Raw genomic sequence first — 144,179 nt, 5'->3', positions numbered from 1 at the left:
GTCCTTGTGCTCTGTCTTGTCTTCATTTCCCTGCATGTCCTTGTCCTCTGTCTTGTCCTCATCTTCCTTTCTATCCTTGACTTTCATCTTGTCCTTATCTCCCTTTGTGTCCTTGGTTTTTGTCTTGTCTTCATCTCCCTTCATGTCCTTGGTTTTTGTCTTGTCTTCATTTCCCTGCATGTCCTTGTGCTCTGTCTTTTCCTCATCTCCCTTCATGTCCTTGCCCTCTGTCTTGTCCTCATCTTCCTTCTTGTCTTTGTTCTTGTTGCTGTCTTCATCTTCTTTCTTGTCCTGGTGCTCCCTGTCTTCATCTCCCTTCTTGTCTTTATTATCTGTGTCCTCATCTCCTTTCTTTTTCACATTCACCCTTTGTTGCCCAGTTTCACCTTCATCTTTTATACCATCTCCTTTCTTTGATTGGCCCTTTTCTATTTTATTTTCCTTGTCCATAACATCCCCAATACCTTTTCTTTTGTCATCTTTCACTCTCTTCCCTTCTTTACTCAGAGTTTTCTCAGGAAGCTTTTCAACTTTCACTCCAGGCTTCTGTTTTTGTCCCTTTTCATAGCTCTCCTCAGAGCCAGTTAAATCTCTTTTATGCTGGTATTTAGAACCACTTTGGCTATTTTGTGGTGGAACTACTTGAATTCTCAAATAAATATCCTGTTTTGGGGTAGTTTTTCTTGTTTCTCCAGTGCCACTTTTTGCCTCTGTTTTTGAACATTCTCTCAAATTACCTGAAAATATAACAGAGCATATAATAAAAGTACATAATTAACGTCTTAAGTAATTTTGATCTTTTCATATCAAACATTTTGCTTTGGGTTAAGCTTGAGTCATTAAATTTGCCTTCCCAATAATATAAAATTTGTGAAGCTGTACACACACAAAGGGTTAGGTAAGAGGTCCTTGAAATACAGTATCTTTTCAAATATTGAATTGAGAAGAGGGAAAAATACAACTCAAGAAATTGGTAATTGCTCAGTAGAATATAGCTAGAGTGTATCATTAAAATTAATAGAGATGTAAACTGAAAAGGAGAACTTTTTCTGAGAAAATTATTATATAATATTTATGATTCCTTAAGAAAGCACCATCTCCATTTGAGTGATAACAATCACTAAACTAGCATTTTGAAAGACTGAAGCTGGAACTTTCCTTAGCTGTCTCACAGGTTTTCAAGGAATCTGCATTAAAAATGATTTAGAAATGGTAGCATTACTTAAGGTAGAAAAACAACTGGTTCTTATAGTATATTAGCATATGACAAATACATTGAGATTACTACAGTGATCTTTTAATGTAAAAAGATTTGACAGTTATATGTCAATAATATTGATTTATAAGATCATTTAAATGTTTACATAATTTCTATTTATAAAATCTCATAATTTTATAACAACCTCATATTAAATATTATTTTCAAACTTTAATTATTATAAATAATGCTGTGATAAGCCACCTAATACATATACCTTTGAAACGCTGTCCTTTTTTTCTTAGAAAACATTTCTGGAAGTATAAATTCTTAGTCAAAGGGTGTGTGCATTTTGTTTTTTGAAACATTGCCAAATGTACTCTTGAAAAGTTAAACCTTAATATCAATAGGGCATAGAAACAGAAATTTGGCCAAACTCTAAAAACATTATACTCTGTAAACCTTTTCAATCTTTTGCAAACTGATAGCTTAAAACAAAAGAGTGCCTCTTTATCTGTATTTTTAAAGTTAACTCATGTTTTTGGATCTTTAGCATTCTTTCCTGTATACCCAGCTCATTTATTTTTAGATTTCTCCATCTTTTTTATTTGTTTGATGTATTTTAGAGAACATTTTTTAGAATTTATTAAGAGATAATAAATGTTTGGCTTAAATAAACCAAAGAAATAATTTAGATTAAACTTCTGGATCAGTTACTGAGTCATTATTTAGACCATAAATTATTTTCCTGAGAAACGACAAACACTTTCAGTTATATTGAAATGTATCATAAGTTCAGTATTACTACTTTAAGAATGGCTTTGGTTTTTGGGATTTTATGACCCCTCAATTTGGTAGGCTTCAGGGACAGTTGGGTAGGTGAGCTCATTCTAATTTTTTTTCAATTCTTTGCTCTGTCAAGAATTGAAAGCCTTCTTTTGACTGGTATTTGCAAATTTAAGTTCTTCCTTTCCTTTCTTTGCTCAGCTACATCTGTATCTTTTATTCTCTGCTACCTCTTCATTTTTGTTTGAATCACTGAATATTGTTTTTCAAGATGAATGCCAATTTTTGTGATAAATAATTTTATCAATATATATTCACTTCATATTTATTTTCCTTTCAGTTATAAAGAGTTATTTTTTTTTAAGTGGCACTAATCCCACAGCAAGGGAGAGGAAGAATTATGTGTTCTCTTCTGCTTAAGTGGTAATACTAAGCTATTATGTTGTTCAAGACCAAGGTGTTTTTATATGAAGAAAATGGAAAGGGAAATTATTGATATAAGTACTTACTACAAACTTTTTTAAAGTGAAAAGTTTCTTTTTAATCTTTTATTCTTGAATATGGTATATATTTAATGTTGATAATCTTCTTTTCTTAAGAACATCAGTGGTCTAGATCCACTAGATGGATCAAATCCTCTATGATATTTGCCGGGGTTGATAAAGAATATACTTGCAATGTAGAAGACCCCAGTTTGATTCCTGGGTTGGAAAGATTGTCTGGAGAAGGGATAGGCTACCCACTCCAGTATTCTTGGGTTTTCCTTCTGGCTCAGCTGGTAAAGAATATGCCTGCAATGCAGGAGACCTGGGTTTGATCCCCTGGTTGGGAAGATCCCCTGGAGAAGGAAAAGGCTATCCAGTCCAGTATTCTGGCCTAGAGAATTGCATGGACAGTCCATACGTAAGTCACTTTCACTTTCAACTTTAGTTGCAGTAGAGATAGACCTTAAGAGGGTTGGGAAGGAGACTACTGCTTCTCAACAAGTGCCTTCTTCCCCTCACTATCTTGTTGGGAATTAAAACCCGAAAAGCATTGTAACTGTTGTCTTACTTTAGACCACAGTTTCCTAAATTCATCAGTTAATTTCTTTCAATTTAATTTTTAACTTCTTTTCTTTTTAAAAACATTTAATTAAAACCAGGAGATACTTTATTTCCTGTTCTTTCATTTTGTGATTTAAATATTTTACCTCCCCCAAATTCCTCCATGAACTGTGGGACTTCTGGGTAAAATGGAAAGAAAGGAGACTGAGATAGGGGAGTCTGAAATGAGATAGACAGCCTGAATTGAAAGTAGACATTTTGTGAAAAGTTCCCTGGATCCTTCAGGAGATTAATATATATTAGAATTGACAAATGCCAAGACACTTACTTGAGGGTGCTGAAGCTGCTCCTAAAAAACAAAACCAAAAATTATTTAGACAAAATCCAAAATATGTTTCAAAAATATAATATATTGTTTACTTTCATATTCTTCCAGAAAGAATGCTTTAAAATGGGACATTTGCAGAGTACTAAACCAACCCTGTTTGTTTTGAAAGCAATCTGGTAACTTTATGGATCTGGAGGAAGGATAGGAAAGACAGCACCTATGCCACATTTCTCTATGTGTTTTCACTGTTTTTCAACATTTGAATTTTCTCTCCCCTTTTAATTCTTTTCAGTTTTCCTCATGTAATCTCCTCCTGCTCTCTTCCTTATCCTAGGGAATCTGTCTGTCCTTCACTGTTAAAAATTTTTTTTTGAACTTGTGTCACAGAATCAATATATTGCTGACAAATTGGCTTAACACTTTCTCTATGGGCAATGTTATCACAAATCATATGGAATATCTTTTTTTCTGTTAGTAAAGAATATCTACTTTAAAACTTATCAGTAATCTATCGTATTTCAGAGCAATTAGAAGTGCTTTGTAAGGGCTAGAAATGGTAGCCCTTAAATATTATGGAGTCCGGTCCTGGGTGTTCATTGGAAGGACTGATGCTAAGTTTGAAACTCCAATACTTTGGCCACCTCATGCGAAGAGTTGACTCATTGGAAAAGACCCTGATGCTGGGAGGGATTGGGGGCAGGAGGAGGAGGGGACGACAGAGGATGAGATGGCTGGATGGGATCACCGACTCAATGCACATGAATTTGGGTGAACTCTGGGAGTTGGTGATGGACATGTAGGCCTGGCATGCTGCGATTCATGGGGTCGCAAAGAGTTGGACACGACTGAGCGACTGAACTGAACTGAAATATTATGGAAGACAGAAAAGTACCCCGGGAAGAAAACAACAAACGAGCCAATGAGTATCACTGATTCTTCCCAAAGAAAAATACTACCATTGGAGGTCCCTTTGTCTGCACGTGTTGAATATAATTTATATTGATAATCTTCTGTTCCCCCTTCCTTTCTTCATTCCCTCAATGGTTCATTCAACAAATAGTTATTAACTATCCATTGTGTTCAGGCACTGTGTCTGGCACAAGGGATTCCATTTTGATTGAGAACAATAGGTTCTTTGTCTTCTAGAAGTTTCTAGATGGAGCATCAGGCATAAACTTTAGGATGTATGCAGAGATGTTTCACTTCTATTTAGGATAAAATTAAAATTCACAATGCAATAGTACCACTGAGTCCATAAATACATATTTTTAAATCTTTAATTTACTGTTCAGTTGAATAAACAAACATCAGTAGGAAAACTAGAAGTATTTCAAAGGCACAAAAATGATAGAATTTTTGGTCTTAGTTTAGAAATGGCCATGCACAGGCAGCTAAGTTTCCATTCTAAAATCAGATCCCAGATCATTTCATAAAGCAAAGCTCAGTTTGCTTTAGCACTCCTCAATAGGGAGTTGAAATTCAGGCCCTCCTAAATGTAAGCATTCATTTAAATTTTCTTCCTTCCATTTGTTTTCTCATTGATTCATCTTTTCCTTTACTCTTTTCATAAAACACATTTAAATGGGAAATGTGCTTTATTTATTATTTTCAGGCTATTATAGATAACCATGTACATGCTTCATGCTGAGTCGCTCAGTCATGTCTGATTCTTTGCAACCCCATGGACTGTATGGTGAGCCCCACCAGGCTCCTCTGCCCATGGAGTTTTCCAGGCAAGAAGAGTGGAGTGGGTTGTCATTTTCTACTCCATGGCATCTTCCTGACTCAGGGATAGAACCCGTGTCTCCTGTGTCTCCTGCATTGGCATGTGGATTCTTTATGACTGTGCCACCTGGTAGGAGAGATAAAATTTTAAATTCTGTATTTGTTCTGTTTTTTTTTTTCTTTTTTCACACAGAAAACTAGAATTTGTAACCTGAAAATAATTTTCTTTTTGGTGCTTCCATTGCTTACAAAGAAAAAAATTTATTTATTTATTTATTTCCATTTGGAGAATGGTTTCTTAAGATAACATTCCAAAGGGAGATTTTGCATACCTCTGCTGAACTCTTTAAGATCTTTGGTGTATGCTTGCTAGGATATCCCACTTTCATTTTTTCCCCACAAACACTGAAACCCGTTTCTCTGTTAAAACCCACCCTCTTTCCATTGAGAGAGGCTTTGAATGTGAAGTGATCATCTAATCATACAAGTGGCTGGCCTCTGAGCCCTGTTATTACATTGCTTTCAGACTTATTTTTTTCTAAAGTGCAATTCTGATTATGCATTCTTTGAAAACTTCTAATATCCAAACTCAAGCATGATTCATAAAGTCCTTTATAACTGAGCCTGACATACTTCTCCAGGCTCCTTTCTTCCTGATGTCAATGCTTCCTGATTCTTCTCTGGATCCAGCATGGAATTCTGGATTCTTCTCTGGACCCAGCATGGAATCAGAGGGAGAAAAAGTTGAGAGAAAACTTGAGGATGTTGGGTTTATAAAATTTCAGTGAATGTTTCTCTCCCTGAGATAGACTTAGAACAAGACATTGCCTGACTTCTATAAAATGTATAATATCTTATCTCAGTCACATCCCAGATGCTTTTCTCCAACTGGCCTTCATGTCATCCTTTATTAAACTGCTTTATTATTTATAGAAACCAGGATTTCTCAGAGTTATTAACAAAGTTCTTTATATTTATGATCTGATATTTTGAAATCTGATTTCAGAGTAAACTTATGTGGTGACTACTGTTTCACTGCTGAAGTAAATCACCCAAGGTTCCTTAACTCTTAATTTTAGATTTGAACCCTGACCACTTTGCTCCAAAGTCCTTGCCTCTAAACTCTGTTGTGTTGTTACCACCCTTCTCCCCAACTCCACACTGACTCCCTTGACACTGTAATCTTAGACTTCCAAATCTCTTTATTGAACTTTATTTTCTTGACATATTTCCTATATATATAGGAAATGTATAGGAAATATACATATAGGATTTTTAATTTCTCTATTCCTCCCCTTCTGGCCACTTTGTTGTTGTTCCACTGTTTGACATTCTTTCAAAGCAGAAAGGATCATTAATCTGTCTTCAGTCATAGACCAAGAAGGTGGCAGCTATGTTCTGGGAATTCAGAGTTGACTCCACATCATTTTACCTCTTTCTAAAATTTATAGACAAATGCAAAGACTATCATATTCCTCCTTTTATAAAATAAATATTTACAGTCTACTGTGTTGGAGACAATATGTATTAGGTACTGGAGATAGAGGTGCTATTCCTGTACATTTAGACTTAATAGTTAAGAAAATAAAATCAGTCACATTAAAAGATACATAGTTTTATCAATGTGGTAGATATTTGGACTAAAGGAGCATTCAGTCTCTCTAAGTTATAAAAACCCTTTAGGAACTACTGAGCTTTTCTTTTATGGAAGACAGCTTCATGTGCTGGGAGACCGTAAGAAGCCTGTACTCTGCAGAGGAAAAGCATCATCAATAGATCGATTAAAATCCTAAATGGGAAAGATAAAGCTGTAGATTTAATAAAGGAAAATAAATAACAGGTCACTTTCAATGGTCTTGGATATAGGGAAGGCCTTCTTAGAATCTCCAAAGCACATGATGTGAAAAGCAAATGTATTTAACTACATCAAAAGTGTTTCTGTTTAACCAAAAACATTATAGACAAGGTTCATGGACATATGGCAGATTGAGAGAAGATGTTTTCAAGACAAAGAAGTCACGAAGAATTAATATCCACTCTATCCAAAAGACACTTGACAAATAACAAGAAAGAGATGGGAACCCAAATGGCAAAATGGTCAAAATATATGAGTAGGAAAAGGAAAACTTGAATGGCTGGTAAGTATATAAATATATATGTGAACCCATCAGTAGGCATTGAAAAGCAAAATAAAATAGCAAGGAACTTTCTTGCATCAACAAGAATGGAAAGATTAGAAAGAGAGATAAAAACAAGTGCTCTTCAGCATAGTAGGTGAAGGGAACATATTCTTAAGAGCTGGGGAAACTGTAGATTATTACAGTAGTTCTGAAAAGCAATCTAAGAATGAAATTATCTGTATGTCTTACCTATCAACAATACTACTCCAGGTATATAATTCAGGTATATTTATATAATCCAGGTATATTTACCTTCTAGGTATATAATTCACAAATTATAAACAAAACATGCTCTAGTTCTTTGATCTAGATCATTGATGGAGACTTTGCCATCAGTCACAAAGGGAGTGGATAGTACCCTGAGGATCCACTGTGGTGGATGCATACTGGTCAGTGAACAGTATGCAGTAAGTAGAAGTTATGATCTGGTATTTTGAAATCTGATTTTAGAATAAGCTTATGTGGTGACTACTGTTTCACTGCTGAAGTAGTTAGAAGCAACTAATGATTCCAAGGATAGATTTTGAAAATAAAGTGAGAGCCAACTAACAAGGTGATTATAAAGTGACATAAATATATCTTGAAAATAAAGTGATGATACATGAAAAAAGTCAAGGAGTTGGTCTAGTGCCTCAGCAGCACATTGAGTTGGCCAAAAAGTTTGTTTGGGTTCTTTCCATACTATCATATGGGAAAAACCCAACTTACTTTTTGGTCAACTCATTACTTTAAAAGATAAGTGTAAACACTTATGACTACTGACAACACTACATATTTTAAAGTGATAGGTGTAAACAGACCAACTATTAATAATTAAAGGATTAAGGACATGGCAGAGTTACCAGAGGATTTACAAAAGTATAAAGATAATATGAATGCTTGATACTAGTGGGTAGGATGCAATAGTGAGGGTAAGGTTGAAGATTCAGCCGAATGGGATGATTGTTGGAAAGAGCTCCCAGAACTGATGAATGGTGGTGGAATCCAGATCCAATGGGGAGGAGCTGATCTTTGATAGGAGAGACGAGGCTACTGACTACTACTGTAGTCAGAGGGAAGATAAATGGAAGGCTTCACCTGCAGGTTATTTGGTGGCAGAAATCTGTAATTGCATGTAATATTTACTTTTATTCATCCAACATAATGTGTGGTCCCTGTGGGGAGTGAAAGGTGTGGAGAGATTTTATATTTATTTGTGTCATAAAGATTATTTCAAATAGTTTCTGTGGAGAATGGGAGAGCAAGCTGATGTGGAAAGAGTTACTGTGGCCAGTTTTGAATATCCATTTGAGGCCATCAGCCATGAGTCAGTGGAGGCACATGTCTGTATGACTGGTGTTGTTTTCCTGTAGCACCCAGTGTAGGAAGTGTTGGTGTAGAGAAGGAGGATGGCAGAATTAGTCCAAGATTACATGCAAAGCTGTTCTGATAGATGAAAAGTGGGCCAGAGGATTTGGAGGTATTGTCCTGTAAGTGACAAGAGTGATGTCTATGGAGTTAGGAAGTAAAGACCCAATAGTGGTAAATGAAACAGGAGAAATTAGAAAAGTCAAGAAATTAAAGGTGTCAGTGAGGTCAGTAACTGGTGATGCGGGATGAAGGCTGCTGCAAAGCTGGAAGTTTGTTGCTGAGAGATGATGGGAACATGGGAAATGATTTTGTCAGTTTGATTGATTTTTAAAACTTAATTGTTCCCATTTTCTTATCCAGAGTCTTTGTTTTCTATTTTCCTCTTTCTGTTCAATTTATTTAAAAAAATGCCATTCCTCTCCAATTGTGTCCTGTAAACTTGTAAAAACCTGTGGTTCCTCAAAATATTGTACTATCTTTTATTTATTTCTTGCTCTGTTGTCTGGCCTCCCAGGTATACCTCTGGGTACTGAGTATAAACTTTAATTATTTAACAAGTTCTTTCCCCCTCATTTTACACTCTTTTATTTCTCTATATTCCTCTTTCTGCTTCAATTCATTTAACTTACAACTTTAGTATATGTTTTCCTCCCCTTTGGTTTGGAATGAGAATAATATCCTTTACAGGTTATTTTTCTATAGGTAAGTGGCATTTAATTTCCAGGAATTCAGTAAAATTCTTAACTTGTCCCTCACTGAAAATGACAACCCACAAAGTTAATAATAGTCCATGTACCCTATAATAGTCCATTACATAAAGTAATTACAAATATGACAGTGTTACTTACTAGGTGGTGGTGTAGCTTTTGCTGAAATACAAGAGACATGTTGTTTTAGTCAGTTATGGTTACAGCATATTTTCCCCTGTTAGTCTCCCACTGAGGAATCTTTTAATGACAACTAAGAACTGAACTGAACTGAACTGAAGAAGCACAAGGATTTCTGTTACAGTTATTTTGATGCTGGAATCCCTGTCAACATGATCACTTATGAAGTATGTCTGATGTTCAGTTCTTATGTCTTCATAGCCTGGCAAATACCTGCTTCTTTCCGTTTCCTCCTTTTGTAGTTTTCCCATTTTTCATGCTAACTTTTCTTACCTTTGGTCCTCTTTGTCAGTTACCATCTACTCTTTCAAAAAAGAAGGTGTGACTTAAACTATGATTTATTGGTTCTGCTTTTTATTCTTTTTGTTAATCAGTGGAGTTTTGGTCTACAAATTCATTGGCAAATCTTCTAACTTAGCATAAAGCTAACTTAAAAAAATTAGAAACTTCATGAAAAATTGAAAATAAATTACCACTATAGAAATCAATTACAGAATTTTATTTACTGTAATGGATTAAATTAAAGATAATTTAAAGTCAGGTTGTAGTAGACTAAGAAGTGGATGTTGAAGTAGCATTAGAGGTAAGGAATGAGGACAACTCTGATGCAGTTTAGCCGTGATGAGAGAGGGAGTGGCTGGGTTGGAACAGGTGGTTGGGTCATGGAAGGATTTAAAAAAATACAGGATGACATTAAAATGTTTAAATGCTGAAAGGGAGAAATTGAAGATAACAGGAAATGTGAGTTTTGAGGTCAGCTAACTCTCTAAGGAAATGAAATGGGATGGGATCTAGAACTCAATTAAGGAGTTGAATTTTGATACATAAAATACTGCTGTCCTTGTTGACAGGAACACTTAAGATCTATTTTCAGTAACTTTTAAGCATACAGTATTGTATTATTAACTACAGTCACCACACTGTACATGGGAGCCTCAGGAAATTTTTTACCTTATAACTACATCTTCCATTTTTCTTGCTCCCCAGCCCCTGCAAGCACCATTCTATTTTTTGTTTCTAAGAAATTTGCTTTTTTTTAGATTCCACACATTTTTGATACTATGCAGTATTTTCTTTCTCTGTCTAGCTTATTTCACTTAGCGTAATGCCCTTCAGGTTCATTCATGCTGTGAAAGCAAATATTTCTGAACACGTGATTGTTTCCTCTCTTTCTATTCTTTTACATTGCTGTGTCACTGTAGGACTTGTGGCCTCTCAAAGCTTTAACAATGCTGTGCTTGTGTGCTTAGTTGCTCTTTGCATGTCTGACTCTTTGTGACCCTATAGACTGTGGCCCACCAGGCTCCTTTGTCAATAAGGATTCTCCAGGCAAGAACACTGGAGTGGGTAGCCTACCCCTTCTCCAGGGGATCTTCCTGACCCAGGCATCGAACTGGGGTCTCCTGCACTTCAGGCAAATTCTTTACCACTGAGTTACCAGGGAAGCCCTTAACAATGCTAATGCTGTGAAATTTTGAAATCAGCTTTCCTAAAGGTCATATATTTGATGCTTTTTAGCCATTTTCTCCTTTATAATCACACAGTCTAAGTTCATGTGATCTTTTACCAAGGTTTTCTGGTTCTTTTTCTTATTAATACAACCCATATTGTTTGTGTAAATTAGGTTGAGAGTAGCATCATTGACTCAATGGACATGGGTTTGGGTGGACTCCAGGAGTTGGTGATGGACAGGGAGGCCTGGTGTGCTGCGGTTCATGGGGTCGCAAAGAGTCAGACACGACTGAGCGACTGAACTGAACTGAACTGAAGTACTCCTGTTACTTTTTCTACACATAATAAGATGTTTAAAGTCAGTTTAAGTTTAACTTTGTACTTTCCGTTTTCTTACACATTATGCTTTTATTTTTTACTCTTCTTCCATTTATCAACTTAGAAAATAGCCACAACCTAAAAGTTGTGAGTTATATTTCATTTGGTGGGAAGTTTTAGGACATCAAGCCCAAGAGACAGCATCTCAAGTAACCCTGAGAGAAATGCTCCAAGTAGGTGAGGGGAGGAGCCAGGTTATATAGAAGTCTTACAACAAAGGACCAATAGTCTGAACATCAAAAGATTACTGTTAATTAAAGAAAATCAGATATCCCAAGGTAAGGAATTTAGTGCTTTTCTATGTATGGAAAGATGCAAGAGTCTGGGCTCACTAAAGTCATTGCTTTCATATGTATCTCAACTATCCTGGGGCCAGTATCCTGTATTTTTCACATCCTGAGCGTCCTTGGACTTACCATAGTGAGTGGCTACGGTTTGATGGCTGTTATATTGCAAGTATTTTTCTCCTTCCTGAGTGCCCTTAGGCCCACATTGGAGGGCTGGAATTGCTGATGATTGTGAAATCCTTTTTTACTGATATGGTAGAAAATATTCCATTTCTCACATTTCACTTAAAATGTTACCCTTTTTACTATCAATTTTGATATCCTGAGAGAAATATATATATGGCCAATTCTTTTATTCACTTTCTGTATTGTCTAGGCATCTGAGTGACTTTGGGGAGCTAGGAATAAGATTTATAAATTTCATCTTACGATTTTCTTCCCTTACTCAACCATTTCTTTTGTTTCTCAGTTTTCCTTTCCTAGCTTCAACTCATTTAATTCATTTCATTTAAATTCTTTAAATGTCTCCTGATTCCTTTTTGTGAGAATGTTATTTTGTGTTTTGGCAAGTCAGCTGACTTGATACAATGCTGAAGTTCTTAGCTATTCTTTCTACAAATCAGTGAGGTTTAGTTTCAAGAAAATTTTCAATAACTGAAGTCTTGTGTCCAACTGACCATGACAACCTACAAATTTAGGAAATCTTTATACTATAACAGTCATTAAGTAACAAGTTAAATAATGTACTTACCACTAGGTGGTTCAGCTTTTGTTGAAATAGAAGCACAAACAAGTAGTTATTTGTTAACTTGTTATTGAGCAGCACATTTCCCTTTTTAAAATCTTCCAATTTGGAAATCTTATAAAATGACACCCAACCAGCACAAACACCTCTGCCGTGGTTATGTATTGCTATAGTCCCTGGTCAAATGGTCCTTTATTGGTGTGTGCCATGCTAAGTGCCAAGACTGGAGAGAACTGTGGTAAGATTTTAGTCTCATCACCCACTTGTGGTAGCTCCTCTGTGATATCTCTGCTAAGTGAGAAGCTTATTACTGGGGCTCTTTATTAAAGGGGAACCCATTACTTTCCCTAACCATTTGTATTTATCTTTGAACAACTCATATTCATCCTTTCTTAATAGCCTCTCACATGTACTTTCTCTTTTCTCTTAATGTTGACTCCCTTTTATGTAGACTCCAGTCTACGTTGTTTTCTTTTAAAGTGAATTCTATTTGTTCTGAGGAATATACCCTCTTAGTTATTCAATGTATTTAAGTTTTTCAGCAAGCTATCAGTAATCTCTAAACATCCTCACCACTCAGGGCTGAGTATACAAGGAGAAATAATATGAGGCTTTCAAATTTCGGTATGTTAATTGTCAGAGTAATCAAAAATTCTTTATGAACTTATTTATCCCAAAATCACTTATGCTGAGAAATAGAAAAAAGCTTAAGCATGGATTTCTCATCAGCTCCTATAAACAAACGTAAATGAGTGAAGTTTAACTTACAAATTGTATAATTAATAATATGCTTCTTTGAGTTATTTCAACATCTAATTTCCGTAGAGCACAAAAACTTTCATGGCATTATTAAGCCCCATTAAATAATCACATCTTGTTTTGTAGTTTGGTTACAGTTTTAAAATCACAATTTCCTACTAACTAGCAAACTTTTGGATATGGAAGGGAAAAAGGCAAAAGAGACATCGTAACATTAATGTTGGACACAGGAGCAGCCAAATTCAGCAAAAACATACATACAGCTAAACTGAAATGATTTGGAGTGGAGAAATGGAAAGAACTTACCTCTGGCTCTCACACCTTTTTCTATAATAAAAAAGAAATAAATCAAGTCTAAAAATCTTGGTTATAGCTTTTTCTTGAGTACAAAATAATTATAATAGCTAGTGATAATTGGTTGATTAACATGTGCCTAACTGAACTGAAGCATTATTTTGGGGGCTTCCCTGATGGCTCAGAGGTTAACGCGTCTGCCTCCAATGCGGGAGACCCGGGTTCGATCCCTGGTTCGGGAAGATCCCCTGGCGAAGGAAACGGTAACCCACTCCAGTATTCTTGCCTGGAGAATCCCATGGACGGAGAAGCCTGGTTAGGCTACAGTCCACGGGGTCGCAAAGAGTCGGACACGACTGAGCGACGGAACGGAACGGAAGCATTGTTTCAATTGATTAAACTATTTTAATTCTCACTGAAATCCCATGAGGTGGCTATAATTGTTACCTTCATTTTATCAATGAAAGAACTACTAGAAATAGGTTAAGTAAACTGCCCAAGACCAGGCAGTTCAGTGGTCAAGTGTGCATTTATACTTAAGCATCAAAACCCAGAACCCATACTTCTATGGTCTTTTACGTGTATATTATTTTGATTCTTCAAAGTTCCATGTTGGCTGTTTTGGCACTATAATCCAACACAGCAAAATCTCTTAAACATTAATTCCTTCACTTTTTTATACACGATCTTCTATGTTTATAATAGAAACTTCTGAAGTTGGCTTTCCTAAAGTTTTGAGTACAAAATAATTTGGGCTTCCCTGGTGGCTCAGAGGGTAAAGCATCTGCCTGCAATGTAGGAGACCCGGGTTCGATCCCTGGGTTGGGAAGATCCCCTGGAGAAGGAAATGGCAACCCACTCCAGTATTCTTGCCTGGAGAATCCCATGAATAGAGCAGCCTTGTAGGCTACAATCCATGGGGTCACAAAGAGTCAGACACGACTGAGAGGCTTCAATTCACTTCACTTCCTAAAGTTTAGTCTAGAATATCTGATAATTTTTGGTTGTTTATCATCAGTTATCACAAAATCTAAGCTTATGTGGACCATTATTTTTTAAACATATTTTTTCTTACTAGTACAACTCCTTTTGTTAGTATGAATTGGGTTGATGGTAATTCTATGTGCTTCTTCTATTCATTAAGATAAATTATAGTCATTGATTCTTTTGCATTTTGCTGTTTCCATTTCCCCACCTAATTTTTATTTTTTAGGATTTCTGTCTTCATCCTGTTTGTAATATTAATCCTAATAGTATTCAGTTCAGTTCAGTTCAGTTCAGTCGCTCAGTCGTGTCCGACTCTCCGCGACCCCATGAATCACAGCACGCCAGGCCTCCCTGTCCATCACCAACTCCCGGAGTACACTCAAACTCATGTCCACAGAGTCGGTGATGCCATCCAGCCATCTCATTCTCCGTCGTCCCCTTCTCCTCCCGCCCCCAACCTTTCCCAGCATCAGAGTCTTTTCCAGTGAGTCAACTCGTCTCATGAGGTGGCCAAAGTATTGCAGTTTCAGCTTTAGCATCAGTCCCTCCAATGAACATCCAGGATTGATCTCCTTTAGAATGGACTGGTTGGATCTCCTTGCAGTCCAAGGGACTCTCAAGAGTCTTCTCCAACACCACAGTTCAAAAGCATCGATTCTTCGGCGATCAGCCTTCTTCACAGTCCAACTCTCACATCCATACATGACCACGGGAAAAACCATTGCCTTGACTAGACGGACCTTGGTTGGCAAAGTAATGTCTCTGCTTTTTAATATACTATCAAGGTTGGTCTAGTTTCAGAAGAAACGTGTGTGTGTGCTAATTCGCTTTAGTGGTGTCTGACTCTTTGCGACCCTATGAACTGTAGCCCACCAGGCTCCTCTGTCCATGACATTCTCCAGAATTCTGCAGTGGGTTGCCATGCCCTTCTCCAGGGGATCTTCCCAACCAAGCGATGGATGGAATCCAGTTTCTTCTGTCTCTTCCATTGGCGGACAGGTTCTTTACCACTGGCGTCACCTGGGAAGCCCCAAAGAAACATAGGGATAGTCTATTCTTTTATTCTGTTTACTTGTTCAGACTCTCAACTAAATTTTTGGATCCTGTGTGTAAGATTTAGAAGATTTATCAAGGTGTTTAAAAAGATTATCCGTCATTGTATTTCTCTATTTTTAATTCTCAGCTTTGACTCATTTTTATCTCTAGTAAGAACATTCTTCTTTGTCGCTGGTAAGTCTGTTGATTGAATTATAATGTACTTCTATGTTTACTTTTTTGATTTGGTTTTAGTTTCAAAATAATTGGCAGCAACAATAAAGTTCTTGATTTCTGCTCCACTGTAAAATAGCAATCATAGAATGTAATAATAGTCCTGTGCATGCAGCAACAGATTATTGTCAGTAGAATTATAAGATACTGTACTTACTAAGAGGTGGTGAGGTTTTTGCTAAAATAAAAACACAAACAATTATTGTTATTATTTTTAAACTATTAAGTATACAATGTATATCCCTTGTAAATATTCATTAAGGGAGTCTTATAAAATAATATTCAAAAAGCTCAAAGACTTCTCCATCAGTTAATTTGGCACTGTGAGTCCTAGCAAGGTGGTCCTTTATGAGAATGTAAGATACACAGTCAAGGTATTAAAGTACCTTAATTCTTAGATTTTATGCTGTTATATCGTAACATCTTCTTTTAAAAATTGAAATACAGCTGACTTACAATACTATATTACCTTCAGATGTACAATATAGTGATTCAATATTTTTATAGATTGTGCTCCATTTAAAGTTATTGAAAAATAATGACTATATTTCCCTGAGCTGTACAGTATATCATTGTAGCTTATATATTTTATACATAATAGTTTGTGTCTCTCAATCTCATACCTCTGTCTAACCTCTTCCCTGTTTCTTCTCCCTACTGATAACCATGGGTTTGTGAGTGGTCACCACTCTCTGTATCTGTGAGCCTTTTTCAGTGTTGTTATAGTCATTCATTTGCTTTATTTTTTATGTTCCACGTATGAGTGATAACATAGAATATTTGTCTTCTGTCTGACTTATTTCACTAAACATAATACTCTCTATGTCCATCCATGTTGTTGCAAATGCAGAATTTCACTCTTTTTTAAATAACTGAATAATATTCCATTGTACATATATACCACATCTTCTTATTCACTCATCTATTGATGAGCACTTAGGTATAGCTTCCATATTTTGGCTACTGTAAATAATGCTCTCTGAACATGGGAGTACATCTGTCTTTTTGCTTCATCTTTAGCTTTTAAATAAAGTGGCCCATAGTCTATTTACCCATCTGCTGCTGCTGCTGCTGCTGCTGAGTCACTTCAGTCGTGTCCGACTCTGTGTGACCCCATAGACGGAAGCCCACCAGGCTCCCCCGTCCCTGGGATTCTCCAGGCAAGAACACTGGAGTGGGTTGCCTTTTCCTTCTCCAATGTGTGAAAGTGAAGTTGCTCAGTCATGTCCGACCCTCAGCGACCCCACGGACTGCAGCCTACCAGGCTCCTCCATCCATGGGATTTTCTAGGCAATAGTACTGTAGTGGCTTGCCATTGCCTTCTTACCCATCTGCAGGGGGTCTATAAAATTCCTGCCAACTAGGAAATTTATGCTTGAGAGTCTTCATTAAAGAGCTCATTCCTTTGTGCATCCTTTATATAGTCATGTCCAGCATGGTGACTATAGTTAATAATAATATATTGTATATTTGAAAGTTGCTAAGAGAGTAGATCTTAAAAGCTTTCAACACAAGAAACAAATGTAACTATGTATGGTGATGGATGTTAACTAGACTTATTGTGTTCGTTTCATGATATCTATGAATATTGAATCATTATGCTATACACTTGAAACCAATAGAATGTTGTATGTTAATTATATCAGTAAAAAACTATAGGGATAACTTTCAGGCTAGTATTTAAATTAAAAGACATAACAGTTGAGGAAAAGGAAAACTTACCAATTGGTTCAGCAAATCCTGATTCAGAGAAAAAACATTTGTCAGTTCTAATTATAAAGTCACATGTTATCATAGTAACAACAAATTCTATGGTATTTGGATTCTCTTTTAGATTTTAGCTGTGGTATTTACTTAGTTATAAATATATTTCTAGAAATTGTGTTCTTTTCTTTTGTTTTATGTCCTTAGTAATGCCCAGATTGGGGACCCACTCCTTAAAAAACTAAAAATAGAGCTACCACGTGACTCAGCAATACCACTCTTGGGACTCAGCAATCCCACTAAAACACACAATAATTTTGAAGACTTGCTGCTGCTGCTGCTGCTGCTAAGTCACTTCAGTCGTGTCCGACTCTGTGTGACCCCACAGACGGAAGCCCAACCAGGCTCCCCCGTCCCTGGGATTCTCCAGGCAAGAACACTGGAGTGGGTTGCCATTACTTGCTATGTACCTTTAAATCTATAGATAACTAAATCTAGAAACACATTGAAAATTTTTTTACTAATAGCATCACTGATTTTCATTTATGTTCATGTAATACATATAAGAAATACATCATGTTATAGGATGCTTGGGGCTGGCATGCGGGGATGACCCAGAGGGAGGATAAAGGGAGGAGGGAGGTGGGAGGGCAGTTCAGGAGGGGGAACTTATGTAAACCCGGGGCAAATTCATATCAATGTATGGCAAAACCAACCAATATAATATTGTAAAATAATTTGCCTCCAATAAAAAATAAATTAATTACCTAAAAAAAAAAAGAAATACATCATAGTAATTAAAATTGGAATTCTTTTAGGACACAAAAAGTAGTAGTGTTAGTAGTAAGTCATTTCTGACTCTTTGCAATCCTATGGACTGTAGCCCTCTAGGCTCCTCTGTCCATGGAATTCTCCAGGTAAGAATACTGGAGTGGGTTGCCCTTCCTTTCTCCAGGGGATCTTCCCAACCCAGGAATCGAACCTGGGTCTCCTGCATTGCAGGCAGATTCTTTACCACCTGAAGTTCCTTTTAGTGACAGTTGAGGCTTGATACTCCTTCAAATGTTTACTGTTTGAATTTTTCTCTTGGGCAAATTAATGGTACATGTTCTTCAACCATTTGTCAATAGAGAAACTATTGACCTATACAGATGTTTTTGGTAGGTCAAACTTGTGCTAGCTGTGGTATCATTTCTACTCTGTTACTTTGAAGAAATTGGATTATACAGCTGATGCTTCTGTTGTGTTCTAAGAGAAGACCCGATGTCTGGAGTCAGGGCTCCTTTATTCTGGTAGAAGGGCAAAGTGAATTATCTTCTTGGAGCCTATTTAGATATTGTTTTCTTGCCCATTGCAGTCGGTTTATACCATTTTGGGACCTGTCAAGAAGTCATACCACTTAATCTCCCTTCTTCTTATATCTTTATTAATTTTCCTCATTTCTTTGTTTATATTTATGTCACATTGGATGCAGTATCAGAAACTGGTAATAGTATTTCTAATAAAGAATGTATATATATATATATACACACAAATATATATACATATATATACACACTGTACATATATAGTTGATTCTTAATCTTTCACAGCATTATCAATAATTCATCTGTATCACACAGAGAAAGGGTAGAGAAATATTAGCATTGAGGTTTTAGACCACTGACACTGTAATAGCCAATAGCCTATGGATTTTAGAATTTGAAAGGAACTTACTGATGATTGATACAGGTGCTTTAAAACAGAAAGAAAAACAAAGACATAAGTAATGTATAGTATATGAAAATATATCCAATCAAGAAATTTCTCTACGTGTGTGTGTTGAAATAAAACTGTCAATCATGTAATTTTCAGAGGGTGCTCCAAAAAGAGAAGTCAAGGGAATTTCAAAGCAGTTGAAATAAAACTGTCAATCATGTAATTTTCAGAGGGTGCTCCAAAAAAAAAAAAGTCAAGGGAATTTCAAAGCAGTTGAAATTCTTTGTGTTTCATTAAAGATCACTTTAATGTCTGGTTAATCTCAGAAATCTTAGTGTTCTATTTGAAGGGCCTCTGTTGAGAGGTTATTTTTTGTATACTTTACTTTTCTTACCCAGAGCAAAGAACTATTGAAATTAAAATCTTTTAGGAAAGCAGTATGATGTTACAGTAAAGTTTTACCTATTTTTTTTTCATCATTGGACTCTTGTCTTCTGTATAGATGTTGTCTACATTTTGAAAGTATTTTTATTTGTTTTGTGGTATTTAGTCTTATAATGGATACTTTTAAACTTTTCTGAAAATTGTCAGTAATTTCTAAAGAAGGCTCACTAATGTGAGAGGAACATAGAAAGTGAAATAATAGCATTAGAACTTGCAAAATTGATTTATGGCTATGGATGGACTTATCTATCAAAACGTCTTCATGCATATGTTTTCCAGATACTAGCCACAGAAAAGTAACTTACTGGAAATTTTCTCAACAGTTCCAAACAAAACAAAACCAAGACCTACTATCTTAGGCTTACCTAAAATATTTCTTTGCATTAATACTTAGCTTCCAAACCAGTTACCTATTTTTGGAAGTCCTAGCAGAAACACAGTATATGCATTATTCTTGTATTCTCCTCTCCTCAATTTTCTATCTTTTTAAATAAACAATATAATGTGTATAAAATTTAGATACCTCTTCAATTAGTTCCTTCTTCCTCTCCCCTCTTTTAATTCAATGACTAGTTTCCTTTCCTACTTCCATTGCATCATTAAAATGTTAATATTTTTCTTTCTGTCCTGGTATGGACATGTAAATTTCTTTAAATAAATAAATCAGTTCTCTTGATACAACAATTTGTCAGTTTATTCTTTATATAAGCCATTGAAGTTCATTCTAACTCTAACTTTTAATCTGAAAGTGAAAAATCTGTTAATAAAATCTTATGTATCCAATAGTGGCCTAGTATATGCTAGTGTTATAAATAAGCTAATAAATTTACCGGTAGGTAGTATAGTTCTGCCTGAAATACAAAACAAGCCAGCATTAGCCCATACATGTAAACATATTTTTTATTATGAATTTAGCTTTTATTCAAAATTAAATAAGCAAATCAAAATTTTAAAGAAATTTTTTACAAATTACTTACATAAAACAAAGTTAAGAGGGACAGTCACAAGTCTGTAACAAATAATTGCACAAGTATCTAGGGCAGCATGAATACAGACCATATCACAGCATAATGGCATGGTTTGCTAAAATGCTTGATAAAAACATTGTTTAAGCTTAAATTATCTTGAAGCATTAAATAATATTGGGTCACTTTTATTGACAGATGACCATGTGCTAAACACTTGTATAAGAGCTTTATGTATTGTATCATTTAATCCTCAACAACCCTATAATAAGGATTCTGAGCATAGAGGTTACCAAGGGTCACACAGCTAATAATTAGGGGAGATAACCCTTGCTTTGAAAAATGTTTTTTTGGTCAATGTGACACCATTATTGGTCTGAATCTGCTGGCCTTTTATGAGTAAAATCATACTCTCATTCTCTTTTTTTAATGGTAGACCTGGAACTGGAATCCAGGTTTGCTCTACTCTAGTCTTTATGTAATTCAGGCTGTTCACAATTTTTTTAGAAGAGGAAATAGTCTACTTGCATTTGTTCTGCAGATATGAACTGAGCATCTGTATGTTCCAGACACAATACTAGGTGCTGACAACAGAATTCAAGATGGAACACTGAGCTGACTCTTGAAGAATTGAGTCTACCAGAGGAATCAGCTATCTTAATAAATTATTGCATCAGGGTAGTGAGTACTCGAATAGAAGTGCAAACATGGTACTTTAAGAACAGAGAAAGAAGTACCACTCTTATTCCCTTTTCTTTCAGCCCTTTTAAGGAGTTGACACATATTGGGAATTTTGAGCTCTCCCCTTATGTGTGTCTTAGTCATGTCTGACTTTTTGTGACTGACCCCAAGGACTAGAGCCTGTCAGCTCTTCTATCCATGGGAATTCCCAGGATATAATACTGGAGTGGGTTTCCATTTCCTTCTCCAGGGGATATTCCTGACCCAGGGACTGAATCTGTGTCTCCTGCAATGGCAGGTGGATTCTTTACTACTGAGCCACTTGGCCTGATTCTAAAGGAAAAATGTTTCTTTAACAGCAGGCAGAGAGGGGTTAGAGCATTGTACAATGAAGGGCATTGGTAGATGCTTTAAAGAGAAAAGTGAAAGATTAAAGTAATATAAAAGTTATGGAATAAATTGTAGAAGAATATCTTCATGAGGTTTAAGTTGGGAAAGAATTCAAACCTCCACAAGCCAAATGATATTGTAAAAAGCTGAGTTATTTGATTACATCAAAATCTAGCCTTGGAGCACGAAATGAAGCAGGGCAAAGGCTAATAGAGTTTTGCCAAGAGAACACACTGGTCATAGCAAACACCCTCTTCCAACAACACAAGAGAAGACTCTACACATGGACATCTCCAGATGGTCAACACCGAAATCAGATTGATTATATTCTTTGCAGCCAAATATGGAGAAGCTCTATACAGTCAGCAAAAACAAGACCAGGAGCTGACTGTGGCTCAGATCATGAACTCCTTATTGCCAAATTCAGACTTAAATTGAAGAAAGTAGGGAAAACCACTAGACCATTCAGGTATGACCTAAATCAAATCCCTTATGATTATACAGTGGAAGGGAGAAATAGATTTAAGGGACTAGATCTGATAGAGTTCCTGATGAACTCTGGACAGAGGTTCCTGACATTGTGCAGGAGACAGGGACCAAGACCATCCCCATGGAAAAGAAATGCAAAAGGGCAAAATGGCTGTCTGAGGAGGCCTTACAAATAGCTGTGAAAAGAAGAGAAGCAAAAAGCAAAGGAGAAAAGGAAAGATATAAGCATCTGAATGCAGAGTTCCAAAGAATAGCTAGGAGAGATAAGAAAGCCTTCCTCAGCGATCAATGCAAAGAAATAGAGGAAAACAACAGAATAGGAAAAACAAGAGATCTTTTCAAGAAAATTAGAGATACCAAGGGAATATTTCATGCAAAGATGGGCTCGATAAAGGACAGAAATGGTATGGACCTAACAGAAGCAGAAGATATTAAGAAGAGGTGGCAAGAATACACAGAAGAACTGTACAGAAAAGATCTTCATGACCCAGATAATCACGATGGTGTGATCACTCACCTAGAGCCAGACATCCTGGAATGCGAAGTCAAGTGGGCCTTAGGAAGCATCACTATGAAGAAAGCTAGTGGAGGTGATGGAATTCCAGTTGATCTATTTCAAATCCTAAAAGATGACGCTGTGAAAGTGCTACACTCAATATGCCAGGAAATTTGAAAAACTCAGCAGTGGCCACAGGACTGGAAAATGTCAGTTTTCATTCCAGTCCCTAAGAAAGGTAATGCCAAAGAATGTTCAAACTACTGCACAATTGCACTCATCTCACACGCTAGTAAAGTAAAGCTCAAAATTCTCCAAGCCAGGCTTCAGCAGTACGTGAATCGTGAACATCCAGATGTTCAAGCTGGATTTAGAAAAGGCAGAGGAAACAGAGATCAAATTGCCAACATCCATTGGATCATTGGAAAAGCAAGAGAGTTCCACAAAAGCATCTATTTCTGCTTTATTGACTATGCCAAAGCCTTTGACTGTGTGGATCACAACAAACTGAGGAAAATTCTGAAAGAGATGGGAATACCAGACCACCTGACCTGCCTCTTGAGAAATCTGTATGCAGGTCAGGAAGTGTTGGGGTCCTTTAATGGACCAGGACCTGGTGGTCCGGAGACGACGATAAGAAAGTGAAAGAGAGAAAGAGGCTGATATTCTCTAGTTTACGCAGAAAACCAATAAAGTCCTTGGCACAGGACTTGCGTCTCCCATGAAGGCACTGGGCGCCCTTTCGAGGGGGAGTGAAGGCCTAGGGCACCTTCTCAAGAGAGTCTTAGAAGTCCGGGCAGGAAAGTGGGCAAGACGGGTCTCTACGCTCTAAGGAATCAGTTGAGGAGAGAGAAAAAGAGAGAGAAAGAAAGACATGGGGACCCAAGCTCTGATGAAGCAAAGGTGCTTTAATGATTTTTCTGTGAATATATATAGGCTGTGGTACAAGAAGTTTCTTTTGACTATGATAAAGATCAGAAAATCAAACGTACAGCAACCGTTACCAAGGAAACAAGGAATTAATAATAGTCACAAGGTCAGGAGACAATCCATATCTCAAGGAAAAGGGGGAAGAGACTAACCAGTTTTGTCATAAAGAGAATGTTTACTAGAGGAGATCCAAGACTGTCTCACACAATGACCCCAGCTCCTGGGAGCAGCTTGCTTACTCCACTTGAAAAGAAACAAAGGACTTGTGAGAAACAGCATGTAGGAATCCTCCTGTTAAACACTCCCCGACAAGGAAGCAACAGTTAGAACTGGACATGGAACAACAGACTGGTTCCAAATAGGGAAAGGAGTACATCAGGCTTATATTGTCACCTTGCTTATTTAACTTATATGCAGAGTACATCATCCGAAATGTCTGGCTGGATGAAGCACAAGCTGGAATCAAGATTGCTGGGAGAAATATCAATAACCTCAGATATGCAGATGCCACCACCCTTATGTCAGAAAGCAAAGAAGAACTGAAGAACCTCTTGATGAAAGTGAAAGAGGAGAGTGAAAAAGTTGGCTTAAAGCTCAACATTCAGAAGACTAAGATAATGGCATCCAGTCCCATCACTTTATGGGAAATAGATGGGGAAACAGTGGAAACAGTGGCAGACTTTATTGTTTTGGGCTCCAAAATCACTGCAGATGGTGACTGCAGCCATGAAATAAAAAGACACTTACTCCTTGGAAGAAAAGTTATGACCAACCTAGACAGTATATTAAAAAGCAGAAATATTACCTTGCTGACAAAGGTCCATCTAGTCAAGGCTATGGTTTTTGCAGTAGTCATGTATGTATGTGAGAGCTGGACCATAAAGAAAGCTGAGTGCTGAAGAATTGATGCTTTTGAACTGTGGTGTTGGAGAAGATTTTTGAGAGTCCCTTTTACTGCAAGGAGATCCAACCAGTCCATCCTAAAGGAGATCAGTCCTGAATATTCATTGGAAGTACTGATGTTGAAGCTGAAACTCCAATAATTTGTCCACCTGATGTGAAGAACTGACCCACTGGAAAAAACCCTGATGCTGGGAAAGATTGAGGGCAGGAGGAGAAGGGGATGACAGCAGATGAGATGGGTGGATTGCATCACTGACTCAATGGACATGAGTTTGAGTAAACTCTTGGAGTTGGTGATGGACAGGGAGGCCTGGTGTGCTGCAGTCTATGGGGTTGCAAAGAGTCGGACGTGACTGAACAACTGAAGTGAACTGAACTGACTGAACTGAGTTATTTGATTGCATCAAAATTTAGAATTTCTGTTCAAGGAAGCACACAATATACAGATTTCAGAGGTAAATGACAGAGCGGGAGAAGATATTTGCAATTCCTAGAACCTGGAATGTAGTAATTGAGTTGTGTGAGTGGTACCTGAAAACCAGTAAGAAGAAGTAAAAAAAATCCAATATAAAAGTGATGACTAATATGCATTTAAGTTCACAAAAAGGAAACGATGGTTAACAAAGATGTATTGAAGTGCTCAAACCCATGGAGATATAGTGCAAATTAATGCAACATTGATATACCTTCCTTCCACCTGAGTGGCAAAATTTGCAAGTGGCATAATTCAAGATATTGATAGGAGTGGGTTGACTGCCACGGATCACAGGTGGGAATGTAAATTGTACAAGAGTTATGGAAATTATCTAGTCTGTTCTGTACACCAGAAATCCATTTGCTGAACATAATTCTCAAGGAATTTGAACTCAAGTCCTCAGGTGATCACATATCAGGATGTCCAGTTAGTGTTTTTGTGACATTAGGGCATTGAAGGTAGTGGAGATATCACTTTTCTATTGGATATTTTTGTCCTTTTCTTACTGGTTTTCAGGAGCTACTGATATACCTCAATTGCTACATTACATTAGTGATGTGTCTACTCCCAGGAAAATGGAGATGTGAGAGATATATTCTCTGTAATCCTCACAAAACTAGAAGCAAAGTATGGGATGTACATATAGCAACATGGGTCTTTAAGGGTATTTACAGCAAAAATTGAGATATAATTGATGAAATTAGATATACATACATGCAAATAAAAACTACAGGTTATTTAGGAATAGAAGAATACTAAGAATAAACAATCACAGAGTAGTTATATATGGGACTGAGGGTTCTGGGTGAAGGTGAAATATTAAATAAACAGAAGAGTTTGAATTTTAAATCCACTTTGATCTGATTTCAGCCTTGGTTTTGCTTAATAGCTGTATGGATTTGAATACATATTTAATTCATATGCATGATTTCTTGCCTCTAAATAGGATAACTGATAGAATTATATTGAGTTTTAGGAAAATACTTTGTATAAAGTTCTCTTTTCCTGTTGTGTGCTTAGTTCAGGCATTCAGGCATGCTAAGTTGCTTCAGTTGTGTCTGACTCTTTGTGACCCTATGGATTGTGGTCCTCCAGGCTCCTCTGTCTATGGAATTCTCCCAGCAAGATACTGGAGTGGATTGCCATTCCTTTCTCCAGGGGATCTTCGCAACCCAGGGTTGAATGTGGGTCTCCTGCACTGCAGGCAGATTCTTTACCATCTGAGCAACTAGGGAAGCCCACGCTCAATTCATATCCTTTCCTTTTCTTCTCTCTTTCCATCCTTCACTTTATAGGGTTGCCATCTTTGTTTACCTGCTTTTATTACCTTTTATTTAATCTTACTTTCTTTGTCTTCTTTCTAATCTTGTTCTTTTCTTTTCTATTTTTCTTTCCACTCTCACTGTCCCTTATGCATATTAATACATTTACTGCTTTTGATGATGAGCCACTATAATCATTCTAATGAAACTGCACATTTAAATCTTTTCCTATGTCTCTGGAATTAAGAAAATACTTCATTAGGAAATATTTCATATATATATATATATATGAGTTTATATATATTGTGTATAGTTCAAAGAATAATATCCATCTACCCAGCATCCAGGTGCTCCTATACCTGTTTGTCCTACCTGATTGCACATTTTGCCTCCCTTACACCTCTTCATTCTTTGCTTAAATTAACCATGGTCCTGAATTTTGTTTTAATCCTTCCTGATTTACTCTCCATTCTTTTTTATTAGTGGGTTCTCTTCATTTGCTAAACATTTATAAGCAGTCTTATGAAACTGCGCTTATATAAAATTAAAAGAGGCAAAAATACCTGAGTCTAAATTTGAATCTACCCAGAAGTGAAAAAAGAAAAATCCAAAAAATTTCCCAGAAGGCTCTGAGAAAACCATATTTAAGAATTAGCAAACTTACCAAAAGATGAAGATACATCTAAAAGTAAGTCAAAGAAATAAGTAAGGTTAGGTTTTCTGGATCAGTTATCCATGTCTTAGCTAATCTTTGCATGGGAAACAAACATTTAGGGAGTGCCTCATCTTCACAGTTACTCAGTTGTAATAAAATATACTGGGTGCAGCATCGTTGACTTTAAGAATAGTTGGTTCTTTCCTATCTCTGAATAATTGGTTTGGAGGACCTTCAGGGATGCTAGAGTGGGTATAATTTCTTCCAGTTTTTCACTTAATTTTTTAGCCCATCATTAAAAATCATTGCAGTGAATTAAACTTAAAGCATTTCAGTTCAGTTCAGTCACTCAGTCGTGTCTGACTCTTTGCGACCCCATGAATCACAGCACGCCAGGCCTCCCTGTCCATCACCAACTCCTGGAGTTCACTCAAACACATGTCCATCGAGTCGGTGATGCCATCCAGCCATCTCATTCTCTGTCGTCCCCATCTCCTCCCACCCCCAATCCCTCCCAGCATCAGACTTTTCCAGTGAGTCAACTCGTCGCATGAGGTGGCCAAAGTATTGGAGTTTCAGCTTTAGCATCAGTCCTTCCAATGAACACCCATGATTGATCTCCTTTAGAATGGACTGGTTGGATCTCCTTGCAGTCCAAGGGACTCTCAAGAGTCTTCTCCAGAGTGGTAACGAATCCGCCTGCAGTACAGGAGATGCAGGTTTGATTCCTGGGTGGGGAAGATCCCCTGGAGGAGGAAATGGCAACCCACTCCAGTATTCTTGCCTGGGAAATCCCATGGATAGAGGAGCCTGGCAGGTTACAGTCCACGGGATTGCAAAGAGTCAGACATGACTGAGCACACATAAAAGGACCACACCGGGCAGACGCGAGAGACGCCCGACTCCGGCGGCGGAGACGCGAGAGACGCCCGGCTCCGGCGGCGCAGACGCGAGAGACGCCCGGCTCCGGCGGCGCAGACGCGAGAGACGCCCGGCTCCGGCGGCGCAGACGCGAGAGACGCCCGGCTCCGGCGGCGCAGACGCGAGAGACGCCCGGCTCCGGCGGCGCAGACGCGAGAGACGCCCGGCTCCGGCGGCGCAGACGCGAGAGACGCCCGGCTCCGGCGGCGCAGACGCGAGAGACGCCCGGCTCCGGCGGCGCAGACGCGAGAGACGCCCGGCTCCGGCGGCGCAGACGCGAGAGACGCCCGGCTCCGCGCAACCGACCACGGGCAGAATCGTGGCTGAGAGGAGCTACCCCGCGCCCAGGGTTAGGGCGGTGGCCGAGAGGAGCTGTACCACATCCAGGTGGCGGTGGCTTCTTGGGCACCGGAGGGCCGAGAGGAGCTGATCCACATTCAAAGCAGGAGGGGCGGCCTTGAGGAGATACCCCTCGTCTAAGGTAAGGTACAGCGGCTGCACCTTGCTGGAGCAGCTGGGAAGAGATAGTCCACAACCAAGTGGAATATAAGAATCCAGTGTTCTGGGGAGGAAGGAACAAGATGGCGGAGGGATAAGACGGCGAGACCACTTTCTCCCCCACAAATTCATCAAAAGAACATTTGAACGCGGAGTAAAGTCCACAAAACAACTTCTGAATACTGGCAGAGGACATCAGGCTCCCAGAAAAGCAGCCCATTGTCTTCTAAAGGAGAGAGAAGAAATCCAGCTCCACCCACTAGAACACCGACACATGCTTCCCTAACCAGGGAACGCGGACAAGTCACCCGTCCAACCCCACACACAGCAAAGAAACTACATAATAAAGAGAACTCCACAAACTGCAAGAAGAGGGAAAGGCCACCCCAAGCAAAGCAATATAAGCAAGATGAAGAGGCAGAGAAATACCCAGCAAGTAAAGGAACAAGATAATTGCCCACCAACACAAACAAAAGAAGAAGATATAGGGAATTTACCTGATAAAGAATTTCAAATTTTGATGGTGAAAATGATTCAAAATCTTGAAAGCAAAATGGAGTTACAGATAAATAACCTGGAGAAAAGGATTGAGAAGATGGAAGAAAGATTTAATAAGGACTTAGAAGAAATAAAAAAGAGTCAATATACAATGAATAATGCAATAGATGAGATCAGAAACACTCTGGAGGGAACAAACAGTAGAATAACAGAGGCAGAAGACAGGATAAGCGAACTAGAAGATAGAATTGTAGAAATAAATGAAACAGAGAGGAAAAAAGAAAAACGAATTAAAAGAAATGAGGACAATATTAGAGACCTCTGGGACAATGTTAAACGCTCCAACATTTGAATCATAGGAGTCCTAGAAGAAGAAGACAAAAAGAAAGACCATGAGAGAATACTTGAGGAGATAATAGTTGAAAACTTCCCTAAAATAGGGAAAGAAATAATCACCCAAGTCCAAGAAACCCAGAGAGTCCCCAACAGGATAAACCCAAGGCGAAATACTCCAAGACACATATTAATCAATTTAACAAAGATCAAACACAAAGAACAAATATTAAAAGCAGCAAGGGAAAAGCAGCAAATAACACATAAGGGGATTCCCATAAGGATAACAGCTGATCTTTCAACAGAAACTCTTCAGGCCAGAAGGGAGTGGCAAGACATACTTAAAGTGATGAAAGAAAATACCCTACAGCCCAGATTACTATACCCAGCAAGGATCTCATTCAAATATGAAGGAGAAATCAAAAGCTTTACAGACAAGCAAAAGCTGAGGGAATTCAGCATCACTAAACCAGCTCTCCAGCAAATGCTAAAGGATCTTCTATAGACAGGAAACACAGAAAGAGTGTATAAACTTGAACCCAAAGCAATGAAGAAAATGGCTACGGGATCGTACTTATCAATAATTACCTTAAACGTAAATGGGTTGAAATTTTCAAAAAGGCTAGGAAACAATTCTCATAGCCATCAATAGTTCAGTGTTGAGTTCATGAATAGTTTTTAAAGTTTGGGACAAACTGTAGTATTTGCTATTTGAAGTACTATTTGTAATTGGCATATTACGATGTAACATTGGTCTTCATTTCCAACTTAAAACGCCTAAAAATGCCTAACAGGTTTTTAGATTTGTGAATTTTAGTTGAAATGTATTTTACGATGTTACTAAACCTGCAGAAATATTGAAATATTTCAGAGAACTTATTCACTGTACATTTAATTTATTTTATTTATAAAAGTTATGAACTGTAAAAAAAAAAAAAAAAGAAAAAAAAAGACCACAAAAAAAAAAAAGTCTTCTCCAACACCACAGTTCAAAAGCATCAATTCTTCAGTGATCAGCTTTCTTCACAGTCCAACTCTCACATCCATACATTTAGTATATCCTTATTTCTATTTTTTAATCATCATTCTTTCTTTTTGTCTTTTCTTTGTTCTTTTTTCTATCACCAAATACAGAAATAAATGATCCAGTAGTTTTTGTTGTCTAGGAACTATTTTCAGTTTTATCAGTGCGTTTTCCCCTTTGTGTCAGAGATGTCTTTACTTTCTAAATGTGTTAGAAACCTGTCAGGATAAAGAGAAGACTTATGGTCTAAATCTTTAGTGTGACAATGCTGGTGATCAGAACATTGTACAGTAAGTAAGTCAATAGAAAGAGGGAAGTTACTGGCAGTAACTACAGACATTTTGAAAGCAAAACATATTTTAAAATCTCTTCCATTTAACACATGGAGAAGTAGCATGTGTTGATTGCATTTTTTTCATAGGGTTACCAAATCCTTCACAACAGATTCTGTGGCATTTTTAACTCTACCAGGAGAGAGATAACCATTCTTTTCTTTAAGTTTTTGAAGACAGTTATTGACTGTCAAAGTTGCTCTACTTAAAAATTTTCTGCCCCTGGTTTCTTATTTCATTCTTTTTCTTATTTTTAGGTCTGTTTTCCATCTTCTTTTTTTTTTTTTTTTATTATGTTGGAAGTCTCAATTAATAACCCATTACAATCAATCTTTGGAGACATTTCTCTTACTTCTGTTCTTTTGGCCAGTCATTGGGATTTTGTCTTCTAAATATGCTCAATGAATGGAAAGGATTTTATGTACTATGAAACCAAAGGGCATAGAGAACCATGTTTCTCTGGTAAATCAGAGCCAGAACAGAAAATGATTAAGTGTGGAATGGGTTTTATATGTTTCAAAAGACTGAAATACACCAAAATTGAGAAAGAAATAAGCAACTCACTGCAAGTTGTAGAGATTTCTAAAAGAGAAAAAAATACATATAAATTAGCTCTAAAAGGTTAATATTGCATTTTTGAGATTAACAGCTATTTTCTCTAATATTCCTCCAATAAAAACACAAAAAAAGATGTTTACAGAACATCAGTTTCCTCTCAATGAATGATTATGACATTGTAAGAGATTGGTGTGTGTGCATGCTAAGTTGCTTCAGAGTAGCCCAGCAGACTCCTCTGTCCATGGGATTCTCCAGGTGAGAATACTGGAGGGGGTTGTTGTGCCCTTCTTCAGGGGATCTTGTGTCTCTTGCATTGGCAGGTGGGTTCCTTACCACTAGTGCCACCTGGGAAGCCCTTAGTAATTCTGAACAATCCCATTGTGGGGTTCCATGGTCCTTAGCTTGGAAGAACTACAGGGAGACTAGACAGATGGAACTCATTATATCCTCTCACTTTTCTTTACCTGCTGAGCATCTCTTTCCTATCCCTAAATTTTTTTATCCTTTATGATTTTTTCCCTTTTTACACACATTTGTTTTCTGAATGGCAAGTATCAGTTTATATTGACAGTCTCTAGAAAACCTTTCCCAGACTAATGTTGTTCCATACTATGTTTAATTAGAAATGATTATGTTTTAAAGAAAATATTAATAATGTAAGGGCTTCCCTGGTGGCTCAGATGGTAAAGAAGCTACCTGCAATGCAGAAGACCTGGGTTTGGTCACTACGTCAGGAAGATACACTAGAGAAGTGAATGACTACCCACTCCAATATTCTTGCCTTTAGAATTCTATGGACAGAAGATCCTGGGCAGTTACAGTCCATGGAGTTGCAAAGAATCGGACGTGACTGAGAGACTGACACCTTCACTTCACTTAATAATATAGCAGAATTCTGAGAAATAAGGTGCTAGGAATGAATATTAAACTTTTGGAAGGTTAGAACTGAAAGCCCCCAGACATTGTGGAAGATCAAAATATATTTGGGAAGCATCTGTTGTTTTTACTGAAATATAATAAAGATATAGATGTTTTTGGTCTAAGAAGAGATTAGACTTTTCCCTAAATCTTTAAAAAGTGCAATAGATTAAAATTCATATAATTTTAAGTTTATAGTTTAGTCTTATAGAAGTCTTATAAAAACTTCAAATAATTTTATAAACATAAGAAAAAACCCAACAATATCCTGACCTGCACCCTCTATTCCTATTTTTCTTTCTTGGAAGGAACTACTTTTAACATTCTTTGATTGTTTTTTCTTGTGTTTGATATCTGTTTTTCTAAATAAGATATTTATAGAGTTATTTTTTGATTTATAATAATCCATCTTAATTTTTGACTGCTTACTAGGCTTTATTTCTCATATTCTGTCTCCTTTCCCTTGTGATGCATGTTCCCTTCTTCATTCCTTCCAATATATTTTGTCACAATTTTTGATTAAAATAATATATTCAGTGATTACATTGTTACAAACCTATATCCACAGTTAAGGCTTATACAGTGTTTGTTTACTGTACAACTCTTTGTATTTGTAATTAACCTTTTTCTTTGTTTTAAAAGAAGCTTGTCTAGATTATCCTTTGAATTTTATGCCATTTTAATGCCTTAACTGTCACTTTCTTTGCTTTTAGAAAGCACTGATTTCATTAGAGTGGTTAAAGCTAGTGTGTTGGAACATTACATCTTCCTAAGTCTCCTGTAATACTTTTCTCACAAATGGTTTTACAAGTGGATCTGGTAAAAGCCAGAGCAAGCAAATATCTTTCACATCATTAGATTAAAGCCATAAGAGATGAAAGTGGAAAGGGAAACTGTAACAGGGAAGTACAAATCAAAAGCACAGTGAGATACCACCTCACATGTTAGAATGGCTATTATCAAAAAGGCAAGGATGCGAAGAAGAGGGAATGCTTGTGGACTGTTGCTGGAAATGTAAATTGGTGCAGCTGCTATGGAAAATAGTATGGAGGGTCCTTAATAAGTTAAAAATAGAACTACCATATGATTCAGCAATTCCACTTCTGAATATTTATCCAAAGAAAATGAAAAAACTAACTTGATAGAGATATCAAGTTATATCTGTATTGATATATATTATCAAGATATATCAATGGACACCCCCATGTCTATTGCACCGTTGTTTACAACAGTCAACATATAGAGGCAATTTGTGTCCATCAGCAGATAAATGGATGAAGATGTGGTGTATGTATACAATGGAGTACTGTTCAGCATAAAAAGATGGATGGACCTTGAGGGGATTATGTCAAGTGAAATAAGCCAGACGAAGACAAATACTGCATGATCTCACTTAAATTGGAATGTAAAAAAAAAGAAAGAAAGCAACAAACCCCCAAACCCGAGATACAGAGCATAGACACAGAGAACAAATTGGTGGTTGCCAAAGGTTGAGGGTGGGAGTTGGGCAAAATGGGTGAAGGGCATCAAAAGGTATAAACTTCCAGTTGTAAAATAGATGAATCATGGGGATGTAGTGTACAGCATGGCAACTATAGTTAATAATGACAGAGTAGATTTTAAAAGTTTTTGTCATAAGAAAAAAATTCTGTAACTATGTATGGTGAGGAATGTTAACCAGACTTACTGTGGTGATTCTTTTATGAAATATACAAGTATCAAATCATTATGTTGTACACTTGAAACTAATATAATGTTCTATGTCAATTATACCACAGTAAGAAAATAAAGAAAAAGGAATTGGGTAGCAAGTTGTATAGTCTTTCCTCAGCATAAACAAAAGCCTAAGTGTAGTTTGTATGGAAGAAGATTGTTCTTCTAAAGATTCTCTACCAGAAATTTTAAGACCAGAAATAACAGAGAGAGTAATAGGATTTCCAAGCAACTAGATATGAGAAATATGAGAGGAACTTACTCATGGGTGATTCTTTAGTTGTAACTGAAATGCAAACACAGATAAAAATTAGTATTATTCTCTAAGGTAGAGAAAACAGCTCTTTAACAGTTTTTCATTATCAGCAAAATGCATAATTATATAAAAATTTAAAAATTGTGTTTTTATAACACATGTATATATGTTTTAAAATTAAAAATTTTTTGGCCTGTAATGAAATTTAACCATATGACTTAATTCTTTATATCCCCAATTCCCTCTCCTAAGAATCAAGCACTTTCAGAAGTTTCAAAAGATGTTCTGTTTTCTGGTGTCATTTTTTTGTCTTTTAAAAAAATGGAAATATAGCTAACTTACAATATTATGTTGGTTTCAGGTACTCCATAGTGATTTGACATTTGCATACATTACAAATCTGTCCCCATACACAATTATTACAACATTAATGACCATATTTTTTATGCTGTATATTGCATGTCCATAACTTATTTATTTTGTAATTGGAGCTTTGTGCCTCTTAATTCCCTTCATTTATTTGGCGCAGCCTTCCACCCTCTCCCCTCTTGTAATCACTCATGTGTTCTCTGTATCTACACGTCTGTTTTTGTTTTGTTTGGTTTTTTAGATTCTACATATAACTGAGATCATGCAGTATTTGTCTTTCTTTGGCTTATTTCACTTATCATAACACCCTCTTGACTTCCCTGGTGGCTCAGATGGTAAAGCATCTGCCTACTATGCCGGAGACCTGGGTTCAATCCCTAATTTGGGATGATCTCCTCGAGAAGGAAATGGCAACCCATTCCCGTATTCTTGCCTGTAAAATCCCATGGCTGGAGGAGCCTGGTAGACTACAGTCCATGGGGTCACAAAGAGTTGGACATGACTGAGAGACATTTTTTTTTAATACTCTCTAGGTTTATTCATGTTGCATGTGGAAAGATTTCAATTTTTTTTTAAAAGCTCAGTAATATTCCATTGTGTGTGTGTGTTCATCAGTAGACAAATGAAAGCGGAAGATGTAGTATATATATATATATTATTCGTCTACTTCAATAGACAAATGAATAAAGGTTCAATATATATATATTAAATGAACACTTAGGTTGCTTCCATATCTTGGCAGTTGTAAGCAATGCTGTATTGAACATTGGGGTACACTTTTCAAATTAGTGTTTTTGTTTATTTCAAGTAACTACTTAGAATTGAAGTTGCTGGATCATAATGCATTTTTATTTTTCCAAGGAAACTCCATACTGTTTTCTATAATTCTGCACCAATTTACAATACCACCAACAATACATGAGGGTACCCTTTTCTTCATATCCTTGCCAAAACTTGTTATTTTATTTATTTACTTTTAGTGATAGCCTAAAGATGGGCACAATAAAGGACAGAAATGGTATTGACCTAACAGAAGCAGAAGATATTAGAAGAGGTGGCAAGAATACACAGAAGAACTATACAAAAAAGATCTTCATGACCCAGATGGTGTGATCACTCACCTAGAGCCAGACATCCCCTGGAATGTGAAGTCAAGTGGGCCCTAGGAAGCACCACTACATACAAAGCTAGTGGAGGTGATGGAGCTAGTGGAGGAGCTGAGCTTCAAATCCAAAAAGATTATGCTGTGAAAATGCTGCACTCAACATGCCAGCAAATTTGGAAGACTCAGCAGGGGCCACAGGACTGGAAAAGGTCAGTTTTCATTCCAATCCCAAAGAAAGGCAATGCCAAAGAATGTTCAAACTACTGCACGATTGCACTCATCTCACGCGCTAGCAAAGTAATGCACAAAATTCTCCAAGCCAGGCTTCAGCAATATGTGAACTGTGAACTCCCAGATGTTCAAGCAGGTTTTAGAAAAGGCAGAGGCACCAGAGATCAAATTGCCAACATCTGCTGGATCATGGAGAACGCAAGAGAGTTCCAGAAAAACATCTATTTCTGCTTTATTGACTATGCCAAAGCCTTTGACTGTGTGGACCACAATAAACTGTGGAAAATTCTGAAAGAGATGGAAATACTAGACCACCTGACCTGCCTCTTGAGAAACCTGTATGCAGGTCAGGAAGCAACAGTCAGAACTGGACATGGAACAACAGACTGGTTCCAAATAGGAAAAGGAGTGCGTCAAGGCTGTATATTGTCACCTTGCTTATTTAACTTATATGCAGAGTACATCATGAGGAACGCTGGGCTGGAAGAAGCACAAGCTGGAATCAAGATTGCCGGGAGAAATATCAATAACCTCAGATATGCAGATGACACCACCCTTATGGCAGAAAGTGAAGAGGAACTCGAAAGCCTCTTGATGAAGGTGAAAGAGGAGAGTGAAAAGGTTGGCTTGAAGTTCAACATTCAGAAAACAAAGATCATGGCATCTGGTTCCATCACTTCATGGGAAATAGATGGGGAAACAGTGGAAACAGTGTCAGACTTTATTTTGGGGGGCTCCAAAATCACTGCGGATGCTGATTGCAGCCATGAAATTAAAAGATGCTTACTCCTTGGAAGGAAAGTTATGACCAACCTAGATAGTATATTAAAAAGCAGAGACATTACTTTGCCAACCAAGGTCCGTCTAGTCAAGGCTATGGTTTTTCCCGTGGTCATATATGGATGTGAGAGTTGGACTGTGAAGAAAGCTGATCGCCGAAGAATTGATGCTTTTGAACTGTGGTGCTGGAGAAGACTCTTGAGAGTCCCTTGGACTGCAAGGAGGTCCAACCAGTCCATTGTAAAGGAGATCGATCCTGGGTATTCATTGGAAGGACTGATGCTAAAGCTGAAACTGCAATACTTTGGCCACCTCATGCGACGAGTTGACTCACTGGAAAAGAGTCTGCTGCTAGGAGGGACTGGGGGTGGGAGGAGAAGGGGATGACAGAGAATGAGATGGCTGGATGGCATCACCGACTCTGTGGACATGAGTTTGAGTGAACTCCGGGAGATGGTGATGGACAGGGAGGCCTGGCGTGCTGTGATTCATGGGGTCGCAAAGAGTCGGACATGAACTGAACTGAACTGAACTCATTGGAAGAAAAGCTATGACCAATCTAGACAGCATATTAAAAAGCAGAGACATTACTTTGCTAACAAAGGTCCATCTAGTCAAAGCTATGGTTTTTGCAGTAGTCATGTATGGATGTGAGAGTTGGACTATAAAGAAAATTGAACACTGAAGACTTGATGCTCTTGAACTGTGGTGTTGGAGAAGACTCTTGAGAGTCCCTTGGACTTCAAGGGGATCCAATCAGTCAATTCTGAAGGAAATCAGTCCTGAATATTCATTAGAAGGACTGATGCTGAAGTTGAAACTCCAATACTTTGGCCACCTGATGTGAAGAACTGACTCATTGGAAAAGACCCTAATGCTGGGAAAGATTGAAGGCAGGAGGAGAAGGGGACAACAGAGAATGAGATGGATGGCATCACTGACTTGATGGACCTGAGTTTGAGTAAGCTCCGGTAGTTGGTTGGTAATGTATGGGGAAGCCTGGCATGGTGCAGTCCATGGGGTTGCAGAGTCAGGCATGACTGAGCGACTGAACTCAACTGAACTGATTCTGATGGCTATCTCATTGTTGATTTGCATTTCTTTGATAATTAATGATATTCGGCATCTTTTCATGTACCTTTTGGCCATTGCTGTGTCTTCTTTGGGAAAACTGTCTAGTTAGGTCCTATGCCCACTTTTTAATTGTTTTTTTTTTTTTTTCAGAGGGAGTTTGTTCTTTTTAGATGTTGAGTTCTTTGTATGCTTTAGATATTAGCCTTTTATCACATATCATTTGCAAATATCTTCTCTCATTCAGTGAATTGCCTTTTTGTTTTGTTGATAGTGTCCTTTGATGTGCAGAAGCTTTTGAGTTTGAGGTAGTCCTGTTTGTTTACTTTTGCTTTTATTTCCCTTGTTTGAGGAGGCATACTCTTGAAATATTGCTAAGAGTGATGTCAAAGAGTATACTGTCTATGTTTTCTTCCAGATTTTTTATGGTTGAATATCTTACATTTAAGTCTTTAATTAAAGCTTATTTTTATTTTTGTGTATGGTGTGATAAAGTCCAGTTTGACCCTTTTGTGTGTGGTTTTTCAGTTTTCCCACCACCATTTACTGAAAGAAAGAAAGAAAGAAAGTGAAAGTTGTTCAGTCATGTCCGACTCTTTGTGACCCCATGGACCGTAGCCTGCCAGGCTCCTGTGTCCATGGAATTCTCCAGGCAAGAATACTGGAGTGGGTAGCTGTTCCCTTCTCCAGGGGATCTTCCCAACCCAGGGATCAGACCCAGGTCTTCCACATTGCGGGCAGATTCTTTACCGTCTGAGCAACCAGGGAATTCTTCATTGCATATTCTTGGCCTCCTTTTTTTAAATTAATTGATCAAATATTCATGGATTCATTGCTGGGCTCTCCTTTTCTTTTGATCTATATGTCTGTTTTTATGCTAGTGTCATACAGTTATGATGATATTATTATAACATATAATTTGAAATCAGAGAGCATTTAAGCTTTAAGAATTTTATTTCAAATTTTATTCTGCTTTCATTCCTCTGTTATTTCTTAGACATACTAGTTTAGCCTTTTAAAATAAGTCTTTTGTCTCAATTTAATGGTTTCCCAAGCATGCCTGGAGGAAAACAAAATTTTAATTTTCAGCCTCAGTATCCCAATAGTACTCTTAATAACAAGATTTATAAAAGCGTAGGAAAGGAAATATTTTCTTTTTCCTAAGAAAGCAAAACATCTCTTGGTGGTAAGCAATATAGAGGGAACTTACCCGTTTGTGTTGATACAGTTCCTATAGAAACAAATACAAAAAAACATATAAGTTAACTTAAAGGTAATACAGCAATTATTTCTAATTTTTAAACGACAGATGCAAATCTAGAAATGAAATGATGACAGATGGAGAACACAAAGAAAGATCTCGTGTTAATTGATATGAAAACACAATATTTGAGATTCAAAAGAGGAACTTACTGACAGGTTTTGAAGTCACAACTAAAATAAGAAGAAAAAGAAAGATATAGGCATTTGTTGCCCATTAGGAGGAAATTATGGAGAAGGCCATGGCAAGCCACCTCAGTACTCTTGCCTAGAAAATCCCATGGATGGAGGAGCCTGGTAGGCTGCAGTCCATGGGGTCACTCAGTCAGACACGACTGAGCGACTTCACTTTCACGCATTGGAGAAGGAAATGGCAACCCACTCCAGTGTTCTTGCCTGGAGAATCCCAGGGACGGGGAGCCTGGTGGGCTGCCGTCTATGGGGTCACACAGAGTTGGACACGACTGAAGCGACTTAGCAGCAGCAGCAGGAGGAGGAAATTAATTTTCTTTGCTATATTTCTAAAATCATACTATAGAATTCAAAAGTTACATAAGTTATTTAAATCAAACTTATCCTATATCAAAGTTCATATACATATTTTAAAAGTAAGATTATTTTATGTGAGTAAAAACAGCAATTCTCTGACCATTTCCTTCTTGTTCTTAATTTCCTTCCCATTTACATCTCTTTGGAGTGTCAATTTAACTAATATTTGGTTATAGAAGGTGTATTTTAGGATTAAAAAATGTGGATAATGTATAAAGGCTTCCTACTATGGGCAACTGTGCTTAGCCTCTTTTTTTCTGCTGCTGCTGCGTCACTTCAGTTGTGTCCGACTCTGTGTGACCCCATAGACGGAAGCCCACCAGGCTCCCCCATCCCTGGGATTCTCCAGGCAAGAACACTGGAGTGGGTTGCCATTTCCTTCTCCAATGTGTGAAAGTGAAAAGTGAAAGTGAAGTCGCTCAGTCGTGTCTGACCCTTAGCGACCCCACGGACTGCAGCCTACCAGGCTCCTCCATCCATGGGATTTTCTAGGCAATAGTACTGGAGTGGCTTGCCATTGCCTTCTCCGTCTTTTTTCTACCCTTCTGCAATTCAATTTGCATGTACCTATCTTTTAAAGAAACCTGTGGAACATTTTTTTTTTTTTTTTTCGGGTAAATAAGTATATTTTGTACGGTGGCTCAGAGGTTAAAGCGTCTGCCTCCAATGCGGGAGACCCGGGTTCGATCCCGGGGTCGGGAAGATCCCCTGGAGAAGGAAACGGTAACCCACTCCAGTATTCTTGCCTGGAGAATCCCATGGACGGAGAAGCCTGGTAGGCTACAGTGCACGGGGTCGCATAGAGTCGGACACGACTGAGCGACGGAACGGAACGGATCATGATTATGTGAATTATTTTTATTGCTGAGTCATAATATTCTAGCTTTCATGTGCAAAATTTTCTTTTCTCTGATGTAATTCTTTGTTTTTTGGGATTTCTTACATAGATTTAGAAGATCTTTCCCTTTTGTTATTTTTCCTCAGTCATTTAAGTGAGTTTCTGGAGGGAAAAGAAGATGGTGTCATATTCAATTATCTTTTTAATAATTGTATTTTATTTTTTAATTTTTTGGCCATGCTGTGTGGCTTTTGTGGGATCTTAGTTCCCGACCAAAGGTTGAACCCAGGCCTTCGACAGTGAGAACACAGAGTCCTAACCACAGGACCACCATGGAATTTCCCATATTCAGTTATCTTAATATGGGTTCTGATATTCTTCTTTGGTGATTCAGTTCAGTTCAGTTCAGTCGCTCAGTCGTGTCCGACTCTCCGCGACCCCATGAATCACAGCACGCCAGGCCTCCCTGTCCATCACCAACTCCTGGAGCTCACTCAAACTCATGTCCACAGAGTCGGTGATGCCATCCAGCCATCTCATTCTCGGTCATCCCCTTCTCCTCCCGCCCCCAACCGTTCCCAGCATCAGAGTCTTTTCCAGTGAGTCAACTCGTCGCATGAGGTGGCCAAAGTATTGGAGTTTCAGCCTTAGCATCAGTCCTTCCAATGAACACCCAGGATTGATCTCCCTTAGAATGGACTGATTGGATCTCCTTGCAGTACAAGGGACTCTCAAGAGTCTTCTCCAACACCACAGTTCAAAAGCATCAATTCTTTGGCGATCAGCTTTCTTCACAGTCCAGCTCTCACATCCATACATGACCACGGGAAAAACCATAGCCTTGACTAGACGGACCTTTGTTGGCAAAGTAATATCTCTGCTTTTTAATATGCTATCTAGGTTGGTCATAACTTTCCTTCCAAGGAGTAAGTGTCTTTTAATTTCATGGCTGCAATCAGCATCTGCACTGATTTTGGAGCCCAAAAAATAAAGTCTGATACTGTTTCCACTGTTTTCCCATCTATTTCCCATGAAGTGATGGGACCAGATGCCATGATCTTTGTTTTCTGAATGTTGAGCTTCATGCCAACCTTTTCACTTTCCTCTTTCACTTTCATCAAGAGGCTTTTGAGTTCCTCTTCACTTTCTGCCATAAGGATAGTGTCATCAGCATATCTGAGATTATTGACATTTCTCCCAGCAATCTTGATTCCAGCTTGTGCTTCTTCCAGCCCAGCGTTCCTCATGATGTACTCTGCATATAAGTTAAATAAGCAAGGTGACAATATACAGCCTTGACGCACTCCTTTTCCTATTTGGGACCAGTCTGTTGTTCCATGTCCAGTTCTGACTGTTGCTGCCTGACCTGCATACAGGTTTCTCAAGAGGCAGGTCAGGTGGTCTGGTATTCCCATCTCTTTCAGAATTTTCCACAGTTTATTGTGGTCCACACAGTCAAAGGCTTTGGCATAGTCAATGAAGCAGAAATAGATGCTAGTAAAGTCATGCTCAAAATTCTCCAAGCCAGGCTTCAGCAATATGTGAACCGTGAACTCCCAGATGTTCAAGCAGGTTTTAGAAAAGGCAGAGGCACCAGAGATCAAATTGCCAACATACGCTGGATCATGGAGAACATCTTTGTTGATTATGCAATTAGAAATGGTCACATTCCAAAATTGCAAATGCTTCACAATTCATGATCCAAATTATCCCAAGATTAAAGATAGAGAAGGTACTTAGTGAAAAAATAAAAATATTTCTCTCTAAGTTAGAGTGATTTAAAAATTGAAGTTATAACTTGCAAAACTCAAAAGTTTTCCTTTTCACAAACAGAATGTGCAGATTTCAAAACTAACTTACAGATGGATTTTGAAGTCTCAACCAAAACACAAACAAAACCAATGCAAAATTCTTTGCTTAATGAAAGAAAACTAGATTTTCTTGTAATATTTTTGATTTAGTCACAATGTAAAATGGACATACTCAAATATATTATTAATGTTTACTTGTTTATGAAAGTCATACATTTTCTAATTTTAAAGTTAACTCGTTTTATAGGTGTGTAACAAAAGTAATTAGTTCCTTAGTAAATATATTCATAGTCGGATTTTTCTCTTCAAAGGCAGTTATTAAATATTTGTGTGCAATCTCTTTTTCTGAGACTTACAAGAAATATTTCAAAACTGCTTTCTTGATATGTGGTTTCTTGTATTTTTAGTTTTAAATATCATGTACTGATTTCTTACTCTCAAGATTAGGCCTTCTTGTTCCTCCACTTAACATATGTGATAGCCATATTTTAAGGTAAATCCAATGAGTCACACCCTTGTGTAATGCACTCCACTTGAATGAGAATAGAACCTATAGTTAATAGCAGTTGGTGAAGGTTATAGGACAGTCACTACCATGATAGTGTTACAGCATCTGTGGCTTAGTTCTAGGGGCTGGAGTGAGATTCTGCTGGCTTTGAAGATGTAAGCTTCTATGTTGTGTCAATGTCTTTGAGAGAATAAGGTATGAAGAAACTTTGGAAGTCTCTAACATCTGAGAGTGGCCTCAGTTGACAGCCAGTAAGAAAGTCGACACTTTACAAAAGAGACATATGGTATATTGTGAAATAACCTAACAAACATGACATTTTAGTTATAGAAGTGAGGCAGAGAGAATAGGGCAGGCACTAAAGGGAAAGTTAAATGAAATAAAAGGAAAATAATTCCTGATGGAAGTATGGTCATTTGGGATGCAATGAGCATAACACAAATTAGAAGTAAGTAAATATTATATGTTAAAAATAATGAAAAGGCATTATCAGGTTAAAATAAATCCTGATTTAAAATACATCTTAGCAAAACTGAAAGATGAACATCACATGGCCATCTCAAAAAACAGAGAAAAATATTTGACAAAATTAAACATTCATTTATGATAAAAACTCTCAACAAAGTGGAAACAGAGGGAATGTACATTATCATAGTAAATACCACATGTGACAAACCCACAGCCAATATTACACTCAATAGTGGAAAGTTGAAAACATTTCTTTTAAGACTGGGTACAAGACAAGGATACCCACTCACACCACTTTTATTCAGCATAGTTTTAGAAGTCCTAGCCAGAGCAGTTAGACAAGAAAAAGAAATAAAGGGATCCAAACTGGAAAGGAAGGAATAGAACTATCACTGTTTGTAGGTGACATAATGCTATTTTTAAAAAATCCTAATGATACCACTGAAAAGCTATTAGGACTCATCAGCGAATTCAGTAAAATTTCAGGATATAGAATTATTATATGGAAATCTGTTGCATATCTACACACTACAATGAACTGTCAGAAAGATAAAGGAGACAATCCTTGTATCCAGGGCTCCTTTGATCCAACTTTTCCTGAGAATATTAAATTGTGGGATCAAAGTAGAAGCTTGATTGAGAGGAGTGGAAGAGATGATTTATATAGACTTATTTTTAACAAACTTTCAGCTGATCATCCTGTCTTCATTTCCACCTTTACATGGTTGGTTACCAGACCACCTGACCTGCCTCTTGAGAAATCTGTATGCAGGTCAGGAAGCAACAGTTAGAACTGGACTTGGAATAACAGACTGGTTTCAAATAGGAAAAGGAGTATGTCAAGGTTGTATATTGTCACCCTGCTTATTTAACTTATATGCAGAGTACATCATGAGGAACGCTGGGCTGGAAGAAGCACAAGCTGGAATCAAGATTGCCGGGAGAAATATCAATAACCTCAGATATGCAGATGACACCACCCTTATGGCAGAAAGTGAAGAGGAACTCAAAAGCCTCTTGATGAAAGTGAAAGAGGAGAGTAAAAAGGTTGGCTTGAAGCTCAACATTGAGAAAACGAAGATCATGGCATCTGGTCCCATCACTTCATGGGAAATAGATGGGGAAGCAGTGGAAACAGTGTCAGAGTTTATTTTTTTGGGCTCCAAAATCACTGCGAATGCTGATTGCAGCCATGAAATTAAAAGACGCTTACTCCTTGAAAGGAAAGTTATGACCAATCTAGATAGCATATTAAAAAGCAGAGACATTACTTTGCCAACCAAGGTCCGTCTAGTCAAGGCAATGGTTTTTCCCATGGTCATGTATGGATGTGAGAGTTGGACTGTGAAGAAAGCTGATCACCGAAGAATTGATGCCTTTGAGCTGTGGTGCTGGAGAAGACTCTTGAGAGTCCCTTGGACTGCAAAGAGGTCCAACCAGTCTATTGTAAAGGAGATCAATCCTGGGTGTTCATTGGAAGGACTGATGCTAAAGCTGAAACTGCAATACTTTGGCCACCTCATGCGACGAGTTGACTCACTGGAAAAGAGTCTGATGCTAGGAGGGATTGGGGGTGGGAGGAGATGGGGACAACAGAGATGAGATGGCTGGATGGCATCACCGACTCAATGGACATGAGTTTGAGTGAACTCTGGGAGTTGGTGATGGACAGGGAGGCCTGGCGTGCTGTGATTCATGGGGTTGCAAAGAGTCGGACACGACTGAGCGACTGAACTGAACTGAATGGTTGGTTAAATGTTACCCATTCTGGAAATTCTAAGTCCTCTGGTTCTACTGTTAGATTTAATTCTCTTCAATTTTCTGGGATTGTCTTAGCTAAGTTAGTTATTACTCATCCATCTGCTTTTAAACTTGAATAGTTTTGTTTCAGATTTTCATCTGCTTATGTCTTTTGTTATTTCTACACATCATAGTTTTGCCTTAAATTATTTTTTCTGTTATTTAATGTGTTTCCAGGAGTGCATGGAGGAAAATATAGCTTTTCAAGTGTTCATTCCAACCTGAAGTACTCCAGTATTACTCTTATAATAATGGGATTTAAGCTGTTATGATAATCATCACTATATAATTAAAATATTTTTCGACTCATCAGATACCAAAGTATACTAGCAATAAGAGATAGATAAGGAGCTTACTGGTTTGTCCTGAGGTAGTCCCTACAGAAACAAACACAAATAGACATATAAGCTAAAAAAGGTATTATTTTCTCCAGTTCTCTAAATAGTATATTTACAAAGCTAGAAATGAAGAAAACTAAAGTATGCAAGTATTCCTTGTAGGCTGTTTTCAACACAGGATATTTGAGATTTAAGAGAAAACTTACCAATAGGTTTTGAAGTGACAGCTGAAATAGGAAAAGAAAAAAAAATACATTTATTATCTCTTAGAAGACTCCTTTTCCTTAATATTGTTCTGAAATCAACCTATAGAATGCAAAGTTTGCATGAATTATTTAAGTTTAATTTTTCTTAAAACACTTGTATTTTTTATTTTTTTAAAAATTATTTACTTATTTGGCTGTGTTGGGAACTTCATTGTGTCATGTAGGTGCTTTCATTGTGGTGTACAGGTTCAGTAGTTGCAGCATGCAAGCTCTTGAGTTGTGGTAAGTGGGGTCAGTAGTTGTGGTATGTGGGTTTAGTTGCCCTGAGGCATATGGGAACTTAGTTCCCCAACTAGGGATTGAACTTGCATCCCCTGTATTGCAGGGCAAATTCCTAAACCCTGGACCACTAGAGACGTCACCACATGTACTTATTTGAAAAGCCAAATTATTGAAGTTAAAACCACCAGTTCTCTTACTCATCCATTCTTACCTGTTATTTTCTTTTACTTACATACTTTTATGAGGGAGGACTTTAGAACTAATATTTAGTTGTGGAATAACTGTTCGATATTTCATAATTTTCCTATTTTGGGTAATGAACATTTTTAAAGAAGGAATACTTCTGAACTTATTCTGAAACCAGTATCACTCTGATACCAAGACTAGGCAAAGTCAAACAAATAAGAAAATTACAGCTCAATATCACCTGATGAAATAGATGTAAAAATCCTCAATAAAATATTCAGCAATGTCAACTTACTGACATGTTTGAAAGCCACAACTGAAATAGGAAGACAAATAAAAGTATAGGTGTTTGTTCATTAGAAGGTGATTGATTACTTTTACTTTGGCGCTTCCCTGGAGGCTCAGTGGTAGAGAATATGCTGGCCAATGCAGGAGACTCAGGAGATATGGGTTTGATTCCTGGGTCAGGAAGATCCCCTGGAGAAGGAAATGGCAACCCCTTCCACTATTTTTGCCTAAGAAAATCCCACGGACAGAGGAGACTGGCGGGCTACAGTCCATGGGGATGTAAAAGTCTGACACAAGTGAGCAACTAAACAACAACTTTTACTTTATATCTTTCTAAAATTATGCACTGGAATTCAAAATTTACCTTAATTTATTAATTTTAATGTATCAAAGTACCTGTACGTACTTTAAAAGTCAAATTGTTTTATAAAAATATGCCAGGCCTCTTACCAATCCAATCTTACTCCTTGTTTCTTCTTTCATTTTCACTATGTTAAGGAGGTTTGGCTATTGAGTGATATTCAGTACTGGAATATCTACAAGATAGCTGATGATTTTTACAATTTGAACGATGTACAGTAGCTTCCTCCTGTGGGAATCAAGGTTTTACCTCCTTTTCTACCCTTCTCGCTCTCTCTCTCCAACAAAGTCATGTCACATTAAAAAGAAAATCATTATGTTAGTAATACCCTGTTGGTGATGGACAGGGAGGCCTGGCGTGCTGTGATTCATGGGATCGCAAAGAGTTGGACACGACTGAGCGACTGAACTGAACTGAAAACAATCTTTGTAGTTGAGCCATGTGTCAGTTTTCTTGTGCAAACTTTTCTTTGTAATTAATTTCTGCAATCTTTGCTGTTTTCTTAAAATGTTTTACAGGTTTGTGGCTTTTATAATTTGCTTAGCCATTTTAGCAAGCTTCAGGAGGAAAGAGAAGAAAGTGCCCAGCTTTTGATTTGTATAATATTGTCTCTGATACTGTTCATGGGTAGTTTTACAATCAGAAATGGTAATACAGGGAAAGCTCAAATCCTCACAATTAGCAGACCAGATCATCCACAGCTTAGAAAAACAAACAGAGGGTACTAATAGCTTCTAGGATTTTTCCTGGAATACAAATAATAACAAAAGTGTAACTTGTCTGAGATAAGATTATATTTTTATTCCTTGATCTATCTAGAGAGGTTTTTTAAATGTAAATTATAATGGCTTGAGAGAGTGAAAAGTTTCTTTTTATTTGGGAGACTAAAGCATGCAGGGAAGATTGAAAATGGACTTACTAATGGATTAATGGATTCTGGTATCTCAACTGAGACACACACAAAATAAACAAATGCAAATTGTTACTTGACCCTAAAAAATAGACTAGGTTTCTCCAATAGGATTTCAAGATGAAGGGAATGCAATATTGTCACAATCAGGTGATATTATTAAAATTTAATTGTAATAAAATATATTTTAAAAAAATTAAAAAGTCGGACCTTGCTGCCCCTTCCAGGCCTAGCCAATTCCTTGAGACTTTAAAATAACTCTCTTTCCAGCATACCTTTAACATGCAAACTAACAAATCCAGAACCTATACCCCCAGAACACTTCCTTTATTGGGCTCTTGTCCTTTGAGCCACTGTTTCCCTGCCCAAATTTCCCCGGAGCCAGGTATCAGATAATTAGGTGCAACTGCTACACCCTGGAGCTTGCTGAAATTCTTAAAATTAGCCATTCCTAGACCTGCTTAGCTTGTTTACTGCCTTGCTCATTTCCAGGAAAGCCGTAATAAAGCCTCTTGCCTGGACCGCCCCTCCCCTATCGTATTCCCTTTATTCCCTCTATCTTCTTCCTGACCCTGATGATTCTCCATGTGGCCCTGCCTAATGTGGCATGTCCTGTCCTCTGGAGACCTGTGAGTTGCAAAGGATGTTTTCACTGTAGTCATCTACTTATCTATTGGCCTTATCACACATAAATAATAATAAACCCTGCAGATTAAAACACTAACTTTGCATGCTTATATTGGTTCCTTACACCAACCATTTGAAATCAAATTTGCTCTTCCAAATTGTATCTACCTTTTACCTAAATGTAGGCTTCTTTTGTTGGAAATAACCTTCTGAAAATGTGATTTCTTTACTTGTTTTATATTTACTGACTTTCTACTAAGAGGAGACCTTCCTGTTCATTCACTCAGTACCTCACTTCCTTTACCTTTCTGTGGTATACAGGATTGCCCTAATCCGTCACCCCTTGTTAAATGCCCTCCCTTTGAGTGAAGGAAGAGCCTTTGACTTTCTTCCAGCTTAGAAACACGGCAAAGGCCATAGTGTAGTCACTTCCATGATCATGTTGTATTATTTAAGACTCTCCCACCCTTATGGCAGAAAGTGAAGAGGAACTAAAAAGCCTCTTGATGAAAGTGAAAGAGGAGAGTGAAAAGTTTGGCTTGAAGCTCAACATTCAGAAAACGAAGATCATGGCATCTGGTCCCATCACTTCATGGGAAATAGATGGGGAAACAGTGTCAGACCGTTTATTTTTATTTTAAACATGTTTAATTTTTTGGGCTCCAAAATCAGTGCAGATGCTGATTCAGCCAGGAAATTAAAAGACGCTTACTCCTTGGAAGGAAAGTTATGACCAACCTAGATAGCATATTAAAAATCAGAGACATTACTTTGCCAACCAAGGTCCGTCTAGTCAAGGCTATGGTTTTTCCCGTGATCATGTATGGATGTGAGAGTTGAACTGTGAAGAAAGCTGATCGCCAAAGAATTGATGCTTTTGAACTGTGGTGCTGGAGAAGACTCTTGAGAGTCCCTTGGACTGCAAGGAGATTCAACCAGTCCATTCTAAAGGAGATCAATCCTGGGTGTTCATTGGAAGGACTGATGCTAAAGCTGAAACTGCAATACTTTGGCCACCTCATGTGACGAGTTGACTCACTGGAAAAGAGTCTGATGCTAGGAGGGATTGGGGGCGGGAGGAGACGGGGACGACAGAGAATGAGATGGCTTGAATCACCGACTCTGTGGACATGAGTTTGAGTGAACTCCGGGAGTTGGTGATGGACAGGGAGGCCTGGCGTGCTGTGATTCATGGGGTCGCAAAGAGTCGGACACGACTGAGGGACTGAACTGAACTGAACTGTTAGCAGATAAAATTGAGAGATTCTGCTGTTGGGCTTTGAAGAAGTAAGCTACCTAGTTGTGAGACTACCTGTGTGAGGGCCATGGGGCAAAGAACTTCAGCGTTTCTGGGATTTGAGTGTCCCCAAGTGACATCCAGTAAGACATAAGGGACCTTAGAGAAGATAAATAAGATATGACAAAATCATCTAACAAGGATAAAATATTAGTCATACATGGATGGGGGAGAGAATGGTTCAAAAGTATTAAAAGATTTTAAAGGGAATAAAAACACATTTTTGGAAGGAAGCATAGAAATGCAGGAAAGAATCAAGAAAAAAATAAATATGTGGGTAAACATAAGTAAACATATACTGCAATTAATTTTTACATTCTTTTATGCTTTCTTAACATGTTTCATAAGTTTGTGACTTTTGTTATTTTCCTGTCATTTTTGTGAACCTCAGGAGGGAAGAGAAGTACCTCTTTTCAATTTATTTCATAAGGACTCTGATATTCTCTACATAGAATTTTTTATAGTCAGAAATAGTAACACATATGAAGTTCAAACCCTTGCAGTTAGCAGACCAAATCACTATAGATTAGACATAGAAAGAAAGCACTGAAGAAACAAACTTACTGGGTTGTTGTGAGATATGTCCTACAAAAGGAAAAAACCCACAGATAAACATGTAAACTAGCTTAAAGATAATATGACTATTTTCTCTAATTCTACAAAAGATAAATTAATAAATCTAGGAATAATGATGACCAGAGAATGCAAAAGTCATATAAATGGTTATGAAAACACATAAGGTTTGAGCTTCAAAAGAGAAACATGTTTTGAAGTCACAATTGTAATAGGAAGAAAATTGTAGGGTTTGATTGCCATTTGAAGGAGATTACTTTTAAAAAACAGCTTTCTAAAATCAATCTATAGAGTGCAAAGTTTGCGTGACTAATTTTTCTTATATCAAAGTACATCTTTATTTTAAAAATAAAATTGTTTTACATAGGTAAAAATACCAGTTCTCTTACTCATTCCTTTTCATCTCCAGTTTTTCTTTTACTCTTTTGGGGGGATAGCTATATTTGGTCATAGAATTCCTAAATAATATTTCATGGTTTTTCAAATTTGGAAAATGTAGATTGGTTTTCTATTATGCAGAGGGCTTTATCTCTTTTTTTTTTTAAAGGTTTTTTTTTTTAACTTTCTCTTTCTGATATTTAATTATTAGTTTTAGCAACACAAGAGTTTTCTGTATATTAAACTTGTATTCTTCAACTTCACTAGATTCATTTATTAGTTCTAGTAGTTTTTGGGTGGAGACTCTAGGGTTCTCTATGTAGATTATCATGTCAGCTGCATAGTGACAGTTTTACCATCTTCCTTTCCAGTTTTGATACTTTTAATTTTTTCTTGTCTGATTGCTGAAGCTAAGACTTCCAGTGCTGTGTTAAATAGAAGTGGTTAGAGTTGGCATCCTTATCTTGTCTTTGAATTTAATGGGAAAACTTTCAACTTTTCTCCATTGAGTATGATATTTGCTGTGTTTCTCATAAATGGCCTTTATCATGCTTAGATATGTTCCCCCTATAACAACTTTGATGAGAGGTTTTTAAAATTATGAATGAATGTTGAATTTTGTCAAGTGTTTTTTTCTATGTCTATTAAGATGATTTATAGTTTTTGTCTTTCCTTTTGTTAATATGCATCACATTGATTTGTGAATGTTGAACCATCCTTGTGACCTTGGAATAAATCCAGGTTGATCATGGTTATTTACCCTTTTTATATTTTGTTGAATTTCATTTGCTAGTATTTTATTGAGGATTTTTTTGTTCTATATTCATCAAAGATTTTGACCTGTAATTTTCTTTTTATGTAGTGTCTTTGATTTTGGTATCAGGTTAATGGTGGCCTCATAAAAGAGTGACATTGGACGTGTCCCCTCCTCTTCAATTATTTGGAATAGTTTGGGAAGGATAGGTATAAGATCTTCTTTATATGTTTAAAAGAATTCTCCAGTGAAGCTATCTGGTCCTAGACTTCTGTTTGCAGGGAGTATAAAAAATAATAGATTCTATTTCACTTCTAACAATTGGCCTGTTCAAACTTTGTTTTTCTTGACTTGGTCTTGGCAGGCTGTGTGTTTCTAGAAATTTGTCCATTTTTCTCTAGGTTGTCCAATCTGCTGGCTATAAACATTTATAACATACTTTCGTGATTTTTTGGTATCTCTATTTTATTGGTTATTATTTCTTCTCTTTCATTCTTTATTTTATTTGGGCCCTCTCTTGTTGAGCCTAGGTAAAGGCTATCAATTTTGTGTATCTTAAAAAAGCAGTTCTTTGTTCAATGGATCTTTTCAATTGTTTTTTTTAAATCTCCATTTTATTTATGTCCTTTCTGATCTTTATTATATCCTTCCTTCTGCTGACTTTGGGTTTTGTTTGCTCTTTCTTAAATTCCTTGAGGTGGTAGTGTAGGTTGTTTATTTGAGACTTTTATTTCTCAAGGAAGTACTGTAATGTTATAAACTTCCCTCTTAGAACTGCTTTTGCTGCTTTTGGAGTGCTGTTAGAACAATTAGTTTTAAGTTGTCAGATGATTCCTGGATCTCCATTTCTTTGGGACAGTAACTGGAAGTTTACTGTATTCCATTTGATGGAGTCATGTTTCCTTAGTTCTTCATGATCCTTTGTGTAGGTGTCTGAATATTTAGAGAAGTTATCTCTTCCAGACTTTGTGGACCTACTTTGGTAACAGAAGACTTTCACCTATAGGTAGGATTATGCTGGAGCTTGGTCTAGTGGTCTAGCACTTTAGGTCTAGTGGTGCTAGGCACCATGTGTAGAGGCACATGGTGATCCTGGGTCAGGGAGGGTATAATATTTCTTTGACTTAGGCCACCAGTGTCCATGGCATCAACAACTGGTTGCGTGGTGGTGGGGTGTTTGCAGTGGGTACATGGGTTATTGTTGTCCTTAGTGGCACCTCCATATCTAACAGTGAGGGACCAGAACTGGTAGTGGTGGTGGCAGGAACCAGTGGTGTGCACATCCTGACACCATTTGGCTGTAGAGACCACCTGCAGGTGCCTGTGTTGTGCTATACACTGGTTGCAGACGTACAAGTGGTAATGGAGGCCAGGGCAGTCAGCAAGGACTGGGAACAGTTGTGGGCACAAGAGCAGCTGTGGGGGCCCTGGGTGTCAATGTGCTCTCCCATGGCTACTTAGTGTCCTCCTGGGTGTGTGCATGTGGTGGAGGCCAGAGACTTGTGTTTGGTTGACACTATGTACTTGCATAGCTAGAGATATTATCCCTGAGTGGATGCATGGTGGTGGGGTCTGCTGCAGTGTTCTAGGCTGGTATCTTGCACTTGCAAAGCCACAGAGTACTGGGCTAGATGCTATTATGGTTCCCAGACGCTGAATGGTCAGGGCTGGGGGTTGGCGAATGGGGAGGGACTCAGTTGGGTGGCATCAGGGAAGGTGAATATCTGTGGGGCAAAACCTCATGAAACTGCGAGGTTCTGTGGTGGTTGTGCTGACTGATGATTTCTTTAGTGGCAATAGCTCTGGGTTTGTCTATAGAGCAGGATACTATGAACCGTGGTTGCTCCTGATTTGTGGCTGCTCTTGGGAACCCTTATCTTTCTTTCTTGTTCCAGTTGTCTCTGTGTGACTCAGTTATGCTGGCCTTTGTGGGGTGGAACTGAAGCAAGACTTTATTTATTTTTCTTTTATTCCAACTTTATTGAAGTATGATCAGTAAATTAAAATTGTATATATTTAAAGTGTATATGGAGTGCGAAGCCAAGTGGGCCTTAGGAAGCATCACTACCAACAAAGCTAATGGAGTTGATGGCATTCCAGCTGAGCTATTTCAAATCCTAAAAGATGCTACTGCTAATGTGCTGCACTCAATATGCCAGCAAATTTGGAAAACAGCAGTGACCACAGGACTGGAAAAGGTCAGATTTCATTCCAATCTCAAAGAAAGCAATGCCAAAGAATGTTCAAACTACCACACAATTGTATTCATCTCACACGCTAGCAAAGTAATGCTCAAAATTCTCCAAGATAGGCTTCAACAGTACGTGAACTGTGAACTTCCAGATGTTCAAGCTGGATTTAGAAAAGGCAGAGGAACCAGAGATCAAATTGCCAACATCCGCTGGATCATCGAAAAAGCAAGAGAGTTCCAGGAAAACATCTATTTCTGCTTTATTGACTATGCCAAAGCCTTTGACTGTGTGGATCACAAAATTCTTCAAGAGATGGGAATACCAGACCACCGGACCTGTCTCTTGAGAAATCTGTATGTAGGTCAAGAAGCAACAGTCAGAACTGGACATGGAACAGCAGACTGGTTCCAAATAGGAAAAGGAGTATGTCAAGGCTGTATATTGTCACCCTGGTTATTTAACTTATATGCACAGTACATCATGTGAAATGCCAGGCTGGATGAAGCACAAGCTGGAATCAAGATTGCTGGGTGAAATATCAGTAACCTCAGATACACAGATGACACCACCCTTATGGCAGAAAGTGAAGAGGAGCTAAAAAGCCTCTTGATGAAAGTGAAAGAGGAGAGTAAAAAAGTTGGCTTAAAGCTCAACATTCAAAAAGCTAAGATAATGGCATCTGGTCCCATCACTTCATGGCAAATAGATTGGGAAACGAAACAGTGACGGATTTTATTTTCTTGGGCCCCCAAATCATTGCAGATGGTGACTGCAGCCTTGAAATTAAAAGCTGCTTGCTCCTTAGAAGAAAGGTATGACCAACCTATACAGCATATTAAAAAGCAGAAACATTACTTTGCCAACAAAGGTCCATCTAGTCAAAGCTCTGGTTTTTCCAGTAGTCATGTATGGATGTGAGAAAAGAAAGCTGAGCACCGAAGAATTGGTGCTTTTGAACTGTGGTGTTGGAGAAGACTCTTGAGAGTCCCTTGGACTTCAAGGAGATCCGATCAATCCATCCTAAAGGAAATCAGTCCTGAATATTCATTGGAAGAGCTGATGTTGAAGCTGGAACTCCAATACTTTGGCCACATGATGCAAAGAACTGACTCATTGGAAAAGACCCTGATGCTGGGAAAGATTGAAGGTGGAAGAAGGGGACGACAGAGGATGAGATAGTTGGATGGCAACACTAACTCGATGGACATGAGTTTGAGCAAGCTTTGGGAGTTGGTGATGGTCAGGGAAGCCGGGTGTGCAGTCCTTGGGGTTGCAAAGAATCAGACACGACTGAGCGACTGAACTGAGCTGAAGGTATATATAGGCATTTTCTTTGAGTAGTCTGTGTTTTTCCCACAAAATTTTCTCTAAGGTTCTACCTGGTAAACAAGTATATACCTGGTTGCTGCTGCACTAAGAACTATGTAGAATGATGTGTTATGTTTATTATTTGGAAATCTTTGTGTTTATTGTGTAGTCTCTTATTTAATTGCCTGATAGCAGTACTACTTCTGATCTCAGTTGTGTATTGTGTTCGGAAGTTTCAACCTTCTCTTTCAACCTCTCTAGTCATTGACTTCTAAAATGTGGTGTTTGCCTGGCTGTGAGGAGTGAAGAGGGTATTCAAGGTTATGATAAAGACTTCTAATTAGTCGTCTTGTTTTGGTCTCACCCTTCACATCTGCCATCAGTTCTTGAGCCTCTCTGGAGTTCTCCATTTGAATTGATATTTTTCTTGTCTTTCTCCATTGTTTAGGTGCAGGCTTCTTCTGTCTGTTAAGTTAGATCTGCTTTTGAAAAGCTTCTCAACACTTAAAAATAGTTCTCATTTCCTTTTGTCCTTTTCTTTGTATTTTGTGTGTATGCTTTTTCCATTTCTTTATTTTCACTCCAATGAGATTTTAGCTGGGAGTTTAGATAAATGCCTTGTAAAATAGAACTCACCCTCCCTGCCCACTCTGAACTCATTTGGAGGTTCATATTTAAACATAATGGACATGGAACTAGTAATAGCCACAGGGGTGAAAATTCTTCCACACACCATTCACACGAAGTCAGTTACAAATAAGAAACAAACGAGAAAGAAACTTACTTCTGGGTTCTGATTTCTCTTCTGAAATATAAACACAAATAAACATATAAATATCATTTGCTTAAGGGAAGGAGATTCTAGTTGTCTTTAGTATTATTATGTTGTGAGGTATGTCGGACTAACGGAGAAGGCACTGGCGACCCACTCCAGTACTCTTGCCTCGAAACTCCCATGGATGGAGGAGCCTGGTGGGCTGCAGTCCATGGGATTGCTAAGAGTCGGACATGACTGAGCAACTTCACTCTTCACTTTCATGCATTGGAGAAGGAAATGGCAACCCACTCCAGTGTTCTTGCCTGGAGAATCTTAGGGACCGGAGAGCCTGGTGGGCTGCCGTCTATGGGGTCACACAGAGTCGGACACGACTGATGTGACTTAGCATCAGCAGCATGTAGGACTAAAAATATTAGTAATTAGATCAAAAACTTTTAAATAATTAATAAACTGAAGTTCATCAGAATTAAGGAACAATAGAGGAACTTGCTGAAGATTCTGAATTTTTCATAGAATAGAAACAAATATACGACTTGTTTCCTTCATAGAAGAGCTCAATGTCATGTTTTCCTCTAGTAGTCTTTTGGGTGAATTCATTTTAAAGTTAGACTATTTTGGGACTCTAAGTCATCTCTATCTGTTGTTCCTGGTCTCTATGGTGGAAATGTCATAGGTTTTGGAAATCTGTGCAACCATTCTGTTTTCCGTTTCATCTCTTTTCACCTCAGGGACTATTGAGATTTCTGTAAATTTGCTGAGAAATAAAGTAACTTCTATTTTTGATCAGATAGTTTTGTCACAGAGGTATCAAAGCTTTTTAATTTATGTTTTTAATTAAGAACAAAGCTTCTATTTACATTTTTAGTGAGGAACATCAGAAAAATGAATCTATATTTTTGCATCACAAAAGTTAGCTTCAGTAGAATTAATCAGTTTGAGCATCCCCTGATGTGATTTAAGAACAGAGTAATCTGTTGTTTTTAAGATTTCTTGAGTTTTTTAGATTGAAGCCAATAACATCCATAAATATTTTTATATATCTTTGACTGAAACTTTTCATTTTAGGTAAAAGCATTAGAACATGCAAATCCTATTGTGTCCACATTTACATCATTATTCTTACTTTTCTCCTGTTTGTTAGGCAGCCTACATCAGAACAGCTCAACCACATACAGATGTTAGGAAAATAGATTTTGTTAACTACTCTACTTAAATGATTTTTGCCACTGTTAGTAAGCTAGTGGCAAGGTGATATACTAGGGAAAGCTGACTTACTAGGGCAAGGGAAAGAGGGAATGAGATATAGAAACATCAAGATTTTGGTAATATCCATAGTTATTAATATTATCTTCTGTCCCTGTCAACCATGGATTAAAAAAAAAACTGGAGATGTTAAATAAAGAATTGCTAATAGTTTTTGCATGTTTTTCCCATCTGTCTAAAATGCCTACCAAAATAAATAAATGAATGTGGTTTGTCTTGAGTAAGAAGTTATGTTTCTTTTTTTCTTGCCTTTGTTTTTTTTCAAATTCAGAATTCTCTTTAAGAGTGAACTGGAATTTGAATTCAGCCTCTGAGATGTTTAAACGCTGCACTATGTTGTATTTCCACTTCTGTTTTCTTCTCTCTGTTCTAATTTTGCTTCTCATGCCTGCCTACTCACACCACCACCTTCCTACCCAGACTGAATATTTGTTGTTGAAAAGGCAGGATAAGTAATCCTGAGAGAGAGTTTTAATATGGTCATTGCTCCTTAGGCATGATACTTGCTTAGTGCTAAAGGGACTCTTAGTGCTAAGGGACTCCATATGCTAAGAGCTCCAGTGGGCTTTTTTCTATTGCTCTTCAAAAATGTTTAGCAAATATTTACTGTATTTGAGAATAAAGGGTATTGATATTTGGTGATGTGAGTACATTGTGATTCCCTGTCCTTACCTTTGAGTCTGCTGCTTCTATGGTGATCTTCAGGGAGAAAGAGTAGGAACACCACCTTCCTATGATAGAGCTGAGGTATTAGTACTAGTGGTGAGGACTTTTCTGTCCTTGAGGTCTGGGGAAAATGTTAAGATTTACTGGTTCTTTGAGGGTGCTTAGCATGTGAAACGGAGAAGGCAATGGCAAGCCACTCCAGTACTCTTGCCTAGAAAATCCCATGGATGGAGGAGCCTGGTAGGCTGCAGTCCGTGGGGTCGCTAAGGGTCGGACATGACTGAGCGACTTCACTTTCACTTTTCACTTTCACACATTGGAGAAGGAAATGGCAACCCACTCCAGTCTTCTTGCCTGGAGAATCCCAGGGAAGGGGGAGCCTGGTGGGCTTCCGACTATGGGGTCGCACAGAGTCGGACACGACAGAAGTGACTTAGCAGCAGCAGCAGTAGCAGCAGCATGTGAAAACTGTGAAGCCCATTGGGAAAGGCTGTTCCTTTATGCTCATTTGTTTTCTTAGGAGAGTATCTGTTGACCCTGACTGTCTTGCTGGGCCAGATTGCTCCCAGCTCTTGTAGTTAGGAAAGATCTGGTTAGGGATAAACATGAATGCAAGGATCCTTCCTTCCTGTGTCACAGTAAGGAAGAATTTTCCACTTTGTATACAGACGGGTGAACAGGCCCTGCCATGACTTTAATAGCATAGTGATTGTCAATAGAAATCTTAAAAGTTTGATAGTTAATCTGATGGTTTAGGGGAGATTAGCCTGAACAATCAAAGAAGGATATTCACTCAAAAGCCAGAGGGAGGAAAACCAAACTGAATATCTAAAACATGTCATCTTGTGAAGTAGAGAAAATAAAAATCTCAGGTAAGAACAGTAAGAAAAAAAATTAAAGGACTCCGATCAAGCTAACAAAGATATTTGAATTTAGCTTGGACTTGGTGATGACTTTTTGGTTCAACATGCCAAAGGCACAATTCGTGAAAAAAATAATTTATAAGCTGGACTTCATTAAAATAAAAAATTTCTGTGAATGATATCTGTTTACCTGATATATGTGACATTATTAGGTGAAGAAATCAAGTTGCAGAAGGCATATGTTTAATTTCTTTTGCACATATGTTTATATGATCATGGATTAAGATATGGAGAGATTCATAGGAAGTTACATTAACATTTTGAGTTTTTAATTTTTGGAGAGAAGTTTAATAAATATTTAAATATTTTTGAGACCTGGGTTACAGTGTGTGTAAACTGTAGTGTAATTTGACTTCTCAGTCTTGGCAGATGCTCAGGATTCTGGATGATGATAGATAGGAATATTCCTTAAACATTAGAGAAATAGGTTTTTATTTTTCAAAACCTAATTGGACCCTTCCAAGTAGTAAGGACAGTGGTTGTTTTTTCTACTCTTAACTACTTGAAAACAGGAGAGTAATGGAATTTAATAAAATATAAAACAATATTCTAATCAGTTTTTCAGTTTATTCTTTTATTCCTTTGGATCTTGTTTTAAAACTCTATACTTTTCCCCTTTCAATAGCTCCCTGTATTTACTTCCTAGATATTCCAGTTATTACCTGGTGAGAGGTATTTTGGAACAATGGGAAACTGTATTTTTCATGCAATTCTAATCCAGGAAATATTGTTTGGGATAGGAGTCGCAGTAATTTTACATGAATCATTTATTTCCCAATATCTTTGCATTTCTTATTTAATTTTGTTGTTTCTAAAATCACTTTCCTTTTTTCCTTTCCTTATGTTTGTCTTCCAAATGTAAAATGACTAATGGTAAGGCTTCCACTTATTTTTTTCTTTTCATCTTTACTAAGGTATAACTGACAAATAAAAATTGTATATACTTAAAGTGTAATACTTTATTTCATCCTTAGTTTTATTGAGATATAATTGACATATAACACTTGTACAACATATGATATATATGTATATATTATAGGTTTCTATAATAAGTTTAGTTAACATCCATCACCTCACACAATTACAAATTTTCTTTTTTCCCTGTGGTGAGAACTTTAAAAATCTACTCTCTTAGCAACGAACTTGAAGTTTTGGTGTATGTTCCTGCTTCATCTTGTGAACCAGGCACTTGACGTTTGTTAGCTTACTTGTAAGCTAAAATTTACCACCATTGATTTTCTGTTAAGTCCTATATTCCTACCTTTTATCTAAACTATCTTGAAAGTACATATATTCATTTTACTAATATTTGCATCATTTTGCTAAACATTTTGCTCACACTTTCCCCCTTCCTTTTTTGGGAGTCCTTTAAGATTTTCATGTGTGTTAGTCGCTCAGTTGTGTCCTACTCTTTGCGACCCCATGGACTGTAGCCTGCCAAGCTCCTCTGTCCATGGGATTTTCCAGGCAACAATACTGGAATAGGTTGCCATTTCCTTCTCCAGAGGATCTTCCCAACCCAGGAATTGAACCTGGGTCTCCCACATTGGAGGCAGACTCGTTACCATCTGAGCCACCAGGGAAGATTTTCATATCTGTATCTTAAAGGGAGGATTAACAATTGTTTTTAGGTAGTCTGTCTTTTGATGGTCTTTAGAGAATGTTCCATTTTCATAGTTGGAGTTTCCTATTGTATGACTTTCTTTCAAAGAAACCTCTAGTGGGGATAAAAATGTTTTGACTGCAAGCTAGAAATTTTGGAGAAGATACAGGGAGGTTTCAATGAATTCATCTCTTCTGAATCCTTGGTTCAGAGGGATATATTCTTCAGTATGGAGTCAGCTGAGCTGATTGCTAAAGTCTGCTGTTTGTTTTTGTTTTTTTTTTAAGTAGTTGCCTTGTCAGGGTTTCTGCTTCTTAGCAGAAATCCTAGAGAAACTGCATTTGTCAGAGCCTTCTAAATCCTCTAGCTAACTACCAACAAAGGTCTGTATAGTCAAGGCTATGATTTTTCCAGTAGTCATGTATGGATGTGAGGGTTGGACTATAAAGAGAGCTGAGCATTGGAAAATTGAAGCTTTTGAACTGTGATGTTGGGGAAGACTCTTGAGAGTCTGTTGGACTGCAGGGAGAGCAAACCTGTCAATCCTCAAGAAAATCAACCCTGAGTATTCATTGGAAGAACTGATGCTGAAGCTGAAACTCCAGTATTTTGGCCACCTGATGCGAAGAGCTGACTCATTTGAAAAGACCCTGATGCTGGGAAAGATTGAAGGCAGGAGGAGAAGGGGTTGACTGAGGATGAGATGATTGGATGGCATCACCAGAATAATGGACATGAGTTTGAGCAAGCTCTGGGAGATGGTGAAGCCTGGCATGCTGCAGTCGGTGCAGTTGCAGAAGAGTTGGACATGACTGAGCAACTGAACAACAAAACTACCAGTTGAACCCAGAGAGCTATAGAAAAATAACATAAGGATCATGAAAACCTAAATATTTTAAACTATATTAAAAGCCTTCTGGTTACATTTTTTCCTGATTAGCATAATATATGCAAGAGATATCAACCAAGATTCATAAAAATCTTTAAATGTGTATATTCCAGAGACATATTTTTGTGTGTGCTGTTACATTATAAAAATTTCATGTTCAATATTTATTCTCCTCCTGTGCTCCATTTTTCCCCCCAATGCAGTCGTGCTAATAAATCCATGTGTTTTATCAAAGGTGTCAAGGAGTTTTGAGACTTCTGAAATTAACTTAGGATTCTACACTAGGTGCGGGGCTCTGAGCTCACGGGAGGGGTCCACACAGTGGTCTGACTTGTGGAGCTTCTCCTGTCAGCTTGTGGTTAAATAGCATGAGCTATTTATGTAATGTTTTATACTTTGGGCAGGTACTAAAGTATGGTTTATTTCTCTCTGTTTTTGGTCAAACCTCTTTAAAGAATCCTAGCATATTAGATTAGTTTGAAAAACTTCCTTGGAAGACATCCAGTTAGTCCAAAAGAATTATGTACTTTGAAATATAAACTCATATTTGGAGGAAACCATAAAGATAATCTGGTCCAACCACTTAGCTGATTCCTTAGAATCTCCTCTGCAGCATTCCCACTGATTAATCATGCACTCTTTTCTTTTTTTAAAAAAAACTTATTTTTAATTGGAGGATAATTGTTTTACAATATTGTGTTGGCTTCTTCCATACGACAATGTGAATCAACCATAAGTATACATTAAACTCTTGCTCAGACTCTTTTAGGTATCCTGATTTTCCTTATTGCTGACATAAAAATCCATTACTTTGAATCTTCCATTCATTGGTCTTATTTCCTTGGGGTTATACAAAATATTCTAATCCATGATGAACCTTCATATATTTGAAAATAATTCCCATTTTCTCCCTGTGTGTCCCTCTCCTACCACCCCAGGTGAGACTGTAGAACTTTCTGCTTACTTGAAATTATTTGAATTCTCTTATCATCATGGGCTTCCCAGGTGACACTAGTGGTAAAGAACCTGCCTGCCAATGAAGGAGATATAAAGAGATGCAGGTTCGATCCATGGGTCAGGAAGATCCCCTGGAGGAGGACATGGCAACCCACTCCAGAATTCTTGTCTGGAGAATCCCATGGACAGAGGAATCTGGGGTGCTTTAGTCCATAGGGTCACACAGAGTTGGACATGACTGAAGCGACTTAGCATGCACACACACCATCATAGTCTTTCTCTTTTGAAAGCACTCTACTTGATCCACACCCTATGACAGAACTGAATGTAATATTCAGAGTATGGGTTAACTAGCACAGAATAATAGTAGCATGAAAATAAAGTTCCTAAAATCTATACTTTTAATCAAACTAAAACTGACTTTATTGTAAGGTATATCCTGTAGATACTTAATTTGTCTCTATATTCTGCCTATACATTCCTTCTCCTGGCTACCTCATTTTGTAAAGTACTTTTTACAAGTTTATCAGTCATCTTCAAAACAGCAACTGCAGTGACCTCTTTCTGTTCTTATTCTCCTTGGAGTCTCAGCTATCCTTTAATTATACTTTCTCTTTGAAATTCTCATCTTCCTTAATTATCATAACGTTCATTATATAGATCCTCCGTCTTCCCATACCTTAATTTTCTTCTTCAACATAGTACAAGTAACAGGGTTAGTTCTTAGACCTGTGCTTTTGCTAGCTCTGTACTTTCTCCTTTGGGGAGGTCATTTACTCTTAAGGCTTCAACTGTGACCTCTATTGGACTGGCTGCAGACCCCTCAAGTGACAAGTGTTATTGTTTGTCCCCTTAAACTCAATATATCTGTTATTCCCTTTCTGCTCCACAAATTAGCTCCATGTTTGTTATTGTCTGCCACTGTGTTTCAGTAGTCATGGAGTCAATTATTTTGCTTTTTGCTTTTCCTTACTCATATATAGTCATTATGAAGTAGTGATTCTTTTTTGAGAAAATATGTCATATCTATCTCTTCTATTTATTCTCTATCACTTACTACTCCAAGTACCCCTTAACGAGTTTTACTACCTATGATGTTTCTCCTTTTCAGTCTATTTTGAGTATTGTTCTTTAAATGCAACCTTATTTACTTCTGAGCCACCAGGGAAGATCTGGGTTCGATCCCTGGGTCAGGAAGAACCCCTGGAGAAGAGAATGGCAACCCACTCCAGTATTCTTGCCTGGAGAATCCCATGGACAGAAGAACTTGGTGGGCTACAGTCCATGGGGTCGCCAAGAGTTGGACACAACTGAGCGAGTTAACACTTTCTAACATGACTAACACTTTATTTGCTTCACTCTCCTTCTCAAACACTCAGGAAGGCTTCCAGTTACCTAATGAATAAAATATAAATTCTGGGTTTATTTTTAAAATTCCTTCAGAATCTTCTTCTAACCCTCCTTTTCAAAATTATACCACCAAATGCTTATAATCCTGCTGCAACAATAAAATTTCCTACTTCCCCTGGAACAAAACATGGCAGTCTTTAATCCCTTTGGTTTTCTTCTACTTGTTCTACTTCACTCAGCATCTCATCTCTCTTTTGAGATACATCATATCTTCTTCCTTCCTCATGAGGGTATCCCCTTCATCTTCTTATCCAAAGAGGGTGCTAACTTGTATTATATTGTCCACATAGACTTCATTTTGATGCTTAGATTTTACTTAAAAAAACTGTCACACACATACATACTATATGTCATTGTATATGCTACAAGCTACTTGATTTGTAGGGACTCATATTTTTCTGTACACCCCTTACTGCTAGAACAGTGCCTTGCAAACAGATCCACCAGGAGGAATTACTGGTTGGTTGATTGGTCAGGCTATCACAAAGATAAAATATTTGTCAAAGGAAATCATTTTAATTTTTAAAATAAAAATGTTTTATTTCAGAAAGTATCCAGTCTTTCTTGACTGAGTAAATCTAAGTATCAACTTATAACAGAGGTGGAAGCTGAGGTTTGTGACTGAAGAGGTCTTAAAACAGTTAAACTTCCAAATAGCAGAAACTCTGTAGATGTATAGTTTAAAGGCAATCTACTATGATACAGTTAAGTAACGGCTGAGATATGACTTGTATTTGGAGGACAGAAGTCATAATAATCAGTTGTCTTATGGGTCTTTTATTTACCACTGCTCTTCCTTTTTGTTGTACTTTACAAGCAAAGGAAACTTTACTTGGTTTTGTGTCTTTGTGAAGTTTCCACTTTTTTATCCTTGATTGTCAAGTTATTCTTTCCTTGAACTTTGTCCTTTTCTCCATGACCATTCTTGTTTTTGGCATCATTTTCTTCTGTATCTTTCCCTGTATCTCTCTTTTCATTGTCCTGCTTTTCTTTGTCTTCTGAACTCTCCTTTCCTTGGGCCGTTTGTCCATTTGATATTATTGTCTCACTCTTCTTTACTTGGGACCCCTGCCCTATTGGTATTCTAGTCTCACTCTTCTTTACTTGGGACCCCTGCGCTATTGGTATTCTGGTCTCACTCTTTACTTGGGACCCCTGCCCTATTGGTATTCTGGTCTCATTCTTCTTTACTTGCGACCCCTGCCCTATTGGTATTCTAGTCTCACTCTTCTTTACTTGGGACCCCTGCCCTATTGGTATTCTGGTCTCACTCTTTACTTGGGACCCCTGCCCTATTGGTATTCTGGTCTCATTCTTCTTTACTTGGGACCCCTGTCCTATTGGAATTCTAGTTTCACTCCTCTCTACTTGGGACCCCTGTCTTATTGGTATTCTGGTCTCACTCTTCTTTACTTGGGATCCCTGTCTTATTGGAATTCTAGTTTCACTCTTCTCTACTTGGGACCTCTGTCCTACTGGTGTTCTAGTTTCACTCTTCTCTACTTGGGACCCCTGTCCTATTAGAATTCTGGTCTCACTCTTCTTTACTTGGGACCCCTGTCCTATTGGTATTCTAGTTTCATTCTTCTTTACTTTGGGCCCCCGTCCTTTTGGTATCTTGGCTTCACTTTTCTCTGCTTGGGCGTCCTGTCCTTGTGGTATTTCAGCTTTACTTTTCTCTACTTGGGCTTCCTGTCCTTGTGATACTTTGGCCTCACTCTTTTCTACTTGGGCGTCCTGTCCTTTTGGTATTTTGGATTCACTTTTCTCTATTTGGGCTTCCTGTCCTTGTGATACTTTGGTCTCACTCTTTTCCACTTGGACATCCTGTCCTTTTGGTATCTTGGCTTCACTTTCCTCTGCTTGGGCGTCCTGTTCTTGTGGTATTTCAACTTTATGTTCCTCTACTTGGGCGTCCTGTCCTTTTGGTACTTTGGCTTCACTTTCCTCTGCTTGGGCATCCTGTCCTTGTGCTGTTTCGGCCTCATTCTTCTCTACTTTGGCTTCCTGTCCTTGTGGTATTTCAGCCTCACTCTTCTCTACCTGGGCTGCTGCTTCTCTTGGCATTTTCATGTCGCTCACTTTTTCTTGGGATTCCTGTCTTTTCATTATCTCAGCATTACTGTCCTTTACCTTGACTTCCATTTCTACCTTACCTTTCCGCAACTCAACATCTTGGAAATTGCCTAATTCTCTTTTGTGCTCTGCCATCATGACCTCATCAGAATCTGTAAATGAGATTTTCTTCTGTAGTTCTTCCTTGTTTTCTTCTTGGCTACTCTGAAACTTTGTAGTGCTTCCGCTTTTTAGAATCTGGGCTTTGGAATCTGATTTTTTAATAAATTCTCCATCCATGTAACCTGGAAATATAACTGAGCACACAACAAAAGTGCATGATTCAGATATCAAGTATTTTTGTTTTATTCCTACATAAAACTGACAAGAGGAGATAACTTGTGCGATAACTTGAAATTTTCTTCAAAATATAAAATGGTGGAACTCTACACATAAAATTATATAAATATTGATAACTTTCCAGACTTCTTTCAATAAATCAAAAGATTAATGGAAGAAAAGGTAAAATGTTTTCAAAATGAACTGACATTTGTTCAATATATTGTGTCTAATAAATAATATTTGATAGCTAATGAAAGATGTATTCCAAAAAGAAATAGAATTTAATTTTAGAAAAATTATAGAAAGCAATGATTGTTTCTTAAAATAGAAAGAATAAATTCAAAGTATGCTTTCCCTATTGAATAAAAGCATATCTCAATATGCAAAGTAATGCTAGTGCTAGCTGATAATTATTGAGTGCTTACCATATACCAGGCAGTAATGTTCTGAGCACTTTGTTTGTATTAACTCATTTAATCCTCACAAAAACCATATAGGGTAGATACTATCGCTATTTTACAGATTAATAAACTAAGGTACAGAATGTTTAAATGAGTGTGAATATGGTCCTGAAATTAGTAGGTAGTGGAGCTGGGATTTGAACCTGAGTAGTCAGACTTCAAAGGTCAGTTTTAACCAATACCCTAGACATCTGCTAACGCACTATGCAAAAATTTCAAGTCCCTTTTTTCATGTATAGGTAAATCAACTCTGTTGTGTCTCAATTTCTGTGTGTTCTATAAACTTGAATTTGTTAGTTTTTGCCTTTTTTTTTTTTGTTTGATGATTTGATTCCCTGGATTAAGAAAAAACAGTATCTGTAGTACCAAGGAAAATTGTGTAGGTTCTTGCCATGAAGCAGAGGCATGCCTTGCTTTGAGCAAATCCAATATTTAAAATTTAATGGCATAGAAAGAATACTGATTTTAAGACTTAAAAACATCCCTGTTAGCTGGGTTTATTTGGGTAAATCAGTTAATCCCCAAAGACTTACTTTTTTCATATTTAATCTTTTCTGCCCACTTTGTTCAGCTGTTTAAGGATTCTAGACAGTGTTTAAGGAGCATTGCCTTTAGAGACAGACTGATTTAAATCTGACTCCGTACTTGACTAGCTGGGTGATCTTGGGGAAACTTCACTTTCTAATCTGTAAAATGAGAACAGGTACTTCACAGAAGTATAAGTAGCTACTTCACAGAAGTATAGGGAGGATTAAATATCAATAATATCTAAGTTAAGCAGTCAGTTCAGTGCATGAAACAGTATGTAGTGAATAAATGTTAACTATTATTACTGCCACATGAGACAGACACATGTCTGTCTGTCTCTGTCTCTGATCTATCAAAACTCTCTCTGATCTATCAAGACATTCTTAGTTCCAACCAAATAATTTAGAGAAATGGTTAATTGTATTATAGAAAGATTTACTGCTTAAAATTTAACTATTCAGTTTTTAAAATAGGAAGTTCTTTGGTACATTTAGGGTTTGATGTTTGAAAAATTAATATATACTTAACTGAATTCTACTGGTTATAAATAAGTGAGATACTTGAATTAGGTAAGAAGGTAACAGAATCAAATGGGATATTGTAATTCAGTGTTTTCTGTTTGGTATTTTAAGACTTTTGACACCAAATCCTGACACAAAGAATCCCACAGTAATCCTTTCTGAGCCCTTTTGTATATTTTCTTCCCTAGTACTGCTCAGCAAGATATTAATACGGATATTTTATTCTAGAAAAACCCATTTCCAACTTTCTAATGAAAATCAGTGGTAGTATATCTTAAGCATTTCTGTATTGAGAAAATCCAGAATATTTTGATTTTTGACAGCACTACCAGTGAACACTTTGTTTGGGGGTGTGGTGTGGTAAAGAGCATGCTTTTCTACTGAACCTTCTAATCTTCTAACAGTATCAAGTACTTATAACAGTATCTTCATACCTTTGGTTATTTTAATATCTTTGCTATATATTTTCTACTTTAAAGTTAATTAACAGAAATAAATTTTCTCGGATTTAATTTTTAGAAAGCTGCTGCTGCTAAGTCACTTCAGTCGTGTCCGACTCTGTGTGACCCCATAGACGGAAGCCCACCAGGCTCCCCCGTCCCTGGGATTCTCCAGGCAAGAACACTGGAGTGGGTTGCCATTTCCTTCTCCAATGTGTGAAAGTGAAAAGTGAAATTGAAGTCGCTCAGTCGTGTCCGACCCTTAGCGACACCATGGACTGCAGCCTACCAGGCTCCTCCATCCATTGGATTTTCTAGGCAAGAGTACTAGAGTGGCTTGCCATTGCCTTCTCTGTTTTAGAAAGCTAGTTATCCCATAAAGTGAAATTTACCCCTATTTCAACTTTGAATTGCAGAAGTAAGCCACAGATCATTCTTTCATCAAATTCTAAGTTCGTCTCTCCCTTCTCCTACATTTCTAGATAATACATGAATCTTTTCTTTCCCTTGAACCACATAATCTCCATATTATAAAAATTTGTAAGCCCTGGTTGAAAGGTTATTTATTGCAGGCAATAGCCTATACAACAAAATTATAGTACAATCAAAAGACTTAATTAAAATTTTAGTGATCATTGTATTCAGGCTGATTAAAAACTTCAAATTGGATTAATTTTTACTAAAGCTAAGTGATATGAAACAACTGTCACATTAATAATTCTAATTCTGTGACAAATAAGGTAGAAAATAGATCATGGGCTTTGTTGGATATTAATCTTATTAGGTTTTTAATTTAGTGACCGTCAGAGAGAGCACAATCAGATGTAGACTCTAAAAGATTTTTAAGTATTGGAGAGATGAATCATAGTTCTCAGGCTTCGGGTTAAATTTTGAAAGATCATGTACTTATTAGTTGAAAGTGGAGGTGAGAAAATAAACTCAGCTTGAGAGGATGATGAAGTTTGATGGGCTGATCTGTCTTAAATCTTTCTTTGAACTATGGATTAAATCTTAACTTCTTTACATTGAAAATATCCACTGGGAAGCATATGTTTGAAATATTGTCAACAAGAACATATCTTTCACCAGGAAATAATTTAAAAGATTAAGCTGGCAATTAAGAAATATTCATTAAAAATGAATCCCCCTTCATTCCCTTCCCATAGCCCACTTTCTTTTTGTTAGGAAAACATACACAGTATTATCACCTTCCCCATGTGGGGAGGGCATTTGAGAACTACAGACACCTCAGGACTAGTCTGAATGTATGTTTCTTGTTCTGTGAATCAAAAGAAAAGAATTGTCCCTTTCAATTTTGCCTCCTTCCCCCACCCAAAAACCCACCCTCCTTCTAAGTGTGAACTGAGAAAGAACAGTAAGCCTTAAATATGATTAAATATAAAGTCATATTTTATGTTTACCAGTGGTTAGAACCTTTGAGGGGAGAAGGCAATGGCACCCCACTCCAGTACTCTTGCCTGGAAAATCCCATGGACAGAGGAGTCTGGTGGGCTGCAGTCCGTGGGGTCGCTAAGGGTCGGACACGACTGAGTGACTTCTCTTTCACTTTTCACTTTCATGCATTGGAGAAGGAAATGGCAACCCACTCCAGCATTCTTGCCTGGAGAATCCCAGGGACGGGGGAGACTTATGGGCTGCCGTCTATGGGGTCGCACAGAGTCGGACACGACTGAAGCGACTTAGCAGCAGCAGCAGCAGCAGCAGAACCTTTGAGAGACTTGAAATGTATGGTGACATTTTCCACAGTTTTAAGTTATTGTTCTGTTTTGTTTTATAAGATTTCATTGAAGAATTGGCCTCTTAGTTAAATGATGATGATATTGACAAATCTGAATTTAAAAATGTTAAAAGCTTAATCGATTTAAATGAGATGTCTTCTATTTTTAAAAGGATTCTTTACACATTTGCTTATATAGCTTTTCTAGTAGGTGTATGTTTGTGTTTAAAAATATCTGATTTGTAGATAAGGTTCAGGTCTAATTACAAAAAAGGTATTGGTGGTTCAGTATACGAGGCAATGTGTTGATGTGGAAAAGGTGTGTACTTCAAAGACAAGAAATCCTGGTTTTAGATCCTGACATTGCTGTTTACAAATTCTTTTAACTTGGGCATGTCTGAACCATTTTCCTGGTCTGTAAAGTGGGGGATAATACTAGTTGCCAGGCAGGGCTATAGTAAAAATAAGACATACTGTTTTTGAAAATGAAATGGCAACCTGCTCTGGTGTTCTTGCCTGGAGAATCCCAGGGACGGGGGAGCCTGGTGGGCTTCCGTCTATGGAGTCACACAGAGTCGGACACGACTGAAGTGACTTAGCAGCAGCAGCAGCAGCACACACACACATGCATGCATGCACGCTAAGTTGCTTCAGTCATGTCTGTCTCTGTGCGACCCTGTATGGACTATATGGACTGCAGCCCGTCAGGCTCCCCTGTCCATGGGATTCTCCAGGCAAGACTACTGGAGTGGGTTTCCATTTCCTTCTCCAGTGCCTAGCACAGTGCTCAGTATATAAGAGGTGCTCAATACCTACTATATCTCTCAAAGGTAAAGTTATTTAGAAGGCAACAGGAAGTCCATAAAATTTTGTCTTTAAGTAGTTTTCTTTTTCTTATCAATGTGATTCAGTTGAGCTTCACTTATAACTAAAACAGAGTTCTAAATTACCAGCAAAGAGCTGACAGAATTCAGAAATCAATCTTTCATTGTATTTTCCTGGGAGTCAGTAAGGAGATTCTTTTTCAGAGCCTAGAAGATGGCCAGATACTATAGCACCCTTTTTAAAATCTTAAATTTTTTTTCTGTTTTCTTAGTCCATTATTTTTTATTTGAAATAAGAGTTAGAGGGCAGAGAGAATAGTCTGTCTTGGCTTTAGGAACATAGTATAAAAAATAGTAAAATATTGTTTCAAAAATTGGTGTCATAAATCTACAACATATGTTGGAGAAGACTCTTGAGAGTTCGTTGGACTGCAAGGAAATCAAACCAGTCAGTCCTAAAGGAAATCAATCCTGAATATTCATTGGAAGGACTGATGCTTAAGCTGGAGCTTCAATACTTTGGCCACCTGATGCGAAGAACTGACTCATTAGAAAAGACCCTAATGCTGGGAAAGATTGAAGGCATTAGGAGAAGGGGACGACAGAGGACAAGATAGTTGGATGGCATCACTGACTCAATGGACATGAGTTTGAGCAAGCTCTAGGCATTGGTGATGTACTGGGAAGCCTGGCATGCTGCAGTCCATGGGGTCGCAAATAGTCAGACACGACTGAGCAACTGAACTGTATTGATATATGACATAAAGTAAAATTTGTCTCCAGTGTGTTTTCCAGTGGTATCGATGAATGGCAAAACCTACAACTTAGTAATCTATCACACCCTTTTGTGTAAACTTGATCTCCTCTACAGCAACCTCTCCAAAAATAGTTGCTGAAAGTGTTGGAAAATTCTGGAGAATAGGGACATTTAAAATGACCTTGGAAGCATAAGATTATTTGGGGAGTAAAGACAATCAGGCCAGACAATAACTATAAATAATGTAAAATATCAGAGTTGTGAATAGATAATGAACTTACCCATAGGAGATAGTGCTAAAAATGAAACACAAAAGGAAGTCAGTGGGGATTTTGTAACTCAAGAAGAACCCAATTCTCAATGATACCCTTTGTTGGTTGTTCAGGCCTAAGTCATGTCTGACTCTTTGTGACCCCATGTACGTTAGCATGCCAGGCTTCCCTGTCCTTCACTATCTTTGTTGGTGAATCCAGAAATAGGACTTCCAGGGAGTATAAAGCCCTCTGTTTCATATTCAGGAATCCTGGTGGCCAAAACTCCATATGCTACTCCATAGAGAAGTAACATTATGCAAACATTAGAAAGCCATTTAGTGGATTTGAATCTGTGGGTAAGTAATATTCTACCAAAATTCAAATAATTTCCCACCTTTCATTATTCTCTCACAGGTCAGATTTTTACCCACTCTACTTCAGTTGGAAAAATATGTATCATTAGTCAGTTATCAAAATCACCATCTTTTTCTGACATCTATCATTATGCCAATCCTAGGGTTTTTTTTTTTTAGTAAAAATTATCTATTGTCGGATTTCAGCACAAATAAAACATACTCTTTTGTGATAGACTAGCTGGGAATATACACTGCCAATAATGTTTGGTAGTAAATAATCAGGACGAACCACAAGACCATTATATTTGGTGACAAAGAAAAAATAGAGAAAAGGAAATAAAAATAAGAGAAAATCACTTATTTAAGAAATACTGATTATTCTAGGGTAGAAGAACTTGGAATACAAAAACATCTGGGAGCAAAAACTCAAAGTATCTAGACACAGAAATGGGTAAGGCAAGGAAATGATCCAAACTTACTGAGTTTTCCAGAACTGTCCACTGAAAGAGACAAAGATAAACATAGCAGTAGGTATTGGGTTTCCCTTCTTCACCCCTCAGTCCTCTGCACTGGTTGCAATCTGTGTCATGAACAATTAAGTTCTATTTATTTGAATATGGAGAACCTTCCTTTCCCTTCCCCCTTCTCTTGGTCTGTTGTGATTAGCTACTTTATTTAAAGATGTTTTAATGAATATATATAATTGAAATACAATATTATGCAAATTTGAAATATACATGTTAATTTGATATATTTTATATATTGTAATATGACAGTCTTTGCAGGATCATTGGCAGCTCTATCACATTACATAATGATCCTTTCTTTTTAGTGGTTGGAATTCTTATGTTCTAGTCTCTTAGCAAGTTTGACAGTTATAATTTTGTTGTCTATATTCACTATTTAGACAACAACTTTATCAGATCTCCAGATCTTATTTACTACTTGTTGCAAGTTTGTATCCTTAAGCATCTCTCCTATACCTGCACCCCCAATTCCCTGGTAACCACCATTTTAATTCTGTCTTTTACTAGTTTGACTTTTTTAGATTCCATATATAGAGTACATGTAGTACTTTACTTCCTCTGTCTCTCACTTATCCACTTAGCCTAATATACTCATGGTCCATCCATATTGTTGCAAATGGTGATATGTGCTTTCTCATGACTGTGAATAATATTTCATTGTATACATACAGTCATTCTTCATTATCTGTGGGAGATATTTTATTCTCTGCACCCCCTGCCCAAATCCATGGAGCTCAAGTTTCGTATTATAAAATGGTGTCATATTTGCATATAACCTATGAACATCCTCCTGTATACTTAAATCATCTCTAGATTTATTATAGTACCTAACACAGTATAAATGCTGTGTAAGTAGTTGTTTGCATGTGGCAAATTCAAGTTTTGCTTTTTGGAAGTTTCTGGCATTTTTATTCCCAAATGTTTTCTATACATGGTTGGTTGAATACGTAGATGCTGCACCCGTGGATACAGAGGAATGACTGTATGCCACATCTTTATTCATTCATCCATTGATGAGCACTTGGGTTGTTTCCATATCTTGGCTATTGTGAATATGATGCAATAAACATCGGAATACATATATCTCGTTGATATCCTGTCTCATTTCCTTTGGGTATATAGCAGAAGAGGCATTGCTGGATAATTTGGTAGATCCATTTTTAATTTTTTGAGGAATCTCTTTATTGTTTTCCATAGTGATTGAACTAATTTACATTCCCATCAACAGTGCACAAGGTTTCCCTTCTCTCTGCATCCTTGTTACACTTGTTATCTCATACTCTTGAATATAGCCATTCTATCTGGTGTGAGGTGATATGCTCTTTGCTGAAGAGACTATCTTTATCCCATTGGGTGTGCTTGACTTCCTTGTTGAATATTAATTGACTGTGTATGCGAAGGCTTAATTCTGAGCTATTTGGTTACATCGATTTATTTTTATGCCAGTACCATACTGTTTTAATTACTATAGTTTGGTAATATATTTTGAGCTCAGGAAATGGGACATATCTATTTTTGTTTTTTTCCCATCAGGATATGAGTTCTTTGTGGTTCTGTACAAATTTTAAGGCTTTTTTCCCCCCTTCTATTTCTGTGTTGAATATGAAGAATACCATTTTAATGGGGATTGTTTTGAAACTATAGATGGCTTTGGGTAGTGTGAACATTTTAACAGTATTAATTCTTCTGATCCATGAACATTGGGGATGGCTTTCCATTGTTTCTTCTTTGATTTCTTTTAGCAAACTGTTAATAGTTTCTATTGTACAGATATTTCCCTTCCGTGGTTAAATTTGTTCCTAGATATTTTATTGATTTTGATGTTACTGTGAATGGGAAAGTTGTCTTTATTACTTTTTCAGTTGTTTCATTATTAGTGTGTAGAAGTGCAATTGATTCCCAAATGTTGATTTTGTATTGGAAGCCTTACTGAAATTATTGACTAGTTTTAAAAGTTTTTTGGTTGCATCTTTGATATTTTCTATATATAAAATCATACCAGCTATAAATAGTGACAGTTTTACTTCTTTCATGATTTGTATTTCTTCTATATTTCTTTTTGTCCTATCCTATGATCTGTCCCTGAGAGAGTTCCATTGCACTTGAGAAGAATGTATATTTTGTTGCTGTTGGATGGAATGTTCTATATATGTCTGTTAAGTTCATTTGGTCTAGCATATAGTTCAATTCCAGCACTTCTTCATTGATTTTCTCTCTGGATGATCTACCTATTGCTGGTAGTGGAATGTTGAAGTTATCCTGTTGTTGTTACTGCTGCAGCTGCTGCTAAGTCGCTTCAGTTGTGTCTGACTCTGTGCGGCCCCCGTCCCTGGGATTCTCCAGACAAGTACACTGGAGTGGGTTGCCATTTCTTGTTGTTATTGTATTGCTATCTCTTTCTCCCTTCAATATTAGAACTGACAATATATTTAGGTGCGCCAATGTTGGGTGCATATATGTTTACAATGGTTATATTTTCTTGATGTAGTGACCCTTTCCTTATTATGTAATGACTTTGTCTCTTGTTAATGTTTTTGGCTAAAGTTTATTTTGTCTCATGTAAGTATGTCCAAACCAGGCTTCAACAGTATGTGAACTGTGAACTTCTAGATGTTCAAGCTGGATTTACAAAAGGCAGAGGAACCAGAGATTAAATTGCCAACATCTGTTGGATCTTTGAAAAAGCACGAGAGTTGCAGATAAAGATCTACTTTCTCTTTATTGACTACGCCAAAGCCTTTGACTGTGTGGATTACAGTAAACTGTGTAAAATTCTTAAAAATATGGGAATACCAGACTGCCTGACCTGCCTCCTGAGAAATCTATATGCAGGTCAAGAAGCAACAGTTAGAACTGGACATGGAACAACAGAATGGTTCCAAATTGGGAAGGGAGTATGTCAAGGCTGTATATTGTCACCCTGCTTATTTAACTTATATGCAGAGTACATCATGAGAAATGCTGGACTGGATGAAGCACAAGCTGGAATCAAGATTGCCGGGAGAAATATCAATAACCTCAGGTATGCAGATGACACCACCCTTATGTCAGAAAGCAGAGAAGAACTGAAGAGCCTCTTGATGAAAGTGAAAGAGGAGAGTGAAAAGGCTGGCTTGAAGCTCAACATTCAGAAAACTAAGATCATGGCATCTGGTCCCATCACTTCATGGGAAATAGATGAGAAAACTGTGGAAATAGTGGCAGACTTTATTTCTTTGGGCTCCAAAATCACTGCAGATGGTGACTGCAGCTATGAAACTGAAAGACTCTTGCTCCTTGGAAGAAAAGTTATGACCAACCTGCTGCTGCTGCTAAGTCACTTCAGTCGTGTTTGACTCTGTGCGACCCCATAGACGGAAGCCCACCAGGCTCCCCTTCCCTTGGGATTCTCCAGGCAAGAACACTGGAGTGGGTTGCCATTTCCTTCTCCAGTGCATGAAAATGAAAAGTGAAAGTGAAGTTTCTCAGTCATGTCCGACTCTTAGCGACCCCATGGACCGCAGCCCACCAGGCTCCTTTATCCATGGGATTTTCCAGGCAAGAGTACTGGAGTAGGGTGCCATTGCCTTCTCCGACCTAGACAGCTTATTAAAAAGCAGAGACATTGCTTTTCCAACAAAGGTCCATCTAGTCAAAGCTATGGTTTTTCCAGTGGTCATGTATGGATGTGAGAGTTGGACTATAAAGAAAGCTGCTGCTGCTGCTAAGTCGCTTCAGTCGTGTCCGACTCTGTGCGACCCCGTAGACGGCAGCCCACCAGGCTCCCCCGTCCCTGGGATTCTCCAGTCAAGAACACTGGAGTGGGCTGCCATTTCCTTCTTCAATGCTTGAGAGTGAAAAGTGAAAGTGAAGTCGCTCAGTCATGTCCAACTCTTAGCGACCCTATGGACTACAGCCTACCAGGCTCCTCTGTCCATGAGATTTTCCAGGCAAGGGTACGGGAGTGGGTTGCCATTTCCTTCTCCAAAGAAAGCTGAGTGCTGAAGAATTGATGCTTTTGAACTGTGGTGTTGGAGAAGACTCTTGGGAGTCCTTTGGACTGCAAGGAGATCCAACCAGTCCATCCTAAAGGAAATCAGTTCTGAATATTCATTGAAAGGGCTGATGTTGAAGCTGAATCTCCAATACTTTGTCCACCTGATGTGAAGAACTGACTCATTGGGAAAGACCCTGATGCTGGGAAAGATTGAAGGCGGGAGGAGAAGGGGACAACAGAGGGTGAGATGGTTGGATGGCATCCGCGACTCAATGGACAAGAGTTTGAGTAAACTCTGGGAGTTGGTGATGGACAGGGAAGCCTGGTGTGCTGCAGTCCATGGGGTCGCAAAGAGTTGGACATGACTAAGCGACTGAACTGGACTGAACTGATTGAGCTTAAGTATGTCTACCTCTGCTTTTTTTTTGTTTCAGTTCAGTTCAGTTCATGAAATATATTATTCTGGCCCTTCACTTCACACATGCCTCTGTGTGTTTAGAGTTGAAATAGGTCTCTTATGGGCAGAATATGGTTGGATCTTGTTTTTGAATCTATTTAGCGTTTATGTACCTTTTGATTGGTGAATTTAGTGTGATTATTAATTGATATGTAAGGGTGTCATACTGATTTATTGTCTTCTTATTTGAGGGATATTTTCATTGTTTTTTTTCCCTACTGTTTCTGCCTATCTTTGTAAGTTGGTGGTTTTCCATGGTGATGTACTCAGTTTCCTCTTTAAAATATTTTTGTGAATCTACTCTAGATGTTTGCTTTGTAGGTTGAGTGAGGACTACATATAATGTTTCACAGATACAGGAGTCCATTTTTATGCCAACAGCAGCTTATTTTCATTTGTTTAAAAGGCTCTGTCCTTTGATTCTTCCATATATATATATATATATATACTTTTTTTTTTTTTGCAAATCTTTTTAATGTCTGGCTGAGGAGAATATGGCTGAATTCTCATATCTGCTTCTGCATTCAATTGTTGTAATAGGCTGTTTCAACTGAGTTATATGAAAAAGATCTGACCTTGCATATCAAATATTTACTTTGAATCCCTTTTTATATTTTTCATGTCACAGCTTATATTTTTATGCTATGAATTTGTCAAAGAATTATAACTATAGTTATTTTTAATGCTCTCTCCCTTTAACTTTTATACTGTAGTTAAGTAGTTAACATTCAAATACAGACTTATACTTTTCTAATTCTGTTAAATTTTCACCTTTACAGGAGAATTGTGTACTGTCAGATATTTTTATGTAGCTGATAAATATTTTTTCATTTTAGCCTGAAGAATTAGATTAGATTTTCTTGCAAGGCAGGTCTTGTCATGGCAAACTCCTTCAGCTTTTGTTTTTTTGAGAAAGCCTTTATTTATTCTTCATTTCTGAAAGATAACTTTGCTGGATAAAGTATTATTGGTTGATAATTTTTATCTTTCAGCACTCTGAATATGTTATTTCACTCTCTCCTGGCCTGTAAAGTTTCTGCTAAGAATCCTCTGATAGTCCACTGGGGGTAACTCATTGTAGGTTACTTTTTCTTGTCTGCTTTTAAGATTCTTTATCAGTGATTTTTGGCAGCTTCGTTATAATGTGTCTTGGAGAGGCCTTTTAGCATTGAGATAATAAGGTGTTCTATTAGCTTCATGGATGCCTATGTCTAAGTCCATCACCGAGTTTGGAAAGTTCTCAGCTATTTTTTAAAAATAAACTCCCTGCTTACTTTTCCCTCTCTTCTCCTTATGTTACACCAGTTATTCTTCTGTTTGCTTTTTCAGATTGAATCTGATAGCTCTTATAGGGTCTCTTCACTTAAAAAAATCTAAGTTCTCTATCTTCTTGTAACTGAATTATTTCTGTATTCATGTCCTCTAAGTCATCTGCTCCATCTTCCATTTGGTCTGCCTTGTTACCTTTGCTTTCTATTGCATTTTTCATGATGTTTCTTGGTATACCTAATTTTACAAAGTGAAAAGAAAGCATGGACTTTACACAATACCTGGAAAAAATGTGTTTACACTGAGGAAAATGAGTATTTATATTCTAGAGAAGGGGTTAGCAAAGTATAGCCAATGGAATAAATCTATCCAGCCTGTCACATATACGCATACATCCTGCGAGATAAGGATGGAGCTTACATTTTAAAAATGTTTGAAAAAATAAGAATAATATTTTGTAAGGTGTGAAAATTATATGACGTTCAAATTTCAATGTCTACAAATAATGTCTTATTGGGAAACATCCATGCTGTTTCTTTTACATATTATTTCTGACTGCTTTTGTGTTACAACAGCAGAGTTGAGTAGTTGTGACAGAGACCTTATGGCTTACAAAACTTAAAATATTTATTATCTGTCCTCTATAGAAAAGTTTACTCACCTGTGCCCTAGAGGAAACTAAAATACTAGAAATAGATTAGCAATTTTACTAGTAAGTACCTGAGGTATTCCTGAAAATCAGAACAAGAAGGTATGTTAATTTTTGGATCAGAAACACAATTCTTCCCTACTTCCATTTCCTTGATTCTTTCTTCTATGGTACCATCAAGATCTCCAGTAGGATAGAGTGCTGTAGTAGGACCCAGATTCCTGAATGTGTTGTAAGAATCTGATACTTCCTGCTACCTTAATGACTCACTGTGACTCAAGTTACTGTCATCCCCCTAGTTGATCTTACTGCTTTCACCCTTGTCTGCCAGTCAACTTCCCAATATAGTAGCTACAGGTATCCTTTTAAAGTTTCAGTCAGATCGGATCACTCTGGTTAAGATCCACCAAAGATTCCTCATCTCGTTTAAGCTAAAGTCATTACCGTGCCTTTCCAAGGAAGGCCTTAGAACACTATCCCCTCATAGCTCTCTGATAGCTTCTCTTTATCTCTTTATGCTCCAGCATGTGATTTCTTATTTTTCCTCAAAGAGTTCAGAAATGTTTCTATCACAGAGTGGTTTGCTCATTGTCCTCTCTGCCTGAGATACTGCCCTTTAGATATCTGCCTGGCTAATTCTCTCACCTTTTTCATGTTCTATTTCGTAGCTCTATAAGTTGCTGAGAATGGGGTTTTGAATTTCCCAGCTGTAATTGTGAGTTTTATTGTTTCTTTTCTCATTCTTATTAGTTTTCTTTCCCGTATTTTTAAAAACTTTGCTTGGTGCATACATATTTGGGTTTTCTATGTCTTCTTGGTGTTTTGATTTTTTTCTTATCTTAATGTCATGTCCCTCTTTGTTTCTGGTAAGTTTTGCTTTGAGGTCTACTTTTTGTGATATTAATTTACCCACTCTTGCTTTAAAAATTGATACTTTCATAATATAGATTTTATATTCTTTTACTTTTCTTATAATTTTATAGTTGGATCATTAAAAATATACTATGCTAATTTTTTAGTAAAGCATTTTTAAGAGCAGTTTTAAGTTCACAGCAATTTTAAGAAGAAAGTATGATTTCCCATATTCCTTCTACTGCTACAGATGCACAGCCTTCTGCATTATCAATATCCCCCACCAGAGTGGTACATTTGTTAAACTGACGAACCTAGATTGACATATCATACTCATCCAAAGTCTGTAGTTTACATTATGATTCACTTTATTTTTATCTTTGTCTGATTTATTTCACTTAGCATAATAGCCTCTAGATCCATCCATGTCACAAATGGCAATATTTCATTTTTATGGCTGAGTAGGATTGCAGCCATGAAATTAAAAGATGCATATTCTTTGGAAGGAAAGTTATGACCAACCTAGACAGCATATTAAAAAGCAGAGACATTACTTTGCCCACAAAGGTCTGTCTAGTCAAGGTTGTGGTTTTTCCAGTAGTCATGTATGGATGTGAGAGTTGGAATATAAAGAAAGCTGAGCACTGAAGAATTGATGCTGTTGAACTGTGGTGTTGGAGAAGACTCTTGAGAGTCCCTTGGACTGCAAGGAGATCCAGCCAGTCCATCCTAAAGGAGGTCAGGCCTGGTTGTTCATTGGAAGGACTGATGTTGAAGCTGAACCTCCAATACTTTGGCCACCTGATGTGAAGAACTGACTCATTTGAAAAGACCCTGATGCTGGGAAAGATTGAGGGCAGGAGGAGAAGGGGACAACAGAGGATAAGATGGTTGGATGGCATCACCGACTCAATGGACATGAGTTTGAGTAAACTCCATGAGTTGGTGATGGACAGGGAGGCCTGGTATGCTACAGTCCATGGGGTTGCAAAGAGTTGGACACGACTGAGCAACTGAACTGAACTGAATATTCCATGATATATATATATATATATATATATATATATATGTATATATATCTTTAAAAATAATTTATTTTAATTGGAGGCTAATTACTTTACAATATTGTAGTGGTTTTTGCCATACATTGACATGAATCAATCATGGGTGTACATGTGTCCCTCATCCTGAGCCCCCCTCCCACCTCCCTCCCCATCCCATCCCTCAGGTTTGTCCCAATGCGCCGGCTTTGAGTGTCCTGTTTCACGCATATGATTCACTTTTGGTGTGATATATTCTATGGGCTTGGGGAAATGTTCAGTGATATATGCTGCTGCTACTGCTGCTAAGTTGCTTCAGTCGTGTCTGATTCTGTGCGACCCCATAGACGGCAGCCCACCAGGCTCCCCCATCCCTGGGATTCTCCAGGCAAGAATATTGGAGTGGGTTGCCATTTCCTTCTCCACAACATTATATTATCATACACAGTATTTCATTGCATTCAAAATGATTGTGTTCCACCTATTCATGTTTCCTTACATCTTTCTCCACTCCACACCTCACCCCTGGCAATGACTGATATTTTTACTGTATCCATAATTTTGTCTTTCAAGAATGTCATATAGTTGAGATCATACAGTATATAATCATACAGTATACTTCCCTTGTGGCTCAGATGGTGAAAGCATCTGCCTACAACGTGGGAGACCCGGGTTCGATCCCTGGGTTGGGAAGATCCCCTGGAGAAGGAAACGGAAACCCAGTCCAGTATTCTTGCCCGGAAAATCCCACGGACAGAGGAGCCTGGCAGATTATACAGTCCATGGGGTCGCAAAGAGTTGGACACGACTGAGCGACTTCACTCCACTATACAGTATATAGCTTTTTCAGATTGGCTTCTTTTATTTAGTAATATGCATTTAAGTTTCCTCTCTGTCTTTTCATGATTTTATAGCTCATTTCTTTTTAGTGTTGAATGATATTCCATTGCCTGGATGTACCACAGTTCGAAGAACATCTTGTTTGCTTCCAAATTTTGACAATTACAGATGAAGCTGCTATGAACATCTGTGTGCAGGTTTTAGTGTAGACATACATTTTGAATCCCTTGAGTATAAACCGAGGAGCATGATTGCCAAACTGTATGTTAAGAGTATGTTTAGACTTATAAGAAACTGCCAAATTGGCTTCCAAAATGGCGATACCATTTTGCATTTCCATCAGCAAAGTTGCTTCATATCCCTGTCAGCATTTGGTATTGTCAGTATTCTGATTTTTGACCATTCTAAATAGGTATGCAGTGGTATCTAATTTTTAATTCACATTCCTTGGTGACATATGATGTTGAACATATTTTTTAATGCTTATTTGCCATCCATATACCTTCTCTGGTGAGGTATCTGTTAAGATCTTTAGCTCATTTTTAAACTGGTTTTCTTATTATTGAATTTTAAGAGTTCTTTGTATGTTTTGGATTACAGTGTCTTTGCAAATTTTTTTTGTCAGTCCATGGCATATTTTCTAATTCTCTTGATAGTGCCTTTGCAGAGAAGAAAACTTTAAAGAAGTCAGCTTTTCAGTTATTTCTCTTATAAATTCTGCTCTTAGTTTTGTATCTAGAAAGTTATTGCCATTCCCAACATCATCTAGATTTACTCCTATGCTATCTCCAAGGAGTGTTAAAGTTTTGGGTTTTATATTTAGGGATGTGATCCATTTTGAGTTAAGTAAGATCTGGGTCAAGGTTCATTTTTTGCAAGTGTGTGAGCAGGTGTTACAACACCATTTGTTGAAGTATATCTTTGCTCCAGCGTATTTGTCTTTGCTCCCTTGTCAAAGATTAGTTGACTTTATATATTCAAGTAGGGCTATTTCTGGGCTGTCTGTTCTGTTCCACTGATCTATTTATTTATTTTTTTCACCAGTGCCACACTGTCTGGATTACTGTAGCTTTATATATAAATCTTTAAGTTGGGTAGTGTCGATCCTCCAATTTTGTTCTTCTCTTCCAATACATTGTATTGGCTATTCTGTGTCTTTTGACACTTCATATACACTTTAGAATCAGTTTTTCAGCATTTACAAAATATCTTCCTAGGATTTGATTGAAACTGCATTGAATCTATAGATAACTTTGAGAAGAACTGACATCTTGGTTATATTGAACATGGACTATCTTTCCATTTGTTTAGTTATTTGATTTCATTCATCAGAGTTCTGTAATTTTTGTTTTTCAATTGGCCCATTCAGACCAACTCTTTTTGGAAAATGGAGACATGTTCATTTTTTAAACGTTCGCCTGAGTATTACAGAAGTTCTTATTCTGTTCTTTCAAGGAAGGAGAATCAGAAAAGGCTTCTAGAGTAGTGCTCCTAACGTTTACTCTCTGAGCAGCAGCGGTGGTTCAGGTTTAGATATGAAGGAGGGGACAAAGATCAACTTTTCTTTCTATATTCAACTTATTTTAATTTGTTTTTCTTTGTTTACATTGTGCATCTGTCCTTCTTTATACTCTCAGCTTACTCATATTTTCTAATTTTATTTTTCTACCTTTTGGAATTTTTTTTTGTGACCTTATATTTCAGATTAAAATATAAATTTGTTATTATGTTATATCCATGGTCTTTCTGGTGATCTGACTTCAGCATATTTTGCCAGCATTGTTTCTTTTTGTTTCTATTCTATAAATTAATTCTTTAACCAAAGGAACAATTATTTTTTCTTTATCCTTGACATATGGTTTCCTATTTCTGTAGGCCTTTAATTTACAGCCCTCATCCCTAAAACCCCCCAAGCCCAACAACCCTCCAAACTATTTGCAACCTGAAGTGATACTAAAAAGTGTGGAAGAAAAGTGGTGGAAAATAGTCACTCAGGGTTCAGACTGGTAGGCTGTTAAAAGTATCAGGGCAAATAAAGGAACACAGGTATTACAGATTGCCAGAAGAAACTGAGAAAGACGATTAGAACTTACCAGCTGCCACTGGACCAATTACTAAAAAAGAAAAATAAATTATTATTTAAAAAAAATGATGTACTTGGTTCCCATTGAAAACCCCACTAGGAACATCAGAAAAGGGACTTTTGGGAAACATTACATCTTATATCAATATTCTATTCTGTATTAATTCAGTCTTAACTCCACTTGAATAACCTAAATATCGAGATCATTTTTTTTTTTTGTTCAGTTGCTAAGTCATGTCTGACTCTGCGACCCCATGTCAAACTCATGTCCATTGAGTTGGTGATGCCATCCAACCATCTCATCCTCTGTTGTCTCCTTCTCCTCCTGAACTCAGTCTTGCCCAGCATCAGGGTCTTTTCACATCAGTGGCCAAAGTATTGGAGTTTCAACATTAGTATCAGTCCGTCCAGTGAATATTCCAGGTTGATTTCCTTTAGGAAGTCCTGTTTAATGGGTTATATGAGTGAAATTCACTTTTCTAATGAAATAATTTTTGTTTTTAAGATTTTTAACTAGGGCAAGACAACAACCTTTTAGGAGAATGGTCACCAGTTCAAGATTACTATTTTAAGTTTCTCTTCTTTTTTTCTGTCTTTCAATATTCTCTCTCCATTTCAAATCTCTAACCACCATGTCAGCTCTCACCGTATTGCTTTTGCAGTAGAGAACGTTTATTTATAATTGTTGATTTAAAAATTTTGTCATAATTTTTCAATTTTTTTTGAAATTTTGTTTTCTTTTTTAATCAGAAATTTTAAATATGGTTTAATAAGTAGCATGTGTGAAATGTAACCATTTAAGATTAGAGTTCTTACTTGCACATCTTTCAGGGGTATAGAACAGGGAAAAACCAGGATCGGTTACAATGACAAATGAAAAGTCTCAGGAGCTTCAATTCCTGATCTTTTATAGGCCTAAGTCTTTCATATATTTAGAGTGGGCAAATGGAATTGAGTTAAGCTACTCTTACTTTTCTTCTCGATTATTATGAAAATTTAAAGTATTTATTTAAATTTTGCTCCTTCTATTTTTTTCTACTTCAGAATCTAATCTCATAATGTGTATATTCTGTTCTTCACTTTCTGTTATGTAATTCTTCTAAGTCCATCACTTAATTTACTTATTCCTTGTCTTATCTTGGAAATATTTGAGCTAAAACCTTTGCTATTTTAGGACATTTTTTTCTATTAAAAATAAGGCCATATTATGTCTGTTCTCTTTATTATTTGCATGAATATATTTCTCACTTAATATCAATAATTTTGGGAAATACAGAAACATTTAAAAGCAAATGAGATGGGAAAATATGCTACTTAGATTTTTGCATTAATAGGAGTGATTATAACCAATCAAAGCATGGGACTGGAACCCTGTGGGGGCCAAAGGACACTAGGATTGCTAACCAAACAGCATGTTGGTGGGTTTGGAAAAGAACTCTACTCAACCTAACACAAAACTCAAGCTTCTAAAAATTCAATTACTAATCATATTCTCTGTAGTGGAAGAGGAAAAAAATTCCTGAGACCACTTTCTCTTCTAAGAAGGAAACTGCAATGAAACATCATAAATCAACCCCTTTACTGTTTTTGTCCAATAATTGAGGGCTGAAGGACAAATGTGGAGGCATTAATATACCCACAACTTCATATAAATAGGAAAGCTGGGGGATGACATGCAGTAATTGTTATGGTAGAAGTTATTAATATCTAGGTATTATTAATAGCTTACATTATTATAAAGTATTAACATTTCACAGTTATAGATAAGCATTATTTATGAATTATAAGCTAATAGTGACTGTAAAGACTGTTATTACACTAAGTTAAAGATTTATTCTTTGCTCATAGGTCATTTAGAAAAGAGTTGAAATATAGTCATTAGATAGAATGACTGGCCTTGTATGTGGAGGGGATATGAAAAGCTGCTGAAAAATAGGCAGCTAGTGAATTTATACCTAAAATCTCATCCAAGTCAAGGTCATACTTCCACCTAGTGTATTGAACAGAGTTTGTATTAATGCCATTACTCTTGAAAGTAGTAAAAATGGCGAAACATTTTATCATTTGATAAGAATAGCCTGAAAGAGATGGGAATCCCAGACCACCTGACCTGCCTCTTGAGAAACCTGTATGCAGGTCAGGAAGCAACAGTTAGAACTGGACATGGAACAACAGACTGGTTCCAAATAGGAAAAGGTGTACGTCAAGGTTGTATATTGTCACCTTGCTTATTTAACTTATATGCAAAGTACATCATGAGGAACGCTGGGCTGGAAGAAGCACCAGCTGGAATCAAGATTGCTGGAAGAAATATCAATAACCTCAGATATGCAGATGACACTACCCTTATGGCAGAAAGTGAAGAGGAACTCAAAAGCCTCTTGATGAAAGTGAAAGAGGAGAGTGAAAAGGTTGGCTTGAAGCTCAACATTCAGAAAACAAAGATCATGGCATCTGGTCCCATCACTTCATGGGAAATAGATGGAAAAACAGTGGAAACAGTGTCAGACTTTATTTTTTTGGGCTCCAAAATCACTGCAGATGCTGATTGCAGCCATGAAATTAAAAGACGCTTGCTCCTTGGAAGGAAAGTTATGACCAACCTTGATAGTATATTAAAAAGCAGAGACATTACTTTGCCAACCAAGATCCGTCTAGTCAAGGCAATGGTTTTTCCCGTGGTCATGTATGGCTGTGCGAGTTGGACTGTGAAGAAAGCTGATCGCCAAAGAATCGATGCTTTTGAACTGTGGTGCTGGAGAAGACTCTTGAGAGTCCCTTGGACTGCAAGGAGATCCAACCAGTCCATTCTAAAGGAGATCAATCCTGGGTGTTCATTGGAGGGACTGATGCTAAAGCTGAAACTGCAATACTTTGGCCACTTCATGCGACGAGTTGACTCACTGGAAAAGACTCTGATGCTGGGAAAGGTTGGGGGCAGGAGGAGAAGGGGACGACGGAGAATGAGATGGCTGGATGGCATCACCGACTCTGTGGACATGAGTTTGAGTGAACTCCGGGAGTTGGTGATGGACAGGGAGGCCTGGCATGCTGTGATTCATGGGGTCGCGGAGAGTCGGACACGACTGAGCGAGTGAACTGAACTGAAGAATAGTCAGTTTCCTCACAACTCTTAGAGGGCACTTAACTAATGTCAACCAAGAAGAAGCTCCATGTGACTGCCAAATAAAGAACTAAACTCCTAGAGGTATTTCAAAATCTTGTGTCAAAAACATAAAAATAGATCTCTCTCTGGGGTGTTAATTTGAAAGAATAATGTAGTCTCTCTGACTAAAAGAGTTAGAGAGGCTATCATCCTCTAGTAACTGGAACATGAAATTTTTAAGTCTATGTTAGGAGACATAGGTCAGAGGGTAAAGTATGTATATATACATGTTTCCTAGGAATTTGAGAAAAAAGAATTTCACGTTCACTGGTAATTTTTGAAAAATTATTTCTTTTAAAAGTTCTCCACTGCAAAGTATGTTAAAGTAGACCTCGAGGATAGTAGGAGAAAGGTATCAGATGTTACCATATTCAAATGTAGCTCATAATTTTCCTGCCTCTCTCTTTTGGCGAAGAGATTTGACTTCCTGCTCTTGTCTCTTCATCGTCAGATTTTCCTCACAGCTTGACTTGTATTGATGAAATGTTTAAATTGTCACCAGCACTTTTTTCTCCCTATTTTTTTTCTGTCATTAAGGATTTATGTTTTCCACTAATTTATAAATAAATTAGTTGTTCCAGTAATGTGGAATAATGGGAATGAGAATATCAAATTTTCAAGGAAATGATTAAAGACAATCCAAATAAAGATAATATAAATTTAATTTTAAGAGACATTAAATAGTTTACCCACAGACACACGGCTGGTAAGTGTTTTAACTGAGATTTGATTGGTCTGTCTGATTCCTTTCTTAAACACTGAAATATATTACCTTTCCTTGTTATTTTTTTAACAAATTAGCATCATGCAAATTGTTTTGTTCCATATTTAGAATAATTCCTTACAGCATGTATATGGAAATGGAACTATGAATTTAAAGGATACTCTGTTCTTTATATCTTGCAACATACTGCCTCTGCACGTTTGCTTTCTGAAAGTTACATTAATTTAAATGAGATCAGTGATGTATCAATATATAATACTTAACAAAGCAATGCTGACATTGCTTATTCTATTTAAATTAGTTTCTTCTTTGGGTGAAAAATACTACCTCAAGGTCTTAATTTTCTATCCTTTATTTTTTTTACCAGTCATTGGGCATACTGGTTTTGAAATTTATCAGTAACTTAAGGGTACTGGATAATGGGGAGGCAAAGTGGGTTGAAAAATGTGAATATGAAGTCCTTTACTTGAGGGCTAATTTTCAAAAAGACATTGGAATTAAGAAATAGATGAATAATAACTTACCAATAGGTACTGGAGTAACTGGCAGAACAACATGAAACAAATATATAACAGCAGAATTTTAGGATCAAGAATATAGTTACCTTCCTTGTTTTTCCAAGGCAACAGAGAGATGTTTGAAAGACACTAAACCTCCCCCAGAAAGAAATCCAAAATGGAATAAGAGGAATTAGCATTTCTTTGTGGTGAAGTAGTAGTCCTAGTCTGATGTGACTGTCTTCAGTGTATTTCAATGGAGTATAAGGGCTAATAACATAAATGCTTATGTCATTCTTTTTCTTTCTTCTCTAGTATACAGGATTTAAATCATGTGGAGAACTTTCAAAAAATTTGAATGCTAATTGCAATTATTCTCTCTCCTCTTCCCACACCTAACGTATCATACTGAGTTTCCCTCTATTTTTTATTGGTATCTCCATATTTATTTTATCCCCCCTATATATCTTTCCTTTTTGTAGTATGGAAGATTCTTGTTATTAAAAGTTCTTGGAATAGTTTTAGAAAACAATATTTTTTATACTTAGTCTCAATCAAATATTTATTCTTTTTATTGAAAAATTAATAACACAGCAGGTTGCCAAATAAAAGAGAGAGAGACTATTTATAAATAAAATAAATGCAATTGGTCCTATTTGGGAAAAATATCTCAGTTTACGATCCCAATTTGTACCAAATTTATGAAATGAAAAAGGACTTACTGATAGGTACTGCTGCATGTACTAAAATTCAAACAGAAATGATTAGTATGGGTTGACATTGATAACCGAATTGACACTGATAATAGAATTCTTACTATTTCCAGACAAGAATTTCTGGGGTGAAAAAGGAAGAATAAGTTCCAAACTTTTTACATGAGTTATTTTAATCTTTCTTGTACAGTAACACAATCATTTTAAAAGGGTAAGAAAGGGGGAGGCTATTTTCCTTTTATCATCTAATTTCTCATGGAAATTAAACTACTACAGAGCTGGAAAAGCCTCATATCCCCTGTTTACTCTTTCATGGGAGTTTTCCCACTTTTCTCTGTCATTCCTGTCTTACGTTTTGTTGAAAACATATTCTTTTCTTGAAAAGTCAGTAGAGCTAATCCCAAGATTTTCTTGGCATTCTTAATAATTTCTGCTTATCAGCTTCATCTTCTAGATATTATTTAATAATCCAAGTGGGAAGAAGTTGGTCTGTGTGTTTTCAAAAATTAATGAACATAAGCAATTCCAGCTGTCAGAAATGAAGATCGACTTCACTTTCCCTGTGTTTCTCCTTGGGCAATAAAATATAATCTCTATAGTGTCCTTATCATAAATCTCTTAAAATATATGAAGTCTAGTTTGTTTTAAGTAGGACGTTTTAGCTTACTATGATAAAAATCAATCATGTTAATTTTTCCCACTTATTGTTGTAATCTGTGCTTTGTATAGAATCGTAAATATTCTAGTAGGATTCTGAGGAAAGGGTGTGAAAAATATAAATGTCAATTTTTTCCTTGAAATGGAAATGATCATTTTTAGGAAAAAGCCCACAGTGAGTACATAACAAATATCAAACAGGAAATTTCTTAGAATTGCAGTTGTCATTAATGTAGATATAGAGAACATGGCTCTCATTGATCTAATTGATATTGTTTGGTAAATAAAGATGGAACTATATTCTATAATACTACTGAAACATATTTGTCAGATACAACAGTTCCATTTCTAGAAGTGAGAGAAATAAGCTACATTTTCTTCCTATTTTCCCCAAATTCTCTGGATGAGAAACATGTCCAGAATTTTCAAATCTACATATGAACTCTAGGACAGTAGTGTCATTTTCTATTTTTGGTCCCTGCTATATTCCTAGTGCCTGATAAAACCTCAATAATTATATTTTTTTGAATGAGTAAGATCTCAATGAATTTAACTTTGCCAGTTCAGCTTTATTTCTGTCTTATGCTTTTTAAATTTCCGACCAAAGAGAACTTATAAATTCTAATAAAAATACTAACAGTTAACTAACAGTTAACTTTTTTCCATAGGTAACAATTAAAAAAAAATGTTCAAAAACACTTCCAACTCCAGGTCACCTTTAACCTGTTTGTTATTTGCCATTTGTGAGTTTTTAACTTTCAAAATATTCATCAGTGACTAGAGGAAGTTAATATTAATAGAGAAATGGAAAAACTTGAATGTCAAGGTCTTACTTGTTCAGAAAAGGATATAATCAATACAGGAACCAACCCCAGAATTGATGGATAGATATAAAACTTACTTGGTGGTTCTTGCTTTACTGTAAAAGAGAAATAAAAAAATTAATGAGACATGAAGAACAGAGTTACTTCTCAAACTCTTTATGCTGAAAATTTTAAAAAACAAGACTTTGAGAGATCACCAAACTCTCTATTTAGAATCAGTTAAATTAGTGGGAGAATAAATGTCTTCAGATTATTCTGCTCAAGTACCTTTTAATTTGAGTGCTTTTTTGGAAAGAAAGGATCAGAGTGGAATCATTGGAAGATGCTATTTCTTCCTTCTGATTTTTCTCTGCTAATTCAAACTTTCCAGTAAGATTTTTATGTCACACTTTATTGCCTCCTTATTATTATTCCTTTTTTTCTCACCACTTCTTTGGAATGATTGTATTGATTTATCATGATCATTACTGTAATTCTTATTTGCTAATTACTGTTTTTTAGATTAATTTTAGGAAAGTTCTCTTTTTCTCAGTCACATAGATATCTTAGGGCTGGCGACTCCCCCTTTGAATGGGATGAAAGCAGTACTTGCTTTTAGATTCTGGTAAATAAACCTGAATTTGAATCCCAACCTATTCTGCTCATAATTGTGGGGTCATGAGCAAGTTACCTAGTCTTACTACTTCCTTCTTATAGAAATAACAATATTTATCTTCTATAATGTATATGCATATATAAAGCTAAGTACAGTGCCTGGTACCTTGTAAGTACGTAACAACTAGTATTTGTTATCATAGTATCCCATAGTGTACCAATTAGTTTCAATTATAGTCTGCAAATGAATGTTGATAGTTCAAAATGAAGCAAGCTACTGAAAGTACGAATAGGGAAACAAGAAGCTAGAAGGAGAGAAATGCTAGAAAAAAAACAAACCATAGAATCAGAAATATAAATCTTAAGCCTTGGTAAACTTTCACACTAAAAACAAGGCACAAAAGGGCCTCCTCTAGATACCATGAAGCACCAGTGATAACAATAGAATTGAGAGAAACATGGGACCTACCTTTAGATTTTTCAGGTCTTGCTTTAATAAAAAAGCAAATGAACAAATTAGTGTGATTGTCTAATGAAACAGAAACACATTTTCAATGATGTTATGATGATCATTGTAGACTGAAGAGTAGTGAAAAGAAAAAAAGAGATTCTGCAAGGACCACTTTCCCTTGGAAATGTTATTGAAGAAATGGTCCATAGCTAGTGATGGATCACTCTTTCTTTTCCCATCTAGGTCTCTGATTTTATTTAATTATCTGTTGTTTCAATTTCAGTAACTTTTTTCATTTCAAAAATTTCAACTTTGTTCTTTTTTATAACTTCGTTCTTTTAATGCAGTTTGGAATCCAAACTGCATTAAAAATATATATAACTTCTTCTTTTATCTTTTTTTAAACATGGATAGTCTGTATTTTATTCCCCACGAGGGAAGTCACAACCTATCAGAGCTCCCGTCTTTGCTGCTCTTATGATGTTATCTTAGCTCTACCATATGCTATATGCCATATCAACTGCTTTACGGTTCTAACTTTTCTCTCTCTCCTTAACCTCTTCAATTAGACTTTTGTTTCCCCTCAAACCTATTAAGATTGCTAATAACCCTCATTTTATAAAATTTAATGACCAAGTCTCAGTCCAAATTTTTATTTCTTAAAAGTTTTAGGTGCAGTTGTTTATATACCCTTTTCATCTTGAAATACTCTCTTGAGTTCTATAACCCACTCTCCTGGTTTTTCTTCTTCCTCCCTGCACACTCCTTCTTTCTATACTTTGCTAGATTTTATTCTTCTTCCCAACCTCTAAAACTGGCGTTTCTGAGCACAATTCATAGCATTCTTATCGTTATAGTCACTGTTGGTGATCAAATTTAGTCCAGTGGTTTTAAAATGTTATCTCTACACTAAATTTGTCAAGTTCATTCTCCACCTGTTCTCTCCCTAAAGCAAGGGGAAGAGGATGTGAAATGGGACTGTCTCTATTACCCCCACATTGACTACTGAGATAAAAATCTAAGGAAAAAGTGGCTATAACCTCTCATATTTCCCCCCTCATACAACTTAGGTGAGACAAACCCATAGGAAGGATTGCACGACTCAGAAGCATAGTGGGAAGGGATTCCTAGAGCTGTGCAATGCAGAGATGCTGATCTAAGGCTTTAACAAACGATGGCCAAATTAGTTCTTCTGTCCCACATATCATCCTTCTTCCAAGCCTCCATAAGCACACAAGTTTAAGAGGAAGGAGATTTAAAGCAGTCTTCAGTGTTGTGGAGAGTTGACTAAGAAACGATGCGGGATAGGAAGGTATAGTGATTTCCTTCCTGAAAGCAAATGAGAAGGACTTCAAGAGATTTGCTTACAAAGACTGGGGCGGGGATTGTCTGTGAGAAAAGGTGTGTGGCAAACCATTCCCTAATTGAATGTCTGGTTGGTGGATTTGCTGATTTGTTTTGTGCATTTTGAGCATAAGGAAAAGAAAATTGAAGAGAGGGAGCAGTGTACAGTGAGAAGGATGCCTTGTAGCAGCGGGCATCTTCTTCCTTTTTCTAGCAACAAGGATACTTGAGCTTCTTGAAGGTCAGGTGGGCATTGTGGAAGATATCCAGGCTTGAGCTTTGGTACTGGTACTTAACTCAAGTTGGTGGCCTACTTGATGAGGGTATCTCATCAATGACAGACTATGAGATATACTGTCAGGGGGACAGAACTAAGGGGTTTTGAAATAGTCCAGACTGGAGTCAGTACTTCCATATCAAGGATAGTGCAGTAGAACCCTTAGAAATGGGCAAGCTCTTGTAGATTCCTTCCAAGAACTAAAACATGTATTCTACAAGTTGCTGTTTTTGTTCAGTCACTAAGTCGTGTCCAACTCTTTGTGACCCCATGGACTGCAGCATGGCAACTCTGCATCAGATGACCACAGTTTTACCATTTGTGGGAAAATTGGGTAGAGTTAAGTAGCAGCTGTGTTCTTTAGACTGTATATGGTCTTCTAATTCTCCATAATTCCTAAGGGATGTATTTTACCTCATTCAGTTATTACCTTTCTGGCCTCTGTTGACATCTAAATTTTTAACTTTGACAGGCACTTTGGGTTTTAATATTAATGTGATTTTTATTTCAATCTGAGAACCTAGGGGATATTGGGCTTGCATAAAAATCACTTATAGGTATGAAAACCAAACTCAAATTATGGAACACTAGAACAGTGAAAAATATGACTTCATGAATTCTATATTAAACATCACCATGGTTTGGTTTAGTCGCTAAGTCATGTCTGACTCTTGCAACCCCATGAACTGTAGCCTGCCAGGCTCCTTTGTCCATGGGATTTTCCAGGCAAGAATACTGGAGTGGGTTGCCATTTCCTTCTCCAAAATATCACCATGGTCAGTGCTTTAACTGGTTTAAATATTAAGTCACTGTTGGTATTTGTAATCTGAGAAGTTAAAAGCTGAAATAATAGGAACTCCTATAGTTATGTATCAAAAAGGTCATTTTGCTTTCCTAGTCTTGAGGCCTTTGGGTAATATGGAAGCAACTGAATATGAGAAACATGAGTCTCAGCCTTTTGGCTAGTTAAAATAGAAACATCTAAGCTGAGAAAAAGTCTCACATAAGACAGATTGATAAGTAAAAACTTACTTGAGGTTCTCTGTGAAATCACTGAAAAATAAAAATAAATCCATGTAATTTTTCTTAAATACAACAAATATAATATTATCTAATGTATTCTGTCTGTGTCTGTGAGGGGAAGACTTGGGTGGGAATAAGAAGAAAGCATCTCAAATGGCCATAGAAAACTGTTGCAATGCAAAATTAGATATGAGATTCAGCAGTGATGATTTAATGATGAAGTCAAAGCAGGGTTTTATCAAAAGTCTTTTCATATACTGGATCTGAACAACTTTGGGTATAGTACCAGGCAAAGATAACTGGATATTTCTGTTTCCTTTGGATAGCAATGTATTCTTTGAGGGAACACTCAAAAGTCTGTCTCCATTTAAACATCATTTTGAACTACCTTCTCTCTCAAAAAAATCTGCCTACCTCTGCTTTTTCATAATATTCAGTTTTTTTTTTTTTTTTGTTGACAAATGCTACCTTATTCCTTCTTTCTGTTCTGTCTGCACCACATGGCATGCAGGATAGTTTCCTGACCAGGGATTGAACCCCTGCTCCCTGCACTGGGAGAACAGAGTCTTAACCACTAGATTGCCAGGAAAGTCCCTAATCAGTATTTTCTTAAATTATGTATAATGTAGGGGAAAGTGTTAGTCACTCAGTCAGTCATGTCCGACTCTTTGTGGCCCCATGGACTGTAGCCCACCAGGCTCCTCTGTCCAGGGGATTCTCCAGGCTAGAATACTGGATTGGGTTGCCATTTCCTTCTCCAGGGGATCTTCCTGACCCAGGAATCAAACATGGTTCTCTCATATTGTAGACAGACTCTTTACTGACTGAGCCACCAGGGAAGCCCTTAATAATAATGCCCATAAAATAATGTAAGGGAAGCTGAGTAATAAGAAAATAAGAGAGCAATGAGAAAATCAAATCACTATAACAGAAAAAAGTCCCTCAGACTTTGAAGACCAAACAGAACCAAAGTAGAGAAAGAGATGTTATACTTACTTATGGGTGCCAGGGGCAGGCCTAAAAAACAAATTAGATATCAGTGGATATTTGTTTGAAAAAAGCAACTTTCTTTTTAAGGAATTATATTTGTGTAGGGGAGAAGCTTATTTGTTCCATAAGCTCTTTGTTTAAATTATGGTTCTATGACTATGTATTCTTGGGCCAGGATGTGGCCTCAGTTTCTTAGTCTTTACAGAGAGGTCAGTGGAGTTACTCTAAACATTAAATAGTGTAAAGTATTAATAATTAAAGCACTTATATAGTTCTGATCACATAGGAGATGCAAAGTAAATACATGTTTGCAATTAAGTAAATATAAGTTGACTTCCCAGAGAAAGAAGTTGGATGAGCAGAAGGCAGAGGGAATTGAGAACTATGAGTCTCAGGTCGCTGCACAGAGTTAGAAATGAGAGGACAGGGTCTGGTCCCTAGGCCTTGTAGAGAACAATAACAATAGGAAATAGTGGAAAAATGGATGCAACTTACCTCTGAGCATTGAAGGTGGACAAGCTGAAAGACAGAAAAATATTGTCACAACTCTTTTCTCTCCCACTGTATTTCTCTCTGCTTTTTTAAAGAGAGTTCCTTCTTGGTAGGTCATTATAACAATAGGAAAAAATGTTACCTTTGGTCTTTATTTGCTTTTAACATAAGTCAGCAAGATTTGGACTTTTCAAGAAATCATTTATAACAAGGAATTTTGACTATGAGTGGGTAAGTGGTTAGTTAAAGCAGCATGTGCCCTATGCCCAGAAATTCCAGCACAACTGGGGAAAGGAGAAATAGGACCCCGCGGTGAAACAAGCATGGAGCGACTTACTGAGGGCTGTGGGGCTGGTCCATTTAGAAAACGCAACCAAGAACGTTTTTATCTTTCCCCCCACTTTTTCCCCATTCAGTATGTTTTTCATTTTGTGAAGTCCCTTGTAATATATCACTTTTAACTGCTGGGAAACTTTCCTCTCTGCTCTTTATTTTTTACATGAATCAGTGGAGTTTGTTTTTTTTCCCCACAGTTATTAAAAAGCTGAGAGACTTATTGAAAATGTGAATGTGAGACATAAAGGAAACGGTTACTTCTAATCTTTGAAAACCTATATGGTCAGAGAAGTTTCTTCAAGTATCTTGGAATTCAGATTTGGAAAAACAGACCAAGTAGGGCAAGAGACAGGAAAACTGTCTTAGAAACTTCTTATCCCCTCCTTTCTCTCCCATCAGTTTTTCATTGTCTGTAGGTAGTCTCTTGTTGGTCTTTATAACTAAGCGAAATTTTTTTCTCCCCTCTTCATTTTTATGTAAATTAGTAGTGTCAGACCTTTCCTGGTCAAAATAACCCAGAGGCATTTTGATAGCCAGGTTGCAAGAGAACAAGATGTACCTCAAGTCCTTTGTATTCCAGTATGGCCAGGTAAAGAATTTTGGACCCCATTAGAAATCAGTTAAATTCTGGGGCAAACAATCAAACAGACTTACTGACTGCATGAGGAGTTGATCCCGCTGAAAACAATCAGAGAGATTTTTTTTATTACTCCTTTCTTGTCTACTCATCTGTTCATTTTTTCTGTCAGAGACAGAAAAAGTTTTTCTGATCAGACATTTGAACTTCCCAGAAAAATTATAATCAGCTGATGGAATACTGGTTAATGGAGAAGCAAAAGGGAAAATAAAATAGGAGTTTCAAATTCCTATACCAGAACTCAGGTTCCAATAGACATTACTGGACCTTGATAAGTGCACAGCAGAGAAACAATTTACTAATTGCTGCTATAAATGAACTAGCTGGAAAATAGAAATATTATCTGTATTTTTTTCTCTCACTCATTTTTCTCTTCTGCATGGAAAGTCCCTAACTAACAATCTTTAGAACCATGGAGAAATTTTTTTTTTCTGCTCTTTATTTTTATATGACTCCTTGAACATTCTGGAAACTTATTAATAACTTAGTGGAATTCTGAATAATGGAAAAATAAAAGGTCAAGGAAGTGGGAGCTTTAAGTTATTGCAATCCCAATAAGGATGGTTCAGCTAGATCTGTTAGATACTGCTGGAGACAATTGAGTTCCTTTGGAAAGTGAGATATTCAAAGTTACAGGATGATCTCAAAGCTGAAAAGCAAAGAGAGAAATCAGTGTGGAAAGGCTGATGAAATAAGAACTAGTTTTCCTCTTACTATTTGAGAGAGAGTGTCAGAAATATCTGTGGAGATATAATCAAATCCTTGTAGGTGTTATAGTGCACTGTGGTGGGGAATACAATTGCCATCATACCTTGTAGGTTGAATTGTAGGATTCTGCCTTCTGCTTAGTCTGGGAGGCTTCGGGAAAGGGAGATGACTTATCTCTTCCCTTTTTGCAGTGGCTGGTCAACTGCTTAAAAATCTTACAGTGGGGTTGGTAATTTAAACTGTATTGACTTTACTATTTTTCTCCCTTTTTCTGCAGCCTTCTTAATGTCTCCTTCACTCATATAAATATACTCCCTCCCTTGCTGACAAGTCACAGTAAACTTCAGATAGTTTCCTCTATTTTAAAATATAATATAATATATATACACCTTCGGAGAAGGCAATGGCAAGCCACTCCAGTACTCTTGCCTAGAAAATCCCATGGATGGAGGAGCCTGGTGGGCTGAAGTCCATGGGGTCGCTAAGGGTCGGATGCGACTGAGCGACTTCACTTTCACTTTTCACTTTCACACATTGGAGAAGGAAAGGGCAACCCACTCCAGTGTTCTTGCCTGGAGAATCTCAGGGACGGGAGAGCCTTGTGGGCTTCCATCTATGGGGTCACACAGAGTCGGACACGACTGAAGTGACTTAGCAGCAGCAGCATATACACCTTATATATGTATATATTTGTATATAATGTATGTGTGTATGTATGTGTTAGAAATGCAAAAAAGCAAAATGGCTGTCTGAGGAGGCCTTACAAATAGCTGTGAAGAGAAGTGAAAAACAAAGGAGAAAAGGAAAGATATAAGCATCTGAATGCAGAGTTTCAAAGAATAGCAAGGAGAGATAAGAAAGCCTTCCTCAGCGATCAATGCAAAGAAATAGAGGAAAACAACAGAATGACAAAGACTAGAAATCTCTTCAAGAAAATTAGAGATTCCAAGGGAACATTTCATGCAACAATGGACTCAATAAAGGACGGAAATGTTATGGACCTAACAGAAGCAGAAGATATTAAGAAGAGGTGGCAAGAATACACAGAAGAACTATACAAAAAAGATCTTCACGACCCAGATGATCACGATGGTGTGATCACTCACCTAGAGCCAGACATCCTGGAATGTGATGTCAAGTGGGCCTTAGAAAGCATCACTACAAACAAAGCTAGTGGAGGTGATGGAATTCCAGCTGAGCTATTTCAAATCCTGAAAGATGATGCTGTGATAGTGCTGCATTCAGTATGTCAGCAAGTTTGGAAAATTCAGCAGTGGCTACAGGACTGGAAAAGGTCAGTTTTCATTCCAATCCCAAAGAAAGACAATGCCAAAGAATGCTCAAACTACCGTACAATTGAACTCATCTCACACTCTAGTAAAGTGATGCTCAAAATTCTCCAAGCCAGGCTTCAGCAATACGTGAACCGTGAACTTCCAGATGTTCAAGCTGGTTTTAGAAAAGGCAGAGGAACCAGAGATCAAACTGCCAACATCCGCTGGATCATGGAGAAAGCAAGAGAGTTCCAGAAAAACATCTATTTCTGCTTTATTGACTATGCCAAAGCCTTTGACTGTGTGGATCACAATAAACTGTGGAAAATTCTGAAAGAGATGGGAATGCCAGACCACCTGACCTGCCTCTTGAGAAATCTGTATGCAGGTCAGGAAGCAACAGTTAGAACTGGACATGGAACAACAGATTGGTTTCAAATAGGAAAAGAAGTAAGTCAAGGCTGTATATTGTCACCCTGCTTATTTAACTCATATGCAGAGTACATCATGAGGAACGCTGGGCTGGAAGAAGCACAAGCTGGAATCAAGATTGCTGGGAGAAATATCAATAACCTCAGATATGCAGATGACACCTCCTTTATGGCAGAAAGTGAGGAGGAACAAAAAAGTCTCTTGATGAAAGTGAAAGAGGAGAGTGAAAAAGTAGGCTTAAAGCTCAACATTCAGAAAACTAAGATCATGGCATCTGGTCCCATCACTTCATGGGAAATAAATGGGGAAACAGTGTCAGACTTTATTTCTTTGGGTTCCAAAATCACTGCAGATGGTGATTGCAGCCATGAAATTAAAAGACTCTTACTCCTTGGAAGGAAAGTTATGACCAACCTAGACAGCATATTAAAAAGCAGAGACATTACTTTGCCAACAAAGGTCTGTCTAGTCAAGGCTATGGTTTTTCCAGTAGTCATATACGGATGTGAGAGTTGGACTATAAAGAAAGCTGAGCACTGAAGAATTGATGCTGTTGAACTGTGGTGTTGGAGAAGACTCTTGAGAGTCCCTGGGACTGCAAGGAGATCCAGCCAGTCCATCCTAAAGGAGATCAGTCCTGGGTGTTCATTGGAGGGACTGATGTTGAAACTGAAACTCCAATACTTTGGCCACCTCATGCGAAGAGTTTACTCAATGGAAAAGACCCTGATACTGGGAAGGATTGGTGGCAGGAGGAGAAGGGGTCGACAGAGGATAAGATGGCTGGATGGCATCACCGACTCTATGGACATGAGTTTGGGTAAACTCCAGGAGCTGGTGATGGACAGGGAGGCCTGTTGTGCTGAGATTCATGGGATCGCAAGGAGTTGGCCATGACTGAGCGACTGAACTGAACTGAAGTGATGTGTTAGTTGCTCAGTCGTGTCTGACTCTTTGTGATGCCATGGACTGTAGCCTGCCAAGCTTCTTTGTCCATGCAATTCTCCAGGTAAGAATACTGGAGTGGGTTACAATCCCCTGCTCTATCTTCCCTACCCCGGGATTGAACCTGGGTCTTCTGCATTGCAGGTGGGTTCTTTACTGTCTGAGCCACCAGAGAAGCCCATAATATATGTTACATATATGTATATATTACATTATATATTTTGGGTTATTAAGTGGGATTGTAGTCCCCTCAATTCATTTATTCTTCGGGTGAGATGCAGCTAGATAGTGGAATGAGCAAGGGATCAGTTGCTTTTGAACTGTGGTGTTGGAGAAGACTCTTGAGAGTCCCTTGTACCGCAAGGAGCAAGGGATAGGGAAACGTAAATTTCTATACCCAGACCCTGTAGGAAGCTGAAAGCAACTGTAAGAACAGACATGGAACTTACAGGTCATTTCTGAAGTTTCAGCTGGTGGAAAAATGGAAGGAAAAAAAAAAGGAGAAATTAGTTTGTAGAACCAAGAGAACTCAGTTCTCACATTATGAGCTTAAAAAGAGTAACTGCAGAGAGGATTCAGGGAGCTCTGAAACCTGCCTGTTAGCTGAGGGTCTGGGCTTAAGCACCCACCCCTGTGCTTTGTATCCTCAGGTCTGTATCTCCTGCCTGGGGCAGAAAAGTGGCCATCCTTTTCATTCCTTTTGGGTTTTGTAAATAGAAGAAACACTTCCAGATGTTCATTAACTCTTAAACTTGTGCTTCTACACTTCTGTGTACTTTTGCCATTCTTATTTTCACTAGTCTTTTTTCTTCCTGACGTTTTAATTGATTTGGAAAGTTTTCTTCCAAATGCTTCTCTTTCTTAGTCCCATTTGAAGCACTTGGTTTTGTTAATTAAAAAATTAAACAATGTGTTTTGTGCATTCTCCAAATCACGTGTAATCTAGGGGAAAGTTTAGGAAGGAATGAATGTAACAATATAATTCATTTAAATGTTGCTATATATTTAAAAGTGTCTACACATAGGGAGAAGGAATTAAGCAGGGAGAAAAAGAAGGGGAAGGGAATTGATGGACCTATATAGATTCTCTGGCACTTGTGACCATTAGGGGACTTGGACCAATGGAGCCCTTCCTTTAGCCATAGTGGGATCCTCTGAGGTGAACTGATTTATGATTTTTTTCCCCTTATATAAAGTACGAGAACTCTCTAGACTGTTAGTCTTGGTGATAATAAAAAGTACTGAGAAAGGCAGCCTTGATTTAGGGGAACAGTCAGTAAATGATGGGTGGTATTTATCCACAACAAGAAACTTTTAGAGCAAAGGTTCGTCTAGTCAAGGCTATGGTTTTTCCAGTGGTCATGTATGGATGAGAGAGTTGGACTGTGAAGAAAGCTGATCGCTGAAGAACTGATGCTTTTGAACTGTGGTGTTGGAGAAGACTCTTGAGAGTCCCTTGGACTGCAAGGAGATCCAACCAGTCCATTCTAAAGGAGATCAGTCCTGGGTGTTCATTGGAAAGACTGATGCTGAAGCTGAAACTCCAATACTTTGGCCACCTCATGTGAAGAGTTGACTCACTGGAGAAGACTCTGATGCTGGGAGGGATTGGGGGCAGGAGGAGAGGGGATGACAGAGAATGAGATGGCTGGATGGCATCACCGACTCGATGGAGGTGAGTTTGAGTGAACTCTGGGAGTTGGTGATAGACAGGGAGGCCTGGCGTGCTGTGATTCATGGGGTCACGGAGAGTCAGACACGACTGAGCAACTGAACTGAACTGAACATCCATTTCAGCATTCACAGTATGATTGTGTGGGAGACCGCCTGTAGTCACCACATTTTAAGTTCCTTTTTCCAAGACATCCTGGAGGACTGTAAACTCCACAGCACCAGAGGTCAACCACATCTTTCTCTCTCTTATTCATGACTTTGTCCCCGGGGCTCATCAGTTTCTGATACATGGTAGAAGCTCAGCTAGTTGAAGTAATGTCTGAGTACACCCGACTTGCTTTCTGATATTTTTTTCCTATTTGGCTTAAATTTTGGGATGCTATTACTTGATTTCCAAACTAAAATTTTTTTATCACATAGGGTTGGTTTTGACACTCCAGATTTTGACACCAGCTTTGCTCTTTCTAGTTGCAGTACAAACTTAACCTTCCACTTTCTTCTCCTTGTGGTTTGTAGGTACCTGATGAATCTGTCAGTTCCTGTAACTGCAGCCGAACTACTGTCATATCTTGTTCCCTGAGCTCGAGTGTGTGTGTGTGTGTGTGTGTGTGTTGAGGATTGTTTGGGGTGATTGGGCAGGATGGGACTTGAGAAAGAAAAAGCCCTCTACCCTGAGGGCTCCCAGGGTAGACTAGATCCTGAGCGATATTCCTGGAAACTAGAAGGAACTTGGTAAGACTTCTATCTGTTTACATTTGATTGTCTTTTCCCTCTTTTACATTTATTTTCGAATATTACCCGCCTTTTCTCATTGTCTTTACATTGTCTCCATTATCTTTGAGCAGGCCCTTAATAAACTACAAAGCACTTCAGAATTGGAAAGCCATCCTTATTATTCTTCCTCTGTCACATTAAAAATTTTTATATTGCTTTAGAAGCCATTACTGATCATTATTGAGGGAATTTTCTTATTCCTTTTCTATAAAAAATAGCCCTGGAAAATTCTAGGCAGGTAGAAACTGGGAAGCATGAAAACATGTCTAAAACCACCATCCTTCTGGCAATAGATACATTTAAGACAGGAAACAGGCCCTTTAGACATTGCAGAACACCAGAGGAAAGAAATAGGTAAGGGACTTACCACTGGGTCCAGTATACTGTACTAAAAACAGAAATAAACATAAATTATTGTATTTGTTAAACATGAAAAACACATGTGTACCATTGATGTTTTCCAAAGGAGAGCAATGAAAATGGTTTCCCTTGAATAACTAAATCCCAATTTTCAAGATTAAATATTTTTTACTGCACTGCTGCTGGACTATAGCCTTTCCATAAGAATCGCATCTTCCTCTCAGAGATCTGTAACCCTGTTTTAGTTGACAAGATAACCATTTCATTGTTGCCTTTCCAAGTGTTTAAGGTAAAATCTTAATTATATTCTCTTCTTTTCGTTTGCCTCATATTTTTTCTTCACATCATTTTTTATCCCTCTCTGAGCCATCTTTCTATTGTCTTCTTCATCATTTCTTACATCATCCTCCCCCAGATTCTCTGTTGCATCTTTTCTTTGGAATGGTCTTCTAATAATTATTGACAAACCACTATTATCAGTATTATTAATTTGAGTAATATGTAAGAGTGGAACACATGTACCTTATTAATGTATATATGTATCTTATTAATATATATATTTATATATACATACATATGGGCAACTTACCAATAGGTCCTGGAGTTTGCACTAAAAAGAAATCCAAATTAGCAAATGAGTATGGGTGTTCGGATGAAGAATACATCTTTTAATGAATTTTATTTAGGGATGAGACTTGGAGAGGTAGGGTATGGGAGAGGAAGTTGTATCAGTAATGAGAACATCAGGGAGCTTGGTTAACTATAGAACAAAAAGGATATTCAAATATACTGCAATATTTCAGTCTGAGGTAAGGGTTTCCTACGATCCTTGTCAACCAAGGAGACAGTAAAGAAATTTGAAACTTTATCCTTTTCTTTCCTATCAGTAACAGAAGATACTGCTTTTTCAAGGGACCACCCTGTACTAAAGTATTTCTGACCAGCTAATATGTTCTACGGAGAAGGTGTTATTAGGGTAGGAAGATAAGGGTCCTGTCTTCTCACAGATTCCAGCTTACTGGGGACTGATAAAGGGTCAAAGACTGCTTTGATTAGTTTTAGTGTCTGTGGACAAAGGGTCAACAAAGTCTTCAGTTTTTAATGAGAATTTAGCCTTCAGTTGATTTTCTAGCTCTGATCCTTTGGTGACCTGATAAAGATTGTAAATCTGCCATGTTACTTGGCAACATTGGTTTTACACAAGAATGATCCTTGAACAGTGAACTGAATCTGAACTATAAATACCTTTTTAGAAACCCATGGCTTTGGGCTTCCTTGAGTGTAGTGCCCATGTGTTTAGGCGTTTTCTTATGGGATCTCTTTAGACATCTGCACAGACCATTGTCAAGATTACTCTAGCAGAAGAGGAGTGGGTATAATATCCGCTTTACCCACCACCATTGAATCCAACAACATAATGCATTTGAGATTTAGAAAAGTCTTGAAGCATTATAAGACTCATTCAAAGAATGTGACTAGATACAAATGCAAGACTCATATTCATTTTGTCAAATGAGCATAGAGGAACCTAAAATCATATTTATTTAATTTTATAATTTAAAAATATTTTCAGTTTTCGCTAGGAATACTATAATCCAGTGTGTGAAGCTATGACTGTTTGCTTTTGTTTATAAGCATATGATTATGGATAATTGTATCTTGAAGCCTAACCATTATTTATAATGCTTCTATGGAAAATGCAACAGGGAAAGTTGCTAAAAGTTGGTGAAATAGAACCTACCTATCCTGGAGAGAACTTTTCAGAGTAGTTAGAAATGAAAAGAATCTTAAAATTTCTTTTTTTTTAACAAAATAAAGATTATGTAAGGAAAGATTACACACACAGAAAGCAAGAAGTTTAGAAGCTATGTTCTACATTTTTATTATATATTGGTTTTAAAGAGCTAGATTATGTACTAAAGTGGGAACAGCTCACAGAAGACCATCCTTAGGGGATTTTTTTTTTAACTTATTTTTCAGCTTCATAGTTAATATCTTTTATTGCAGAACTTGGGTGAGTCCAACCTTTAGGAATTCTGGGTGGGATAATGAGGCAGTGGAAACACTTGGTCCTGGAGTCTATGGGCATGAATCATTGAATTAAAAATAGACTGATGTTTTAAGCATTATAAAGGATTAAAAGATTATATAATTTGAGACTTAGGTGACTTACCGATGGTCTTTTGAGAGAGCTCTATAAAAGAATAAAAAAGAAGAAAAGAAGTGAAGAAACTGAGGAGGTGCTTTCAGGTTCTGGTTTGCGTTCTCTAGTAAGACTGTACCACCAAACTTAGTGGGTAGTGGGGCTGTTGCCTTTATTGCTGGAATGGTAAGAAAATCTATTACATATAAGAGCTCCTCACCTAATGGATCCACTGAGAGGGTAAGTAGTGAAGAGAGATTACCCTGGTGGTCCATTAAAATCTCTGTAGAGGACTGGAAAAATCCTCCATTTAAACTTGGTTATCTTCCTTTCTCCCTTGTTTCACTTCACTTCATCTCATTCTGGTTTTAAAAGTCCTTTGTATGATGTTGACAAGTCTTTGGAAACCTTCTACAAGTGTTTGTCTTTTACTTTATAGCTTGTATTTAGCAGTGGAATGTACATTCACAGAATCATTAATGATTTGCAGAAATGCTTGGTAGAAGAAAATTGAAAGGTCAAGAAAATGTGGACCTTCAAACCCCTGAAGTCCTAACGGGGTATCCAAGGGAGGATCCTTAATATACTGAAGGCAACTAAAATGCTCTACAGTGAAGAATTAGACAGCAAACTTACTGATAGGTCCTGTAGCTCCAGCTGAGAAAGAGAGAGAAAGAGAGAGAGATCAGTATGTTGCACAACTGTGAAAAAGATACCCATTCTCCAACACTTACTCTAGAGGGAGTGTCATAATGAAAACCCCAGGGAGACCAAAGGTTGCGTGTATGGCAGTCCTTGGATAGGCTTCCTGTTGCAGAACCTAGGAGACCTACAGGAATGGAGGCCTGCCTTTTTCAGTGATGATCAAAACTCTAGAGGATTTGGAAAGACTCATTCCTGCTAATTTGTAATGCCTCTTTTTTTCTTAGAATTTTTTCTTTTTTTCCTCATTCCTTTAGGGACTTACTGTTATTTGAAAAGTGAACCTTCCCTTGCTGACAGCATTAGGACTGCTTCTAAGAGGGTCTTTTTCTTTTCTACTTTCTTACATTAGCCCATAGAAGCTCCACTTCATTCAGAGCTTTTTTGGAAACTGATAGGAATACTAGGGGAGTCAAGAAGCATGATATCAAGAAAAAGAGCAGATCAGTTCTAAAGACCTGTAGGTCAGATGTCAAAGGAACCAGAGTAGATAAACAAGTTCAGTACTTACGAATAGGTGCTGTGAATTGCACTGAAATGCAAAGAGGAAGGAAATTGGTGTGGTTTGATATTAACTGAATTCTTATGCCACTAATATTATTTTTAAGAACACAGGAAGACCCATAATCCACCCACTGCATCAAATCGTTCAGCATTCATCTTAAGTGATAAATCTATGGCAGAGGAGAACGTATAGAACCTAGTCTGAAGGTCGTTATCTCTTCTTCACCCTCATCCCTCTCCCTCTTCTGTTTTCCTGTTTTCTCTACCTTTCAGCTGTCTCAAAGGATTCTAACTATTTAGGAATTGGTAGATGTCAGTTCCTTTATCTTTTTTTCATCACCATCTCTTCCTTTGTCTTCACCATGCTTATTCTTTTGCCTTCTCCTAGAACTACCTGTTTTTCTTGTAGTCTTTCCTCAATTTAGGAAAAGCCCATAAATAACAGTTTTGATTATTTTGATCATAACTCAGAGAATTTTTTCCTGGTCATTATTTTAAATATAAATTATTTGGTTTTCCCTTGTCTTAAACTCAATTACAATTCAGGGTATCTATTTCTGATAGCTTAGGCATCAGGAGATTCAAATGCAATCAAGAAGCATGACTGGGAAAACCTAGAGATGTAGAAATGGAACCAGGGTGAAGAGAGGGTGCCCTATCCCACTGAAGACCAAAGTGTCAGAATTAGGAAACAGAAAAGGAACTTACTTATTGGGCCAATAGTTCCAGCTAAAATATGAGAAAAACAAGACAGAACTAATTAGAATGGTTCTTTGGCATAGGAAAATGCAATTTTCATTGAAATTATTTCTGGGAAAACGTCAGAAGTATAGACACCAGGACTAAAATTTCCACTTCACTGGAAAAGTAAATGAAGTTTATTCTTCATTCTCCATCTTGGAGGATCCCCGGACTACTGGCTCTGGCAGCTGGAGCTGCAAGGGTGCAGTGGTCAGTGTTCCTTCCCCAGTGGGTGCCTTATTTGTAGCTTTGTAGATTACAGGCCATTGTCCTTCCCCCAGCTGGGCTAATTTGAACTTGTTTAGCTGGAAACCATAACCTCATCTTCTGAAGGAGGAAGTGGGAATTTCTGTCTCTTTTAAGTGACCTTGGTTCCCTTATTCAGCAGATTAACTTAGTCTTCAATATCTTAGTGTCTAAGAGGGAATAGAAACTTCTAGATAGACTCAAGACATTCATATTGGGGGCTAAAGAGATTGGGGCATGAGATACCCATGCTTAGCAATAACAGCTTTCTCTTTCTTTACACACATACCCCTCTATACCTCCTAGGTGCACTTTTGTGGCACCTCTCCAGTATTTATGCTTGAAGTTTGAATTTTGAGTATCTTAATCATATTTTGTGTGCATAAACACTCCAGGAGGAGTAGACACAGGATATGATTTGCCCTGAGCCCTAACTGCTCAAATTGTTCTTCTTCCTCCTCTCTTCAGGGTTGGCACTGCCCAAGTGCTCAAGTTCTGAACATCTTCAGGAGTGATGGATAGAGATGTGTAAGGAAATTAATCAAACCTCTCTGAGTTTCATCTTTCTTATTATTGGCTTTAAGGCTACTCTTTGTGTGGAGAATCTTTAGAGATAGAGGAACTAGTTTAACTTAGGTCAAGTACACTCAACTTTTAATTTTTTTCCTTCCAAATGCAAAAGGACTGAAACTCTGTAAGGCAATAGTTCTAAACTTTACTGTGCACACAAATCACTTGGGGATCTTGTTACAAAGCAGATTCTGATTTAATAGTTCTGAGAATGGGTGTTAGGCTGAGATTCTGCATTTCTCATAAACTCCAAGGTGATGCCAACACAGGTCCTTGGACTCACTTTATACAGCAAGGCTGTAAAGGACTGGTAAAATTTCAAAGCATTTGTACGTTGCTCTCTCCTTTTACCTTTTTTTTCTTATTTCTAAATCAACTGCCTCTCACTCATCTCTCTTTATTCTCCCCCAGTGCTTCTACCAGAAATGTTTGGTTATATCATTTAAAATGCTATCTGGACACTTCTTCCAGATTTACTCTTTGATAATAGCAGGGCATATAAATTCCACACAGCTGTCAACAATATCCCGGGTATCCTAGGTCAGCGAGCTGGAACTCACTATCCTCATCTTCTGAGTGTTACTGGGATTTCTAGAAAGGAAACTTCCTACTTTTCTAACACTTCCCTCTGCCACCAAATCTCAAAATTTTTATATAATTAAAACTGACAGTACTTCCTCACAGAGGAACCTAGCTTGTTAAGATAATATTAGAGAATAAAGAGAAAAGAATTAGCACGTTGTGCAGGAGGGGTTAAAAACATCCAGGGATAGGAGTGTCTTACATATTCTAACTGTATAGTGATGCAAAACACAGGAGGATTAAAATACAGAAAAAGAACTTACCTATGGGTCCTACAGTGCCAGCTAAAATGTAAACATAAACAAGTTTGACTGAAGAATGTACATTTCATGGAGTTTCAGAATAAGCATTTACTACATATCAGATTTACATGGAGGGCAGTGAGGAGGTGAATCTGCATCCCCCCCACACCCTTTTCCTTAGGAATCCAATAAGATCATATTCTCCCCAATTATTTTCTGTATTCTCAATTTTTATAGTCGTCTTGTCAGATCCTTCTAAAAGTTTCTTTTTGCCAAATGACCCCATTGAACTAGGGATTTTATTTTACTTTTTGGTTAATTATTTTTTATTAGCGGAATTTCCACTTTGCAAAATGAGAAAATCATTAGTTACTTAGGGGGATCCTGAAATCAACATCAAGTTCTTCATACCAGTAAAGGAGAGCAATAAAATAATGAGTAATCGTTCTCTTTCCTCCATCTTTATGTGCCTCCTCAACTCCCTCCCCCGCAGTCCCCTAATAGTAGGCACTCCCCACTCCCCCCAGCCCAGTCCCACAGTAGTAGGCACTTTGCAAAAGATGGAAACAACTGAGTTGAGGGGAAACTTACGTAAAAGTTCTGGAGTTGCTTTTAAGTCATTTGTATCACCTATGATGAAAATTGACAAGAAGTTTGAGAAATAAATGTTTGCTGTTTAACCAAAAGAGAAAGAAAATTGACAAATATAATCCCACTGCGATTTAGACTTTCAGAGGGCATGAGGTACAAATACCCTTGAGGTTAAAGATCCAGTATTAGAGAGTCCTAGCTTTGCAACTTTCTAGCTCTTTGACTGGGTAAGTCACTAAACCTTTGAAACATTAATTTTCTAATCTTTAAAATGGAAATCATATCTCCTGTCTTACATGCAATGTTGCAGTGAAAAAGCAAGCATAATAATGGATAGGAAAGCTGAGAAGTTCAAATAGAAATGTTATGGAAAGAAATATTCAGTGACTACAAGGAATGAAATTCTTCTGCAAAATAGTCAGTTTTCACTGCATTTAAGGTATTCAGCTTTATTTTACTTTTCTTCTACTTTCTTGTTTCTCTCTTTTATTCCTTACTGTCATTTAGAAAGTTCTGAATGTTGGTGACAGGACATAATTATGAGCATTTCAGTATGTTTTTCTGATTTATTAATCTGTGTGATTTTACTCTTAAAAAAACTATCCTTTTGTTTTTCTTAGTTACCTTGCAGTCTCTTAACTGTTGTTTGTGGCTTGAAAAACCCATCTTATTTTCAGATGCCAAAAGTCTCTTTACTGAACCAAGTTTTTTTTTTAATGAAATGAGTTAATTTTCTCATGGAATTCCCAAGGTTTTGCATATATATAAAATTATGACTTGGACTTAGAACCTACTTTGGTCTTTAACTTTCCTGTTTTAGAGATTTTCACTGATATTCTTGCTCCCTGTTACTTTCGTCACTTTGTCCTTTTTTTTTTTTTTAACCTATTCAGCTCTTTGTTTTTTAAGTATTTTTATCCTCTTTGTTTATCACTGAGTGCTGAAGTCTTATTTAAACAATTATATTTAGTAGGAAATATTTTGAGTTGCAAAGTTTACAATTTCTTTTTCTCTTTTTATTGAAGCATAAAGTAAAGTTGCTCAGTCATGTACGACTCTTTGTGATCCCATTGGCTGTATCATGCCAGGCTCCTCCGTCCATGGAATTTTCCAGGCAAGAGTACTGCAGTGGATTGCCATTTCCTTCTCCAGGGGATCTTCCTGACCCAGGGATTGAACCCAGGTCTCCCGCATTGCAGGCAGATACTTTACCATCTGAGCCAGCAAGGAAGCCCAACTATACTTATTGAAATATAGTTGAATTAAAATACATTAGTTTCAGGTGTATGGCATAGTGACTCAGTATTTTACATATTATGCTCCATTAAAAGTTATTACAAGATAATGGCTATAATCTTCAGTGCTACATAGTAAATCTTTGTTTTCATTTGCATATTTATGACTCTGTTTTTGTTTATTTGTTTTTTATGTTGCTGCTGCTACTGCTGCTAAGTCACTTCAGTCGTGTACGACTCTGTGCGACCCCATAGACGGCAGCCCACCAGGCTCTCCCATCCCTGGGATTCTCCAGGCAAGAACACTGGAGTGGGTTGCCATTTCCTTCTCCAATATGTGAAAGTGAAAAGTGAAAGTGAAGTTGCTCAGTCTTGTCCGACTAGTAGCGACCCCATGGACTGTAGCCCAACCAGGCTCCTCTGTCCATGGGATTTTCTAGGCAAGAGTACTGGAGTGGCTTGCCATTGCCTTCTCCAGTTTTTTATGTTAGGTGGGAAATAATAGCTTTTTCCATAAATGATGAGATCTACTTCAGCATTTGGGAAGAGATGTCAGTTTTTCTAAGTGGTATAAATTGAAGTAACATGTCATGCCCGCTACCGAATAAAGGTAGTTTAAAAATACATATATTGTTAAGAATGACAAACACATTTGAGTTGTATGCCAATTCTAAGTTGCAACTCCCTGGAGATTAGGAGAATTTTAGGCCGCATGTGGGCTGAGCAGGAATGAGCAGGAAAGAGAACTATGATCCATTATTGAAGTCTGCCACCGGCAAAAGTGTGAACAGAGGTGGCATGCGTATCATCTATTTTCTACTCCTGACCTAAAGTACTATAGAATAACGAGGACAGGAAAATTTTAAACTGAGAGTTTTGTAGTCTTGTCTACAGTGAAGACAATAAGTAGGACAGTGAAAGATAACCACTTACTGACTTTCGGAGTGGAGAAGTAGCTAAAAAATGATGACATGAGTATCTTGCCTAAGTGCCACTATGTGCTTTTTCTTATTAAGAATGTGGTTTCTCGAATCACTAGTTCAGGGTTGATGCATGTTATAGGATCCTCGGGGCTGGCATGCAGGAATGACCCAGAGGGAGGATAAAGGGAGGAGGGAGGTGGGAGGGGGGTTCAGGAGGGGGAACTTATGTAAACCCGGGGCGAATTCATGTCAATATATGGCAAAACCAAAAAAAAAAAAGAAATTCTCATGAGAGTCTGCAACATTGAATTATAGGAAAAAAATGTCAATCTAGTAAATTCTGTTCTGAAAAACGTGCTAAAAAAAAAAAAGAATGTGGTTTCTATGGTTACTCTTCTTAATGAAAATGTCAGAATTAGTTCTCTTAGAAAGTGCTAAATTTTCCATACTGGACAGAAATCACAATACTGATTATCTTTGTGGGTATCACAAGCTTAGTTGCTGTTAGGAGACATCAGTTCTCATGAATTATGAATGTTAGTTATGGGGCTAGTGGGGATGTTGGCCATTTGAAAAATGGACACCCTATCTAAAACCACAAAATACAAAGCTGAAAATAATGTTATGTTGTTCAAACAAAATACATCTACAGGTGGCATTTTATATGACATAGGTAAGATAATTAATGAAAGAGAAGGTGGAGAATTGTGAGCCTCAAGCCTGGTCACTCTGACAAAGCAGGGAACAGATAAGACAGGGAGATTACCTCTGCCTAGTACAGAAGCCCTACAAACCAGATTAAAAAAAAATTTTTTTTTATACTGTGCTGCATGGTATGCTGCTGCTGCTAAGTCGCTTCAGTCGTGTCTGACTCTATGCGACCCCATAGACTGCAGTCTGCCAGGCTCCCCCGTCCCTGGGATTCTCCAGGCAAGAATACTGGAATGGGTTGCCATTTCCTTCTCCAATGCTGCATGGTATATAAGGTCTTAATTCCCTGACCAGGGATCGAACCTGTGTCCCTTTCAGTGAAAGTGCAGAGTCTTAACCACTGGACAACCAGGGAAGTCCCCAGAACAACATTTTAAAATCATAGGTTCATTACATTTTCTAGGCTGCAATTCAGTTCACATGATTTTATCTCCTCTCATTTTATATAGAGCTCTTACAAACCAGATTTTGAAACAAAAAGAAAACTTACTCACAGATTCTTGCGGTAAAACTAAAGAACAATAGAAAATATTCAAATCAGTCTAGAGTTAATTATTTAAATAATCCACCTATTTCCCAAGTCTTTCCAGAAACTGTACATTAGACCCTCCATTCTCCTGTAGGTACAAGTTACCACACCTCTCAAATCTTTAAGTCTCAAATCTTCTTTCCTCTTGGACACTATGCAGGAGTGGAAATTTTAGGGAGAGAATTCAAATTTACTATATTCCCAAGATAATGATTCTATTCAGCACCTTTTATTTCCCCTATTTTCCATTCCTTACCCTTTTCTCTTTTCAGTTTGGAGAGTATCCTCTCCAAAATGTGATAGCTTCAAGAACCAAAGAAAGGCCATGTTACTTTTATAAAAAAAACAAACAAAAAACCAAGACTGAGAGATGCAAAGGTCTGTGCCTGAATACCCAAAAAATTATGGGCGGTTTTAGCCTCCAGTGTCTCTGACTCTAAGTTAGTGCACTTTCCTCTGTACCCCACTCAATTTTCTCCTCTTTCTATTCTTCCTGGAATATTCTTTTAAAAAGTAATTTCTTTCCTACTTATAAACTCAATTTTTTTTCTGTTCTTTTCTATTGATCTTTGGAGTGTTCTTATAAAATAATTTAAGTTATAGAGAAAACGTGATAATTATTAATGATAATAATTATGACAGTAATAGTAACATACAAACTTCTGTAGAATGAATCCCCAGTATATTCAGTGCAGAAAAGATGAGCATTTCTCTTACTTGCCTTGTTACATTTTAAATTGCTATATGAAACTTGATAATTTTCATTATCTTTCAAGACCTTATTTAATGACTCTCTAAAATAATAGGGTTTAACAACACTTTTCAGCTCAACTTTTAACAATCTAGTTAGTCTGAATTCACAGACTGAAGTTCTATATTCCTGGGCCTTTCATCATTAACTGATAAAATCTACGATAATGGAGAAGCAAAAGGGCTGACATTCTTCGTGGTGGAGAAACAACTGGGAACATGCTCAATCCCTGAACTCCGTTAAATGGACACACAGATAAATCCTTGAGGCCAACTCCTTAAAAACGTCAGAGTTAATTCCCCTTTGAAGAGAAGCATGAGAAAAAGACTCTCACCCTCTCATCCTGAGGGAGCACTCAATTCTCTGTTCTACCTGTGGTGAGATTTGGTCACAGATTTTTAAAGATTCTTTGCTTTAGTGCTGTGACTGAAGCCCAGAAAAATGTTTAGGGCAAGTGATGAGCATGGAGGCCATTTACTTTTTCTGCTCAACCTTTGTAAAGGTTGAAACTCTTCAGGGAGCTTGGAAGACCTGAGTCTTGGCTAAACTTTCTTTAGTTGCCCTATATTCTCCTTTGTTTTTACTCAGTTGCTCTCATTTCTCTTTCCTGAATTGAGAAATAGAATACTTAAATAAGAATTCCTGGAATAGACACTGAGGAATAATAAAAACCCACAAAAGTCTGAATTAATTGATTTAAAAAGCACATAATTCTCATGAAACTCTTTAAATGGGATCCTAATCAGTTCTCTTTAGTTATTGTGAGGGATCAGGTGCTAGAATGCTTGAATTTACATCCTCATTCTTTTACTTGCTAGCTATGTGACCCTGCACAAACTGCTTAACTCTTTTTGCACCTAAGTTTGTTCATTTAAAATAGAGTATTTGTAGTAATGTCTGCTTCATAGGGTTGTTAAGAAGATGTAAAGTACCTGGTAAATGTAAATGGTAGATGTAAAGAAGATGTAAACTGCTTATTTAACTTCTATGCAGAGTACATCATGAGAAATGCCAGGCTGGATGAAGCACAAGCTGGAATCAAGATTGCCGGGAGAAATATCAATAACCTCAGATAAGCAGATGACACCACCCTTATGGCAGAAAGCGAAGAAGGACCAAACAGCCTCTTGATGAACGTGGAAGAGGAGAGTGAAAAAGTTGGCTTAAAGCTCAACATTCAGAAAACTAAGATCATGGCATCCAGTCCCATCACTTCATGGCAAATAGATCGGGAAACAGTGGAAACAGTGATAGACTTTATTTTTGGGGGGGCTCCAAAATCACTGCAATTTGTGACTGCAGCCATGAAATTAAAAGACGTTTGCTCCTTGGAAGAAAAGCTATGACCAACTTAGACAACATATTAAAAAGCAGAGATGTTACTTTGCCAACAAAGGTCCGTCTAGTCAAAGCTCTGATTTTTCCAGTAGTCATGTATGGGTGTGAGAGTTGGACTATAAAGAAAGTTAAGCACTGAAGAATGGATGCTTTTGAACTGTGGAGTTGGAGAAGACTCTTGAGAGTCCCTTGAACTGCAAGAAGATCCAACCAGTCAATCCTAAAGGAAATCAGTTCTGAATATTCATTAGAAGGGCTGATGCTAAAGGTGAAACTCCAATACTTTGGCCACCTGATGTGAAGAACTGACTCATTGGAAAAGACCCTGATGCTGGGAAAGATTTAAAACAGGAGGAGAAGGGGACAACAGAGGGTGAGATGGTTGGCTGGCATTACTGACTTGAGTTTGAGTAAACTCCAGGATTTGGTGATGGACAGGGAAGCCTGGCATGCTGCAATCCATGGGGTCGCAAAGAGTCGGACATGACTGAGCGACTAAACTGAAAGGAACTTACCAATATTGGATTGAGACAGTGCTAAAAGAAAACAGAAAAAGATCAGTGTGTCTTAGGGAGAACTTAGATTCTATAGCTGCTATATTAGGAAGAGGTTATGGAAAGAGGTCACATTCCCTTTTCTATTATCAGTTGCAGTGCCATCTGGTGGGAAGATGGATATCCATCTATGGATTGCTTTTTGGGCATGAACTTCAGATTTTATTTATTCTAGTTTTAAGATAGGACCAGACTGCAAGATCTATGCAATCCATCATTTAATTTCTTTTATTAAAAGAATAGCACTGTTTCGGGGATTAATAGTTTCTCAGGCCGTAGAAACCTTCCTGCCTCCATGTCTTCTTTCATTTCTGATCCTGCTGCTTTTGTCCTTTCCCCTATTCCTTCTTGTCTCTTCTCTTCTTCCTTTTCCCTCTCCTTAATTTTCTTCGTCTTATTTTCTCCTTTGAAAGATCCTTTGTTGCACCAAATTATTACTATATAACTGCTTCAACAAAGGGTTTCCATTTCAAAATCATTTGTGTCCTATGGGAATGCTGAATAACAAGAAAAAACAGGATGTACCTGAACGTTAGAAGATAAAATGTCAAGGCTCACTGTCAAGATGGATATTTTACCCTCTTCTCTAATCACTTGCAAAAGTTGAGCATAATATTTCTTAAAAATTTAGAATGTAGAGCTGAGTTTGAAAACTAGGCAAAAAAGTCTCCTAGAATAATATATTAAGAGATAATCCATACTTTGGATGGTGAATGGGAAGTTTCATCACTCGTGTATCTTAACAGGAGTCTGGGATGTCAACAGCCGATTAGAAACAAAAATGAAGGCCTTGTGTCTTATGCATTTTGAGAGCCTGGGACTAGTCTTCTTGTATATCTAAGACTCACAAAAGCTCAATCTGTGAAAAGGGCATCATTAATTCTCACCTGTTGGTTAGGTGGTATATGCCAGGAAGCAACCTGTTTGCACCAGGCCATGGCTGGAAACAGAGTCATCAGCAATGGTAGAACCTCAGTGTAAGCTGAGTTCAGGTATAGAGCTCACATTTGAATCCCTCATGTAGGGAAGAAACTGTGCATGTAGAAACTATTATAAAAACTGGCCTATAAAGTCTGTGCAGTAATAGGATTATACAACAAAGATTTATGAGAAACTCAAACAGATGATAACCAGTGAGCTCACAAACAGAAGTCAGACTATATCTGAGGAAACCTCCTGTTGTGATAGACAGTAGTCACAACAAATGGGACAACACATGAAGGAAGAGCAATTCAAAAGAGATTTTCAAATAGTGAAGTGAAGTGTAAGTCGCTCAGTCATGTCCAGCTCTTTGCGACCCCATGGACTGTGTCCATGGAATTCTCCAGGCCAGAATACTGGAGTGGGTAGCCTTTCCCTTCTGCACGGGATCTTCCCAACCCAGGGATTGAACCTAGCTCTCCCACATTGCAGGTGGATTCTTTACCAGCTGAGCCAAGGGAAGTTAATAAAGGATAGAATCCATAAAGCAAGAATAACATTAATTCAGAAGAAGCTATATTTGATAAAGAATAAAATGGAATGAATAAATGTAGAAAATGTAGTCATTAAATTATAAAAATCATTAGGTGGGTAAACAAAGAGAAGAGACTCAGAGAAAGAATTGGGCTTCCCAATCTAGAGAAAAAAGAATGGAACTGGAGAAGTCAACCCACCTGATTTCAGGCTATACTACATAGCAACAGTCATCAAGACAGTATGGTACTGGCATAAAGACAGAAGCATAGATCAATGGAACAAAATAGAAAGCCCAGAGATAAATCCACACAACTATGGACACCTTATTTTTGACAAAGGAGGCAAGAACATACAATGGAGAAAAGACAATCCCTTTAACAAGTGGTGCTGGGAAAACTGGTCAACCACTTGTAAAAGAATGAAACTAGAACACTTTCTAACACCATCAGTTCAGTTCAGTTCAGTTCAGTCGCTCAGTCGTGTCCGACTCTCCGCGACCCCATGAATCACAGCACGCCAGGCCTCCCTGTCCATCACCAACTCCCGGAGTACACTCAAACTCATGTCCACAGAGTCGGTGATGCCATCCAGCCATCTCATTCTCCGTCGTCCCCTTCTCCTCCCGCCCCCAACCTTTCCCAGCATCAGAGTCTTTTCCAGTGAGTCAACTCCATACTCAAAAATAAACTCAAAATGGATTAAAGATCTAAATGTAAGACCAGGAACCATAAAACTCCTAGAGGAAAACATAGGCAAAACACTCTCTGACATAAATCACAGCAGGATCCTCTATGACCCACCTCCCAGAGTAATGGGAATAAAAGCAAAAATAAACAAATGGGACCTAATTAAACTTAAAAGCTTTTGCGCAATGAAGGAAACTATAAGCAAGGTGAAAAGACAGCCTTCAGGATGGGAGAAAATAATAGCAAATGAAGCAACTGATAAAGAATTAATCTCAAAAATACACAAGCAACTCCTGCAGCTCAATTCCAGAAAAATAAGCTCCCCAATAAAAAAATGGGCCAAAAAACTAAACAGACATTTCTCCAAAGAAGACATGCAAATGGCTAACAAACACATGAAAAGATGCTCAACATCACTCATTATCAGAGAAATGCAAATAAAAACCACAATGAGGTACCATCTCATGCCGATCAGAATGGCTGCTACCCAAAAGTCTACAAACAATAAATGCTGGACAGGGTGTGGAGAAAAAGGAACCCTCTTACTCTGCTGGTGGGAATGCAAACTAGTGCAGCCATTATGGAGAACAGTGTGGAGATTCCTTAAAAAGCTGGAAATAGAACTGCCATACGACCCTGCAATCCCACCGCTGGGAATACACACCGAGGAAACCAGAACTGAAAGAAACACGTGTACCCTAATGTTCATCACAGCACTGTTTATAATAGCCAGGACATGGAAGCAACCTAGATGTCCATCGGCAGACGAATGGATGAGAAAGCAGTGGTACATATACACAATGGAATATTACTCAGCTATTAAAAATAATGCATTTGAATCCGTTCTAATGAGGTGGATGAAACTGGAGCCTATCATACAGAGTGAAGTAAGCCAGAAAGAAAAACACAAATACAGTATACTAACTCATATATTCTGCTTCATTGACTATGCTAAAGCCTTTGACTGTGTGGATCACAATAAACTGTGGAAAATTCTGAAAGAGATGGGAATACCAGACCACCTGACCTGCCTCTTGAGAAACCTGTATGCAGGTCAGGAAGCAACAGTCAGAACTGTACATGGAACAACAGACTGGTTCCAAATAGGAAAAGGAGTGCGTCAAGGCTGTATATTGTCACCCTGCTTACTTAACTTATATGCAGAGTACATCATGAGGAACGCTGGGCTGGAAGAAGCACAAGCTGGAATCAAGATTGCTGGGAGAAATATCAATGACCTCAGATATGCAGATGACACTACCCTTATGGCAGAAAGTGAAGAGGAACTCAAAAGCCTCTTGATGAAAGTGAAAGAGGAGAGTGAAAAGGTTGGCTTGACGCTCAACATTCAGAAAACAAAGATCATGGCATCTGGTCCCATCACTTCATGGGAAATAGATGGAAAAACAGTGGAAACAGTGTCAGACTATATTTTTGGGCTCCAAAATCACTGCAGATGCTGATTGCAGCCATGAAATTAAAAGACGCTTACTCCTTGGAAGGAAAGTTATGATCAACCTTGATAATATATTAAAAAGCAGAGACATTACTTTGCCAACCAAGGTCCGTCTAGTCCAGGCTATGTTTTTTCCCGTGGTCATGTATGGATGTGAGAGTTGGACTGTGAAAAAAGCTGATCGCCGAAGAATTGATGCTTTTGAACTGTGGTGCTGGAGAAGACTCTTGAGAGTCCCTTGTACCGCAAGGAGATCCAACCAGTCAATTCTAAGGGAGATCGATCCTGGGTGTTCATTGGAAGGACTGATGCTAAAGCTGAGACTGCAATATTTTGGCCACCTCATGCGAAGAGTTGACTCACTGCAAAAGACTCTGATGCTGGGAAAGGTTGGGGGCAGGAGGAGAAGGGGACAACCGAGAATGAGATGGCTGTATGGCATCACCGACTCTGTGGACATGAGTTTGAGTGAATTCCGGGAGTTGGTGATGGACAGGGAGGCCTGGCGTGCTGTGATTCATGGGGTCGTGGAGAGTCGGACACGACTGAGTGACTGAACTGAACTGAACTCATATATATGGAATTTAGAAAGATGGTAACGATGACCCTATATGCAAGACAGCAAAAGATACACAGATGTAAAGAACAGACTGTTGGACTCTGTGGGAGAAGGCGAGGGTGGGATGATTTGAGAGAATAACATTGAAACATGTATTTAACATATGTGAAATAGATCACCAGTCCAGGTTTGATGCATGAGACAGGGTGCTCAGAGCTGGTGCACTGGGATGACCCTGAGAGATGGGATGGGGAGGGAGGTGGGAGGGAGGGTCAGGATGGGGAACACATGTATACCCATGGCCGATTCATGTGACTATATGGCAAAACCACCACAATATTGTAAAGTAATTAGCCTACAATTAAAATAATAAAAAAAAGAATTGGGCTTCTTCAGTGGCTCAGTGGTAAAGAATCCGCCTGCAATGCAGGAGATGTCAGTTCAATCCCTGGGTCAGAAGGATCCCCTGGAGAAGGAAATGGCAACCCACTTCAATATTCTTGCTGGGAAATCTCCGTGAATAGAGGAGCCTGGCGGGCTACAGTCCATGGGGTAGTAAAAGAGTCAGACACAACTTGGTGACTAAACAACAACACAGAGAAAGAATTAGTGAATGCTATAATCTGAGGAAAACATCCAGGATCAAGCATCGAGAAATAAGGAAATGATATAGAACCCCTCCATTCCACTGTCCTCCATTGTCACATCCTAATCCCTGGAATCTGTGACTATGTTAGATTACATGGAATCAGGGTTGCAAATGGAGTTAATGTTGCTAATCAGTTAATCTTAAAAAAGAGAGATTATTCTGTATGATCTGTGTGGGCCCAATGTAATATTAAGAAGTGTTAAAAACAGAAGCAGGAAGTTGAAGGGCGTCAAAGAAAGAGATGTAATAATGAACAAAGTTCAGAGTGATATGATGTGAAAGTTCAGCTTATTTTAACTAGCTTTGAAGGTGGGGGAAGGGGACCATAAACCAAGGAATGTGGGCAGCCTCTAGAGGCTGAAAAAGCAAGGAAACAGATTGACTCCTAGAATTTCCAGAAAGAATACAGCCTTGTAAACACCTTGATTTTTAGTCAAGACATGTCATATTTCTAATCTGTAGAACTATAAAATAATAAATTTGTGTTGTTTTAAGCCCTTAAATTTGTGGCAATTTGGTATAGTAGCAATAAAAAATTAATACAACATGGTTAAACTATTGCCCCCAGATTCCCTTGCCATTAGATGTAGCCATATGATTGAATTCTAGACAATTATTTGGAAGTGATGTGTGAGACAACATCCAGGCTTATCCGTAAAAGTCTCCCACTCATGATCTAAAAACTTTTTCCTCTCTGCTCACGTAAGGTAGGCAAGATGAACTTAGAAGCCATAAGGTAAAGATGATGGAGATATAAGATGAACTTGAATGCGTAAGTCATTGCTGACAGAAGAGCTAAGCATCAACCAGGCATATTTGATATTACAGAATAATGGGCTTTTTATGAATAGAATCACGGAAATTTTAAGATTTATCTTTATAGGAGCTGGAGTTAACTAATGCAAATGAGAAATATGAAAGAGATGTTACCAGACCTGAAGCTGTGAGGAGAATCTTTACACATATTTGACAGTTATTTTAGAAGAAGAGACTATAGTTTGTTAGATAGATACAGCTCCTACATTGAAGGTGAATGCTTTGCTGCTGAGCCACTGGGGAAATAAGTGGCTTATATATATATATAATTAATATATATATATATAAATTAAAATGCAGACTGTAAGGATAAAATCTTAAAACAATATTTGTGTAGGTACAGTCATCAAAATAGTGGCATGTTCTTAGCAGTAGTAAATGCCAGAAGACAATGGAATAAATCTTCAAAGTGTGAGAAAAAAATAATTGTTAATTATATACTCAGCTTAGCTTTCGTTTAAGGCTGAGGGTGAAGTAAAACTATTTTCAGTTATACAAAGGCTTAGAAAAATTTTTACACACACATGGGGCTTAAAGAACCATGAAAGGATTGTGTTTGGGCCAAAGTAAAAGAAGAAGGGCACAGGATGAAGCAAACGATGATAAACCCAAAAAATGCCCAAACATTTATATACATCTATGACTGTAAAAAAATAACTTATCAAAGTGGCAGTAGTATAAAAGTATGACCAAATCTAGGTTTGAATTGATGCAGGAAAATGGGAAACTTTTATACATTTTGCTATGCTTCACACATAGCACATTTTGCTATGTGTAACTACCATGGAACTCACACAATAGTAAACTTAAAATGTCCCTAACTTATGTGAATGTTCATACACAGTGTGATTCCTCCATCTCACTTCAGGGTAGGTACCTTGAATAAACTATTTTCCACTTACTGGACATTTGATAGTATTATTTGTGACAGAAGAAATTGGAAACATTAAGAATGTATCAGTAGGGGAAAAAATAAAAAATAATGTATATTTGTAAGTTAGAATATCATTCAATGATTAAAATGCATAATTTGGAGTTCTATATATCTCAATATTACCATGTTTTTGGGGAAAAAAAGCAGGTTGTAATGATGGTTTTAGAATGATGCCATTTTAGTAAAATTTTTAAAAATGTATGCAAAACAATACTATATGTTGTTAAGTGTTAGAGATTATATAAATATGTGAAAATAAACAAAAGATTTATAATACACTTATAATTTTTTGGGAAGAGGAGAGAGTAGAATAAATCTACAAATGTGGACAGAAGATTTCTACCTGATAGTTAAGAATTATGACAAAAGTAATACTAGTTATCAAATTTAGGGTGTGGGTTTACAAGTGTTAGTTATTTTTATACTTTATTTTTAAAACTTCTTTAAGAGGAAGAAAAAATGAAATACAAGAACGTCAGCACTTGCAAACCAGATGACAGTAGAATTGAAAGGAAGCCACAAAGAACTTACCGAGGGAGCTGGTTGATGGCGCTAAAACACACACAACACAGGGACACAGGAGGCAAATCATCAGAATTTGGATCCCTAATCTTTGCCTATTAGCTTCAGTCATTGCAGACTTCCCGGAGATGAAGCCCTGGCTGAGGGAGATCCACTAACTTGGGGGTGGGCACTGGAAGACATGTCCAGCAGATCTCTCATCCCTTCAATCTCCGTAAAGGGTTTCGTGTTTTAGTAGATGGACGCTATTCCTATGAAACTTGTGGCTTGCATTTTTTTCTATTCTCCTGTCTCTTTTTCTCTTCTCCCTATTTGTGTCTATCACTTTTTCTCACACTCAACATTTTCTATATATATTTTTTCCTTTCCTTTCAGTCAGTTTGGAAATGTGTTACTGACAGATTATCCTAAACCAGCACTGGGTGACCTTGTCTAATGCTTAGTAGTCATATAAACTGATAGGATCTCTCTTTCCCCAACCCTTTAACAACCTAGGGATATGTTACTTAATGGCAAACACACTATTTTTGAGAAATAAGAGGATACTCACTGTAATTTCTGTTGTATCCCTCTAAAAACACAAAACAAAGAAAAGTCATTTTGAATTTCTCTTTCTATAGTTTTGATATCATTATGGAGGATTACTCAATCAACACCCTCAGTATCCAAGTAAGCAAGAAACTAAGGCAAAATCTCTTCATGCCTTAATTTATGAACCAAATAACAGGCCAGAAGAAAAAAAAAAAGGGCAGCAAAGGTTGATTAAGGTAAATAAGTGTAGTGAGAAGAAATAATGAACTATACATGGAAACACTAAAACAGTACATATTAGCTATAAAATAAGTTGAGGCCAAATAAGAGAAAAAATGGAAAAAGATTTACTCAGCTGATTGAAAATTCAAGTTCAATGATGATATGGCAAATTATAATGAATCCATATGCATATACTTATTGTGATTGGATGTATATCTTTTCATCTAAAACTTGTTTTTTAGTGATTTCATGGAAATAGACTTTCTATGAAAGCTCCAGAGACATACAAAACTTGACATGTTATCACTATTACACAAAAATTTGTCATATTATCACTATTATTTTCATGAAAATGTAAAAATAAATAATGCTGGCACTCTGGAAGTGACTTAAATTATGTTGCTTAATGGTATCATTTGATATTTTACTAAAATTGTTAAAGATCCACCCAGAATTGTGAAGACAGCATGTATTTTTTTCCCAGCTCTTTTTCTGAAAGTGAGTTCTTTGCTTCCATACTTGGTTGTCTTTGTAATGTGAATTAAGACTAAAACACACAAAATCTTCTCTGCTTTCCATTAATGCTACTTGTTTCTTATGGTTCTATGGATATTTCAAAGATAGAAAATGCTACGTTTGCTATAGAAGTTAATAACATTAAAAATAAATTCAGTGCATTCCATGCACAGATCATACCCTAATGTGATGAATTTTCAGGGGTTTATTCCTTCATTTCTTAGCATTTATATTAAGAAAGTCTCCCTGAATATTTAGCATTTCTGAGCTCTAAGATACTGAATTTCTCCTGAGTCACTCAGATTACTTTTGTTAAACCAATTAGGAAGTAAATAGGTGAGGAATGAATAGCACTTGGGAAAAAGTGTCTCACAGTGTGAAGTTGAACATTTCTGAGTGTCACAATCTTCTATATGTTACTTTGGTTTCTTATCTTTTACCTGGGTAGGTTTTATAGCCCTTCATGTATAACAGGAAACAAGTATAGATTTTCCTTTAATTTTACCTAATCTCTAAATAGACTTACCTCGATCATGATATGAAATGTCTAGAGGATTGAGGGAAAAAAATAGAGATTCTTAATTTCTCATAAACAATTTCTGTATTAATTTCTTAGCAAGTTGGGATCTAATTTGTTTACCACTTTCTGTTGAGTATAAATTCCGGAATCCTAAAAAAGAAGAGGAAAATATAATGAGATTCTATCTTGACAACTATGTCTACATTATTTTCTTATTAGGTGAAAATCTATTTACCTCTTCCTCTTTTAGATCTTGGAGAAGAAAAATCTTTTGGGGGGGAAAAACAGATAAGGTTAGCTAATGGCCCATCAAGAAATGTTTCATCATTAGTTTCAATCTAGCTCCTAAGAGATTTTTCTAGTTTCCCAGGTATTCTCATTTTCTTTGGATTCTGTTTCAGAAAAGAAAGAGGAAATTGTCAGGGCCCTTTGCTCCTCTTTCTTGTTGGTCGAGACAGATGAATCATAGAGATAAGAAGAGGGGAAATGGGCCAAGAGTCCAAATGTGGGACAAGCAGAGTGACCAAGTTACTTTCTCCTTTCTTTCCTCTTGGGGATATGAATCTATGTGCTTGCAGTGTGTGTGTGTGTGTTGTGTGTCCCTACAAAGAAGTAGAGTGCGCCTTGGAGCCTCCTTAGAATCACTGGATTTCTGAATGTTTTATTTCAAATAAGCTTTATCATTTCATTTTATCACCCATGTCAGACCACATGTTCTGATTTGAGGGACAGAGTGTAGCTTTATTTATAATAATAAATACTCATATAAAATAAGCCTTTTTTGGTCTTAAACCAATTTGGGATAGTATGATGTAAGAGTGTGAATATTGAGTTCAGGGCCACAAATAGGCTTCACTATTCAACTCCTTCCTTTGCTAGGTGAATTTGGATAAGTATCTTAACCCTTTGTGTATCAATTTAATCTTCTAATACGAAGATAATAATATAAGCTGTGCTCACCTCTTATACTTTATACCTTATAAAGTATCCTCATGTATGCAGATCAATCTTATGACAGCTCATGAATTATGTATTTTATTCTCATTTTACACATCCAGGCAATTGTTTCATTTCAAAAGTTCATTAACCTTTCCAAGATCTTGGGATTAACAGGAACTGGAAAGAACTCTTTTAGTGGTCTTAAGAAGGGAACATATTTGTCTTTTCTCAGAAAAAAATACACAATCTTTCACGTATTTGTATACGCAGAAGGAGATGATTTGGCAGTTGGAAATTATAACAACAAAAGATGTGCTGCATAATAAATCACGCTCAAAGGGAGATGAGTCCATTTTATTCCCTAAAGAGCACTTTCCTCCATTAATTCTCTAGTATTTCCTAGTTTATTTACCTCTGTCATCCTCATAGTCCAGCAGACCAGCACCTGGAAGAAAAAGGAGAGCGAGCTCCATGATTTTGCTTCTTGAAAATTGGTGGGGCTTTAAGACTCTGAGACCTAATGTAGACATGAACCCCTGATAACAGGTAATGATGGGGAATTAATTTACTTTGCAGGAACTAAGGACTGTGCATAAGTAGCAGGAGTAGATTATGCTAAGTGACCATGCCAGTCACCATTTGCATAATATTATCTGGGCTGAATAATAATCAGAAGGGGTCTCAGAGTTGCTTTTCCCTCTTGGTGAAATTCTCCCAGGAACTTGGAAGTTCAGTTCATGGAATAATGCACTATTCAAGGTGCTGGAAATGCAATGGTAAACAAGACAGATTTGGTCCGTGATTTATGGAAATTTCATAAATGCTTACTTTCTTTTTCTCGTGGGTATAAGTACTTACTTTGTTCAGAACTGTATCTTGAGATATCAATTTCTGTGGAAGAATTAAGCAAAAATATTTCTATTAGCCACGTGTGAGAGGTGTTCTTTATCCTGTTCCAACTCTCTCACTCTAAACCATGCTTTTTTGCTCCCCAAATGGTCTTGACATCATGCATTACTGGTTCCTACCTTTTTTCCCATGCCTCCAGTCAGCCTTGTTTTGTTCATCCTTCCATATGACTTACTATTCTCTGAGAACTTACAGGCATTGAATATGAGAAATAAGGAGGAGATGCAGTTGACTAGAAGGAAGTGGGAAAGAATGCTAAGAAAAATCCTGAAGATGTCTCATGGCACAGGAATAGGTCAATGTAGAGCTGAGCCATATCTCTGTTTCACTGACTACTATTACTCTATATTTTTTTCTTATCAGCTCCCTAATCACTAAAAATATTGAATTATTTCCATTTAATATTAACCAGTGGTATCTACTAGTATAGTGCCGTCTCTCTTCTGTTTTCCTAAGGTAATTTTCCTTGGAGCTCAGATAACTTTATTTTAGACTATTCATGTTATTTTGCTTGTTAAACTCAATGTGATTTTTTTTTTCTATAATGTGAGATGCAGGGGGAATCACTAATAGGTCACAGATTCCATGTATTGAAATGGATTTCCAGAATACTGAAAAGTCTCTAGATATCTGGTAAATAGAAACAAACTCAGACTGAATCTTGACATTCCTGCCTCTGTGGCTTTCATAGGGAATATCCATTTTCACTCATTGTTACTCACCATTTTGTTTGCGCCGTGTCCATCTTGTTAACAAAATAGCCAGAATGGCAAGTCCCAGTAGAGTCAGGATGACAGCCAAAACTATTTCTGAAACAAAAACTCACCTGTAGCCTGTTTATTTAGACCTGGTCATTATCAGAGACAATTTCTGGGCACCTCTTACATACAGATAGACATTTCCCCTTCACCCCCTTTTGTGCTACCTCAACTCTGTTTTTCCTTTTTCATCATCTTATTGTCCCCACATATTTTCCCTCCCATTTCTTGGCTTTTCTGTTGGTCCTTTTGGTCAGATACTAAGACCCTCAGACGCTTGTACCCTTGGTTTAGAGTGGGAAATCTGACTGATTTCCTCCTCATTGAATGCCTTACTCTGTGGGCAATAGATGGTTAGTGGGAACCAGTGACATGTAAAGAAATCCATTTGGATGTTAGAAAGAAATATTAGTTTTATTTTTAGGTAACTTAAAATTTTAGACTTTCTGTTTTCTTTATGTATTAGAGTAGTTCAGTTCAGTTCAGTTCAGTCGCTCAGTCGTGTCCGACTCTCCGCAACCCCATGAATCACAGCACGCCAGGCCTCCCTGTCCATCACCAACTCCCGGAGTTCACTCAAACTCATGTCCACAGAGTTGGTGATGCCATCCAGCCATCTCATTCTCGGTCGTCCCCTTCTCCTCCCGCCCCCAACCTTTCCCAGCATCAGAGTCTTTTCCAGTGAGTCAACTCGTCGGATGAGGTGGCCAAAGTATTGCAGTTTCAGCTTTAGCATCAGTATGTTTATAAAATTTGCATTATATGTATATAAGAAATGAATGCTCAAAATTTTTTTCATGGGTGATCACAAAATTTGACTGTAGGTCATTCAGTTCATACTAATGCAAGTCACAGCAGAGGACAGAAATTTCTTATTGAAAAAGACTTTCAAACATCACTTACCAAATCCCTCATTATAAGATAGATATTTATGAGGGTTGCTACTGTGGTCAGTAGGAGAGAGTACAGTGAGACTTTCTAACCTTAGTGTGTGTTTATGTGTCACTAGAGAGAGAATCTTAACTAGATTATATTGCTGTGGTTATGAAGAACATAGACTGTGGAGGCTTTGGGAGAAGTAAAAGAGGAAGGAAAGATGGAAAGAGAGAGAGAAAACAGATAGGAATGAGGAAGGATGGGAGAAAGAATGGGAGGAATGAATGAATTAAAGAAACAACTGTAAATCTGCCTACGACTGTGAAAAATGCTGAAGAAAAGTGGACTCTGAAGGGCTAAGAAAATTATATCAAGATTAAAGATACTGCAAAAAAGCAATGTGTGAATTCACCTCAAGATGTAACAATATACTTCCAATTAGGGCAAATTAGGAAAATGTCTGCTGAGTCTTCTAGGTATTAGGTCAGAAGAGAAAATTCTCTTACCAAATAACCTTCAGAGATTTGCTTCTAATAGACCACTAAAATGAAGAGTAAATAGTTTTTCCTCTATCATGAAAGTAACAATTTCATATCTGATATGAAATAATCCTTAGAGGAGGAAGGAATAAACATGTACGGTATTGGATCAAGCCTGTTGAATGGTGCCTGGAATGTTCTTATGTTAGACCGCTAAGAAAATCTTCCTCTCTCTTTCTGAAGAAAATAAGAGGAAGAATTGAGGAAGATTATAAAGTGAGCAATATTACAGGAAGTGAGATAACAGACTGAGAATTTTCCCATTTCTCCAGAAGATAGCTATTTTCTTTGACCAATTCCAACTCCAGAAACTGGGAGAAATCAGTACTCACTCCACAGGTTGAATGTGGGTTTGTTTTCCTCAGACTTCCAGAGGAATCAATGAAAGTGAAAGAAAGGATATTGAATTTGAAAGAAAGCAGGAAAGGAAGGGAAAGCAGTTGTACTAAAGTTCCCAAAGAGAAAACTCCTGAGCCAATAGGGTCAAGGAGGCCTCAGAGAAGGCATCAGTCCATACCCAAGACTGCCATGTTCCAGGTATTGTCTTCAGTGGGTTCTGTGTCATCTGGATTTCTTTGTCAGAGGGTGATCAAGATAAAACAAACTCCCCAAGCTCACTGTTTATGAGCAGTATGAACTTGGATGTGGGGGTGGCCCTTGTAGACAAGGATGCAGAGAGTCACAGAGGAACTGTGTGGCTCAGGTTGATCAGACCTAAGCCGACTACAGGAGTATGGCCTTTGAAAATTCTGGAATGTGTGTCATAACAAAGAACTAGAACTTAGAGGCAGGAGGAAAGGAAGAGGGGAACCAAGAGGCTGTAAAGATTTCAGAACACTTTGGAGGATCTTAAACTTACTCTGTCTGGGCTCTGGAATAATTTCTAATTTTCCAGGGATTTTGAGGCCAAAGATTGTGTTTCATTCATCTTTGTAACTCTTGAGGCAGTTAGGGACTTAATAAATGTTTGATGATTAAAAGTGAAAAACATTTCTATATTTTAAAATAGGTTCCTTGAAACAAATGAAGGATGAATCATGAAGCTGAGGCAATGGAGTTAAATGTAGTAAGGGAAAGATAAGAGGTCTGTGGTGCGAGGAAGAATGAGCCAGTGAATGGGATTTCACAAGCCATTGTGGAGGACAAAGAGCAGTAAAGTCCCTTTTAATTAAGTGTTTCAGTTCAGTTCAGTTCTGTCACTCAGTCGTGTCCAACTCTTTGCGACCCTGTGAATCACAGCACACCAGGCCTCCCTGTCCATCACCAACCCCGGAGTTCACTCAAACCCGAGTCCATCGAGTCGGTGATGCCATCCAGCCATCTCATTCTCTGTCCTCCCCTTCTCCTCCCACTCCAATCCCTCCCAGCATCAGAGTCTTTTCCAGTGAGTCAACACTTCGCATGAGGTGGCCAAAGTATTGGAGTTTCAGCTTTAGCATCAGTCCTTCCAATGAACACCCAGGATTGACCTCCTTTACAATGGACTGGTTGGATCTCTTTGCAGTCCAAGGGACTCTCAAGAGTCTTCTCCAGCACCACAGTTCAAAAGCATCAGTTCTTCGGCAATCAGCTTTCTTCACAGTCCAATTCTCACATCCATACATGACCACAGGAAAAACCATAGCCTTGACTAGATGGACCTTGGTTGGCAAAGTAATGTCTCTGCTTTTTAATATACTGTCTAGGTTGGTCATAACTTTCCTTCCAAGGAGAAAGCGTCTTTTAATTTCATGGCTGCAATCAGCATCCACAGTGATTTTGGAGCCCCCCAAAATAAAGTCTGACACTTTCCACTGTTTCCCCATCTATTTCCCATGAAGTGATGGGACCGGATGCCATGATCTTTGTTTTCTGAATGTTGAGCGTCAAGCCAACCTTTTCACTCTCCTCTTTCACTTTCATCAAGAGGCTTTTGAGTTCCTCTTCACTTTCTGCCATAAGGGTGGTGTCATCTGCATATCTGAGGTTATTGATATTTCTCCTGGCAATCCTGATTCCAGCTTGTGCTTCTTCCAGCCCAGCGTTCCTCATGATGTACTCTGCATATAAGTTAAGTAAGCAGGGTGACAATATACAGCCTTGACGCACTCCTTTTCCTATTTGGAACCAGTCTGTTGTTCCATGCCCAGTTCTGACTGTTGCTTCCTGACCTGCATACAGGTTTCTCAAGAGGCAGGTCAGGTGGTCTGGTTTTCCCATCTCTTTCAGAATTGTCCACAGTTTATTGTGATCCACACAGTCAAAGGCTTTGGCATAGTCAATGAAGCAGAAGTAGATATTTTTCTGGACCTCTCTTGCTTTTTCCATGATTCAGCGGATGTTGGCAATTTGATCTCTGGTGCCTCTGCCTTTTCTAAAACCTGCTTGAACATCTGGAAGTTCATGGTTCACGTATTGCTGAAGCCTGGCTTGGAGAATTTTGAGCATGACTTTACTAGCGTTGAGATGAGTGCAATTGTGCGGTAGGTTGAGCATTCTTTGGCATTACTTTTCTTTGGGATTGGAATGAAGACTGACCTTTTCCAGTCCTGTGACCACTGCTGAGTTTTCCAAATTTGTTGGCATATTGAGTGCAGCACTTTCACAGCATCATCTTTCAGGATTTGAAGTAGCTCAACTGGAATTCCATCACCTCCACTAGCTTTGTTCGTAGTGATGCTTTCTAAGGCCCACTTCACTTCACATTCCAGGATGTCTGGCTCTAGGTGAGTGATCACACCATCGTGATTATCTTGGTTGTGAAGATCTTTTTTGTACAGTTCTGTGTATTCTTGCCACCTCTTCTTAATATCTTCTGCTTCTGTTAGGTCCATACCATTTCTATCCTTTATTGAACCCATCTTTGCATGAAATGTTCCCTTGGTATCTCTAATTTTCTTGAAGAGGTCTCTTGTTTTTCCTATTCTGTTGTTTTCCTCTATTTCTTTGCATTGATCACTGAGGAAGGCTTTCTTATCTCTCCTTGCTATTCTTTGAAACTCTGCATTCAGATCCCTATATTTTTCCTTTTCTCCTTTGCTTTTCAATTCTCTTCTTTTCACAGCTATTTGTAAGGCCTCCTCAGACAGCCATTTTGCCCTTTTGCATTTCTTTTCCATGGGGATGGTCTTGGTCCCTGTCTCCTGTACAATGTCACGAACCTTTCTCCATAGTTCATCAGGCACTCTATCTATCAGATCTAGTCCCTTAAATCTATTTCTCCCTTCCACTGTATAATCATAAGGGATTTGATTGAGGTCATATCTGAATGGTCTAGTGGTTTTCCCTACTTTCTTCAATTTAAGTCTGAATTGGCAATAAGGAGTTCATGATCTGAGCCACAGTCAGCTCCTGGTCTTGTTTTTGCTAACTGTATAGAGTTTCTCCATCTTTGGCTGCAAGAATATAATCAATCTGATTTTGGTGTTGACCATCTGGTGATGTCCATGTGTAGAGTCTTCTCTTGTGTTGTTGGAAGAGGGTGTTTGCTATGACCAGTGCGTTCTCTTGGCAAAACTCTGTTAGCCTTTGCCCTGCTTCATTCCGTGCTCCAAGGCCAAATTCGCCTGTTACTCCAGGTGTTTCTTGACTTCCTACTTTTGCCTTCCAGTCCCCCATAATGAAAAGGACATCTTTTTTGGTTGTTAGTTCTAAAAGGTCTTCACAGAATCGTTCAACTTTGGCTTCTTTGGCATTACTGGTTGGGGCATAGGCTTGGATTACTGTAATATTGAATGGTTTAATAAACCATTGTTTATTAAGTGTTAGGAACCAAGGCTCTGTGGTGGTTTAGTTGCTAAGTCATACCTGACTTGCGACCCCATGAACTCTAGCCTGCCGGGCTCCTTTCTCCATGAGATTTCACAGGCAAGAATATTGTAGTGGGTTGCCATTTCCTTCTCCAATATAGCTCTGTAGTAGATACCTTCCAAGGACCAACACATTTAATCCCCAATAACTTTCACAATGAAATCTTTTAAGACATCTGAAAGTGCCCAGCCAGCAAACAGTAGAATTTCTGACTCCAGAGTCCATATTCTGTTTACAAAGCCACATTTCATTTCAGTCTTGGAGGCCTACTGTCCATGGTGATATATTTTAGACTAAGCACTGAAGTGCAGGAGGAAGAGAGTAGTGTTCTCCAGTTATAGGATTCTCCACCTACTTACTTTGCCTTCTAAGATTGACTTTGATAGTTGAAATCCTTATTTAGCCTATTTTTATGACCTAGGCTGATGAGAAAAGAGTCATTTAAAATTTTTACATATATAAATTTAAATTAGTATGTTAGTGTTAGTCTCTCAGTCGTGCCCAACTCTTTGCGACCCCATGGACTGCAGCCCACCAGGCTCTTCTGTCCATGAGATTTTACAGGCAAGGATTCTGGAGTGGGTTGCCATTTCCTTCTCCAGGGGATCTTCCCAACCCAGGGATCAAACCCGGGTCTCTTGCACTGCAGGCAGATTCTTTACTGACTGAGCTACAAGGGAAGCCCAAATTTAAATTACTAGTATTTAAATAATCACTCCATATTTTGACTCGTCTATTGACATAGATTAATTCTAATTTTATCACAAAGTTATTAGAACCACTGTAAATCCAATAGTCAATTACAAATATTAACCATATAATTTTGACTGTGTTAATAGCATGCCATAATAGAATTATGTAGAATTTGATTGCATAACATTTTGCAAAATAGCTTAATATCTTAGCAGCCTGGTTTCTGAATTGCAGCTATCTTCAGTTCAGTTCAGTTCAGTTCAGTCGCTCAGTCGTGTCCGACTCTCCGCGACCCCATGAATCACAGCACGCCAGGCCTCTCTGTCCATCACCAACTCCCGGAGTTCACTCAAACCCATGTCCACAGAGTCGGTGATGCCATCCAGCCATCTCATTCTCTGTCGTCCCGTTCTCCTCCCGCCCCCAACCTTTCCCAGCATCAGAGTCTTTTCCAGTGAGTCAACTCATTGCATGAAGTGGCCAAAGTATTGCAGTTTCAGCTTTAGCATCAGTCCTTCCAATGAACACCCAGGATCGATCTCCCTTAGAATGGACTGGTTGTATCTCCTTGCAGTACAAGGGACTCTCAAGAGTCTTCTCCAGCACCACAGTTCAAAAGCATCAATTCTTCGGCGATCAGCTTTCTTCACAGTCCAACTCTCACATCCATACATGACCACGGGAAAAACCATAGCCTTGACTAGATGGACCTTGGTTGGCAAAGTAATGTCTCTGCTTTTTAATATATTATCAAGGTTGGTCATAACTTTCCTTCCAAGGAGTAAGCGTCTTTTAATTTCCTGGCTGCAATCAGCATCTGCAGTGATTTTGGAGCCCCCAAAAATAAAGTCTGACACTGTTTCCACTGTTTTTCCATCTATTTCCCATGAAGTGATGGGACCAGATGCCATGATCTTTGTTTTCTGAATGTTGAGCTTCAAGCCAACCTTTTCACTCTCCTCTTTTACTTTCCTCAAGAGGCTTTTGAGTTCCTCTTCACTTTCTGCCATAAGGGTGGTGTCATCTGCATATCCGAGATTATTTCTCCTGGCAATCTTGATTCCAGCTTGTGCTTCTTCCAGCCCAGTGTTCCTCATGATGTACTCTGCATATAAGTTAAATAAGCAAGGTGACAATATACAGCCTTGACGCACTCCTTTTCCTATTTGGAACCAGTCTGTTGTTCCATGCCCAGTTCTGACTGTTGCTTCCTGACCTGCATACAGGTTTCTCAAGAGGCAGGTCAGGTGGTCTGGTATTCCCATCTCTTTCAGAATGTTCCACAGTTTATTGTGATCGACACAGTCAAAGGCTTTGGCATAGTCAATGAAGCAGAAATAGATGTTTTTCTGAAACTCTCTTGCTTTCTCCATGATCCAGCGGATGTTGGCAATTTGATCTCTGGTGCCTCTGCCTTTTCTAAAACCTGCTTGAACATCTGGGAGTTCACGGTTCACATATTGCTGAAGTCTGGCTTGGAGAATTTTGAGCATGACTTTACTAGCATGTGAGATGAGTGCAATTGTGCGGTAGTTTGAGCATTCTTTGGCATTGCCTTTCTTTGGGATTGGAATGAAGACTGACCTTTTCCAGTCCTGTGGCCACTGCTGAGTCTTCCAAATTTGCTGGCATATTGAGTGCAGCAGTTTCACAGCATCATCTTTCAAGATTTGAAATAGCTCAACTGGAATTCCATCACCACCACTAGCTTTGTTCGTAGTGATGCTTTCTAAGGCCCACTTGACTTCACATTCGGAATGAAGCAGGGCAAAAGCTAATAGAGTTTTGTCAAGAGAATGCACTGGTCATAGCAAACACCCTCTTCCAATAACACAAGAGAAGACTCTACACATGGACATCACCAGATGGTCAACACTGAAATCAGATTGATTATATTCTTTGCAGCCAAAGATGGAGAAGCTGTATACAATTAGCAAAAACAAGACCAGGAGCTGACTGTGGCTCAGATCATGAACTCCTTATTGCAGCTATCTTACCATAGCCTATCTTACCATGTGAACATGCAGAAAAATTCTAATGGAGGAAACATTATAGTTCCTTGATATTACCATTATAACTACTACCACCATCATAAATCTGAACCCAACTCAACTAAACACCCCCTGTGATGGTTAATGTTATCTATCAACTTGGCTAGGCTATGTGCCCAGTTATTTGGTCAAGGAGTAGTCTAGATATTGGTGCTGCTGCTACTGCTGCTAAGTCACTTCAGTCGTGTCCGACTCTGTGTGACCCCATAGACGGAAGCCCACCAGGCTCCCCCGTTCCTGGGATTCTCCAGGCAAGAACACTGGAGTGGGTTGCCATTTCCTTCTCCAATGTGTGAAAGTGAAAAGTGAAAGTGAAGTCGCTCAGTCGTGTCTGACCCTTAGTGACCCCACAGACTGCAGCCTACCAGGCTCCTCCATCCATGGGATTTTTTAGGCAATAGTACTGGAGTGGCTTGCCATTGCCTTCTCCGCTAGATATTGCTATGAAGGTATATTTTAGATGTGATAAGCATTTACAGTCACAAGGCTTTAAGTAAAGCAGGTTATTCTTCATAATATGGCTGGGACTCATTCAATCAGCTGAAGGCCTTCAAAGCAAAGGCTGAGATTTCCTAAAGAAAAAAGAATTATGCCTCAAGAATCCATCATAGAAACTTTGCCTGGGTTTCCAACTTGCTTGGCCTTCCCTGTGGATTTCAAACTCAAGACTGCAATATCTTGTGCTCTTATAGCCTACTCACCAGCCCTATAGATTTCAGACTTGCAAGCCATCACAATTGTGAGCCAATGCCTTACAATAAATCTCTTTTACTAGATATATTAATACTTTATTCTGTTTCTCTGAAGAATCCTAACTAGTACACCCCTGTGCTAAATGTCTCATTATTGTCAATATGATGTAGTGTACATGTTAAAAAAATTACGTATGGGCCCTTTGTATACTTCTGGTGGGGGTGGGGAACATTTGATCTATTTTAGAAAACTGACCACTCACAATAGGAATTCTAAAATACTAACAAGGGTTGCAGACGCAAGAGACGCCCGGCTCCGGCGGCGCAGACGCAAGAGACGCCCGGCTCCGGCGCAACCGACCACGTGCAGAATTGTGACTGAGAGATGCTACCCCGCGCCCAGGGTTAGGGCGGTGGCCGAGAGGAGCTGTACCACGTCCAGGAGGCGGTGGCTGCTTGGGCACTGGAGGGCCGAGAGGAGCTGATCCACATTCAAAGCAGGAGGGGCGGCCTTGAGGAGATTCCCCTCGTCCAAGGTAAGGTACAGCGGCTGCACCTTGCTGGAGCAGCTGGGAAGAGATACTCCACGACCAAGTGGAATATAAGAATCCAGTGTTCTGGGGAGGAAGGAACAAGATGGCGGAGGGATAAGACGGCGAGACCACTTTCTCCCCCACAAATTCATCAAAAGAACATTTGAACGCGGAGTAAAGTCCACAAAACAACTTCTGAATACTGGCAGAGGACATCAGGCTCCCAGAAAAGCAGCCCATTGTCTTCTAAAGGAGAGAGAAGAAATCTAGCTCCACCCACCAGAACACCGACACATGCTTCCCTAACCAGGGAATCCGGACAAGTCACCCGTCCAACCCCACACACAGCGAAGAAACTACATAATAAAGAGAACTCCACAAACTGCAAGAAGAGGGAAAGGCCACCCCAAGCAAAGCAATATAAGCAAGATGAAGAGGCAGAGAAATACCCAGCAAGTAAAGGAACAAGATAATTGCCCACCAACACAAACAAAAGAAGAAGATATAGGGAATTTACCTGATAAAGAATTTCAAATTTTGATGGTGAAAATGATTCAAAATCTTGAAAGCAAAATGGAGTTACAGATAAATAACCTGGAGAAAAGGATTGAGAAGATGGAAGAAAGATTTAATAAGGACTTAGAAGAAATAAAAAAGAGTCAATATACAATGAATAATGCAATAGATGAGATCAGAAACACTCTGGAGGGAACAAACAATAGAATAACAGAGGCAGAAGACAGGATTAGCGAACTAGAAGATAGAATTGTAGAAATAAATGAAACAGAGAGGAAAAAAGAAAAACGAATTAAAAGAAATGAGGACAATATTAGAGACCTCTGGGACAATGTTAAACGCTCCAACATTCGAATCATAGGAGTCCCAGAAGAAGAAGACAAAAAGAAAGACCATGAGAGAATTCTTGAAGAGATAATAGTTGAAAACTTCCCTAAAATAGGGAAAGAAATAATCACCCAAGTCCAAGAAACCCAGAGAGTCCCCAACAGGATAAACCCAAGGCGAAATATTCCAAGACACATATTAATCAAATTAACAAAGATCAGACACAAAGAACAAATATTAAAAGCAGCAAGGAAAAAGCAGCAAATGACACATAAGGGGATTCCCATAAGGATAACAGCTGATCTTTCAACAGAAACTCTTCAGGCCAGAAGGGAGTGGCAAGACATACTTAAAGTGATGAAAGAAAATACCCTACAGCCCAGATTACTATACCCAGCAAGGATCTCATTCAAATATGAAGGAGAAATCAAAAGCTTTACAGACAAGCAAAAGCTGAGGGAATTCAGCATCACCAAACCAGCTCTCCAACAAATGCTAAAGGATCTTCTATAGACAGGATACACAGAAAGAGTGTATAAACTTGAACCCAAAGCAATAAAGAAAATGGTTATGGGACCGTACTTATCAATAATTACCTTAAACGTAAATGGGTTGAAATTTTCAAAAAGGCTAGGAAACAATTCTCATAGCCATCAATAGTTCAGTGTTGAGTTCATGAATAGTTTTTAAAGTTTGGGACAAACTGTAGTATCTGCTATTTGAAGTACTATTTGTAATTGGCATATTACGATGTAACATTGGCCTTCATTTCCAACTTAAAACGCCTAAAAATGCCTAACAGGTTTTTAGATTTGTGAATTTTAGTTGAAATGTATTTTATGATGTTACTAAACCTGCAGAAATATTGAAATATTTCAGAGAACTTATTCACTGTACATTTAATTTATTTTATTTATAAAAGTTATGAACTGTAGAAAGTTTTACTTGTTGGGTCAAATGCTTGTTGCTTCAAATGCTTGTTGCATTTGAAGTGCTAGTTACAAGAAAATCAAATACCTTCAATGTATAAATGCTATTAAGTTTTTAAAGGACTCTGGAGTATAAGTAAGTTTGTTTAAAGAAATTTAGTCTATTCAACCTGAATCAGCTCTGTCAAACATTAATTAAAAGCCTCATTTAAAATAAATAAATAATGGTGGTGGGAGGGAGGGTTGGGAAGCTGGCTGGAGGTGGAGGTGGTGAAGTTTATAAATTTAATTAAAAATGAAGTTGCATTTCCATTTTCCAAAACCACCCATCCACCAGCGTACTGTGTCACTAGACATTATGTACGATTTTACTTTGCAACAGAAACCATTACATTTAAAAATTCATTACAGCAAGGTTAGTTAGACACATGATGGATGCAGCTTTAATCCTGCCATATATTATTAGAGTTAAAATGTAAATGATGAAAAACATTTTGTGCTTATCAGCATTTATGTGGAAATGTGTTTTACAGTGATATATGGTGTTATATTTCTATTATTGTGATGAAAAAGAAAGCAATACAAAAAGACGAAGTGTTTATTAAAACATGAAAAAAAAAAAAGAAATGGTTTGCAGCACTGAAGAGATCATAGAAAGTAAAAAAGCTATATCAGACCTGTTTTATGTAGTAATTTTATAGTTTATTTTAATTATTTCAGTTGTAAAATATTGTTATACTGTTCATTAGTTCTGATTGTTCATATTAAACTATTGTAATGCAAATAAATAAATAAATTAAAAAAAATACTAACAAGGAGAAAGAAATAATGTGGAAAGAGTTCAGATATGTAACTTCCAATGGATTTGATTTGTTAGTTTGCAGTTTAAGAAATGTACAGTAATGAATAACAAGTGTCACCTTTGATCTGTACACTTTGTTGGCCTAAGACTGATAATCAAAGATTACATCTTAAAGGCATACTTATCCTTTACTTTAGGCATTTGGATGAGATGAGAAAATTTAACCTTACTATTGCCAGCCCTTCCCAGATGGTGCATTGGCAAAGAACTTGCCTGCCAATGCAGGAGACGTTTTCCAACCCAGAGATCGAACAGTAATTTGAGATGGTATATGTACTCAAGTTCATTGTAACATTGTTCACAATAAGCTAAGCTATGGAGACAATCTAAGTTGTTATTTACTGATAGATGGATAATGAAGATGTGGTATACATATATACAGTGGACTATTACTCAACCATGTAAAAGAATGAAATTTTTCAATTTTCAACAACTTGATTGGCCTAGAGGTTATTCAGTCATTTCAGTCACTCAGTCGTGTCCAGCTCTTTGCAGTCCCATGGATTGCAGCAGGCCAGGCTTCCCTGTCTAACACAAACTCCTGGAGCTTGCTCAAACTCATTTCCATCGAGTTGGTGATGCCATCCAACCATCTCATCCTCTGTTGTCCCCTTCTCCTCCTGCCTTCAGTCTTTCCCAGCATGAGGGTCTTTTCCAATGAGTCAGTTCTTCACATCAGGTGGCCAAAGAATTGGAGCTTCAGCATCAACCCTTCCAATGAATATTCAGGACTGATTTCCTTTAGGTTTGATCTCCTTGCAGTCCAAGGGACTCTCAAGAGTCTTCTCCAGCACCACAGTTCAAAAGCATCAATTCTTAGGCGATCAGCTTTCTTTATGCTCCAACTCTCACATTCATGCATGACTACTGGAAAAGCCATAGCTTTGACTAGATGGATCTTTGTCGGCAAAGTAATCTCTGCTTTTTAATATGCTGTCTAGGTTGGTCATAGCTTTTCTTCCAAAGAGCAAGCATCTTTTAATTTCATGACTGCAGTCACCATCTACAGTGATTTTGGAGCCCAGGAAAATAAAGTCTGTCACTGTTTCCATTGTTTTCCCATCTATTTGCCATAAAGTGATGGGACCGGATGCCATGATCTAGTTTTTTGAATGTTGAGTTTTAAGCCAGGGTTTTCACTAGCCTCATAATACTAGAGGGTATTATGCTAAGTGAAATGTCATGCAGAGAAAGAAAAATACCATATCACTTCCTTTATATGTGAAATCTAAAATACAGAACAAATGAACAAACATATGAAAATAGAAACAGAAACATAGATACAGAGGGAAAACAAGTCATTGCTGGAGGGAAAGAGGATGTGGGGATGAGTGAAATTAAGAGATACCAGCGTCTAGTTACAAAATGAGTCAGAAGGGTGAAGTGTACCGTGTGGGAAATTAAAGAAAAGAAAGAGAAACCTAAATATGCTAAAACAGAGGGATTATTAGATAAATTATTGTATACCTGAATATATTACACAACACAGAAAAGCATGTTTTTATAGAATTTTTAATGACATGGGAAGAGCACATGATATAATTAGTTACATGGAAAAAAGAAGCTCAAATAATTTAAAATATGAATTAATCTGAAAGTCAAAATATGCATTAAATTAATAATAATGATCTTTCATTGTGGTATTATGAAGAATTAATTTTTTGTATTTTTTAATATTTATGAAGAATTCATTTTTTGTATTTTCTAATATTTTCTGTTTGCACAATGATTTTGCTTTGCCTTTTAAATCATAAAAGTAGTAGATAGATGCATAAGTAAAGATAGATACATAAAATTTCTCATAGGGAAACATTTATAGTCTTCTCTGCTTGATTTTGTGTTTTGTGTCTGCTTGGATAGGCCAAAGTTGCCTAGAGTGTTGCAGGGAAAGTCTCATTGCATAAGAAGGATGCTCTGAGATGAGTGGCCTTTGGAGACTCTATTCACAGTTGTTCACTAGGCTACAACAGTTGACTTTAAAATTTTGGTGAATTATACTAGTACATAATATATATAATGCACATGAGCCGACAGACTTCTTTAATGCTCCTATTTGTTCATAAAATAAATATTTATTCCATACTTACTGCATGCATTGTCCTATAGGTCAAGTAAAACCTATTTAAAATGACATGAAATAACATATTTTAAAATCTAATACAAACCTTGAAAAATGTAACCCTCTGTCAGTAAACCATTCCACAAGTTCCTCAGAAATACTATGTTTTGGCTCATCTTCCTGTCCTGGTGCTCCTGGTAACAGTTATGGCAAAGGACAGCTCTGCCAGTCAAACTTTAAACATATTTCCCTCTTATAAAAGCAATTCATGCTCAACACTGCATGCTGAAAATAGAGAAACATAAAAATAAGAAAAAATTAATTACTCCTTTTTCTGGAGAGAAAAATCATTTAACATTTCAGTGTATTTTCTCCTAGTCTTTTGGCTATTTCATAGTTATAATAAATGACAGCTAAATTGTAATGTACAGTTTTTTTGAACTGACATTTTTAAATTAAAAAAGGTGCATACTTGTTATAAAAATAAAAATTATAGACAATCATAAAGCTGAAAAGAAAACAATTTCCTTTTGGTAATTCTGGAACTGGATCTTAACCATGTTAAAAGTTCAGAGCTTGTTGTTAAATCTAATATATGTGCAGAAAAGTGCACAAACCTTAAGTGCACTGTTTAATGTATTTTTATGTGAAGGTATATCAGTTAGACTCCACCTACATCAAGATATAGAACACTTCTAGCCCTCTAGAAAGCTCTTTTTTTTGGTCCCTTTCCATATTATCCCCCCCAAAAAAGTATCTATGGTTTGATTTCTATGCAAGGGTTGGTTTTCTCTGTTCTTCAGTTCAGTTCACTTGCTCAGCTGTGTCCAACTCTTTGTGACACCATGAACCACAGCATGCCAGGCCTCCCTGTCCATCACCAACTCCCGGAGTCCACTCAAACCCATGTCTATTGACTTGGTGATGCCATCCAACCATCTCATCCTCTGTCATCCCCTTCTCCTTCTGCCCTCAATCTTTCCCAGCATCAGGGTCTTTTCAAACAAGTCAGGTCTTCGCATCAGGTGGCCAAATTATTGGAGTTTCAGCTTCAACATCAGTCCTTCCAATGAATGCCCAGGACTGATCTCCTTTAGGATGGACTGGTTGGATCTCCTTGCAGTCCAAGGGACTCTCAAGAGTCTTCTCCAACACCACAGTTCAAAAGCATCAATTTTTCAGCATTCAGCTTTCTTTATAGTTCAACTCTCACATCTGTACATGACTACTGGAAAAACCATAGCCTTGACTAGATGGACCTTTGTTGACAAAGTAATGTCTCTGCTTTTTAAAATGCTGTCTAGGTTGGTCATAACTTCCCTTCCAAGGAGTAAGCGTCTTTTAATTTCATGGCTACAATCACCATCTGCAGTGATTTTGGAGCCCAGAAAAATAAAGTCATCCACTGTTTCCACTGTTTCCCCATCTATTTGCCATGAAGTGACAGGACCGGATGCCGTGATCTTAGTTTTCTGAATGCTGAGCTTTAAGCCAACTTTTTCACTCTCCTCTTTCACTTTCATCAGGAGGCTGTTTAGTTCTTCACTTTCTGCCAAAAGGGTGGTGTTATCTGCATATCTGAGGTTATCGATATTTCTCCTGGCAATCTTGATTCCAGCTTGTACTTCCTCCAGCCCAGATTTCTCATGATGTATTCTGCATATAAGTTAGACTTTATATAAAATAAATTATATAATCTTTGCTGAATTATGAATTATAATGAATTATAATTATATAATATTTGCTGTCTGGCTTCTTTGACTTAAAATTATGAGGTGAGATTCATCCATGTTGTTGTGCTTGCAGTTGTAGTTTATTCTTTTTCATTGCTGCGCAATATTCCATTTTAGAAATATACTACAACTTATTTATCTGTTCTTTTGTGCATAAACATTTGAGTTATATATAATGTTTGGTTCTTATAAATAAAGTTTCTATGTGCACTCATACATATTGTTTGATAAATATTTGCACCAATTTCTTTTGGGTATTTTTCTGGGAGTGAAATTGCTGGGTCATAGCTAGGCTATGTTTAGCTTAAATAGATACTTACCAAATAGTTTTCAAAAGTGGCTACAATAATTTACACTCCCACAGACAGTGTATAGGAGTTCTAGCTACATGTATTCTTTGAAAATGCCTGTTGTTGGATTATGAAGTAGTGCTTAGAGGGTATGACATTAAAGATGATTGACTTGGACCATAAAGAAAACTGAGTGCCAAAGAATTGATGCTTTTGAAATTTGGTGTTGAAGAAGACTCTTGAGAGTCCCTTGAGCTGCAAGGAAATGAAACCAGTCAATCCTAAAGGAAATTCAGTTCAGTTCAGTTCAGTTCAGTTCAGTTCAGTCGCTCAGTCGTGTCCGACTCTCCGCGACCCCATGAATCACAGCACGCCAGGCCTCCCTGTCCATCACCAACTCCCGGAGCACACTCAAACTCATGTCCACAGAGTCGGTGATGCCATCCAGCCATCTCATTCTCCGTCGTCCCCTTCTCCTCCCGCCCCCAACCTTTCCCAGCATCAGAGTCTTTTCCAGTGAGTCAACTCGTCGCATGAGGTGGCCAAAGTATTGCAGTTTCAGCTTTAGCATCAGTCCCTCCAATGAACATCCAGGATTGATCTCCTTTAGAATGGACTGGTTGGATCTCCTTGCAGTATAAGGGACTCTCAAGAGTCTTCTCCAACACCACAGTTCAAAAGCATCGATTCTTCGGCGATCAGCTTTCTTCACAGTCCAACTCTCACATCCATACATGACCACGGGAAAAACCATTGCCTTGACTAGACGGACCTTGGTCGGCAAAGTAATGTCTCTGCTTTTTAATATACTATCAAGGTTGGTCATAACTTTCCTTCCAAGGAGCAAGTGTCTTTTAATTTCATGGCTGCAATCAGCATCTGCAGTGATTTTGGAGCCCAAAAAAACAAAGTCTGACACTGTTTCCACTGTTTTCCCATCTATTTCCCATGAAGTGATGGGACCAGATGCCATGATCTTTGTTTTCTGAATGTTGAGCTTCAAGCCAACCTTTTCACTCTCCTCTTTCACTTTCATCAAGAGGCTTTTGAGTTCCTCTTCACTTTCTGCCATAAGGGTAGTGTCATCTGCATATCTGAGGTTATTGATATTTCTCCCAGCAATCTTGATTCCAGCTTGTGCTTCTTCCAGCCCAGCGTTCCTCATGATGTACTCTGCATATAAGTTAAATAAGCAAGGTGACAATATACAACCTTGACGTACACCTTTTCCTATTTGGAACCAGTCTGTTGTTCCATGACCGGTTCTAACTGTTGCTTCCTGACCTGCATACAGGTTTCTCAAGAGGCAGGTCAGGTGGTCTGGGATTCCCATCTCTTTCAGAATGTTCCACAGTTTATTGTGATCCACACAGTCAAAGGCTTTGGCATAGTCGATGAAGCAGAAATAGATGTTTTTCTGAAACTCTCTTGCTTTCTCCATGATCCAGCGGATGTTGGCAATTTGATCTCTGGTGCCTCTGCCTTTTCTAAAACCTGCTTGAACATCTGGGAGTTCACGGTTTACATACTGCTGAAGCCTGGCTTGGAGAATTTTGAGCATGACTTTACTAGCGTGTGAGATGAGTGCAATTGTGCGGTAGTTTGAGCATTCTTTGGCATTGCCTTTCTTTGGGATTGGAATGAAGACTGACCTCTTCCAGTCCTGTGGCCACTGCTGAGTTTTCCAAATCTGCTGGCATATTGAGTGCAGCACTTTCACAGCATCATCTTTCAAGACTTGAAATAGCTCAACTGGAATTCCATCACCTCCACTAGCTTTGTTCCTAGTGATGCTTTCTAAGGCCCACTTGACTTCACATTCCAAGATGTCTGGCTCTAGGTCAGTGATCACATTATCGTGACTATCTTGGTCGTGAAGATCTTTTTTGTACAGTTCTTCTGTGTATTCCTGCCACCTCTTCTTAATATCTTCTGCTTCTGTTAGGTCCATACCATTTCTGTCCTTTATCGAGCCCATCTTTGCATGAAAAGTTCCCTTGGAATCTCTAATTTTCTTGAAGAGGTCTCTTGTTTTTCCTATTCTGTTGTTTTCCTCTATTTCTTTGCATTGATCACTGAGGAAGGCTTTCTTATCTCTCCTTGCTATTCTTTGGAACTCTGCATTCAGATGCTTATATCTTTCCTTTTCTCCTTTGCTTTTCGCCTCTCTTCTTTTTACAGCTATTTGTAAGGCCTCCTCAGACAGCCATTTCGCTCTTTTGCATTTCTTTTCCATGGGGATGGTCTTGGTCCCTGTCTCCTGTACAATGTCACGAACCTCCGTCCAGAGTTCATCAGGCACTCTATCAATCAGATCTAGTCCCTTAAATCTATTTCTCACTTCCACTGCATAATCATAAGGGATTTGATTGAGGTCATATCTGAATGGTCTAGTGGTTTTCCCTACTTTCTTCAATTTAAGTCTGAACTTCGCAATAAGGAGTTCATGATCTGAGCCACAGTCAGCTCCTGGTCTTGTTTTCGCTAACTGTATACAGCTTCTCCATCTTTGGTTGCAAAGAATATAATCAATCTGATTTCGGTGTTGACCATCTGGTGATGTCCATGTGTAGAGTCTTCTCTTGTGTTGTTGGAAGAGGGTGTTTGCTATGACCAGTGCATTCTCTTGACAAAACTCTATTAGCCTTTGCCCTGCTTCATTCCGTGCTCCAAGGCCAAATTTGCCAGTTACTCCAGGTGTTTCTTGACTTCCTACTTTTGCATTCCAGTCCCCTAGAATGAAAAGGACATCTTTTTGGGGTGTTAGTTCTAAAAGGTCTTGTAGGTCTTCATAGAACC

At 37.8% G+C, this 144,179-nt stretch overlaps 2 protein-coding genes across 2 annotated transcripts in view; both read right to left on the bottom strand.

Annotated features, from left to right (window-relative positions):
- Positions 1-5,807, bottom strand: part of LOC129543339 (uncharacterized) — a 6,338-nt gene extending 531 nt beyond the window's left edge. The window contains exons 1-3 of the mRNA XM_088831043.1: positions 5,717-5,807; positions 3,359-3,379; positions 1-737 (exon numbers count right to left, since the gene is read on the bottom strand). The exon at positions 1-737 is cut by the window's left edge and continues 531 nt beyond it. Of these exons, the coding sequence (XP_088687169.1) occupies positions 1-737; positions 3,359-3,379; positions 5,717-5,807 (849 nt within the window). The remainder of the gene's footprint in view (positions 738-3,358; positions 3,380-5,716) is intronic.
- Positions 5,808-63,621: 57,814 nt separating this feature from the next.
- Positions 63,622-127,436, bottom strand: TSBP1 (testis expressed basic protein 1). The gene is made up of 33 exons (XM_088831303.1): positions 127,424-127,436; positions 125,456-125,542; positions 124,683-124,715; positions 124,237-124,269; positions 123,121-123,153; positions 123,006-123,035; positions 122,892-122,912; positions 121,647-121,667; positions 121,106-121,126; positions 111,335-111,355; positions 107,976-108,014; positions 107,406-107,426; positions 105,712-105,732; positions 105,011-105,031; positions 104,434-104,454; positions 103,828-103,848; positions 102,244-102,264; positions 101,662-101,682; positions 99,296-99,316; positions 96,122-96,136; positions 95,499-95,528; positions 94,848-94,874; positions 94,518-94,541; positions 94,029-94,049; positions 93,042-93,062; positions 90,407-90,427; positions 89,421-89,438; positions 87,872-87,892; positions 87,177-87,194; positions 82,773-82,793; positions 71,549-71,569; positions 70,741-70,755; positions 63,622-65,165 (listed from the first exon to the last, which is right to left on the bottom strand). Exons 1-33 carry the CDS (start codon positions 127,434-127,436, stop codon positions 63,622-63,624), a joined length of 2,337 nt encoding a protein of 778 aa, XP_088687429.1.
- Positions 127,437-144,179: the final 16,743 nt, after the last annotated feature.

Source organism: Moschus berezovskii, chromosome 23 (genome assembly GCF_049115385.1).
Source record: "Moschus berezovskii isolate FMDL1 chromosome 23, NW_MosBer_1.0, whole genome shotgun sequence".
Taxonomy (NCBI): domain Eukaryota; kingdom Metazoa; phylum Chordata; class Mammalia; order Artiodactyla; family Moschidae; genus Moschus; species Moschus berezovskii.
The sequence above is the reverse complement of the archived record's forward strand: the minus strand, read 5'-3'. Positions and strand labels throughout refer to the sequence as shown.

Coding starts and splice junctions, on each gene's coding strand:
- TSBP1 (XM_088831303.1), bottom strand. Junction 111,356..121,105: donor GCCATCAACCAGCTCCCTCG/GTAAGTTCTTTG, acceptor ATTGTTCTTTAG/TTTTACCGCAAGAATCTGTG. Junction 105,032..105,711: donor TGGAACTATTGGCCCAATAA/GTAAGTTCCTTT, acceptor TTTGCATTTCAG/TGCAATTCACAGCACCTATT.